Raw genomic sequence first — 121,896 nt, 5'->3', positions numbered from 1 at the left:
CCATTTCTTCCATTTTAAGATATTTATGCTATAGCTCACTGTCTGAAATAACTTTTTCCAGCAAATGGTCTGAAGCTAAGTTTAAGTTTCTAAAATCAAATTTAAAAAAAATGTGTCCATTTTGCAAATAACTGAGCAAAAAGTCATGTTTCCTTAGTTAACTAGGCATTACTTTGCTAGGCTAAAGTCAGCATCTGAAGTCTATGCTTTCACTAATATATGGTAGTGATATGATCCAAAAACAGTCAAAATCTTAAATGATTAACTTGTGTTTTTTTATTCTACTAAGCCATCAGAGCTACCAAGATGATAATGTTAAAATTACTTGTTCTTATAATATGAACCTCATCGTAGTTACCCTGGTATAAAATTATAAATTACATAAATAACCAAAATTTTTTCAGTTAATGTTTTCAAAAGTTTTATATATATATATATATATATATATATATATATATATATATATATATTACATATTAATAATTGATATATGTATTGCATGAAAATCTTATGAACTGCTTAATACATTTCTACATATCAATTTTTAAAAAATATATTTTATTAATTTCAGGGAGGGAGAGAGCTAGAAATATCAATTATGGGAGAGAATCATTGAATGACTGCTTCCTGCCTGAATCCTCCTGGGAATTGAACCGTGACCTCCTGGTTCATAGGTCGATGCTCAACCACTGAGGCATGCAGGCCAGGCAAATGTATCTATTTTTTAACAAGAACTGAACTCCTCATGTTTACAAGGCTGTCTGGAATAACAAGCAAAATAAACAAGAGCCTTTCTGGATAAATGTGTCCATATGCCAAAGTGATTTCTGTCTGATTCAAGACACAAAACTCATTACCTCTAAAAAAAATAAAATAAAACAATGAAGGCGCATTAAATGAACAGGAGAAATTCTACAGTATGTAGAACAGGGATAATAATACATCATTTATAGTTTATTTTTTAAAAACAAGTCCAAGGAAGTAAAAATATTCTTTTAATTAAGATGCTCAAAGAAATAAGAGAAATTGGTGCGAGGACTCCTTCAAGTTAGGATTTATGATACAAATATTTTCATCTTTTAATAGGGCAAGCTGGTGTTCACATCTCAGTTCCAAGCTGCCTCTTTCAGGAGGAAGTATCAATGTTTTTCAAAGCACATTTACAATGCGATGCCATCCCCCCTGCTGTGTTTCTGTAGCACCTATAGCCACAGCTGGCTCCTGGGGGCCTTGCCTCGTTGGCAGTTCCCCTCTCACTTCTTTGGAGTCTGTTCACCTGCTGTGGTTTTACTCAGAAGTGCGGGCTTAGCATAGATGGTTTCCTGAGGCAGTTTCCACAGTCTTTCTCAGAAAACGGTGCCACTCTGCCTGAGAAAGCTCTTCTCTGAGAGGGGCCGACAGCAGCCTGGTCGGGTCAGCGTGCTGGGACTTGGGTTCCTGGCTACGCTGGGCTAGCCTCTCTCCCTGTTCCCCTCTTCCCCCGTTTCTGTGACATCACTGCCCACATCTTGCCGTCCCTTTAAAGAAGAGCACAAGGTTTGGACTAGTCCCGTTGGAGAAAAATAAAATGCTTCCCAGGAAACCTATGCAAAGCTCCCACAAAAACAGGTCGTAGTTGTTTCAGCAACGGATGTGAAAACGATTTTAAATCATAAACAAAACCAGACTGAATATTTCAAATTTCTGTAAGGTAATAATCTGCTGCATAAGTTTCCACTTGGGGTTCTATATCAGAAATTTGGGGACAAAATTAACCTTATATTTTCTTGATTTGAGAATCTTTTTTTTTTTTTTTTAAGATCATCTTGATAGTGCAGTTTGAACATAATACAAACAAAATGGCTTTAATAAGCTTTACATGGCATGCTGCTTTGAGGTGCTACGGTAAAGAGAAGCATTGCTTTAGGAAGTGAGTCATGTGGGTATATATATGTTGGTGTGCTGTGTTGGAAGCGATTCCATGGTCTTCGTCAGTATACCACTAGAGAGACAAAAGAAAAAGGTCAGAATTAGACAGTCGGTTGTCTTTTCTCCCGCAATCAATTCAAATGATCTGTCATGAGCATACGCAGAACAAAACAGGATGTTTTAATTCCCAAATGAGCGTGTGAACTGAAACGGCACCAGTGAGGTGTCTAATCCACTTCCCCCTTCCCCAGGCTTTCCCAGGCCATATTGTTCTGTCCTACAGAAGGTGCTGAGAGAACTCACTGTGAATGTGGCTTTACTGCAGAGTGCTTTAAGGATGTGTATATTCTAATAAAAATATTCAAATCCATTTTCTAATTTGAGTCAAAGGACACTTAGAACCATATCAAGCACAGGATGAAATGTTTATCCCATTATGCTCACTAGTTTTAATTAAGTGTTAGCAAGTGTCAAATTTCTCCTACACTGTAGTAAGATAAACTGTATTAAAATAAATGAGTTTTTTTTTAAAGGTAATTTTCCCTAATATGTGTCAGTAAGGAACTAGAAATATCTACTTAAGTATGCCATAAGTGAAGTCAAGAGTCAAATGTGTTATTTGGAAACACTTCGATTTTGCACTAGAGTTTTTATCTATATGTCTGACATTTATCTAGAAAGAGTTGACCTGAAGCAAAAATTTATCAACTCATGCTGCATTAAGCAACTGAGACATCATTGCCAGGCAAACGTATCTCATGGAGACATAAATTAACTTCTAAAAGTTGCTTAATTAAAGTATGTCTTTTCTTTGAATATGAAAAAATAAACCTCAACCTCTTATAAGAATTTGTCCCAAAGGATATTTACCACGTGTTTTGAGTATAAATGACTATCTCACTCCTATACAATGGGCACCATTTGAACTGAGCATACAGCAAAGTGTGTGTGTGTTACAAGAGAGTGAGCAAAAGCAGGCTTTTCCAGCTAATACAGACAATAAAGCATTTTACATGTAAGAATAGTTAGTGCAACATACATACATACACACATATGTATGTGTATTTATATACATATCTTTTCTTAATCAGAAAAGGTCAGGTGCAGAAAATGAATTTCACTTAATACCCAGAAACCTCCTACTATACAGTATAGGCGACAACTGCTCTAGCCATTTCTGACTTTATAAAAACAATCCTAATTGTTTATTGCCTGTGGTTGTTCAACAAAAGACAACATGCCAATTGCAAAACCTGAAGAGTGCTGATGATTAATACTCCGCTGTTAGAGAAGCTAGTAATACACCGGACAGAGATGGAGTTTCATATTTGAATTGAGCTATTATCATGCTGGTTTTACGTCAGAATTACCCTGCCTCACATTTACTGAGCAAGTGATTACTTCTGAATCAAAATAGGAGGAGACTGAACAATCACGCCAACAGGAGAGCAGTGTTGGACAAGCACAGGGGATGTTGTGCTTCTCAACTCCCAACTCCCCAATATCATTGGCCATGACTCTGTCTATGGTTCAAGGGCATCCCTTCTCCCACTTCCTATGGGAACCACAACCCTTCTAATCCCGTTCCTGTCTCCCGAGACCTCTGTGAGGCACAGAACCCCAAAGTGGTGAAACCAGACCCCATCAGCAAGTCCCCTCCCCTTGCACCAGGTGTTGCTATACCATCGCCTGGAAATCCACGCCGGCATCCACCAGGGCTTTGGTGATCTGAGCTGATTGCTGAAAATGAACGTTATCTGCGGGCAGAGAAAGGAGACACAGTCACTAACAGCAGCTCCAGTGTTCTGACCCGGAAAGGGTAGGAAAGGCACAAAAAGAAAGGGACCGTTGGAAGTTCCAGGACTCAGCGTCCCATTTAGCCCAAGACAAGTGAGTTGTGGAAAGCAACACTGTTTTATTGAAGTAGATGTAACAGTCTTGCCCCTCATGCTTTTGTTTTGTCAGTAGTGAAATTGCAAACCTGTCTGTGATACTAAAAAGTCTAATTAACTGAAACTCACCATCTGCTGTTCCATGAATAAGGAGGTACTCGACTTGTTTAAAATTTTCAGCTCTGCTCATGACTGTTGAATTCTGGAATTGGGGGGGAGGGGGAAAGAGTGTCATTATTCAAAAAGAGATCTGCCATCAACTGATTTTTCAGTTCAGTTTACAAAATAAAATGTTTTCAGCTGGGGCCCTCTTTGATACAAAATATAGCAAACCGATATTCAAGCAAATGCTGTCTCCATGCATGGCAGGATGCATAGCATGCCCTGAGCCTGGGAGACAGCACTGGAGAGGCAGGATGCCCCATCTTCCTTGCTCGTGTAGGAGGAGGGTACCTGCCACTCCGGCTGCATGCAAAACCCCTGGAGCTCCAGACCCCATATTGGTTGTGTCCTATGCATTAGCACAGGGCAGAGTCTCATATTAGCAATGTATGTTCCATGGGCTTATGCTGTAGTTCAGCCAAAAAGTGTATTGCTATGGCAACCATGTGTCACATGGTGCCATACATGCTACGTTTCAAAGAGCCTGTACATAGCATTTGCAACTAAACATACTCTGCAATATGTCACATGAACTTTGGTCCACATTGCTAGGCTCTGAAGGAGAAGCAAGCATATACCTCTTTTGGAGCAGATGTTTAAAACCTAGGCAAACGCGACATATGGGAGGGAAAGCGGGTGAAAAAGATCAAGAACGGCCCGAGGGAATCAGTAGGTTGGTGTCTGCTTCATTCTGTTTTGGGGAAAATGCTGCTATTGGATCAAGTTGTTCCCAAATCAGCCAGGGAAGTAGGACCCAAAATCGGGAGGTCAGGCTTTTGAAGGCTGCTTTGTGGCCTCAAGTAGGACTTTCAGAAGGAGGGTGACGTCTTGGACGAAAAAGCCTTTGAAAGCACGGAACTGGTGGTCTGATCTTAATTCCTGGAAGTGTACAAAGTTGGGTTGAAGGTAAAGATGGCACACCGACATTCTAGTGCCTTCGGGAGGGGGTGCGCTGGAGGAGTCTGCTTCTGTTGTCGTTGGGAGGGTTTAAACCAGCAGCTAGTCCTACAGCATCCTGGTGAACCAAACTCAACTTTGCAAGAGCCAAGGTTTGTATTTTACAGATATCTTTGTAGCTACCACCAGCAGCAGCCTCACTCTTTTTTTTTTTTTTTTTTTTTTTTTTTTTTTTTATGGGGACCCCAATTGTCTGGCAGGAAGCTGGATGGGACCAAGGTCAGAGGGCTTGTGTCCAGTCTGGGTTCAACGTCAGTGAGCTGTGCACTGGAGACAGGCTGGGCTCTGAGCCTGGCTTTCCACAAAGTGGGAATGAGAACAGCTCCTCTTCCTCCCTTACCGAAATAGGAACCTAGAGACGTGGCTTTCTCCACCCCACACCCCTGTTTTTAGATTACATTGCTGATGCGGATGTGAGCATGCTGTAACACAGGGAAGACATTCCATCTGCAGCTTTCAGGACAGAGCTAACCAACATGCTTCAGTGGACTGAGGCTCCCAAGGGCACACTGCCCCAAAAAGCTGAGAGCAGATGCCCGCCCACTCCTGTGCAGGCTGGTTCCCACGTGTCCTGACCGTATTACACTTCAGACCCAAGTTGAGAGGTTTGCCATGAGCTTTAGGAATCAACACCTAGGACTCATTAAACATCACACTTTTATTTTACTTCACTTTTAAAGAAGTGTTTTATCTGGTGAGATGTTCCAGATATATTTATCCATGATTATGAATCCATTGATCCCAACATTATCCCATTTACTCTTCCATCTATTCATTCATTTTTTTTTCATCCAGTCAATCAATACTTATTTGTGATATATCCCACAGGGGTCCTCAAACTTTTTAAAGTGGGGGCCAGATCACGGTCCCTCAGAGAGCTGGAGGGCCGGACTATATGAACTACTAATTCCTACTGTAACACCTCGGCTGCGCTCACTGCCCAAAAAACCTGGCGGGCCGGATCAGACTCCTCTGCGGGCCGCATGTGGCCCGCGGGCCGTAGTTTGAAGACGCCTTACTGTTTCGGAAACAGTAAGACTCAGGAGAAAAAGGATCTGTCTATATTGTGCATCACCATAGAATTAGCATCTAGGACAGTGCTAAGTGGTAATCAAATGAATAGCTGAGGGACACTGAAGCATCGACATTGTACTATTCGCTATAAGTTGTCCTAGTTTTGCAGAGGCAAGTAGAAATAGCTGGGGTGGTGGAATCCTGCCCACTTTTAACCCATACCCCGTGCCATGAATAATAGTAGCGAGCATTTATTGAGTGTTCACTCTGTCAGTCGCTGTGCCACGAATAATAGTAGCGAGCATTTATTGAGTGTTCACTCTGTCAGTCGCTGTGCTAAGCACCCTAACAGATTTCTAAGAGCAGTGCTCTCATTCCCATGAGATCCTGCTTCCCACGTGGAGACAGAAGTGAGTAATTTCCACCTGGTTCCATCTGTGGGAAGTGACAGAGCTGGACACGAAGTCTGGCGGCAAAACCCTTTCCACCTCCTATGTTCGTGATCTGGTCTGCCGGCAATGGAGCAGCGGGAATAAGCTGTTAATGAGCCGTCTCGGAACTTAGCACACAGATACAACGGGACCCTTTGGCTCCTGGGTCCCCAGGCTTCCCGAGACTGAGTTAATTGGGAGAGATCTTGGTCCACACAGCCCTGCGAGATTTGTGAGGCATGTTTTCTGACGGTGCCAGTGAGACAGAGGATAAGGGTCAAATTCAGTCTCCCTACAGGACAGTGGGGGAGTCTAAGCTGGAGACAGAGAGGCTGGGGCTTGAACCCTGACAGTGAGCATTAATAACCCCAGGCCCTTTCGAGTCCTTCTGGGTGACCCTTTCTGCTGGCTCTCCTCTCAGCCTTCGCAGACTGCACTGCTGTGTCCTCCCCTTGCTCCTGCCCACGTGAAATCTAGCTCTCTGCTCACAGAAGACGTCAACATTCACCCCTAGACCTGACCCAAACAGACATCTGCGTCAGCTCACCTCACCTCCCCGTCCTTTCCTGCTTGGCAGCCTGAACAGCAAAAGCTGCTCCCACAGCCTCCCTGCCATAAAACCGAGAAATGCCACCGAAACATAGAGTCATGCTTAAGAGACATATAAATACGCAGGACAGTTAGCAAGGCATGTGATAACTACTGGAGTTTGGACCAAAACAGTTTCTGGCTTGCCTTTTTTTTTTTTTTTTTTTTTTTTTTTTCTTAAAGGGAGTGAATACAGGCTGAAAGAAGACAATTTTTATAAACAAGTGAAACCCCGAGCCTAAGATAAATGTTGTGATGTACACACTGTAGCTGTGATGAACTAGACATGGTGAGAAATGCAACATACTGAGGAAAAGACGAAAACTGTGATAAAAGTGTCATGATGCAAATTGTTTTACATTAACAATATTACACTACAAAGAGAGAAAGACAAATACTTTAATGCAGCGAGAGGGAAAAAAAATCCAACAAAAGCCGCCCCTGCAACTGCAGGATGAGCGTGCGGCTGCCAAAGCACGCTTCCCCTCCTCTCGGGGCGGGGAATCCGGCCGCCAGAGGCACACTCCCCCTCAGGCTCTGGGGCTGCCGAGAACATCCTTTCTCCCCTAAAACATGTCGCAGGGTCACCTGGCCTCACTCCCCACCAGACAGCGCATCCTGGTTTCCCCATCGAGAAAGACACAGGACAGTGCCCTTTGCCTGTGAACGTCAACACCCAAAGCCAAGGAGAGAAAGCATCCATTTCCGGTCTGATTAGCAATTAGAGACAACTTTAATGGTGCTATTTTCATCCATCCCGTTTGGATAATCCCCATTTGCCTGTTGATGGAAACTGAAATTGAAAAAAAAAAAATTAAAAAAAGGAAATGGATGACTAAGTTAGAAGCCGAACAGTCTATCACCAACTACTAAAAAGGAAGCTAGGAGTGATAAATGGGCAAGGATGCAATGGTGGTGCAGTTGGCACCCTCCTGAGGCTAGAAACTTCCGGAAAGCCCCGCTGCCAGCGACAGTCTGGCGAGGCAAAGTGGGAAGGATTGGTCCAGTGGCAGTGCCGCCGCCACAGCATCTCTGCAGGGAGCTTTTCCTTCAAGCCCCAAGGAGAACCATCTGTAGCTGCTAGTTGGATCATGCTGGTTCCTCAGTTACCTTCCAACAAATAAATCTTTGTATTTTTGAAATAAAAGAGAGAGCTGATGAGAGCGGGGAAGCACTGTGAGAAACAGAAGGTCTAACAAGTTTTAAGCTACCCCCTGTGCCATCCAGGAGCCAGAAGGACTATCGGCTTCCTGAGGACAATGGTGGCAGCTGCCCGGTTTTCAAAGCTCACTCCGTGGCACGGGCACAGGGATCTCAGTGAATCCCTGCGATAGCCCTGTGGGTAGGTCTGATTATCCCCATTGTCCAGATGAGGAAACTGAGGTTCAGAGAGCTGATGTGGCCTCCCAACGCGCATACTGCCAGTAAGAACTGGACTTGGAGTACAGGGCTAATTCCAAAGCCCCTTCCCTTTAGCATCACAGTCTCGCGTCCCTTCTCATCATAGCCAGACAACTTGTCCCGTTTCCAGAACCTTCCACAGACACTGGTCTCAAGGACAGCCCAGTACACCAGTGACACGCTAAGCGTGAGTGTACCGACTTCTTTATGCTTTCTCCCCCCCTTGAAACAAAGCCTTATAAATAATATCAAAGGATGCTATTTGGGGAAGCACCATCAATGCCACAGAGAACAGAGGCTACTGAAAATATTTAAGAAAAAAAAAATCAATTCAACCCACGATATCAGATGTTTTACTTGTTTACATCTCTCCAACAACTGTCCCCATGAGATGCCAAGGAAAGAGCTCCCGTCAGCCCGACAGGAGGCTCTACCTCAGGCCTCAGCAAGCAACACTGGCTCCTTTAAAGATCACACAGCAGTCAACATTTTATCAGCACTCAACAAACAAGTTAAGGTTTGGCTTAAATCTGAAGGTCTCTCTCCCTTTGGCATATTCTGGGATAATAGAACAAATGTCAAATCAGTACAAGATGGCATATTTACAAAATTGCACCCTGTTTTGCATAACCTAACGATGCAGCAGTTCTTAAGGATTGAACATTTCAAATCTGCTAGCAGAAGACTGCCAAATCTATGACTGTTTCATGCACTTGCCAAAAGCCTATCAAATTTTGAGCAAAATGCAAAATAAATCTCCTCTACAAGTTAAATCAGTCCCTTCTGTGTGTTCCAGGCTGCCCTCTCTCCTGGCAACCAGTCTCAGGACTTGGGTCTCATTTCCCTTGCCCTTGAACTTATACTCTTCTCTTATGTATTCATAAATCCATTCCCTCCCCAGTTTTATGTTCTGCCTGCTTTGTCCCCAGGTGGCCTGCTCCTCCCTCGGTCCTCCTTTGGTGTTATTCCTCAGTTCATGGGACCTGCCTCCAAACCCCAACACCAGCTCCATCTGCTATTCCTGTGTCTACCATGCCTCCCTGCCCCATCCCTGTATGCGGCCCAGGGAGAACACCCATGCTCCTCCTCTCTATCCTCCTCAGCCTTCCTAGATTGGCCTCAGATAACTGCCCTCTCCCTTCCCGACACGCTCACTATCTGTATGTTATATAACATTTTGTGTCTCAGTTTCTGTGTCCGTAAAATCAAGACAAATTTGGAGCACTTATCTTAGAGAATTTGAAGGAAAATTAAGCCTAACAGTTCATGTAAAGAGCTTAGAATAATGTTTGGTCATAAAAGCAAGCACTTAATAAATGAAAGAAATAAATGAAAATGGATCCCGCTGGTTGAGAAGAGTGGTAGGAAGGTGAAACCCTAACTTCTTGGCCCCTTCCCTTCACCTCCCTTCCCTTCCCTTTCTTGGCTACTTCCCTTCCCCTCCCTACATCTTTGGAAGGTACAGGATGCTTGGGACTCCACAGTCACAATTTGGAAACCACTAGTCTTTTTCATACATATTATGCACTTCATGCTTTACTACCTACTCTCTTTTATTTATCTCCCAAAATTTTGTGGGCATGTTTTGTTTCACCAGGACACCTGAACAGTTAAAACACCAGCCACCTTAAATAGGTGAGCGAAAGTCTACCGCAAGTTAACATTTTTATAGATTTAACTAAAATACCTATAATACCCATAAAAGAGACTATTTGGCAAGGTGAGTCAGAAACCCATTCCTCAAAGTGTGGCCACAGTTGTCCATTATTATTGCTACTGGGAGTGAGGGTTGTCCCATTGGCTATCTGATTCCTGTGCTCAAGTCTGTTTGAGGACTGAAACTCAGTGCAGAAAAAAATGTGTACAGGTCAACACTTTAGCTGTGTGTGTCACCCCTACATTTTGGCTGCTGACTTAGAGCTTCTGGGACCATCTCATTGGGGTTTTCAGATAAACATTTTCCTTCTTCTTTGAGTTCCAGGTATCCTTTAAAAGTGCTTATGTATACCAAAGGAGTCTGACGGTGTCCCTGCCTTTGTCACTGCACTAGGTTCAAGCCTTACTTCCAGGGTCCCCTCCTTGCAACACAGTTTTGTGAGACTAGGAAAGGTACTCTCTCAGGATGCAGCCTCAGAGGCACACGCCTTAGTGGATGCATCATAGACCAGCTTTCACCAATGCGCAAGCTAAATAATTGCTCCGGGCATCCCTGGCTGTGCCACTGGCATTTGTACATGGTTCCCCCAAGTGTCTTCCCCAAATGCTAAATATCGATAGAACCTTCATTTCACAAAGGTGCCTCTCTTGGTGATCTGGGTTTCTCTAAATTCTTCCAAATATGGGTCACCAATGACCTAATAATGAATCCCTTTTTCTCATTTGAGTTTTATTAAAATCTGTATTCTCTTCCAGAGGCTATAGTGCTGGCCACTGCCCTGATGATTTATGAGCTGAAGACACGGACAAAGATCAGGGTCTTGCTTTTACAGACACTCTGGGCGCTTCTATCCTGGATAGAAGGATGGGGATAACTTCTTGGCCACCTCCCTTCCCCTCCCTTCCTCAAGGGAGTCATTGGCCAGAGTTAATGGGAATCACTTTCAAAATCTGTCCTTCTGACCCAGGAAGTGAACAGGGCAGTGAAGGCTTCTAAGAAATTACCTTCTTTGTCTTTTTAAAGAGAGTGGGAGGATAAATGGGGGGGGGGGGGGGGGGGGAGAGTAAATATAAACCACCTGGGAAAGAAAAGTAAAAGAAGATGGGGTCCAGAGGGGCAGCTGGGGCCTTGGAGGAAAATAGAATCTTTGAATATATTCTTGCCAGAGACAAAAGCACAGGCTCATTTAAAAAACAAAGGAGGGCAGCTTTATTCTAAAGCCTGCTGTGCACCAAAAATAGGCCCTTTGGATTCAGTTCTCCACACGCAGAGGAAGCAATAAGCCAGGGTGGAAAGAATTCTGTGAATACATTCACCTCACTTTCTCCAGCCCACCTTAACGATCGCCGCCCAAATAATTCCTCCGAGTAACACATTGGGAACCTTTAGCTCCCTGGTACTGGCAGTTTTAATGTGTCCATTGCCAGCAGTGAATTCTGTGCCAAGAAAACCCGACTCCTGGCGGTGGAAAGATTAAACAGTCCTCGGGTGCCATCTGTGCAGTGAATCGAAGGAGTGACTCTGTGCACCCAGTGTGCGTGCGTTGCTATTGGCAGTGGGAAGTGACTTCTGTTTACATGACTACCTCATGCAGCCGAGCACCTAAGGGGAGAGATGAAAGTGGCCATGGCAGTGAGGGGTGGGCTGAGAAAGAGGGGGACCACTGTGAGAACGAGGAGCCCCTGGGAAGGTCTAAAAAAAGATAAAATGGCAGATTAAACCTAATTATCCAATAAGGGGAGGACTGGTTAAAGAGGAAACACCCTGTTGGCAGATGATCACCTGGGGAAGTAGGCCAGGTGCCATGAACTTGCTTAGATTCAGGATTTGGACTTGACTATGTACTTGCTTCTAGGTTCAAAGACTTTTTTTCAATATGTAATTTTAAAAGGAATGTTTGATTCATCACCCACCAGCTTCTAGAATCAGAGTTAGGATCCTGGGCAGTACACCTTCAACGTTTCAGGAATTTTTTAGTACATTGGGCAATCTGAGAAAGGCCTTGGGCTACCCAGCAAATATGGTGTACTACAAGAGGGGTGCTTTTCAAATGCAAGCATCCTGGTCAGGTCACTGACAAGAAAATTCCAGCTGTAAAATGAGAGAAGTGGTGGAGACAGATTTTTATAACAGTGATTCCCTTTGAAGAGTTTTAATATTAAATAGGGAAAAGTTTCAAGGTTTATACTTCATACTGGGTGACCCAACAAATACTACAAGGTTGAGTAAAGACTTAAATAGCTAAGAATACTGCAGAGGGGAAATGGGAGTGCAATCCAATCTTGAGTCCAAGACAGTGAAGTTGGGTCTGAAAGAGATCTGAGGAAGACGCCATGGCATTCCAAAGAGGATGCTACTCCTACAGGAGAGCAGCACAAGTCTCCCAATAGATGGAGATGAAAAGGAGATGACATTACACACAGAGGGAAAAGAGGACAAAGGCCCCCAAATATTCTGAGAACAGTGGACAGTCCAGGTAAAATGGGTCATTGAAGTGTTGTGGGTAGGGGTTAATCTCAAAGCTTTGTGGGGTATAAGGTAGAAGACAGCTAAGGAGAGATCAATTGGCCTGTTGTTTTACAAGGGAAGATAGTCATGTGACAGCAACGATCCTATATAATAAAAGTGTGATATGCTAATTAGACCAGACGTCCTTCTGGATGACCTTCCAGACAAAGCTGGGGCTTTGAGGGCCAAGGCACAGGCAGCTGCCATGATGATGGGGGCCAAGCCCCTTGCACGAATTTCATGCATTGGGCCTCTAGTATGGTTATAAAGAAGGTAACGAGTGTCTGAAGAAGCTTACTGGATGTGGAGGAGAAAGAGTCCAAAGCATCATGTGGGACAATTAGCAGAAATGAGGCTGGCCTGATTTGTGCATCTCACTTTATAGGTTGAAAAACACATTGAAGCACAAACACACACACACACACACACACACACACACACACACACACACCCCTCCCTACCTCTCTTCCACCAGCCTTGTTAAATAATGCTGACAATAAGAGTTAGGACTACACTGTCTATGCTTGTGTTGCAAAACTAGAAATTTTGAGTTTTATTGTGTTTTGATCAAATGGCATTGAATCCGTAGTAAAAACATTTTATTAAAATGTACAAATAATGCTCAGAGAAATGTATCAATATGAAACTCATAAACTCATATCTTGAGAGTTGTAGCACAAATCGTTCTCTTAAATTATTATTATTTTCCCCCTTTCTTTCTTTTTAATTAACTGTCCTAGGAAGAGTTTTGAATTTCCTTTGGAGAATGTAAACATCAGATGATTTGCCTTGTCATCTGGAGTTTCAGGGTTTTTGACCAGCGTGACAGAATCAGGAACATTTTGGATGAGCCATAGCTAGAAGGGTCCCTAGTTCTTAGGCTAACACTTCCATCTACCTCAGTGTGGCTCTGGTTTTCTGGCAACATCCACACTAGCACATGGGGCTGCCACGATCACTGACAGCCCCATATTTCAAGTGCTGTAGCCCATCAGGCAACCAGCCTGTTGGGTGTTATTGAGCAATTAGGGTTCAAGGGCTTTTCAGGGTATCGCCCAACTGTACTACTTACTCCTCATCTACTTTAGTCAAATCTTGTGAGAAAAAAAACAAACTACATATTTAATTATGAATAAGAAAATTATGGCTTGTTCATACATCTTAATTATGATAATACCATAAAAATTTAATATATAGCTAAAGGTTTAGAGTCTTCTGGCTGTAAAAATATATGCTGAATTTGACATGTTTTCTAAACTGAAATTTTTGTAATTAAAGTAATTATCTGGTGTTGCTTTGTATTTCCAAATGAATGCATATTGTGACCTATATAGCATACGATAAAGATTGTAATTATGCAGAATATAGTAGGGGAAGCTACTGGAGTATCTTTAAACCACCTGTGTTATTTCTTTAAACAAGAATTTTGTTGGAAATAAAAATATATATTTTATAAAAATAGATACAATTTAACATGTTCTCAAACCACTTCCAAATAGGTTATGAAATGGACCTGGTTCCTCCATCTCTTACCTTGTAACGGTCAAGGTTGTCTTCTGGAGTTGGGAGACCCATGTAGCGTTCTGTGTACACTGAGTCTACGGTGGAGAAAAGAAAAGAAAGTTAATTCATACAACAAAAACTTTTCTTTCTTTTATTTGATTCCTTTATGTGCTTTGGTATGTCTTAACTTTGCATAGGTCTATAGTGTTATCCTCAGAAATAACTCCTCCAGATCATTTTTATTTGGCTTGCTAATTCAGCCAGACACCTGCTTAGACTTCTGCTTTCCACACTCTGCCCTAGCCTATCCCCAATTAGTCCTCATGGTGAGAGAAAAACTTCATAATTCATTTTCAGGAAAAGCAAAGGTGAAAGTGCTAAGAGGTTAGGAATCTGTACATTAACATCTGATCTTCTCAAATAATCTTAATTAGGACGTCACTTAACGGCTCACTTGTCTTAAATGTCTTGGTCCTGACACAGTGTATGCCCTAATGTATAATATGCTATTATTACCTTTTGGAAATCTCTAATAGTGTCCAATTACTGGTTGCTTAGTTAAATCATAATTTTGGCAGGTTGAAATTCACTATAATAACATAATTCAGTTATCATTTATTTGCTGCATTACCCCATATTGGCTCAGCTACTCCATCATAATGCAAGTTAAACATTTGTTTCCTTTCCTTTTGTGCAGAGGCCTCAATTTTGATGTGGGGGTTGGGTATTGTGAAACCGATTACATTCATATCTGTTTGCTGAAATGACATAAGCTTTTTCATTTACCAATATATGGCAATAAATATATGTATTATTGGCTGGTTATTTTGACTTATTGAACATATTTTTGCTCTATTTAAAAAAATAATCATATATAATATCTACCATATTTAATATATGTATCATAACTGATATGATATAAAAATATATTATTTTTATATCATATCAGTTATGTTATATACATTATATGCATTATTATATATGTATATGTCCTAAAAAATCAGTGATATATTTCCAATATAACTTTAAAAGTCTGAAATAATTGTTTTGAAAGATGCTCCCTTAATTGACCAGATTACAGTGAATAAAAGTATAAGAATAATGCATTGCCATTATGCTGTATAGGTATGGCTTGAATTTCATGTAATTGAACAGGTATTTTAATACTAATCTCATTAATTCTTTAAATTAATATATCACCTGAACAACAAGCTCAAGCAACATTCTTACCCTTTTTTTGACTGGCATTGTAGATTAAAAACGACATTGATAATGAAGGCTAATTGTTCTGCATGTCTTCTTTTGACATGCCATTTCTATGGAAGTCTTAAATATTTTCCGCCAAACATGTTAAGAGCAATATTTTGTCATTTTGGTTACAGTGAGTACAGACTATGTGTATTTTTACATGCCCAGAGAACACTAAAATAGAAAATATAATATTTTAGAGGATACTTTATGAGATTTTCTAAAATGCTCATATCCTTTTAAAAATCTTTAAACATGAATAACAGTAATTTGATAGGGGAAAGATGTCCCTTTTAGGGCAAAATAAATTTTTCCTCAAACAGCCACAGTCTTCCATTCTTCTTGTCCTAGAACATAATAACCCCTTTCTTATCAAACTTGCAAGTGAAGAAGATGTGACATTTTGACAATAAAATTTAAAGTGCATAATGAATCCTGGCTGGAGTTGCTTGGTGATTAGAGCATGGGCTCCTGGGCACGGAAAGGTAGTGGGTTCCATTCTGAGTCAAGCGCACTGCCTGGGTTTGATCCTTGCTCCCTCTCCTCGCCCTCCCCCCCCCCCCCCTCAAAGAGGGGTGTACATGTGGGAAGCAACCAATCAATGTATCTCTCTCACATCAATGTCTCTCTTCTTCTCTCCCTCTCTCCCACTGTCTCTAAAAATCAATGGAAAAAATATCCTCCTCAGGTGAGGATTAACAACAAAATAGATAATGCAGTTGTAAACTTTTAGAAATATGCCTTGAAATACCATTTATGTGTTCCTTTTATCTGATCTGTTATGTAAAATTTTTCAAATTTACATATGTAGAAGAATTTTTGAAAGTTCCTATGTGTTAGGTTGGTCCATAGACATTTATGGAAGATCTCTTCTTATCATGACATGTCTATAAATTCTCCAAGTTTGTTTCTATTATTTTATTGACCAGCAGAGGTCTCCAAAAACAAGTTACCCAATAGAATGATTATTAATATCAAGCAGAAAAGTGTTATATGGAAACAAATCCATGGTGTGAGGATCAAATCCTAACTATGTTCTTCAATTTTTTAAAAAACAGAAAGATAGCAATATATTTTCTTACATTGGCTTCTCTTGATTTGGAGAGAGTTTAAAAAAAGCATTTTCACAAGATTGGTACTACCATATGTTAGGACATAAAATATTTAATGAGCATATTCATTATCAATGATTCTGTACTTACACTGCAGAAAGGACTTGAGATGGGGTCAGAAGAGACACAGCAAAAAATTCATTTCCTCACTTTTCTCCCCTACCTACTGTTGCTCTGCTCACTCCTTCCCCCTTGGGAATCATAGTTTTACATGTGTATGATGCCTGATAGAATAATATTTTCTCAGTGATGAAGATTACTTAGAGATAATGGAAAAAACAAACCTCCTGGGAATTCTCTTGTCTCTACTCTCCTCTTTTCATCCAAAGCTCTACTTATATTTGATATTTACCAGAAGAGAAAGAGACATACGTTTCTTTTATTCTGCTAATATGTGAAGCTCAACCTTCAAGTTAGAATAAAGACGAGGAAGGGTTTATTTATCTGCAGAAATGTAGCATTGAGGATGTCTGGGAATTTGGAAAACAGAACTTATTGCTAAGTAAATGTGTAGATAACGTATATACCATCCAGCCTTTCACAATAGCAGAATAAGGGAGATTGTTTTATAAGTCTCCATAAAGTACGTGTAAGATAAGTCAGTTTATTCACTGTAGAAACACTGCAACCCAAAAAGGAATGGTTTTGTCATTGGGATTTCAAGGTCAACACGCAGTATCTCTTTGTATTTAATAGCAATTACATACCATAGAACTCCCATGCTGACACAGGTGCCACGGCTATCCCACACTTGAACACGCCACTTCCTGCTCCCAGGACCATTGAGGTTACGTACCCTCCATATGACTAAGGAATGGAAACAGTTATTTTTATGGAGGTAAAGGGATTAAGAACATATGGTAAGCGAGTTGCAGTTTCCACATTTCTCACATCTTTATATATTGTGCCTCTTTAGAGATAGAAAGCATGGTAGAGGAGGCTTAAATTGGCCTTAATTGGACAATATCTAAAGACACGTTTTCAGAGCCCTGTCCCTTTTCTTAGTAGGTGTGAGGGGGGAAACACTGAAAAGTTGCTGTGTAGTACCATTAAAAAAATAAAAATAAAAAACAATAAACACTGAATTTTTACTGACTTTGACCCATGAGAAAAATCTTCCTCCCTCTCTCGTCCCCCTTTCCTTCTTTCCCTCTCTCCCTCTTTCTTTCTTTCCTCACTTCCCTCCCTCATCATAATAAACAAAGGTGTAAGCTTGGCTAGTAGGAACTCATTGCTTAGAGGTCTAAGATATTTTACTCAGACCTTTTAGATTCAAATGATAGGATTTCATCTCCAAATATTTACATACAAAGATATATTCTCCTGCTCTGGGTTGTATTCACTAAGAAATGTATATAGAATCATCGGCCAAACAACTACTCACCCAGCCCCAAATTGCAATTCGTTTGTCGTCCACAAATCCCATTTTTGAAAATTGTCTAAAATACATGGGAGAAGTCCACAAATTAGTATTACATTGTATATAGAAAACTAAGATAAATGCACAAATGAAACCCTGACATTTGTTCTCTATCTCATTCTATGAGAAACTAAGATATATTACTGCCAGCAGTCAAATATTAATAAACACCTGAGACCAATGTCTATCATTTTTACCTTAAGAGCCAGATGAACAAGGTTCACTTTTGTTGGAGTCCATAATAAATCGTGTGTGTGTGTGTGTGTGTGTGCGTGCGTGTGTGTGTTGGAGGAGGGGGGCTATGATTCACTGAAAACAAATCCTGGCAGTTTTTTTCACAGTTTTATATAAAAATTTGCAGCCCAGATGCACTTTTCTTTACATAATTGAATTTAAATCTATCCAGATGTTTTTCAGTTTGAGAGAGGCTGGCCCTGCTGTGGAGAAAGATAGGGGCTTGGAGAACAGCTGGGTAGAGCTTAGGAAAGTATTTGAGCTCCCTACCTGAGAACTTAAAAACCATTCTTCAAATAAATCCCTTTTAATGATGGGTGTTGATTAGTTAGCTCAGCACTGTTAAATCAGAAAGACTTTTTCCTTGATGAATTAGGAAGTCTTTTTGCCACAGAATTGCATTCAGGATAGGAACACAGGTAAAGAAAGAGGAAAAATGTTTTATGCTAAAAATACTCATCTTGGAATTACATAAAAAATAATTTTTACTTTTTAAAAATCTAGCCTTTGGGACACAATTTTGTAGTATTGAGGGGTGTGGGAAACCCTTGCTTTGACCTATATGTGACTTTGAGAATCTGTATTTTCAATTGATAATGTATGTCTTAGGCTACCCCGAGTTAAGCAATATTCCTTAAGCAATGCTAATAAAAAATCTAATGTAGTTTGCAACTCATCATCGTCTTTTTCAGTAAACCTTTAAAACTTAGAATGCATATGTAGAAAAATGTGCACCAAGTCATGAGTGTAAACCTTGATGGGTCTTTACAAAGTGAGCATACCCTTGAATAAGATAGAGTACTTATTATCACCCAGAAGTCGCTGGGTCATTTGGGTTCTGTAAAAATTTCACCTAAATTTGTGCCATGGTTTTGACTTTATGGAAATTGGGTCGTGCAGAATGTACTCTTTCATGCCTGGCTTCTTCCATTCAACAGTTTGTTTGTGAGATGCATTTATGTGATGGTGTATAGTTCTTTTTAGTTGCTGAAAAAAAATTACTCCATTGTATAAACACTCTACATCTCATTACTCTTAAAAACTGCAGTTGTATATTGTGGATATTCAATATACAATTATAATTTTAGGGCTTGTGTTGGTCAGACTTGAGAGGCCCTGAAAACTATACTTTCTCCCAGAGGACCAATGTGAATACATACAAATTCATTTAAAAATATTACAGTTTCACTCTTGAAAAAACTTGTCCTCTCTCTAATCTAAACTTCTCTTTTCTCGGTTTTAAGGAAATAGTTAATCATTAGTGTTGGTATAAGAGACTCAGAGATACTCAATAAATTGACATCTCTTCAGTTGTTCCTGTTCTTAAAGGAATGATCCTCCACCCATTTAATCAGTCACAATTTTTCTATACTTCCTGGTTTATGGCTTCACAATATTATTTTAAATTACCTACTTATTATGTTTCTATTGACATTCAAGCACTTGGTTATAGAAAGTCAAATATTACATTTCTCATTTGCCAGTTGAATGCAACTGAATGTAAGAACTGGATTCAAACCCTGACCGACCTAATTTAGAACCCTCCATTCATTCACCCAAAACATGGAATACCAACACCCACCTCCCATGTTTGCTGTGGAGCTTCAATGACAATGCAGGTGAAACATTTCCCATGTTGCATGCACATTAAGGAGTAACCAACATTTACAATTAAGATCTCTGTTAACTCAGATCAAGTCTATCTATACAGTCCCCAAACTGGAGAGCACGGGAATGAAATCGGTCGGATGCATACTTCACAAAGCCCTTATAATTGGGAATAATGAGGGTTGTGCTCCACCATTTCCCCCAAATTAGATGAGAAGTAATCCTTATCCGGCTGGCTGTAAGAGCCACTCCTAGGACTCCATAGCCATCACCCTATTCTGGTTTAAATGAACCCGGAATTCCTCTACGTATCCTGCCTGAAGGGATAGTCTGCTGGCTTCCCTAGATGTTTACCCAAGTGCACATTTATCCTTCAATTGGCCCACGTGGTTGATGCATTTTGAGTTTCTGTTCCTCAAAGGAGGTAGCACACATGTCGGTTTCCTTTTTAAGAGTCACAGCCAGGGATTCAAGAAATATCTTTTTTAAACTTTATATAAATCTATAATTGTTATAGGCAGTTAGACAGACATGAGCAGAGCAACAGCGATGGGCAGAAAGCCTTGGATGCCTAGCAAGGGGCGAAAATTGGGAAAAGAACCTCACTCCCAGGTAACTTTTCCTCCCCTACCATATCGCTGGTCATGTGGTTTGGACCCCCTGATTTTTCATATCACTAGACAAGGGGCTTTCCTCCTTAAAGATAACATCAAAGCCTCAGCTGTATTTCAATTCCAGACCCAGAAAGGCAGCAAAATCAGACAATGACCCTATGGCTGCTTCAGGGCCAGCTGCATTGAGTAATGACTCCCTGCCCTAGCACCTACCAAGCAGTAGAGACCATGACACTTGAAAGAACACACCTGGAAAGCTGGTGATTATTCTATTGAGCCCTCCCCTGATACCCTCCCTAAGATTTCCACCTGCAAGAGAGAGATAAATATGCTCAGGCTGAATGAACTGGCCCCTGTTCTCCCCAGGGAGCAGGCCCACACCATTCCCAACCCCCTTCTTCCCTCTAAGCAACCCCAGGAGACTTGTAACCAGAGGAGCAGAGGGCAGTGGCAGCTCTCCCTGGGCTAACCCCCTGAACCTGTTTCTAAGGCCCCTTTTCTCTGACTTCTCAATGAACCAAAGCAGCCCAGCCTATGCTCTCCTGTTACTTCTCCTACTCCCTTCCTTGTTTCACTGTCCTAAGTATATTTTTGCTGATGCCAATCAATTCTTGCTTGCTTTGCTGCACTTTATCTCTTGATTGAAATCTTTCCTTTAAGAAGACAAGATCCTGGGGGAGATAATAGATCAACCGAAGGACTTGTATACATGCATATAAGTACAACCAATGGACATAAAACTATGGGGAGGGAGGGGATATGGGGGAGGGAGGGAGGGGGGCAAAAAAATCATTAAAATATGTAAAAAAAATAAATAAATAAATTAAAAAAAAAAAAAAAAAAGAAGACAAGATCCTACATCTTATTGCCTCATTGGTAGCATATTAGCATACATTTTTTTTTTTGGTCTAAATATGATTTTCTTCATAAAAAATCCACCCCAAGGATGAAAGACTACAAGTTCATGCCGGTACACTTTAAATTCTTTACACTTTAGGGATTTAAAATATAAATTGGATGAGTCACTAGTCACTCACCTGGCTGCTTCAATTTGATCTTCAACTTCAAATGTTCCGAGTCTTCTGTTGATTGCATGCATGATCTTATCTCCTTGGTAACCACTTCCTCTGCCATCAAAGCTAGCTACTATAATATTTTCTGTGCTTGCAAGGTAAGTAGCCCAATTGAGTGTGAAGGTGGCATCTGCTTTTTGACTACAGGGGCCTGCATACCTGTGGGGAGGAAAATAAATTTTTAGCCTGTGTGGTTTTCCTGAACCGATGGAGGAGTGCTTGCATTTCTATTCCTCATGGACAAGAAGTGTGCCCCTTTCCTGATCATGAGTCTGAAATCGTGCCAGCCACCAAGATGTTCACAATAGGTCTTCTAATACTTGGCAACATGACTATAATGGCTGTGTGTTCCCTTCAAAGATGTCTCCGTTAATCTCGTCTGAAGATTGTTATCAAACAGACTTCATTGGCCAACATTTTCTGAGTCATATATAACTTGGAAATCAAAGAAATAAATTTCTCTGGGGAATTATATTATGAAAAAAATAACAAGGATGACAATAAATGCAGCTTTGAAAATACCTTTCCATCTCAGCTTACAAAGATTTCTTTCCTAGACTCCAAGTGTCTTTCCCAGGTTGGAACTCCCTTAGGCACTTTGACTTCTACATGTTACGCATTGCATTTCCTCCACTACTCAGCACCAGGTTGCACACTAAAGATCCCAAAATCATGTGTGATGGACCAAATTATGAATGAGCATGATTCTTTAAAACTTCAAAGGATAAGCAGACTATCTGAAATTGGGCAGGTTGTTTGGTGTTCTATTTATTAACAAGTTTAATTCCCTGGAATCTGCGATCTTTATAAGCCACATCTTACCCAACACACAGCTATATGCGAAAAATCTCCCTAAGCCTTTTTATTTCCTCCTTGTTCACCAAAAGAGGCTCCCCATCACTTCCTCATTGCTCTTAATTTAAACATCTGGAAATTTAGAATACCTTTTTCCTTCAGCTTATATGTTTTGTTTACACAGAGCTGTAAATACAATGGAACAGGGCTGTAGCTAATGCTAAGATGTGTACCCTTCTTTCTTTTGCTGGTAACAACAGAAATGTGGTGTTCCTGAGCTTGAGCTTCAGTTTTCTCTTCTGCATAATGGGCCCAACAGAACTCACCACATGGTTTTGCTGTGTGAACAAAATAAGGCAAGTCACCTGGCACACTTGAGGCACCCAACCCATTTATTGTTTTGTTTTGTTTTGAATAAAGGAAACGAGTCAAGCTAGAACAGGAAGACTGGCATTGTGGTGGCATTACAGGCAAAGTCAGAGCAATTTTAGAAGGATTAAAGCTAAATGTATTTCTAATAATTATCAAAGGTATTTGACAAAGCTGCCATATTTAAAATTCACATGAATTCACAGCTACTGCTCAAAGACTTGTGATTTCGGAACTTTCTTTAAGATTTGAAGAAGTTTGGATTATAATGACTACTTTCTTATATCACATATGTTCTCTTCACCAAAGAGAGGAATGGAAAATACCAGGCAGTGATATTTCAGGAACTAAAGAAAAACCTGATGTCCTATTAAAACAAAGACAATCATGGGAAATGTTGTGGCCAAGTTTTCGGGTAAGAAAACTGTAAAAGTTGTTAATACCATCTTTCTCATTAAAATGTCCACAATGAGGATAAAAATGGGGATTTGAGAATTCCTTTGGAATTCTCTTGGAGTTCAGGGAAACAAATAAAAACAAACTTCATATGCTATTATGATGAAAAAAGAGTGTCTCCCTTCTCCGTTAGAAAGAAGGTAGAAAGTACATGCTTGGGTTTATGATTGCAAAATAGGAGGAAATAATAAAATTGCTGCACAATGATCCAGGAAGAGAGAAAGGATGTGTTTTTTTCAGTAAGCTACACTGAGCAAAATAGAAAGTACAATAGTTAACTTCTGAATTTTTAGTTCCCTTTCCTTGAATACATACTTACACGTCTATTAGTAGAGGATATTTCTTGGATTTATCAAAATGAGGAGGCAAGATCATTTGATACCAAAATTCTAAACAAACAGAAAGATTAATTAGTGAATTAAGAACAATGATTAGCACATGATTTTGGTTCCTTATCTGTTAGTAATAAGTCATATCTAGAGTTTAACAATGTGTTTAGTTAAAATAGAAAAAAGAAGTGAACTACTTGTATTCAGCATGTTTTTAAGAAATAAAATCATCCTCTTTCAGGTTAAAATACTAGTTTGGATTAAAACAATAAAATTTTTTTCTAATGTATCTATTAAATACATAAGCACCTTGAAGATAAAAGTGCATTTTAGAATTGCCAATGCTTTGTTTTTATGATTCTGTTCTTTGGTATTTGATCTACTTATCTAGTTTGTTTATGGCTTATGTTCTAAGTTTGCCTGCAAAATGTTTTCCTCTTCTTGAATTTCCTTGAAGATGTTTAGGATTTTTAGTTGGCCCCAATTCTATTTTAAAGTTCTGATTTAATAACATTTGTGTAATTCTTATTGCCATCCCAGGCCTCGAAGCCAGTTCCCTTTTCAGCTGTATGCTTCACAACATGAAATCAGGTTTACATAGAGCAGACGGTTATGTACTTTTTATATGATCTTTCCCAGATCTGTTTAATTCTCTGTGCTTGATTTAACATCAGTTCAATAAAATTTGTCTCTAAATAATAAATCGGTTTCCTTTGCTCCCAAATTCAGGTTGATGAGCTAGACTAATAAATCAAAAAGGGAATAAAATGAGTTGTTCCATATTTTAGTAAGATTGCCTCCAGCTTCAGTAGATTGGACTAACCTGTAGGGAAAATTTCCCTGTCTGGAGCTGCTTCTTCCTTAGGTTTATCTTTTTGGTTTTTTGTGACAATTATTTTAATTGATGAAAAAAGAAAGCTTTAGGAGTCAACCCTTTATATAGACTTCTCTCCCATTTGTATTTTGCTGATTATTTTATGCCTTTTGATTAAATGTGCTTATAAGATCGAAAATTTCAGTGTTTATTACATTTTGACCTATGAGTTTGTTGTTTTATAATTCAATAGTCTCCTTTTATTTTTTTTTAATTTATTGTTTGAGGTATTACAAATAGTACATAAATTTCTCCCCCCCCCCATTGTCCTCCACTCCCCCCTCCCTTACTCATCCCCCTGCGCCTCCCCTACTCCTTCCACCAGCACTTGCCCTAGTCCACCCTGCCCCCAGTATCTTGTGTCTGTTGGTAGTGCTTATATGCTTGCATACAAGTCCTTTGGTTGATCTCTTGATCATAATTGTTTTTAATAAATGTGTCAAACCCACCATTGGACCTCTGTTTGTTTGAATTAGCACTAGTTGATAGGAAGTGTTTTAGTTCCACCTTTTGAAGATGCTCAGTCTATTCTTTGGGGAGTGGGGGTTCCTTCTAATCCCTAGTCCTACCTCCCTTTGCTCCCTCCTCCCAGACTCTCCCTAGGCCTTTCTTTCCTGGAGTTTGAATGGTCTAATCACATCCCACTTGGAGCCCCTGCCTCTGGCAACACCATCCTTCACTCTCTGTCAGGTTACCCATCCAGTCCCGTGGTTTCCCTGACCCAAAAACCTTCTGGAGCTCCCCACCATTTACCAATTGAAATAGAACTTCACATTTTGGTATTCAGTGCCTTCTGCACCTGGAAGTCCAGCTAGTTCTCCCAAACACTAAGCCCTTGCCAGATAAGCCTGGCACAGGGGGAGTAGCTCTGGCAATGCTTGGAAACTTATTATCAACTCCGAATCCTGGGCCCACCCTAACGGGAATGTGCATATTATCAAGGTCCAAGGTGACTCATTTGCACATTCAGTCTGAATAGCACTGCTCTAGGCTGTTGTTCAGAGGTGCCCTACACTTCCCAGGGCCCTTCCTGCCATTTAAAATTAGATGAGGTGAGTCTTTTCTATTACTGTCCTATATTTAAAAAAATAAATCGAATATTGTCAACAATAATAAAATAAAATTTAAAAAATCTAAAATCCTGATGGATTTCTCCCTTCCTTATGAATCGTCAGCCCCTTGAAAAAACAAGCAAGCAAATGAAAATAAACAAATTACAAGATTTCCTACTTGTTGTTCTTAGTGGTCCCTGAATATAATCCATGATCAAGTAACCAGGCCCAGGACTAGGCTAACACTTTCTTGAGGCTAGAGGGTTAGGAAAAATTCAGAATTTCTCCCCTGAGTCAGAAGTTTCAACATTTTATAGCCAACCTTAATTTTTTTTATACAACCAGCTTAGGTATTTTTTGTCTCTTTGGGTTAAGGGAGAGTACATTAGGGTATCATTAAGTTAAACACACAAGACTTAGGAGAAAAGAGTTACTATTGAGATGAATGAAGCTGTATTTTAAGACAAAAGAATGTAAAACTAGTAGTTCTTGTGACATTTCATGGGGAGATAACCTTCAATTCCTTTTATATACACTCTTAAATGCATACTTTCAGATCAAGGTATTGTGTTTATTTGTATTTTTATTTAACTTACTCATCCCATGCAAATGAATGACGTCCAGTGTTTTTCTTGGCATCTTGATGTTCCTCAGTGTTTCATACAAAGCTGTATTGTTTTCCAGGAGTCTCAGTTCTAAACAGATAGATATTGTAAACTCATTACAATGCGAAACATTTGCATCGTGCAAATCAATAAAGCACAAGTGGACAATTCACTAATGGGCATTGCATCAGGTTATAAACCTTGTGTTCAGTGGAACTGTTAAGACACTCTAAAGCCAAAGAAAATCCCACTACACTAAGTACCCCGGTACTCTTTACATACACTTTTCTAAAAAGCACAAGAATGATGAAATAAAAGAGAATACCTTTATCATTGCTGCTGCTATGCAGAGAATAGCGAGGGAGTTGAGGGCCTGTTAACATAATCAGGGGAAAATATATCTTAATACATTTTAGCATAATATCTTTTTTTTTTTTCTAAATACATCACATTTTTCAAAAATGGCATTTATTACCATTTAACTTTGATAAAATTTTGATACCACTTAACTTTGATGGAATAAATATCACAGTGGATAAGGGGCTTAATAAATATTAGCTGTTTACCCTCCCTTAAAATAAATGCAACTTGGGTGTGAGCGTGAGAAATAGTACCAGAAAGGCACAGGGCTCAGAGGGAAGAAGCAGGAAATGAACCTCTGGCCCTGTTGGTGCCTTGGGCACGTAATCATTTATGTGCCCAATTCCCTCATTTGTGTACTAAGCCATTGGCCCCCAAGGAGAGCTGCTAGGATTCCCTGCTCTAAATCCACAATCCTGGAGGACCACACAAGCAAGCCTCAGGCCCTCTGCCCCTCGAGGCGGAGCTCCGGAGCCAGCCTCCCCTAGGAGAGGGCGGATTTCCCTCCTGCTACCCCCCGGGAGCAGTCCTGAGCCTCGCAGCACATCTGCACAGTGCCTGACTTGGATAAGCAGTTCCTTCCTGGCAAGCAAAAGTGTTTTTCTCACCCTCCAGTATCTTCACTATTTGTCCCAACTGTGGGAGTTGCAGAGTGGAAGGTAATGTATAGAAAAGCTATTTTGTGAGCTATTTAATTTTCTGCATTTGGGTAATATTCATTTTTACCTTGATCAGGACCCCAGCGAAGGCATTATATATTAGACCTGGGTTTGAATCCTGGCTTACTTGCGGTGTGACTTAGGACAACATATCGATGCTTCAGTTTCCTCATATAAAATGAAGATGATATTATCTACATTATAGAGTTTTCTTAAGGATTAAACTTGATCACGAACCCAAAACTTCCAGCACAGTGCGTAATATAAAGCACACGCCCAAAAAATGGTAACTGAAAACAGCCATAGTAAAGAGCCATAAAGAAATCTATGATAATAGAGAACCTAAGCTAGTAAAGAAAAATTTGGAGAACTGGTTTAAGACCTATTTTAGTTGGGAACAGTTTTCAGAATATCCACATTCTGTCATTTTGAGATGTAATTTAGCACAGTGTTAAAAAGAGGACTCAGGAGGCAGGGGCCTGTGTTTGAATCCTTTGTGTCTTTATGAGCTGCGTGATCTGTGGAAGTCACATTGCCTCTCCTTGTCTGGATTTCTTCATTTATAATAAAGAAAACATCGATAACAATAGCAACAGAGGATAGAGCAGCGAGCAAGTGGGGTAATGGGCACCATCCACATAATGTTCTCACTTAAAAGGGCAAGTGCAAAAAATAATAAACCATTCCCAGTATCCTATATAATAAAACCTTAACATGCAAATAGACCAAACTGTGAAATGACCAGTTGCTATGACCCCCACTGACCAACAGGGGGCAGGTGCTCAACACAAGAGCTGTCCCCTGGTGGTCAGTGTGTTCCCACAGGGGGAGCACTGCTCAGCCAGGAGCTGGGCTCATGCAGCCTCAGTGGTGGGAGACTCTCACACCCTCGCTGCAGGCGGGTGGTAAGGAGCGAGGGGTCCTGGACTGAAAGAGCCCCTGACTCCGAGAGGGCTTAGATGATTTCAAGAACTCCTCAGACTCAAAAAGAGAGAACTGAGCAGGGCAGACAGAATGTTTCATAAACTGGACACAGAAAGAGAGACTTCAGGGATGGAGATGCTGAGCCAGGAGGTAGTAAGAAGGTTGTCCAGAGAGGAGGGGCCGTCAGCTGGGGAGCGGTGAGTGGGAGTGCAGCTCACAAGTGGAGGAATGGAGCTACTTCAGATGGACATTGCGGGTACCCACTGTTGCTAATCTCCCTCCCAGCGGTCAGGTCACACTTACCTGAACATCTCAGCTGATAGTACTTCGCCCCTTTACTAAATGATGCCGAATAGTACTGACACCTCTCTGGATCCAGCTCACAACTCAGACATGCCACGTTCGTGATGTTATTAAGTTGGATTCTGTAAAACCAATGGCGGAAGTTAAGTGTTTGATTAAAGGATAAATGAAAGGAAAGAACTGAATAATGCCCTAGTCCAGGAAATCAGAATGCCAAGGCAATCCTCGGAAACGTTTAAAAACCAAATCGATGCCTTGATTCCTAATAACCTCAAACCTCCCAGTGTTTGGAAATATTGCAAGACACCTAATAAAGTCGTTCTCTTTTGTTGGCATGCAGATTGATTTATAAAGAAATAAAAGCATATGAGAATGACTTCAGTTTAGTATATTAATTAGGATAAGCCTCTCCCCCTCCCCTCTTCCCCCCTCCCCCCCAAAAAAAGAATCAAGAAAGTGTTCACCAGCTTAAAAGACTCAGATCAACTTGATAGAATTCTTACTTATAAAGATTTCTTCCTCCTGGCATTCCTTTATATTCATTACTGATGTAGTATCTGGGAAGGAAGTAAATGAAGTGTTTATTAATTATGTTTTGAAGAAAAGTCAAGTACAGTGCATTTAACTCAACACCAAGCACTAGTGCTCAGACATTAGTACTTGCCCTTCTTTTATAATTTTTTCCCTGCCCCTGGCACTCCCAGCAGCCATTTTTTCCACCATCAACTCTAAACTGGAGATTCTTTTTACTTAACGGACTAACATTATCTGAATGCAAGGTTTGCTCCCCCAACTAAAGTGGCAAGAAAAATCTCAAAGGAAGTATTTTGTTAAGAAAAATGTAGCTGGGCAATGAACCTGAGGTTGAGACCCCATTTATCCCCGGTGTTTCCCATGTTTTCAGATTTATAACCCACTCCGAGAGGGCCGCAGCCCCATCCTCCTGAGGGGCAGAGCCACTCCTGAAGAGAACCTTCGAAAACGGCGTTGGGCCGTGGCCACCTTCTTCTGTGGGGAGGCCGAAAAAGAATTACAAATGTGCCCGCGATTCTAAGGAAAATGAACACCCCCTTCCCCGCCAATGCGTGGTAGCTGACAACCTCTGCGAAGCTTTCCATTTTCTAGAGTAAGGCCGGGACACGGGCAGATAAAATAGCCGCTCCAAGCCTACCAACAAATCCCTGCCAGCTGAACTGTAATGAAACGCCCCTGAGTACTAGTTCCGTGTTCCAAGATGGTTAAGAAAAAGAGGCTTCAGCTCTTCTCATGTAAAGCAGGTAAGAGCAAGAGGTAGAGCTGCTTGGTGGCAGAGCATCAAATCTGCTAAGCATATGTGAAAATCATTAAGGCTTCCGTATGTTGAAAAGAAAAAAGAAAAAAAAAATCTGAACTCATTCCAAACAGACTACACTATTTGTATGAGATTCTTTCCCCTATTTCTGGGCAAAGAGGGTGTGATTACGACGAGCATGTTTACCTCCTAGAATACTCACAGGTAATTGTTGGTGAGGGCTTCTATCTTGATGACTTCCCAGGTTCCATTTGTAATAAATGTGCAATTCTGATGGGAATTAAAAAAAAAAAAAGAGAGGTTGATTAGACTCTTTCTAATCAAGGTTAAGGGGAGAAATAAATCTTTCTACCAGGAATTCAGATAATCTCAGGTCTTTTTCTTGGGTCTCCCATCCCATCCACCTTACTTCAGATGCCACCAAGAAATGGGGTTAGTCAGATTATTTGTACACATGCATTGTTTTTTACAAAATGCCTTCCACTGCAAGTCGATTTCAAAAAAATAAATAAATAAAGATCAACCTGATATGAATTGTGTAAGAATACTTACTTCGTTATCTACTTGGAAATAACAAATGTGTTTGTAGCCCTCACTATTGCTCATGATCTTGTAGAAGCTATTCCCATCAGCGGTAAAATGAGGCTCTGCAGGCTTAAACTAGAAAAGAACAGAAAACAAACAAACATGTTAAAGCACATTCCTCTTATCTCAGTCCCATTTTTAGTTTTAGAAATGACAACACCTATGCTTGAAACCTAGGCTTCATTTACTTGCCAAATGAAACCAATTTTGTCTTGAAGGGAAATTCTCCTTCTAGAAAATGCAGACAAAAAGATCTAAGTCCTAGAGAATTCTTTTGTGAGGAGTAAACAAGTGAATGCTCTTAAGGAAGCTTACATAGGATGCTCAATGCATAGCAAGTGGTTACTGTTCTTGGACATCTCTCTTTGGAGCATAACGCTGACTTCTGGCTATAGGTGTGCAAAACGTAGCATTAGCCTTCCGGTTTTAAGAAGTAAACTTCCTCCGTGTCTCAAATGTGTTTTCTTGAAACGGACTACTATCATTTTTGACTGTCTTTTACACAGATTTCCTCTTGAAAGCCAGATTTAGGAAGTCTTTAACTATTTCTGGACTAGATACCATAAGAAATGTGCCATGTATTTCAGTACAGAAACATTCATGAAATTATTTTATTATAAAGCGTCTTCATTTTGCTGAATAAAATCAACAGTTTACAAAAAAATAGTTGTATGGAAATATAGAACAAAATTTCCATTTTTTTTTTTTTTTACAGTTCAATAAAGATAGTTCTTCGAACATAATGTTGTTTTAAGCCCAGCCTGAAAGGAGTATGTGGCTTCACAACCTCAATTTCCTTCCTATGTTTGAGAGCAGGTAGGAGATGGCCTTTTAAAATTGTTGGTTCACTGCACCCTGGATGCTTCCTTTCTCATCAGCTCCCATTTGGGGAAGGAAGAAAAATGCTCCCAGGTTCTCTTTAGTGATTCCAAGCGAATTCATTTAGGGAGCAAGCTGAGGCGTGCAGTACACCGTTCTCATTACAGAGCTCTGAAACACATTCCCCTCTCCAGACCTGTGTTCACAGCCTTATCTTTTTAATACATCTCCCTGTTTCCCCTGGATGGAGTTGTGCCTAGAAGAAATGTGTGAAAAGTGGCATCTGTCTGGTTAAATACAGAGAGGAAAAAACATATTTTTTTCCAGAGAGTCGTGAGAAAGTGTAGCATGTCTCTTGCCATGGAGGAAACCACTTTTCATGTTGGCAAACCTCTCTCCTCTGCCCAATCAATGCCTGAAGAGAAAGGACGCGTGAATGCTATCGGAGCTCCCAGCCCAGCTGGAAGGGGCCGTGCTCCTGAACCAGGGGGCCTCACATCCAAACCTGGCGAGATGTGAAGGCTTGGCATGTTTTGCGTCACTTGGTTTTCTCTCTTAAAGAGCGCTTAACAGAAATGGCCATAAAAACTAGGTGACATTCAGTCTCATCTTTCACATGAGGTGCCACGATGGCTGAAGTTCCTTCATCCACTTGCTTCATTCCATGGCTTACAGCAGCGAGGTTGGTGATTCTGCCCAAGGCCTACGAATTGCGATGGGAGTTAGAAGCCTGAGAAGTCTCTGAGGGTCACTGTGCTTTCTTGGGTAAAGCTCAGCATCTGGGGCTTATCCAAAAGTCATCCACATGAGTGTGATGTGCTCCAGAGAGAGCTGCATGGGGGTGTGACGTGCGTGCCACTGAATTTCTGCCGGATGTACAATGGTCACGTCTCCTTCCACACTCGTGCAGGCCATGGATGCAAACCATGTTTTCTGCCTCTGAAACATGAGGTCAATGAGCACATTCAGCATCTTAGCTGCCTTTCAGCAGTGATTGCTTTTAACACACAGGAAGCTACCAATGGTCAGCAAACTCATCAGTCAACAGAGCCAAATATCAACAGTACGACGATTGAAATTTCTTTTGAGAGCCAAATTTTTTAAACTTAAACTTCTTCTAATGCCACATCTTCAAAACAGATTTCGCCCAGGCCGTGGTATTTTGTGGAAGAGCCACATTCAAGGGGCCAAAGAGCCGAATGTGATCTGAGAGCCGCAGTTTGCCGACCATGACCACGGGCCTAGAGTATGTGTCTTGTTTTGTCTGCTCATCATTACTGCTTCTCTGCCTTTTGGCTAAGATCAAGTGTATGCTCTTCATTGATTTTCCATTTGTCCCCTTACTTTTTTCAACTGAGTATAGTATGTTATCCTTGTCTATAAAAAGATGTCTCTGCAGGGAGCATGTAAATATTTTGAGACATGTAGACACATATCTTTATTATTAGCAAGTAACCTAAGGCCTTTGTTTGATATATCTGCATATGAAATAGCTCTGAATATCTGAGCCATACAAGAGAAAAACTCATAACTCTTAAATACTTACTCTTCCAACCCAGCCAGTAGTACTCGTTTCAATATGTTGCCGTGGCTAGGAAGGAAAAAGACAAAGTCAGTGTTTTAAAAATAAGTGAAATAGGAATTCAATTCTTTAGTCCTAATTTGTGGTAATAGAAATAAAATTGCATTTATAATAAAGTAATTAAAACATGCTCCATTCATATATTTGTATCTGGGTTAGTATTTTTTATATATTATATAATTATATAACTTACCTCTCTTACCTAGAGCTCTGTCCTGGGTCCATACCCACCTGCTGTCCTGAAGCTCTACCTGCATTTCAATTCAACATGCACAGAACTGGGGAAATCCTCATTATCTTTCCTCCATCCCAACCAGCTTGTTCTTACTCCTTCATTCTTCTCCGAGTTCAAGCATGTCAAACTCAAAGGCTAACACCAGCCAAATAAAAGAGGCATGTGGCCCTCAAGATGCGAGATTGACATGCTTGTCCTAGTAGCTGATTCACACAAGCCATAGATGTGGGAATCACTCTAGACTCCTACTCTTCTGAGGTGACAGTCACTCCCTCAGCCCCTACCATCTAGTTCTTTGACTTCACTTGTCCTTGTCCATCGCCACTGCTCTAGTTTATGGCCTCAGGCTTTCCTGGGTACATTGCCCTGATCTCTTGGTTGGAGACCCTGCTATTCTTCTCTCCACCTCTTCAACCCCCAGCCTACCTCATTTGGCAACAGATAGTTCTATCTCACCATCATCCTTTCCTATTTAAAATAGCTCTCATGTCTTTAAGATATGTCCAAAGTCCCCAGAATGGCACCTGAGTCTTATTCTGGATCTCTAACTTCAGTGCTCTACATTGCCCTTCTCTCCCAACCTTAGGCCTATGTACCCCCCAACCTTGCATACTCCAACCTATTCACACTGCACAGCCTCTGCTCTTAGGGCCTTTATATCTTTATCCCTCTGTGTCTGCTCTCAGTTAGGTTGATCATATTCCTTTGCTCTACATTCCTTGAGCCTTGCTTATGCCCTTCTAGGGTATAATACTCTGATATTGTATGGCTTAATTGGCAGGAAACAAAAAATGTAGGCTTTTCACTTTACATTCAGGTTGTTGCGTGACCTTAACCAGCTCCCTAACCTTACTGAGCCTCAATCTCCACAGTAGGTAGCTACTGTGAGTGTTCAAAAAATGCTAACGATTACTATTGATTTTTCTAATAGTAATGGTGTCCCTTACTAGAACATAAACATTTGGGGGGGGGGGGGAAGCATACTGTCCAATTATTTTTTTCCCTTTAAAAAAAAATCCAGTGCTTAGCACAGAGCTTCGAAAATAATAGACATTGTGTGTTTGTTGCATTAAGAAATGAATGAATGAATCAATATACTGAGTGCCCAAACTTTCTGAGGTGAGACTGTCCTTCACTCAATCAGGATGGGAACAGCAAGGGATGGTGTGTGTAGGGCCCATTACCAGAAAAGCAGTTTGTAGAGGTGTCCCTGACTTATACAAGCAATCCTCTACCAGGCTTTACTCTCCCTAGGGAACTGGCTTCCAAAGGGGCTTTAGTACTGATCCACCAGCCTGGCTGTATCTGTGGCCTCCTGGCTAAACAACTCCAGCCCTCCCATCCCCTGTCTCCCCTACCCGGCACCTCACAGTTGGGTCAACACTTTCATTTGCTTCAATGTTGCCACTCTCAGACTGATAGTTATCTATTTAAATTATAAAACTGTTTACTGCTTAAAGAAAGTCATGGTATGGTATAGATGTGTAGCCTTTTGATATTTGTTTTATTTCATATTTAACACTCAGCCCATCATTCCCCATTCCATGTATTTTCTCATTTGAAACACACTTTATTGACCGCGTAGAACCTGGCCCTCTGGTACTTTTCAATTTTGACATCAAATTCTATCTTCTGGGTTTCCAATCACCACCCTTCCCAAGTGACAATATCCATCACTAAAACAGCATGACTCGTGAGTGAAGATGAAATAGAAGCACCACCAGATATCACATTAGAGTATCTAAAAGTTGGTCAATACTTACTACCTCAGGGTCAGTCAAAGAGTTGGAAAGAACAGAAACTCAAACTTTACTTCCTGATGCCCAAACATTCCCTCTCTCCCGGTTTTCACACAGCCCTTTGCGGATGACATGTAGCTTTAGAAGTGGAACATTCCATCAGTCTTACCACTGGGCAATTCCATTTGTTTGTGGGCGCATCATAGTCACAAATATCTATTATTGAATAGTTCTGAATCCTCCGGAGCCACTGCAAAGAAATCCTTTCTTTGGTTGCCCAGGTCACGTCACATAAGTAGTGATCCCTGGAAGAAAGGAAGGAAAAAGGGGAGTGTACTCATTTCCAGATCTTGGTACATTTAGACATTCTACTCAATGCAATGAATCTTAATGGGAATGCAATTTTAAATGGCTGTTGAAAGCATTTAATACCATTGGGAATGAAAAAGAGGGCCTATGGAAAGAAACCCCACAGGATGATCTGATCATAAATTCCTAACTGGTTATGGTGGATAGTTACACTTGAAGCCTATAATGTCTTTAGTAAAAGGTCTATTTTTTTTTTTTTTTTTGCCTTAAGCTCTGTACATTATTTTAGTGCATGTAGGTAACACAGCTTTGAAATGTCTCCTTTTAGATCCCTCAGGAGCAAAACCACCCTCAAGAGAGCACATAGTCTTGTTAACTATCCTGTAATCCAGTGTTTCCCAAACTTTTGAAATATGTGTACCCCTTCTATAATTTTCATAACGCTGAGTACCCCTCGTACTCATGAGAACGTAGAATTAGGCGCAGCTAAGCACGGTCCAGTGCATACCCCCACCAAACTCTTCCCGTACCCTTGGGGGTACGTGTACCACACTTTGGGAAACACTGCATCCTTGGTTGCTCCCCCCAACCCCCACTTCACATAGTCCTCCCCACTTAATTCAAATGCATAAAAGAAGCTGCAAACTGCCAAACTCCAAAGCATTTCTTTCAGTCTGGTGAGATCTTCCAAGTGTAGCCTCTGTTTGACTCAAATTATTTTTCCTAAAAAATTTCTACAGGTTATATCAATACCATAATATTATACCTTTGTTAAAGCTCAAAGTGTAATTAAAAAAAAATGTTCTTATTGATTTTTTTCCTTTTTTTAGAGGGAGAGGCAGGGAGAGGAAGAAAGAAACATCAAATGAAACATAAATTAATTGCCTCCCATACATACCCTGGCTGTGATAAAACCCCAAACCTGGCATTCCTGTGCATAGGACTATGCTCAGCCAGCTGAGCCACACTGGCCAGGGCAAGTGTAATTTAATTTTAAATAGAAATTAAAATAAATCTGACAAAAGAAAAGCAGCTAACATTAGATGGCAGTTAGCATATGTGACCCACACCATGGCAGGATATTTCAAGTCTCAGGTTGGCCTTTGGTGGCTCCAGGGAGTCAAGAGTGACATTTTCTCATCACCTGTCTCTCTTGTGGGAACGTTACCATGAGGCCAGTGACACTGACTGAGTTTGGAGTATTTCCTGGTAATTTGATGTGCTTTCCTAGAAAATTTTTATTTGGTTGAAACCACAGCTGATCTTTTTCTCAATGTCGTTTTTAAAGGGGGAAAAGACTGACTCATATCTCTACAAACTTTGAAAATAAAATATATTAAAAAACAAACTCAGGAGTCAAAACACGAACGATGTAAAGAAATTAAAAAATTCTTTGGCATTTTAAGGTAAATTTTTACAAATCGAGATATTTCCAGCAGTGCTTACAGATACCTTTAAAAGGTTTTGGAACTATATTTTGATTTGTAGTGTCATGCATAGAATTCATAATTTACTTTTCTGCTAGCCTCCCTAACACTATTTGCTCTGGATATTTTATTTTATTTGCTCTCCCCACCTCCCATTGTGATTTTGCATAACCATTCTTAAGTTGCTTTATTCCACCGACAGAGGCCTGCTTCCAGCCTGTCCCTGTGGCTGTATTCTCTCCTCCATAAAAGTTCTGAAACCCTCTCTTGCTCTTTCCTTCACAGGCTCTGCCCATCCCTCCTCTGACATTTAGTGGACTGGAAGCACTCTGAGGCAGGGCACAGCTGTCTTGTTTGCAAGATATATCCCCAAGGCCTGGCAGGATACCTGCATGAACCAAGCACTCACTGAAATTCTGAGGAATGCAGCACTGAACAAAGGAGAAAAAATGCTATGTTGACCTTTGTGGCCTAAACAGCTTTCCTTCCGCAGAATTCACAGGTCACTTCCCTGTGCCATTCCCTTTATAGATACTAAATCAAATAACAAACATTTATTGAGCACTTAGGTTGGATCAGGTGCTAGATTAATCACTTTAAATCACTCACCACTTCACTAACCCCTTTTTACAGCTGGGGACACAATGTGTTCATGCAGCTAGGATAGCAGGGCCTCTAGGTGGCAGACACTGAAGGAAGACCAACCCCCTTCACCCTGCAGCAAAGCACTACATTCCCGCAAGCAGGGACTCCCCTACACTTCAAACTTTTCTCTTATTAAGAATATATATTCAGCCCAGTTGGCATGGTTTAGTGGTTGGGTGTCCACCTATGGACCAGGAGGTCAAGGTTCCTGTTCAGGGCCTATGCCTGGTGGCCAGGTCAGTCTCCAGTAGGAAGCATGCAGGAGACGGCCGATCAATGATTCTCTCACCATGGATGTTTATCCCTCTCTCACTCTCCCTTCCTCTTTGAAATCTATTTTTAAAAAATCTTTAAAAAAATAAAAAATAAAAATGTATAGTCAGACCTAGCTAGTTTGGCAGTTAGAGCATCGCCCCTCAGATGGAAGAGTCTTGGGTTCCATACCAGGCCAAGAGCAGGTACCTTGTTTGCAGATTTGTCCCTGGCCCCTGTCAGATTATGTGCAGGAGGCAACCCATCAATGTGTCTCTTTTACGTCAATGTTTCTCTCCCCCCAACCCCCTCATCTCCCTTCTCTGTAAAAAGTCAATGGAAAAAATATCTTCAGGTAAGGATTAAAAAAAAAAAAAAAAGTACATTCATTATCTCATCTGCATGGCTGGTATTCCTAGCTGCCCGGCTTTGTTCAGCCTGTCCTTCAGTTTGAAACACCTGCCATGCTCTAACTCCTTTATTTACTTAAACATCCCCTGTCCATGATGGTTTCTAAGGAGACTCCTCCTACACCACTCAGTCGCCAGGCTGCAGAGTCTGAACGTGCAGATGTTTCTTTAAATACCCAGGAGCAACGGTGTCCCATCTAGTCTGATTCTTCATTGTGCCCAATGCAGAGGTGCTACATGAGGAAAAGGAAATGCAAATAAACCTGACGGGGAATAAAAACACTTGGAAAGGGAATGGAAGAGTGCGACACAAAATAGAAAAAATGGAACTTTTTGAAATTAACTTTTTAGGCTAGGGATCAGAAAACTTTCAGGAAAGGACCAGATAATAAAAATTTAAGCTGCCCGAGCAATATTACCTCTGTCACAACTCCTCAACTCTGCCTTTCAGAGACAGAAGGTAAACAAATGAGTGTGGCTGGGTTTTGTGGTAGGCAGAAGACAGGCATGGGCAGAGCAAAGACGATGGGCCAGGTACAGAAGGTCACCAGGAAGGAAAGCCCTGAGTGCCTAGCAAAGGGCAACTGTAGGGTAGGACCTCACCCCCAGGGTGACCTTTCCTCCCCTCTCATATCACTGGTCATGCAGTTTAGACTCCCTGACCTTTCCTCCCTAGAGATAACATCTAGGCCTGTGTGTTTCAGTTCCAGGCTCAGAAAGCAGCAAAACCAGACAATGATCCCACAGCTGACTTCAGGTCCAGCTGCTTTGGATAATGACCCCCTGCCCTGGCTCTGACGCTGAAAGGACAGCTAGACCCGGAAAGCTGCTGAATATTCTACTGAGATCTTACCCTGGGACCTCTCCTAAAATTTCTACCCTTAAACCCCTTTTGGATGGAGGACCCAGTGTGCACTCCCTCCCCAGAGCACGCCTTCTCCTTTTTCTCTCCTCCCTGCCTTCCCCAACCCCAAAACGTGTCACCGTACCTTCCTCACCTCTAAGTTCTAAGGGCCCTTCCTTTGCCTCTAAAACTTGTTTCCTCAGCTCATTTCTTCTATGAATTACTTCTTCTACCTTTGTGGTTTTCTAAATAAATGTTCTCTTATAGTTGGAGTCTAGGCTCTGAATTCTTTCTTAGCCAGAAAACAGGTACCAAGGTTGCTGAACCTAGGTCTGGCCTGAACCCACCGGTCTAGCACCTAATGCCATTCTTGCCACCCCCAACAGTCCCAAAGAAATTCTGACATTTGAAGTTCATACAATTTTTACATATAATGAAGTATGCTGCTTCATTTGGTCCCCCCCACCCCAACTATTCAAAAATGTAGTTATTCAAACTTGCAGATCACACAAAATGGTCAGGGAGGTAGGACTTGCCCAGCTGTATGCTCTATACAACTAGTTCTCACTGTTCTAGGTAAAACATTCTATGTACATGTGATTAAAATTATATACCTTTCTCTAGGGGAGAAAAACATTTCCACACCCATGTATGCATGCAATTTCCAAGGATTCCATGGGACATCCGTTAGGAACATGGGCTCCAAGAAGAGCCTTCCTTTTTCTACATTGGCCTGGTCGGGGGAGGGACAGATAACGGGGAAAGAAGCTCTTACATGATTAGTGAGTCACCTGGTACTGAATGCTTTATCTACTAACAGCTGTAAATTATGCTTTCGTGTTCAAAAATCAGCCATAGAAACTTTTCCCCATTTGAAAACACTGAGCAATGGAATTTGGGAATTCTGCCAGGAAACTCACATGCATTTGGCATCTTCCCTGCCCGTTTCTAGATCAAAGGTTCATGAGCCTGTATCCTCCATTACCTTTGTCACCCTCCATAGCCCACGGTGTACTCTGCACCCTGGGAGTGCCTGGTGAGACAGTTCACCAGCAGAGCAAGCAGTAATATTTGAATTACTTAAGGTATACACATTTCGCTTCAATCATAGTTCCTATTTAGGATTTGGAATTAGCAGGAGACAGAATAAGAGTGCATATCCCAGCCCAGAACATGACAGGACCAGATGTCAGTGAGTCATGAAAAAGATATAAAGGAACCCATGGTTCAATTGTATTTTTTACCGAAAGGTTGACATTTCCTTTTAAATCTAAAAAAAAAAAAAAAAAAAAACCAACAAGCAGGATCATCAGCTATACTTTCCACTCCATGCTGATTTTATTCTGCAAAAATCAGAGAGGCAACTGTGGAGTAGACTAGTTAGGTTGGGGGAGGGGTAGAAGAGGGACTGTGCAGGCAGCCTGACTTCCCCTTGAGACAGTGACTGCCTACCCCAGATTTGACCTAGTGATTCAACCAGCTCTTCTCACTTCTGGAATGGGGTTAGTACAATGGGGAATAGGGAGCAATGGAGTAATTTCTGGACATAATAATAGGTTACACCCATGTGGAATCTCCTATGTGCCAGGAACTGTTTAAGTGCTCTCTTGACACCACTCACTGTACATGGCAGGAATATTAGAGTTCATGTTTCACAGACATGGAAATGGCAGGGCAGAAAGACTAAGTAACTTGCCCAAGGTCCCGCTCTGGAAAATGTTGGAGCCAGAATTCAAACTGAGCAGTTGGCTCAGGTTTTCTGCATCCAGTCGCTCCCTCTGTAGAACCTCTACCCATCCCTCTGGTAAACACTGCTAGCTTCACCTTCTTCCTTCTTTTCAGGATAAAATTCCTCACTCTAGGAAATCTATCTATTCCTAGAGAGTGTGTGCAAACTGAACAACTGAATTTGACAAAGCAAATCATATTTGAATGCACTGGGAGAGACTTGCTTTTGAAAGTCACACTACAGGGAATCCCTTGGTAAAGTGACTGCTGCCTTGCAAACAGTAGGCATTTAGTAAATGTCTGTTGAGTGACATTAATACCCCTAACTTGTATAAATGTTTCTTTTGGTATATTAAAGATGCTTAAAATAAGGTACACATTACTAACTGGGAAGAATATTGGAAAGAAAACTGCTACTAAGAGCAAGTACAGACGGTGCCATGATTAATTCAGCGAATCACCCAAGGAAGCGGGTGTCCTGCCAGTGCTGGCCGTGGGCTCCATGCCACCCTCTGCTCTGACAGAGATGCCAACCCTCCCCGGGGCCGCTGACAGATCGCTGAGGAGAGGAATGGGTGGGGTGAGATGGAGCAGATCTGAGCTCCTTAATCTGCCTCCTTTCTTGGAGGTATCACCAGCTTCCAGGGCGCTTCAATCCAGTTCATTCATCTCCTGCATGACAATCCCAGATCATCTTGTTCCTGCTTTACAGACCAAGGGTCATCAACTGTTCAGAGGAGACATAGCAAGTCTATCTATGGTGTCCCTCAGGAGCAGAGAACTGGGTGGGGGTAGGTCATGAACTGGGTGTGATAGGTCCCCTGAGCCATTGGACAGATGTTGGGTTGGGTCACCTCAATAGAACTCTCCCTGATCCTCCAGCTTCAGGCCGCAGCATTTTCAAATGACTGGGAGGAGACAGAACACTGGAAATGCTGTGCCAGGTCATTTTGAAGGTCACCTTTGATGCCGGCTGTTCAAACTATTTTGCACTCACAAAGTCACGTGTAAACTATACCTTCTATTCACCCATCCATGCATTAACTCTACTCATTTATTCTATAAATATCAACGGGGTATTTGCTATGTCTGAGGCAGCCTGCTAGGCACTGTTATATTAAAGATTGGTCCCTACCTATAGAACTCATCTTGCTTCAATTCAGCAATGTGAAGCATTGCTCTAAGTAAAGCAGTAAGGAAGGAGATGGATGATTTTACATTATATGTTGTTTTCTCCCAAATAGTCTGAGCTTTCAAATTCCCAGCATGAGTAGTCAATACAAAAGCGCAGTTTAACAAATCCAATTAACTTGCATTCTAAATCAGGGAAGGTGGGAGGGAGGCTCCCCCTGATTCCGATTCAGGGTTGGGCCGCTGGCAGAGTGCTCTAGATGCCCTTCTCGCTTGCTATCAGAGCAGCCCATTCCTGAAGAGCTGCAAACCAGCCTTATCTCCTGTAGGACTGCACCTGCCGGAAGCTCAGTGGTGAAAGGTCGTGGCCTAACCGGAAAATTAGTGATGGGCGCATGGGCGGAGGAGGAAACAATCATGCTGCTCCTGGCAGGATGTCCCACTCTGGGACCTGGGACTTATCGGGCAATGCAGCGCAGGGTGCTAGGCAATTTGCTGAGAGGCATACCTTGCCTGGGTTTACTTGGCTTTGCCGGATCTCTTGTGTGAGGCCAGAAAACGGAGCATGCCAGTGTGTGAGAATGTTTTCCATAGACTTGATCTCAAGCTTAGCTTTAGTAAAGCTGTGTCCTTACTGGTATTAACAGAGACCAGAGCTAGATTTTCATTTTCCTATCTTATATATCCTGTGGAAGATACAATTCTTTGGTAAAATATGTTCCACACAAATATCTGCATGGAGTGAGGCAGCCCTCACTAGCAGCGTGCTGTAAAGAACTATAAAGAACAACTACAAAGAACTACAAGGGGTGAAAAATAAATCCTTAGAACTACTGAAGTTTCCTGAGCTTAGAAATTCACTCCAGTGATTTCCAAGTGGGGAGGACTCCATCTCTTCGTCTGTGAAAGGCCCATGAAAATTACACCATAGGGAGTATGTGGAAAGTAAGTGACCAGACACCCAGCACAATCCCAGCCCATAGGAAACACTCAATATATTTTAACTCAATTATTCTGGCCTGGCAAGTGCTGGCCTCTGTCTCATTACCAGTTCCCACACTAACTTGCTGTGTGACCTTGGCCAAATGAGTCTACCTCTCTGGACTTCAGTTCTTTCACCTGTGTCTCACAGTGGTGTTCTGGAGCCCCAGCAGGTTCTGTCCAATTGCCTGAGACTCGGGGGGGCTAGGAAAGGGGATGAGGACCAGGCCTGCAACCTGTGCAGCTTCCATTTTCTGACTCTGTACTACTATCTCACTTGAACAGTTTTCTGGGTCTTCAAAAAAAAAAAAAAAGTTTTCCAACCACTGGTGAGGTCTAAAGCTCCTTCTATATCTAATACATATAGTTTTATTATTATTATTATTATTGTTATTATTATTGATTTCAGAAAGGAAGGGAGAGGGAAAGAGAGATAGAAACATCAATGATGAGAGAGAATCATTAATCAGCTGCCTCCTACTGGGGATTGAGCGTGCAACCAAGGGAATCAAACTGTTGACCTCCTGGTTCGTAGTTTGATGCTCAACCACTGAGTCACACACCAGCCGGGCTAGATGTAATATTTTTTCAGAGCAGACGCTCATGGTTCATCCTCCCCTCAGACAGTTACTGGCTGTCCACCAGGCGATCACACCAGGCCCTGCTGCTCTTGGACAGCCCCACATTTTCCAGTGCAGTTCCTCCCGCTTCAGTGCTCTTCCTCCCCACTGTGCCCCACGATAACCCTACCTGTTCAATCTGCACAGTCTTTGATTGCTGGGGTCAGGAAAAACCCAGCTCTCCCCCACTCCCTCCAGAACGCCTCCAGCCTTTTGTTTATGCCTCTGTCACATTTGCTCTTGGCGTCATTTATGGGAATGTTTTACATCCTCTACCTGATCGTAAGTCTTAGAAGAGCAGAAACTCACGCTGAGGACCTTTGTGTGTGTAGATAGTGGGTGCTCAATCAATGCTGATGGAAGAAATGGCCAGATGGGACCAAATCCCAGGTTTTAGAACCACTAGGCAACATTTTTATACCCTTGGACAAACTCAGAAAAAAAATTATTTTTAAATTTACCTTCCAAATAGGTTAATATAAGTATGTCTAAACAAGTTCATAAATTAGGAATTGCAGAGCAAAGCCGACAGCATGCCTGATTTGGTAAATGCAACCCTGAGAAAGCAGATACTACATCTTACTCTGATGACGACGTCAGGAACCTGAGGGCGCCACTCGAATTCACACAGAAGAAAGAAGGCACCTAGCAGAATGCTTACAAACACTGTTCTCTAAGTCAGGAAGACACTTTTGAATACAAAATCCTACCTGGTCATTTTCTTAATCTCTATGACTCATTTTTCTTATCTGTACCACAGGCTTGTGATAACAGTTGCTGGAAAGAGAGCTACTTTTTTTTTTTTTTTTATTGTTTTTTCACAGAGAGGAAGAGAGAGAATCGATGAGAGAGAATCATCGATCAGCTGCCTCTTGCACACTCCCTACTGGGGATGTGCCCACAACCAAGGTACATGCCCTTGACCGGAATCGAACCCGGGACCTTTCAGTCCGCAGGCCGACGAAGAGAGCTACTTTTGACAGTACCCTGCATTTGGCACATAGTGAGTGCTCAAAATATGTGTTATTATTTAAAAGCAACAACCAAACCAATATAGATAAGAGAAATGAAAAAGGAGAAACTTGATAGCCCTAAATTGCATGCAATACGGTGGCTATCTTTACAAGAAAATAATAAGGGGTAGAGGGTGCTCAATAGAATTTCAAACCACCAAGGATTATTTAAGCAACCGACATCCTCAGGCACATCAGCATCATGAGGCTCCTTAGATTGAACCCATAGTTGCCCTGCATTTTGCTAGTTTTTAAGAGGACTTAGAAAGCCTCTGTGACCTGGCCGTACTCCCAGCCACTCTCCTTCTCACTCAGGATGCTCCGGGCAGGTCCTTTAGTGCACCAGGCATGTTCTCTCCGCAGGGGCCTTCCGCTTACTCTTCCTCTGCCTGGATTCGGTACCTTTAGCTATCCACGTGGCAAGACCCACCCTACCCCTTTCTTCACATCAGTGCTCACAGGCCATCTTCAGCGAGGCCTTCCCCAACACGCCTCTCCCCGCCCCCACCATTAGCATCACCCTCTCTTTGCCCTGCTTTGTTTGTCTTCATAACATTTGTCACCACCTGACATTTTATATAATTTGTTTCCCAGGTCCTTGTCCGCCTCTCCCACATTGAGTATAGGTTCCATGACCCTAGGGACTCCGTGTGCTCTATTCATTGTGCAACAATGTCTCTGCCCAACACAGAGACATCAAGTGTGGTCAACAAAGAGTAGCTAAGTGAAAGAATGAATGACTGCCAGCCCGGGTGATACCATGGGAGGATACCATGGAGTCTGATATTCATTTTTTAAATTTTCTCCTTGGGAGCTATGCCACTACCTACTCATTTGGGTTGAGTCTTACCCTCTTAACATAGAAGCAGGAGCAGTGATTTGCACAGGAACGAGATTGGTGAGGTTGTCAGTATTAACAACGTAGAGCTTTACAGTTGGATTCTCAGCTCCTGCCTAGGAAAAAACAATCACAGGATTGGTATGGACAAAAAAATACATCACTGCACAAGTTTAAAACTGTACAAAAATATCTGCATTACAGCCGTACAATTATAACAATCAGACATAGTCAAACAATTTAATGTAGATAAAATGAACATAAGGGAGGGTCATGAAATGCAACCTTTTCATGTTCAGTGAGAAATATATATAGACCCCAAACACTCCTGTTTAATTAATAAACATTCATAATTTATGCATACTTTATGCAAATGAGGACATATTTCTTAAAATCGTTTCTGATATTTTGCAAATATATCCTGACTTCAGAAGACAAGAAGTCAACTGGCTGACCACTAGGAAAAATTCCTTGGGTTCAGCCAAAGACACAATCCACCAGGAAACTTAGTTTCCCTGAGCCAACAGCCAATAATGCTAATTAGGAAGCTGTCATTTTCACTCCAAATTCAGGTTCACCACGTTGGAGTTTTACAATAAATAGATGACAGAAATCTATAAAGCCTTCTTATATATACACATAGATCCTCAACTGACAAATTAGCTAGAAATAATGTATTTTTAGTAAGAACATTTTATGGTTTGTTTGTTTTTTTTGCCAGTTTCACTCATCAAAAAATTACATTTCACTGAAAATACATCTCCATATTTAAACTCTGATCTTTTTTTTCTCTGTCTTCCTAAAATGGCAGCTCTTCATAAAACAAATTGAGAGTGTTGGTAAAAATAAAAATCCCTTTTTCCAAATTGCTTACAGCCAAACAACACTTTACTATTAGATTTCCTATGGACAATACGGCGGTCATTATTATTATGATGCTAGTGAAGAATTGTGGTTCCCATCTAAATTCCCCTCTTCCTTAGCTTTCACTCCTAAAGAAAGCTTTTCAATTTTCATAAACATGCATCCGGAGTGGGGGGAAGAACAGCCTTGAAAACCAAGACATGACACTATTATTCCAAATGTAGGATGTGTGAAATTAACACTAGTGCCAAATCTATAATAGAACCACTAAAACTAGTCATGTATCTGTTAATTAGTAATACAACCTGATATATAATCAAGCTTTTCAACTTCATCTAGGGCACATTCCAACTTCCACAAATGAGATGAGCTTGTGATTCAATTATAGCCTCTCTTTTCCTCCATTCAAACATTTTCAGTCCCCCTACCTCTTTCAAAAGCATTTCCCCCATCTTTTTCGGCTTGTCATTCCTCAAAGTTTTTGGAGAAATTACAAAACCTTAAATCACACTCTTTCCTGGGATAATAAAAATACTTTAAAATTGCCAGATGCTGTTGACTTCAGCAAGAGTAATCACAGCAAGCTGTTGAAGAGAGACTGACAATATTTTCATTAGCAGGAAAGGATTAAATGAAACCATTCTCTTTTCATCAAATCGCAGAACTGTTATATGAACAGGAGCACAGACCTTTGGGTATGGAAGGTGTACCGTCTTTGGGTACTGCAGTGACTCGTCAAGGTAGACAGAGTATTCAATACGTGGGACTTCGGTGTCATTAAACCGGGCATATGCTAAAAATGTGCCGTTGGGAGACCACCACAGAGCCGAGTGGGTATTGAAGATTTCCTCTGAAAAGAGACATAAATTGTTCTGTTACAAGAAGTAGACGATAAATTGGCGTTGGCATTCAAAATATTGTGCTCATTAGCTTTAGTAATTACAGTAGAGTTCAACTAATGAACCACGTTGCATGTGCTGGGCTTCCAAAACCAGAGTAATACAAATGAATAAAAATAAAATCTTCAAGGATAGATCTGTGCTATAAAAATAAGTAACCCGTTGGACTGTTTTTAGAATATTTTAGCACATAATATTTAATATAAGCGCTACATGTTTTTCTTTATCTTATAATCCTCTAAATGTATGCTGCAAAACATACTCAAAGTACATTTCACACAAGGGGCTGATTCTCCTTTCTCGTTTTCAAACTGTCAACATGCCAGCGTACTCTCCCCAACTGGGTGGGTGGTGTGTGGCTCCATGCTATTAAACCAATATGGTGCCCAGAGTTTACTGCTCTTGGCACAAACAAGGTGTGGGAAGGATCGACTTAGAGTGGCGAGGAGCTCCATGAGACCCCCTACTCAGAAACATCTCCTAACCTGAAGAAACTGAAGACTCCCTTTGGATTAATGCCCTCCTCTAATGTATGAAATGATGGGTGAGGAAAGAGGGTAAAAGAGGAAGGCAAAGGAAAGTCCTGACTCCCAGAACACTATTGGCCTCACTCTCAATCTCTGGCAAAGGTAGCGCCTTCCTGTGTTCATTATCAAGTCCGCTCATGGGACTTTCAACCACTAGCTGTTAGAATGCCAGAACCTTTTTTATCAACGGGGGATGGAGGATTCAAGTAGACTAGACAGAGACTCCTAGTTCTTCACGCAGATTTAATCCACAAATCTTATGTTCTGAAGTGAATATAAAGGTAAAAACAAAGGCATAGAAACTTGAATCTTAGAATTAGGAAACTATTTATCCCAATCACTTTTCTGACTCCTGGAGCTTCCTTACAAGTTTCTTCCAAAGGCTTGTTTTCAATAATAGCAATAATAATAGTACTAGTTACAGTATTAAGAATAACAATAATAAAATACAATAATAATTAAGATGAGCAGCAGCATATAATGAATGCACTAGGAATTGATAAGCAACTGACATCTATTATTTCATTTAATCCTCATGATAACTCATTGTGCAGATGGGCAAAGGGAGGCAGTTAGGCTTGAAGAAAATAAGTAATTTGTCGAGGATCACGCAGGCAACAATTGATAGAATCAAGAATAAATCCAGGCTTATTTGATATGAGTCCATGCTTTTCATTTCCATGCTCTGCTGTTTCTTCCTACCTATTTCAGCATCTCAAGTAACAGAAAACCTTCTTCTTGATAAGGAAGCCTGCTCCCCCTTTGATTGCTTTATACCTTTATTGTTTTATACCTAACACCTAATTTAGTCTTCACAAAGATCCTTGGGTGAGTCTATTCATAGCCCATTTTATAGAGAAGGCAACTAAGGCAGAGAAGGACTTAGGATGTAGGCCTTGTGATTCTTACTGAGACTTACTCAGACTCACTTGCTCTGAGCTCCAGCACTGGGGCAGCAGCTCAAAAGGCACCACTTATATACAAGGATGGACTGAATTGTCTGGCATCGGGGCAAGAGCTGGAAGGGCAGCTTTGTCAGAAATATTGTATTAACAGAGGCCACTGTTTCTTTGATGAGCCCTGCTCCCACAGAGCTGGCAGGTGAGCACCATATCCGAGTCTCTATCAACCTGGCTCACACTGTTTGCCTCACCCTGGTGACTCCCTGAGACCTGTCCCACCCAACTTGCAGGTCAGCTTTTCCATACGAATGGCCTGATTTGCCTCATGCTTCAGACTTTCCTAAAACTCTAAAACCAGCAGCATCTGGCCTTGGCATGCCCTGTACCTCTTGCTACATGGCCTCAGGCCTGGCACTAGTGATAGCCAGCCTTGGTTGGCAGCTTGGTCTCTTCTGGGCACCTTCAAATCCAATACAAGTAGCAGACATCTGCAAATTGCTTTGTAGCACATAACTGGTGGTGCCAAGCTTGGTGGCTGACCTTGGCCAGCACCTGTCAGGAGGCTCCAGAGGCAGCACACCAGAACCCCTCAGGGGATATTGGAGAGCTGGTTTCAGCCTGATCCAGCAGGCCATTAGCCTCAGGATGGCAGCAGATGCAGGGCTTATGGCTGGTGAGCGCTGCTGTGGACTGATTGGGCAGGAGCTCGAGGCAGGCACAGTGGGGCTCCGATGAGTGAGAGTGGCAGGTTGGAGCTGCAGGTGGTATTGGACTGTGGGTTTTGGCCCCATCCCCGCAGGCCACCCCGAGGGACCCCACCCCTGCACAAATCCGTGCACCAGGCCTCTAGTAAAAATAATAAAATACTGTACAATAATAATTAAGATGAGTAGCCGCATATAATGAAAGCATCAGAAACTGATAAGCAACTGACACCTATTATTTAGTGCAGGGGTGTCCTTATTTTACGCGCAACCATTCCTGAGGAAGGGTGGGGACAAGCTTTGGGAAAGGGCTTTACGCTGTTGACACTGGGGATCCTAGAAGCTGTGCTGTGCTGTCCACCAAGAGTTGAAGATGTTTCCAATTTCCTACTAAATTTCACTCTAAGTTTTAATCAAACACTTATTTCTGAACCATGAGAATTCATCTTTCTTTTAAAGTAATGTTTTTGTAAATAATGTTATTCATTTAATTGAACTCGACTTGAACTGGGAGACAACCAAAATTAGGCTATGAGGGAAACTACTTTTTTTTTTAAACTATAAAGAAAAACTAATTGGATGAAATAAGGAGGAGTCTTTAATAAGCATGAAGCAACTTTGTGAACTGTTCGGAGCATCTCAACATGCCCTTTTACCTTGGCAACTACAGACATGAAAAATGTTTTTCTAATATTTTCTAAGTCTCTGGACTGTTTTTTATATTTCCTAAAACTTTGTGTCTTCAAAGAAAATAAATCCTTTTTATCGCCTTTAGTTCTGTTTTTTGACCAATTTTATCTTAAGCTTTTCTAATTATTTCTTACATCATTAACACCAGGAAATTATAATTTGCCCAAGAAAATAAACACAAATCTCTTATAAAACAGGTGTTGTCTTCCCCGCTACTCCCCAGCCTCCAAACAATATTTTGTCATCTTTCGGAATGTTGTGAGAGTATTTAGCTTACTTCTGGGGTAGGTAGGCCTGATGTTAATCTGCAGGCTTTTATGCACCTGTAAAGCAGAAAAGCTACCTACACAGAGAGGCTCTTTGTAGTGGTAGACTGAAGACAATAGGAGCATTGAGAGACAATGAGGACATAAGCAGCACTAGCTACTGCTAAGAAATTCTTCTGTGATATACCTGGTGTTATGCTAAAAAACAAAAAAACAAAAAAGGTAACATTATAAAAAATGCACCGTTTTTGAAGGCCACTGAAGTTCTTCCCTTTTGAAGAAATATTTGACCATTTTTTAAAACTTACAGATTTTCTGATTTTAAAATACTTCAATGTCTCTACCTTCATAAACCCAGTCAGTTATTCCATTACTGATTGCATCTTCTCTTCCATCATCTGTGATCCTCTGAGGTGGCGAATTTGGATCATTTTTAATATAAATATCATTGTTCCAAACATATGCCTAGAAAGATTAAAAATAATATTGACATATAATAACATGATATATTTTATCCTGGAGATCAAGAAAACATTTATCGATTCTTTTACTTAAAACAGTGTGCAAGTGTAATGGTTACTTTAGGTTATTCAATTTGGGCACAATGAAGAGTCATTTACTCCCTCCCACTCATATTCTTAAATTATCAGCATACAAGCTACAATCCCAATTAATTTTAAGAACACTCCTAATATATTAAAAAGAAGAAGCTCACAAGCACCACTATTTGGAGCTAAAGTATATAAGAACACCTAGAAGACTGACCAGTTCTATAGAATGATGTGTGCTTTGCATTTCTTTTTGGGGGAGGTGACTAAGGGAGTGCAGTACAGGTAAACATTCCATTTTCCTGTTTAGATTCTTTGGGAATTTAACATCCTCTTAGCTCTATAGAACATGTAGATATATCTATAGTGATAAACACCCACCCACAAACTATAACAACAGAAAAAAAAAACAACACAAACACATAAAAACTTGTGCCGAAAACCCACAAACAACCCAAAAGCACAATAGATATTAGAATTTATAAACTTACTGAACATTTTCCCATTAAATAAACAATTTCCTAAGAGTAGTTTAGAGACTTTCAGGAATTGTGTTTACTATGAAAGACTAGTAAAATATCATTTTAGGCAATAATACTATATTTGATATTAAAGTTTTGGCTTCCTAAGTGTCTACTCTGCATCAAGATTAGCAGCTTCTGCATATGAGAGACTTGAGCCATTATTTTTAGATAGAAAAAAAAAAGACTCACTAACCAATTTATGACCCTCTGGTGACCAACTGATCAGTTGTGTGTCATTTGGAATTCTTTCTTCTGTTATCAGCTGCCTGGAAAAAAGGTAAAAGGAAATAACTACCAAACGAATAAATCACAGTCCTTTTTTAAAAAAAATTATTACCCTAAAAAAGCATAATATATTTTCTGAGGAAGTCACTGACCTTTTATTTAAGTCATAAATGTCATATGAAGCTGTGTAGGAATGCCTCCATTTCTATGAAAGAAAATAGACATCTCAGGCTTCTGTGATTCTGGACAGTTTTTCCACTTGCTATAGGAACTCAAGCTGACAAAGTAATAAAACGTATAATTCTCAAATTTTATCTCTTTATATTCTTAGAATTTTGGAATCTTAGAGACTATCTAGTCCAAACTCCTCTGGATTTCACCTATAACCTAATTTTAACACCACCTCGGCCAAGCGGCCTTCCCAGGACCTCAAGGGGCTGAAGTGCCACTTCCTGTGCAAACATTTTTCCTAGCACTAATCACAGTATGTTAAGTTCACCTGTTTAAGAAGAATGCAAATTTTCACTTTTCAACCATTTTACTAGCAAAATATTTAAAATATCTATACGTCTAGCCTGGCCAGCATGGCTCAGTGGCTGAGCGTCGACCTATGAATCAGGAGGTCATGGTTTGATTTCGGTCAGGGCTTATGACTAGGTTGTGGGCTCAATCCCCAGTGTGAGCTGTGCAGGAGGCAGCCAATCAATCATTCTCACTCATCACTGATGTTTCTATCTCTCTCTCCCTCTCCTTTCCTCTCTGAAATCAATAAATTTATTTTTAAATAATTTATACTTCTATTGTTGGAGGTGATGTGGAAGAAATGTTTATGTTCCTACACTGACCATAAAAATATAAAGTATTATAGATATTTTGAAAGCCACTTACCAATATATATTAAAATTGAAATGCACATACTATTCATATTTTAAACAACCCTCTCAAGAAGCTCAAAAATTAAAAACAAACCAAATCTAAAGAAATCAGAAGAAAAGTAATAATAAAGGTAAAAGCAGTAATCAAATAAAAAACAATCAAAGTCAAAAATTGGTTCTTTAAAAGATTTTTTAAAATGCTAACATAGTAAGTATGAGAGAAAAAAGGTATGAATGACCAATATCAAAATGGAAAATGATATACTGCAACAGTCTACAGACATTACAAGATTATAAGACCTTACTACAAACATTTTTTGCTAATAAATTTTAAGTTAGAAAAAGGGAAAATTCCTCAGAAAACAAGTTATCAAAAATAAGACAAGAAAAAAATGAAAAAATCTGAAGTAAAAACGGAAAAAGACAAGATAAATATATATATGATTACAGATTCATATTTATGAAAAAAATGTTTATATGTGGATGAAAATGTAAAATTAAATAAGTATTTATCTGAATGTCCATCTTCCTTACCATTTTCCTAGAGGGGAAAAAAAAATGTGTTCTATTCACCTTTAAAATACTAGAGCTTGGTCTAGTCACAGGTTGAAAATCGCTAGCAGGGTCGCCTAAGACTATCGGAAAACACAGATATTTACATTACAATTCATAACAGTAGCAAAATTACAGTGATGAAGTAGCAACAAAAATAATCTGTGCTTGGGGGTCACCACAACATGAGGAACTGTATTAAAGGGTCACGGCATTAGAAAGGTTGAGAAGCCACCGGTCTAGTGGAACCACATAGTATGTATTCAAGAAAGAAACACAACTAAAAGAAAGTCAGATTTTATCTATAAGGATGAAATAAGTTACCCAAGAACCCAGCTGTATATGGCAGAGCTGAGACTCAAGCCAGAGTTCCTAACCTTGAATATTATTTCCCTCTTATCATTTATCACCCCTTAGGCTCTTATGTCAACAAATATTTATTAAGTCTCTACTTTTTGCAAGTTCTACATTCCTTTTTGAATCCTGGATTAATTTGACACACCCCAGGCTTCTTTCTGGGAAACCTCTGAGTACAATACTTGTTAGAGCCAAAGGTATGATGCAGGCTAACAACACAGAGATTTAAGAAGGTTTGAGATCATTTCAGATGACAGATCCATCCCAGATTTTGAAAGGACACCCAACATATTTGGAATGTTCACTTCATCTATTGGAACAGACTCATCTATTTATGATATAAACATTGGCAACCATCCCCCGTGAAGCATTATTAGATAAAACAGGCTCCCTCTCTCTGAAGAGTTCATAATCTAATGGGGGACATGAACAAGTGAATACAAGAAAAGAATCACAAGAGCTTCCATGGAGATGGGTGGGGAGAGGCAGAAATCATAAGTTGGGCCTTGGGGAGAGAAAAAGCACTACGGAAAGGTGATTCTTGGACCGAGTTTCAGTGGCAGGGGACATTCACACAGAGACGAGGTAAATAAAAGCATTGTAGCAGAGAAAAATTGAAGAACAGAGATAGGAAAGATCATGGAGTCTTCTAATCTGGACTCAAGTCTTGCTATAGACTGAATATTTATACCTCCTATCCCTAAAACATATGTTGAAGTCCCCAATGTGATGATATTTGGAGGTGGGGCCTTTGAATGGTGATTAAAATTAGCTCAAGAGAACTACATTAGTTCTCTTATAACAGACTCCAGAGAGATTATTTGCCCTGACTACCATGTGAGGATACCCAGAGAAGATGGCCAGTTATGATCAAGAAAGCAGCACTTCACCAGACACTGAATCTGCCAGCATCTTTTTTTTTTATTTTTTTTATTTTTTTTATTTATTTATTTTTTTTTTTTACAGAGAGGAAGGGAGAGAGATAGAGAGCTAGAAACGTCGATGAGAGAGAAACATCGACCAGCTGCCTCTTGCACACCCCCTACCGGGGATGTGCCCGCAACCAATGTACATGCCCTTGACCGGAATCGAACCTGGGACCTTTCAGTCCGCAGACCAACGCTCTACCACTGAGCCAAACTGGCTTCAGCTGAATCTGCCAGCATCTTGATTTTGACTTCTCAGAGAGAAATAAATTTCTGTGATTAAGCCATCCAGTCTGTGGTATTCTGTTACAGCCACTTGAATGGACTAAAAGAAATCTCTAAGGTTTAAGAGCAGGCAAGTTTCTCCCTAAGCTTCAATTTTCTCTTTATGAAAATGTCCATAATTACAACAATAATTTCATGTGTATGAGAATGCATGTGACATGCAGGGCTCCTGGAATTGTCAATGTGTGTTAGATGAGGCTGCTATTTCTAGCACATTGGGCAATGGGTAAAGATGGTAGGAGAACATCCATACCAGGTATTTATTTATGTATTCGCTTAATGTTTATTGCTACGTAGGAGTGATCATTACTTTTAAAAAATATCTTAGAACTAATAACTGATCTTTCTAGAAGCACTAATTCAGTCATTGAGAAGCCATGGAGTAGGATATAAAGAACACTTCATAGCAGACCTTTCAAGGAAATGGAATAACATTAGACTAATTTTTGTTGTTGTTCTGGATAGATTCCTTGAGCATTGATTAGTCACAAAATTTATGCTGCACAGAAAATTCTTTTGCATACTCTGGGAAGTAAAATAGAAGATATCGTTCTCTACTTTTAATAATCTTATACTTTAGTATTTTGCAATAAATTTATGAAGGAAGTAAAATAAATTAAGATGTTAGAGAGTAAATGGTGCACCGTGGGGAAACAGAGTGACAGAGGGCAATGTTAGACAGAATGATCCAAACCAGCCTACACCCGAATTAGTAAAAAGGGAGAGCCAGTTGATGATTGGGGAAAGAAAGTTCCAGAAGAAAGCAATTGCAAGTGCATTGGCCCATAGGTAGAAATGAAAGTAAAGTTTTATTTAAGTAAAAAGTTGTGTATTTAAAGGTTCTTAACTTTGGATCATTGGGTCACCTGGGAGTCCTTAAATCTATCCATGCCTGGGCCCACCCTTGGGTATGTGGGGGTCATTGGTGAGGGGTAGGTTGCATGCATCTGTATTTTTAAAAACCTCCCAGGTCATTCTAAGGAGTACACAGGAGGAGAAGCACTGGCCAACCATGCTCAATGCAGAAAGAGTGGTAGGAGATGGGTTCTGACAGACAGAATGGAGTCCAATCGCACAGGCTTCTGAGGATGCTGTGTTAGCGTTTGAGCTACACTGAATGTGATTGGCAACTAAAATGAGGATTTAAGCATAAGCATGCCATATTCTGACTTAAAGGGAACTCTTTGGATACTGCCTGAAAAGCATGGATGGCAGGAGGAAGGAACAGAGTGAAAATAGCAAAAGCAGTTTAATATACATATATATTCCAGTAACATGACAAATACAAATTACCAAAGAGGGTTGTCCAGCTAAGGTTCACCAGGGAATACATCCATGAGTGCACTCCAAATTGCACCTGCTCAACTTGGCTACATAGTAAACTGAGTTGGTAGTTACTATTCCATTTCTATCTTAACCTTACAGTCTTTATATGTTAAGTCTTTAACATGGACCAATGTTATTCAATGGTTCTCAGCCTTGGTTGCCGATAAGGATTATCTACAGATTGCAAAAAATAATAGTGATGCTGGCTTTACTCTAGAGTAGGGGTGTCGAACTCAATCAGAGAAGGGGCCAAAATCTAAAATCCAGCCTAAATCGCGGGCCGAATGGTTTACTGAACAGTCAGTCATAAACTGTCATTGTGATGGAAACGCAGTGGAGTGCAGTGATGACAGCATGGTGCGGGCCACATTGCAAGGCCTGGCTGGACGGATTTGGCCCGCGGGCCTTGTGTTTGACACATGTGCTCTAGAGACTTCAATTCATTGATCTGAGGATTTAACTTGGACACTGAGAATTTTGTAAAACTCAAGTGATTTAATACGTAGACAGCAGTACAAACCACTGAATTAAACAAACAATAATCCATTAATAGGGAACAGATGTGCTAAAGTTGGCATAGGATTCTGATTTGCTCATAGTTGATAAGTTTACAAAACACAGTCATCTAGTCTTCATGTCCAGGAAATGTAGCCCAGCACAGTGAATCCAGGGTAAATATTATGATTGGGAGTCACTGTCCCAAAATAAGAAATGGAATATGGGATGGTTTGCTTGGCCCTAGTACAGCAGCATTGGTGTTTGAGATAAGGTACTTATATTAATATTTATCATTTATTCTAGAAAACAAGCAGAGGTAGGGATCCCCAGCTGGGTATTTCTTTTCAATGCAGGATATCTCTACAGGTTTTAGTTTTTCTTATGTCTCACAACTTCCTATATTTCCTATATTGTAGTTAAATCCACAAATAACCAAAAAACTGCAGTTAAAGTTACTGGTGTTTTGCAGCCATACCAAAGATGAAGAGGATGTGTGATCAAACTGTAACCTTTCCATGATTGTGGGAGAATTTGACATGGAACTGGATGACTGGGAGAAGCTGAGTGTTCTTACAGGGATGGGGCTCCCCTTTAGAATGGGGTATATATGGTGGGACAGGCAGGCTGGGAGTGGTCTGGGTCACCTTACAGAGTCCCTTCTGAGGAAAGAGAAATTTAATTTTTAAAATATATTTTATTGATTTTTTTACACAGAGGAAAGGAGAGGGATAGAGAAACATTGATCAGTTGCTTCCTCTACACTCCCTACCAGGGACATGCCCTCAACCAAGGTACTTGCCCTTGGCCGGAATTGAATCTGGGATCCTTCAGTCCATAGGCCGACACTCTATCTACTGAGTAAAACCAGTTAGGACAAGTTTAATTTTTTTCAAAGCAAATACTTACATGTAAAGCTGAGATAAAGAAAATAAGGGGTTATATTACTGGATGTTCAAGTCAGACTTGCAAACTTGCTTTTCAATTATAAGTTCTATTTTGTTATATTTTTAGTATCTATACTTTTTAGTATTTGAAAGCACTCAAATAAATGTCTTTTAAAACATGTTTTGCACTTATGAACGAGAAGCATCTCTCCTCTTCATGCTAAATTAATGTGCCTGCTATATTACTAGGTATCAATTTTAAATGTACATATCCTGGAAATCAGTTATAACATACTCTTAGGATTCTTTAAATGTCACAATAAGAAAACATTTTTTACCTTCATGTAGTTGTACTCTAAGAGAACAAACCGTCTATCAGGAGACACTGAATAATCATTTATAGAATATCCAAATTGATCCTGTCAATCAAGTAGAAAAAAAGAACAATTAAACAATCTTATTTAACTGCCATTTATCGAGCACTTACTATGTAGAGGGTATCACTCTAGATATGTGGCTTGTGCCTTGGGAGCTTCCAATCTGGGAAAGATGGCACATTCCCCCACACCAATGACCATAATGAAAGGTGGATGGTGATCAGGGTTAGAGAACCAGGGAGGGAAGGATTAATTTTAACCACGAAAAGGCAGCTGTGAGGGTGAGGGTCAGAGACAGAGAACTTTCTTGGTAGGGGGGGAACAGCATTAGCAAAAAGGGTATGCATATTTAAAGACTGTCTAAAGGGTAGGTGTAACCTGAATACAGTATATGGTATATCAGACGAAGATATAAGCTAAGAGGACATAAAATTCTAAAAATGGGACTTAAATATAAGTAGCAGAAATATGACTATTTTTGCATATGGATTTGCTAGAATCTTATCTGTTTTTTACAAAGGTGCTCTGGTGACACAGTAACTGAGATGAGATGAGAGGGATTGCCTCAGCTCTGGATGCGGGCAATGCAGTGATCTGGTCTACGGTATGGAGATAGAGACACAAATTAGAATACTCACTATTACAAGGTGAAACAAGCCTTGAACCTGGACTCTACAGTGAAAATGAAGTCTGAGAGACACTTGAGAGGTTTTGTTGATTAGCTAAATATGGGGAGGAGTCAAGAATGATTGGCTTGTAGGAGAGCACTATTTACCAAGATAGGGAACCCAGGAAGAGGAACAGGATGCTTTCAGTTTGCTAGGAGAGTGAAGGGGAAATAACTAGCTTAGATTGGGATACTGAGTTTAAAATGCCTGCAGACCATTCATATGCAGAAGCAAGCAAGCAATTAGAAATAGAGGTTTAGATCATGAGAGGGGGTTAGTGTTAAAAGTGTATACTGGAGACTCGAGGCCAGAAAGAGAATGCTGAGGTTGTGGAAGGGCATGAAATTTACTGAAGAAGAGCATGCAAAGTGAGGAGAGGGGCCAGCAATTGAAGACAGAGCCCTGAGGACACTTACATTTAGGAGTATGGGCAGAGGAGGAGGAATCGTCAAAGGAGACTAAAAAGTAGCCAAGGCAGGGAACATTCCAAGAAGGAGAGAAAGATCCACTGTGCCATATGCTGCAGAGAGAGTCCAACAGCATGAAAAGATAGTACTTAGAATTTAAAAGGTTATGAAAAAAAAAAATCCCCAGAATCTCCTTAAAGTCTGAATTAATTATGTGATTAAACATACAAATGTACTGTTCTCCAAGAAAGTAGAGCTGTTTCCATGGTCAGCATTGAATAGCAAGATATTGTTTTCTTGTCTGTAGAGATATTCGTGGTCTAAAGAGAGAAAATGACCAGATCAACATTTCAAGTTGCTATTAGACATCTTCGTAAGCTAAAAATTATGCAATAAAAATTTAAGGTTCAAGTTTGTACAAATTAGTCAATAAGCATTTCTAAGTTTAAAAAAAAACAAACATTAAGCGATGACCATTATACAGGTATGCATTCCCTTGTCCATCATTTCTGTGAAGGTTGCAATTCACATTTAACTTTTATAGTACATACCAAAGAAATAAGCTTTCTAGCTGAACTCAATCTGCACCCTTAAGTAGAAAAAGATTTTCTCCTATATGGTTTTTTAAAAAAGCAAGAATATCGTCTTAGTGCCAGAAAAGTGCTCCACAACCTAATTAGTATGAACATAAGCATAAAAATCTGCCTCCTCCCCCCAAAAAAATCCTTACCTGAAATCCACCGCAAGTTGTAGTTCCTCGTTCTAATAGTACTTTTTAAATAATCACTTAGAGTGTAAGTCCTGCGAGTATCAGCATCATCTGTTGGTTGAAAAAGGAGCCAAATGTTTAGTAAAATGGAATAATCTAAGTTTTGCATAAAATAAACAAATGGATCTCTACAATATACTGGTTACAATATACAAAAATACACTCACAAAATGCAAAGCACTTCTAATTGGTTGGACGGAGTAAAAAATGCATTTAACCATTAAAATGTAAGTAAGTGTGTGTTTCACTATATATTAGTGACCTTCATTATGAAGGTCTAGATCAGTGATGTTCAATGAAAATATAATGTAAGTACACTTTCTAGTGAGCCTTATTAAAAAATTTTAACATGGCCAAAACCGGTTTGGCTCAGTGGATAGAGCATCGGTCTGCGAACTGAAAGGTCCCAGGTTCAATTCCAGTCAAGAGCATGTACCTTGGTTGCAGGCACATCCCCAGTAGGGGGTGTGCAGGAGGCAGCTGATCGATGTTTCTCTCCCATCTATGTTTCTAGCTCTCTATCACTCTCCTTTCTTCTCTGTAAAAAAATCAATAAAATATATATTTTTAAAAATAAAATAAAAAAATTTTAACATGAAATTAATTTTAATAGCATCTTTTATTTAACCCAATATATCCAAAATATCACCATTTCAATGTGTAACCAATATTTAAAATTCTTTAAAAAAAATTTTTAATGCTACATCTTTGAAATCCAGTATATATTTTTACGATTATAGCATATACTAGTTTGACTAGGCCAATTCCCACTCAATAGCTGCCTGTGGCCATGGAGTAGACAACAGAAGTCTAGATCATCCTTTCTTAAGGCCCCAAGGCTCTCTCTCAAGCCCTCTCCCAATGCACAGACCTCTAAGACGTGCTCATTACCCGATTCAGGGATCTTTGTTTGCGTGGTCACTTTTCCTTAACTTGGTGGAAGTTTTCATGAAACCTTGCCCTTGATTCTGTAACTCTTCAGCTGTCCTAACTCACTGACCATTACTTTTTCTATCTCCTTTTTTTTTTTCTCCATTGACCTCTAAGACAGAAATGCTTTGATATTCAGCCTTCAGCTTTCTGTGCTTCTCTCTATATATTATTCCTTCCTTCCAGAGAATAATATATAGACTTCCTGAACTTTAGGCATATTTTCCATTTAAATAAATGACAAAATCTGTAGTCATTACCACACTCCAAATATGTTTCCCATGATGTGTTGCAGTTTCTTAGTTGACTTGTCCCCTGCTTAATCCAATATATACCTTATGTAAAAGTATTGTCTTCCTTCCAAAACTAGTTTTCTCTTTAGAATTTGTGTGGTTTTAAGTTTTTTACTGGTGACCCAAATTCAAAATATGAACATCATTTTTGATGTCTCCCTCTCTTTTACCATTATCCCCATCCAAACAAGCCTCTAGAGTCTTCCTGCGAAATCTTTTTTTCTCAGGTATCCTTGGCATACATAGTTTCTCTCTAATCCAATCCCTTCATTGCACAGCCACTACAATGGTTTTTCTAAAATATGACTTTTCTCCTGGTCATCTCTTCCTCAAAATCTTTCAATGATTGGCCACTGCCTGCAGGAAGATTCAGACTCCTCAGCCTGGTATTTGTGGCCTCCACAATCTAACATGAGACTCCCTTTCCAACCTCATCTCCACTTTGTCCTGTATGTACCTTAGCCACACTGATCTGCCTACTGAACCCAACAGATCTTCGGAGGCTTTTCTGCCTCTGTTTCTTGTCCAGAGCCACTTCCCTGCAATGTCTTCAACTGCTTCCCTGGCTGTCACAAGGCTCCACCCTCCAATCCCCACCTCTTCTCGGAAACTTCAATTCTAACTTCTGACTTTTGCCCCACCCTGCTCATTTGGCTCTTGTAACAATAACCTGTGCTGATAACTGCTTTTTTTCCAGGCCTTCCAGCCTACCTGTGTGGTCTACACAGATAGGCCATGTAGGGCCTTATTTATTTATTTATTTATTTATTTATTTATTTATTGCATCAATCTTAGCTCCACACTGCTCATTTGGCTCTTGTAACAATAACCTGTGCTGATAACTGCTTTTTTTCCAGGCCTACTAGCCTACCTGTGTGGTCTACACAGATAGGCCATGTAGGGCCTTATTTATTTATTTATTTATTTATTTATTTATTGCATCAATCTTAGCTCCTAGCATAGTTCTATGCCATAGTAAGTAGGCACACACAAAAAGTTTTTGTTTTTTGAGTGACATAGGATATCTTCCAACAAGCATAGTCAAGACAATGTGATTCTTCTTTCTCAATCCCAGATCTTCCACTGATGACAAACAGCCTAAAGTCTTTTCTCCTAAATTCTCTACTGCTTCCACAAGCAAGCAAACATATACTTACAAAATCAGCCACCATCATAATATTCCTACAGTGGCAATTCTTATTCTTTGGGGATTGTAAAGCTAGCAATAACTTCTCTAGTTAATTTTTTACAGCCTGTGGAAATGTTATTCTCTTATAGGAAATCCTCTTTCAAAATATATTCTTAAGACTTTATTTCTTTTTATCTTATCACACAGTCTTGATTCTGCCTATAAAAGTTTTAGTTTTAAGTAGAAAGAGCTGCCACACTTCTGCTTTATTATTTCATGGATTTAAACCCAGTTTATTAATTAAGTAAACGAGGTTTATTTTTTTAGAAACCACCCCCCACCACCTCTTTTTTTTTCAAAATCAGGATTGTATTTCACCTCTGAAAGTTAGTAAGATATTTCTGTTTATAAGCAGAAATAAAGCAAATGAATAAAACCAGCCTTTGGATTTGTTAACATTCAAACAAGAATAAAGCTTCTGGCCACAGAAAATATTATGTGAAACTTATATTGGACTATAAAATACAAGTCTATATTTGTCCACTAAATGCCCTCAGTTGTTTTTACTCATTCACTCAATCTTTCATACATCAAATAGCTAGGAAGTGAGAATTAAAAATACCATTGAGAATATATAACCTGCTACCAAGAGATATTAGTTTAAAATATACATAAGGCACAACCCTAAATTAGTATAAACCAAGATATATGATTATAGACATTCGCGGTCCTAATATTATCTGCCAATGCTTATATCTAGATATACCTATACATAGAGCCTACCTCACTTTTTTACATATATAGCAATGGACTGAATGTGTCCCACAAAAATTCATATGTTGAAATCTAAACCCCAATGTGATGGTGTCAGGAGATGGGGCCTTTGGAGGTGACTAGGTCATGAGGGTGGAATCCTCATGAATGGAATTAGTGTCCTTAGAAAAGTGACTCCACCATGTGATGACACAGGAAACGGGCCCTCACTAGACACCAGACACTGAATCTGCCAGTGCCTTAGACTTTCCCATCTCTATAACTATGAGAAATAAATGTTTGTTGTTTAAGTCACCTAGACTATGTAAAGCTGATACAACAGCCCAAATAGACTAAGCTGTATCCTATATAATACAGTAAAAGGCTAATATGCAAATCCACTGAATGGCAGAACAACCTACTGCCATGATGTGCACTGACCAACAGGGGGCAGACATTCAATGCAGGAACTCCTCTCAGGGGAGCTCTGCTCAGCCAGAAGCCCTGAGCAAGGCGCATAGCTGGCTAGCACAGTGGTGGCGGCCTCTCCACCTCCACAGCAGTTGAACATCCCCCGAGGGCTCCTGGACTGCCAGAGGGCACAGGCCAGGCTGAGGGACACCACCCCCCGCAGCCCCTACCCCCGCCCCTGAGTACACAAATTTCATGCACTGGGCCTCTAGTATATAAAAAGCAGACATATCCCCACAGAACATCTATCACAGATTCTTGGTTTTGTAAGAAGAGAATGAACTGAGTATCTCTAATTAGATTACACACTGTATTTACCCAGGCTTCCCAGAATAATACAATTACATCTGAAATACTGTTAAATGAGGTAAAATTCCCTGTGCTGTCACCTGCTGCCCAGAGTGCTGCTCTTCACATTCACTGAGCACTTACTTGCCCTCCTTAGACACTGCTGGGCTCATTTCCTTTGGGCTATAGCTTTTCTAAAGCCATCCTCTCCACCAAGCTCAGCCTCCTTTCTGCTCATAATGGGCCCAGCGTGATTTTGACCCATCTGCTCATGTTCCAGATATCAACATTGATGCCACACTCTTGCTATGGCCCTTGACACTCATACCAGGCTCAGGGCCCCCTTGTTCTGTGTTGGTTCACTCAGCTCCTTTACAATGACCCTGCGAGTCAGTTTCCATATCCTGGCTACCCAGCCCAGAACAGCGCTGCTAAATTGGAGCAAATAGAGCGACAAATGTTCCTTGTTTTTTGCCTTGCCATTTGATAAGCAGTGTGCATTGGAAGACACGTTTGAAACATCTAGCTAAGCGAGTTCTGTGAGACGTGAGTGCCAAGTCCAGGTTTTGACCTTTAGCAAGTTCACAGCTTGTTGCCAAGTTACAACCTATTCTGTCAAAGAGAGGACATGCCCACGTCTCTCCTTCCTGTCTACTTGCTCACTGACAGGGTGCTGCTGTGGCGACAGATGAAGGGCTTTGGCTGCTTGTGTGGTTTTCCTGGTGGGCCTGGGACATGTCGTTCATTTGACTTATCAGTTCAAAGCACTGTGCTAGCCAAGTAGAGCAGTTAATCATATGTTATCCGTCAGCATATATAGAAACTCTCAGATTCACATTAAAAATAATTTAAATTTTCTTCAATTTAAATATTAAAAAAAGGGTTAACAACTTTCTAGTCTACTTTGATGAGAGCAATCATTAGGTTGAACCATATGAAAATGCCATTTTTATCAGTCAAAATTGGTAGAGTAGAAGCTTCTAAAATGGTTCAGCCTGCCCTGGATGGTTTGGCTCAGTGGATAGAATGTCAGCCTGCAGACTGAAAGGTTCCAGACTTGATTTCAAAGTCAAGGGAGAGGGACAGAGAGCTAGAAACATCGATGAGAGAGAAACATCAATCAGCTGCCTCCCCACACTGGGGATGTTCCCGAAACCAAGGTCGAGGGCACAGAGCTGGTTTCGGGAACATCCCCAGTGTGGGGAAGCAGCTGATTGATGTTTCTCTCTCATCGAAGTTTCTAGCTCTCTCTCACTCTTCCTTCTTCTCTGTGGAAAATCAATAAAATGTAAATAAAATAAAATAAAATAAAATAAAATGGCTCAACATGAGGATGAATTCTCATCAAAGTATGTGGTCACCTAATGAATCCTTGCTGTGGAATCAAAACCAAAAGTTATTCCAGAATGGCAAGATCCAAGTAAGAGAGTAATGCAGTCCCGCGGAATATCCTTGCTTTGATCAGTTGTTCCTTTATAGTTACAGGATATTTTGAGTACTTTTATACTCATTATTAATACACTTTTTTATCAATATTGATATAATATTTCTACTTCACAAAGTTAAACCGTTTTTGTAAACAAGTGGCTAGTGAAATATGCTCTTTACACCTCATAAACTCATAAAGTTATTAAACATGGGGAAAAGATATCTGGTTATAAAGTACTTGTGTTCCATAGGGTAATCAGTCATCATTTTATATTGATGCTAGGGAAATAAAATGAGTGTCACTTTAGAATTTGACCTAGCGAAATAGCAGCTTTGACGTAGGGACAGAGGAAGAAACATCAAGAAGGCAGAAGGAGAAACTGACTAGAAGGTTCCTCATTTCTGTGTGTCCAGCAGGACATGAAGGCTACCACCCATCTAGAGTGATTCAACAATTTTCAGCAAGGGATTGGGTCCCTAGTGGCTTTGAAATTAGAAACCCTGGATTTGAGCCCAGGTTTAATTCTCTCTCTGAAGCCTTGGGAGCATTATCAAGTCTTTCAAAACCTCACTTTTTAAAACCTATAAAATGAGAATAACAACATTATCTAGGCCAGTGTTTCCCAAACTTTTGAGATATGTGTACCCTTCTATAATTTCCGTAATGCTGAGTACTCCTTGTACTCATGAGATTGTAGAATTAGGAGCAGCTAAGCACGGCGCAGTGCATACCCCCACCAAACTCTTCCCGTACCCCTGGGGGTATGCATACCACACTTTGGGAAACACTCAATTCTAGCCCATAGGGATTTGCTATCATTACATGAGATAACATATGTAAAGTGCTTAGCTCAGGACTTAAAATTCAGGAAGCCCTATGTGCTGGGCATTCAGGACACAAAAATGAATGGAAGAGTCTCTCCTCTGGAATACCTAGCAGTGGTGCTGAAATTAAATGATAGCCATTTAGTTTCACCATGTTCATATCCCAAATGATGCAAAGAGCATTACATTGAAAAAATATCTAGGACAAGTACAATCTGGTCATTTCCTAAGTGCTATTGAACATTACTTTCTCTCATCGACATGTCTAATACCATCCATAGCATCCATAGTGGCAGTCAGCTGTACAGACGGAAAGTGTTGAAGTTAGGGGACTTAGAGGATTTGTGAAAGAGGGTGTTTTTCTGATTACCATGTATAAGATGCATTACAGCATACTAGTGGTACAGTGCACAAAATTCTGTGCTCAGAAGGCAGGTTCCCTCAGCCCAGCCTGCACCCTCTCCAATCAGGGACCCTTTGGGGGATGTTAATGGCCAGTTTAGGCCCGAATGTGGGAACGAGCCTAAACTGGCATTCGACATCCCTCTCACAATCTGGGACCACTGTCTCCTAACCACTCATCTGTCTGCCTGCCTGATCGCTCCTAACTGCCTCTGCTTGCCTGCCTGACTGATTGCCCCTAAACCCTCTGCATGCCTGCCTGATTGCCCCTATCTGCCCTCCCTTGCTGGCCTGATCTCACCCCCAACTGTAGGCTAGGTTGCTCCCAACTTCCCTCCCCTGCCAGCCTGATATTGCCCCCAACTGCCCTCCCCTGCTGGCCTGATATCACCCCATCTGCCCTTCCCTGCCTGCCTGATTACCTCTAACTGCCTCTGCCTGCATGATAACCCCTAACTGCCCTCCCCTGCAGGCCTGATCTCGCCATGAACTTCCCTCCTCTACCGGCCAATTTGGTTCTGATTGGTTGGTTTCTATGCCAGTCAGTATCTCTGGGTTTATCAATGGGGCCTGGTCAGAAAGGTGGGGCTGATCAGCAGCCCTGGTGGAGGCCTGGAGAAAAATGTAGGCACGGATGCTGGCCAGGCACAGAGAGAAAGAGAGAGGCAAATGTTGTTCAACAGCTGCCACACAGGCTACAGATCAAACCCTGCTTCGCTCTTCAGGCCTCTCTCTGGGCCTGATTCATAGCCCCCTCAGCAGTCATTGCTGGGTCGCCATAACCCAGAGCTGACTGTAGACTGACTTCTGGTGGTTGAGCCTCCAGTTGTTGTGGACTCAGGGTTTTAATATATTAGGATAATCACAACAGTCAGATTTACCTTCTCAGTAGAAGAAACATAAAGGTACCTCCAGTGGCCTCTGAAAAATGTATTGCCATCACTTTTTTTCTGTGGCTGGAGCTTGTAGAATTTAAAATCAGAGTGTCAGATGACCAAAATTTTCTTAAGGAAGTTACTAATGTATTTTCAAAGGTCTACTCTGAAAGGCCAACCAAATGACACAATGCACACTTCTCAGAATAGTAACAATTTGGAAAAAAGGAAACAATTTATGGGGCGGGTGTTGTCTGTTGTGAGTCCCAACTCCTTGCTCCCATCCCCTTTTTACTCCACTCCATCCACAGTGGTTTCCTGCTGTTCCACAGACATAGGGGCCCGTTCCTGCCTTAGAGACTTTGAACTTGGTGTACTCTCGGACTATAATGCTCTCCTCAGATATGCCCAAGGCTTGCTACTCCCTTCCCATCTTCAGGCATTTGTTTAAATTAGTCTTTCTTCCTCAGACCCAATACTTGCAACCCCTCTCCCAAACACGCACACACACCACCACCACCACCACCACCACTAGTTTACACTGCCAAATTCACTCTGCCTTTACCTTGTAAGAGAGAGCGGATTCAGCACACACAGGAAGCCAGCACCAAACAGGATGTCAAAGCTGTTGTATTCTTTCATGAGATGGAAAATGCTTTATCATTATCTTTTCTGACTATAGTCACGCCCTCTTCCCCTGTTAGGACTGTTCAGGGAATAAACAAGACTAATACAATAACGGTCAAACAAGCATTTCAAGGCTTTTTATGTCTTACTGTGTTGACTGACATTAAGCCAGTGTAATCCAAGGTGATGAGAAAGAGTAGAAAGGTGGAAACTTCTGAACTGTATAGATAAATGACCCACAGGACCGCAAAACATGCAAAAATTTGAGCAAAGTTCTGGTTTCTCCTCAACACTACTCAAAATAGTTGTAGTAAGACTTCAATGGAAGGTGTTAGAGTGCAAGCTTAGAGTGATTGGTTTGAGTTAGAAAGAAAACTGATTTGCGAACATCAGCATTTGAGGAAGTTGGAAGCTCTAATAATGAATCATTCAAGAACTTTCCAGAAAGATTTATATGCAATGCTACTCTTGTGCCAAGTATTTGTCTTCATTTAAGAAAAAAAAAAAAAGATCATTGGGAAACAAAACTATGACAGAAATTGCCCTTTCCAGCACTCACCAGGCATAACTTTCAAGAGTGTGAGACAAGTATTATTACAGTACCCGCCTCTGAGACTGTTAAAATAAGCTTAAAAAGTTAAAAATACATAAAGAATAATAATTACAAATACAACAGAGTTCTTACAGTGTTCTGTGTTGTTCTAGGAACTATATACAACTTATTCTCATCCCCGTTTTACAGGTAAGGAAACTGAGGTACACATACACGTGGACAATAACTGGGTTCAAGACCATGACTAGTGAGCACTAAGGCACATCTGAACTAGGCAATATGGCTGCAAAGCTTGTGATTCTAACCAATCTTCTAAACAGTTCAAGTATCTGGGAAAATGACTACACATAGTAAATGCTATGTTGGCAGTTTTTGTGAATTAGTGTAGATAAATTAGACTTTATGGAAGTGTTTGTATTCAAAATTTAAAACTAATACCAATAGGCAGGTTGGTAATAACATCTGGACGTGAGTCCCTTAGTAGGTTACCTTAGAACATAATTTGTTCAAATGCTACTTAGTCAAAGGGATATCAATTCTTCCTAAAAACCCTAGTGTTCTCTCTGTACTCTTATTAGGGATGGCAACTCTGTGACTTCCTGGAAAGGAACTTCTACCACCCTCATTCTCTCTTCCCTCCTATATCCAGTAACTCTCATTATCTTTTTCTTTTTAAACTCATAAATAGTTCTCATGAGAGCTTTATAACAGGCTTCTTTTCTTTCTTTCTTTTTCATGTTTCCAAAATGTAAAACAGAACACAATTCTGAACAACTCAGCGCCTGCAGTACACATTATTAAGAGTATGAAGTTGTCCAATGAGAAGATTCAATGATTCCTCCTTTGCAGCAAAAGCCACCATAGAGCTCATTTTCCCCTTCTATCTGTCCCATGAGCCACTCTTCAATCCTTTCTCTTGCTCTCAGAATGACCAGTGGGCCTGACATGTGCCTCAGATCCTTGTCTTCTTGCTCCTTTGGGACTTAGTTTTTATCTCTTCTCCCTCAGCACATCTTCAATTTCTATTCACTGCTTACTCCCGCCTTGTTCTTAAGCTTGCACAGGGTGTGCCGATCCCAAAAACTATTCACCTGACCCTGCTGCTTCCTCAAGCCATCTCTTCTCAAGTAAACAGTTCACACCTGTGGCCTTCATTTTCTCATGGTCCCTCCTTGTACCTCTTGATCAGTCCCTTACTATACCATTTCTCTCTCCTTATCATCTTTAGTACTTATTTGCTATATAAAAGATTTTACCAATTAATCAAATAATTTTATATCATTATTTAAATATTTACCCTGAACAACCTTATCTTAAATAAACTATAAGTAAGCTGGAAGAATGAGTTTATTTTGTCTTAATCAACAGCAGCTAGCACTGGGCTCTGGAGATAGGAGGTACACATGATCTAGCACTGGATGACTCAACTTTATATTTATGAATGTATTTTTATTAGAATAAAGCAATGTTAAAAATCTTTAATCAACAAATATATTTTTTTTCACATGAGCTCTAAGATAGTCTCTTTAATCCACCAAATACTTATCTGGTTATATTGAGTTGAAGAGTATAACCTCTTCCCTCAAAGCATGTCCAGTTGGTATCTTAGAACACGACCTTATTTGGAAAGAGGGATTTGCATATTGCAAGATGTGGTCAGACTGAATTAGGGTGGGCCCTAAATGCAATGACTCATGTCCTTACAAGAAAGCACGTGAAGACATACTTTTACTGACTTGGAGATAAATAAGACCATGGGGAGACACAGAAGGAAGAAGACCATGTGAAGATGGAAGCAGAATTTGGAGCCATACAGCCACAAGCCAAGAAACACCACTGATTGCCAGGCAAAATATGAGACAACTTTATTACAGTACCTGTCTCTGGAACTGTAAAATAATTTAAAAAGTTAAAAATACATAAAGAATAATAATTACAAATGCTTACAGAATTCTTCCAGGGTGCTGGGGCTGTTCTAGGGACTGTACTAGCATACAACTTATTCTCATCCCAATTTTACAGGTAAGGAAATTGAGGTACACATAGGCATGACAATAACTGACACAAGTCCATGACTAGTGAGCACCAAGCTACATTGCCTAGTTCAGTTGTGGCTTGGTGTGAATGAAAGAGAGAAAGGTTAAGGAATGTGAATGAAAGAGGAGTGAGGGAGTGTGAATGAAAGAGGAGTGAAGGAGTGTGAATGAAAGAGGAGTGAAGGAGTGTGAATGAAAGAGGAGTGAAGGAGTGTGAATGAAAGAGGAGTGAAGGAGTGTGAATGAAAGAGAGGAGTTAAGGAGAACTGCATGGACTGGTGCTTTAGCAACTGGACAAAAGGGATTGTTATTTGCTAAGAGACAAGCTGTGCTAAGGGAGGAATAGGTTTGCGGGATAAAAACTTTTGAGAGATGCTACTTGATATGCCCAAAACACTCAAATGGAGTTGTCCACATCGTAGTTGCATATGTGTACATAGAGTTCAGGAAAGGGGTCTGGCCTGGAGATATAAATTTTGGCATTATCAGGTTGTAGATGGGGTTTAAGGCCATGGTACTGAATGAGATCACCTAGTGGAAAGAGAGACATAGTTCCAGGATGGAGCCCTGGAGAGTGGTTCAAGGTTAGAAGTCAGACACAAAGAAGAACTCCCAAGGAGAATGAAAGGGAGCATGTAGAGAGGTGGACGGTACTAGTAGAGAGGGGAACCCCAGAGCGTGCTGAGAAGGGGGATGATCAACTGACAGGGCATGAGACTCAGGGAAAGCTGAGCTTTGGATTTAGTAACATAGATGTTAGGGACCTTGATGAGAACAGAGCTATTTTACTGACTGGATGACCATTCCAGCAAGTTTTGGAGGGAGCCAAGAGAGAAACTGCAGTGATAATAGAAAACTCTTTGAGGAGCTTGTGGTAAGGAAAGCAGGGAAAGGAACTGGAAGATTGGTAGGGATGTGGGGACCAAAAAGGACCTACTTTCCACCCTCCCTCCTTTCCTCCCTCCATCCCCCCCTTCCCTCCCCTCCCCTCCCATTCCCTCCACTCCACTCTCCTCCCCTCCCCTTCCCTCCTTTCCCTTTCAGGATATGAGAGATTACAGCATGTCTATATATAGAGAGGGGAAATAGCTGGAGCCATGCCTTTGAGTAGGCAAAGGGGGATTGGGTCTGTGCACAAAGGAGGACCGGCCTTGGACAGGTGCTGGGAGAGGCAGTGCAGGTGACACACAGGTACATACAGGCTGGAGGGAACTGAAAAAGCTCTCTCTGGTAGCTTAGAAAGCAAGGTCATCCATCAGCTGAGAAAGAGCATGGGAGGGTGGGAGGGCTGGAGGCTTAGGAAGAGGAGACACAGGAGAGAGTCCATTAGGAGAAAGGGCTAGTGAGCAAGTAGGGAATATGGGACATTGCCAGACAGTACCAAGGGGCCACTAGATGGTGGGTTACGGATTTTATTTTCAATGCAATCAAGCCATTTTCTTGCAGATTAATATCTCCCTTCTTGGAAATTTTACAATAAAGATTTGTCATCAATTAGGGTCTTTTTCTCCATGTCACATTAAACAGGAGGTAGCTTCTAGACATTGTGATGTTATTTTGTTTGCTTTTATTTATTTACTTATTTTATTTTGAATTATTTTAAGTCCTACTTTCCTGGGCGGACTTTTGGAGATCTAGTTTTTGCCATATATTTTTAAACTTTGTCCATTTTATTTTATGTTGACTGTGCCACATTTTCCATTATGAATTGACATGATAAAATATGACATAATAATCACATAATGATAAAATATTACCATTTATATGTGCTTTTTATGAGAAGTTTGAGGGTAATTTCCCTCAGATGTTTCTGACCCATTCTATTGTCTCCGATTTATATCTTAAATGATGTAAAATCAGATTTTCCCTGTTCTTTATCACTCTGAATGCCAAGAGAAAGCAAATGTTGGCCTCCAAATACCCTCAAGATAAAAAAAAAAGGCAGTATCAAAACTCTCTGTTTTGCAATAAACTCATGTGGTTAAGAAAGAACATGAGAAGAGGGGAAGGAGAGAGTTATATGCTCAGATTCTTTGGAGATAGAAACTGCCTTGACATCTATTTACTTTTTTAAAATTTTTATTTATTTATTTATTTTATAGAGATTTGTTGTTCCACTGGCTTATTCTTGCATGTTCCTGGACCAGGGATCAAACCTGCAACCTTGATGTATCTGGATGGTGCTCTAACCAACTGAGCTACCATTTCCAGTTTGTTAGCAATCTAAAATTTTTAATTTGTATTAATAAAAAGGTAATATGCTAATTAGACCAGATAGACCAGATGTCTTCCAGATGTCCTTCGGGACAAAGCTGCAGTAGCTGTGAGGGCTGAGGAGGGCTGCAGCCATGGCGGTCAGCAGTGGCAGCAGGAGAGGGGTCATGGGGGAGGCATCTTCCCCCGATGGGCCTGGTCATCTCCTTCAGAAGGAGGCCAGACTGCATCTTAAGCCCACTATCTGCGGTCAGGTCAGTAGAATATTCCCTGAGGGATCCCAGACTGAGAGGGGGGGCAAGCCCGGCTGAGGGAACTCCACCCCACCCCCAGTGCATGAATTTTCATGCACTGGGCCTCTAGTGTAATAATAAAAGGGCGGTGATAAAGCATATCATATGCCTTTATAGATCACACCCAATCTTTTAGAATTCCTAATGCAACTTAGGTAATTAACTTTCCTCTTCCACCTTCCTTTTCCAAGTGCTAAGGAAGGAGTTTCCTCCTTGTCCCAGAAAGATGAGTCTTGTTTGATCTAAACCAAGCTTGGTAATCCATTCCCTTGCCAATGATCAGTTTTGAAGTGGACAAGGGACACAAATCTGGCCAATAAGACATGAAGGGAAGTTGCCTTGGGCTGAAGGTCTTCTGGAAATATCTTTTCTCCCTGATAAAACAGATTGTGAGTGAGGAATGGCATCCCCTTCTGTCTCATGAAGCAGCTGTTTGAGCTAATGATGTGTTGTTGCAGCAGTCACAACTTGACCCTGAGAAGACAAGCTTGAGAACAAAAGCTGACAACAGTTTGAGAATGGCAGAACTGAAAGATAGAATGAACTTGGGTCCTTGAGGATGTTGTTGGATATCTGTGTTAACTGTCTTCTGCACTTCCAATTATATAGCATGTTAATAACACAATAAGAAAAATGAACATTTAATACATGTTGAGGAGTTAATAAATATGGCATCTGGCCACTATTGGCCAAGTACAAACAACCTTTGGTCAGGTTTTCTGTTACTTGTAACCAAACACATTCCTACACACTCCTCACACAGAACCAGGGGGCTGTGAATTGCTGGTGAACGGCATGCCTGGAGGCCAGTCTAATGGCCTATAAATTATTAACTCTTTAAGTTTAGTTGTTTTCTGTGCAGACTTGCCTGGACAGCATTTATCATTTGCTTTTTCATGTTTTGATCATTTACTGGAGAGACATGTAGTACTTTTTACCACAGTCGATGTTTATATTTCCTTTAAAATTGTGAATTATTTGAGGACAAGGGTCCTACCTATCCTTGTTATATCTTTGGTGACCACCAAAGTGCCTGGCATATAGAAAACTCTCAATACATATGTGCTGACTTGGAGAATTACTTTCTACTGACAGTGTGTGCTGGGTGCATGATGCAGAAGGCTTTCCTGAACTTGGAGGTAGGAAATGGAAGCAGATTCTGTAGGAAGAGGGAGTTAGGTCAGAGAAACCTAGTAGATTAGCTCTTGCCAAAAGGATAGTCATGTGAACATGAGAAAATTCTGCACTTTGATAATCCAGCAAGCATTCAAGGAGTCATCCCTGTTTCTACTCTTCCTCACTTTTTTTTTTTTAAGGGTAGTAAGAATTGACTTATTTGTTTATTTACTTATTTTTAATCCTCACCTGAGTATATTTTTCCATTGATTTTTAGAGAGAGTAGAGAGGGAAAGACAGAGAGAAATATCGATGTGAGAGAAACACACATTGATTGGTTGCCTCCTGCACTTGTTTGGGACCAGGGCCCAGGCCAGCGAGGACCTGCAACCAAGGTACATTCCTTGACCATGTCCTTGACCAGAACTGAACCTGGGACACTTTGGTCTGCAAACCATCATTTTATCCACTGAGACAAACCAGCTAGGATTTCCTCACTCTTCATGTTCCCATACATTATGAATTACCTCCAAAATACATCTTGCTCTTTTTTTAAACATCTCCAATGCTATCACCTCCTCCAATCTTCCATCTCTCACCTGAACAAACTACACTTCACCCCCCCTCCCCCATTATTTACACAGGGTCAGAGACATATTATAGAAATGGAAATAAAATCCTGCCACACTCATGCTTAGAGTCAAGAGAAATGCCTCTCTGTGTCCCTCTGTCCTATCACACTATTTTTGTCTCAGCAGATATTACTGTCTGATATTACTCATGTGCTTGCCTACTACCCATGTGCCCCATATATTATAAAGATCCATGGTAGCAGGCTCTTCATCTCTACTACTCATCACTGCACCTTCAGTAACACCTGCCATGCAGGGAACATTTAATACATGTTGAGGAATTAACAAATATGGCATTTGGCCACTCTAGGCCTTAGCCTTGAAGAGGTTTTAAATGGAAACTATCCTATCTAATAAAAGAGAAACATGCAAATTGACCATACCTTTGCTATGCCCACAAGCCATGCCCACCAGCCAATCAGGGTGAGTATTCAAATTAACCCAACCAAGATGGAGGTTAATTTGCATATCCACGCAAGAGCAAAGACTGAAGACAGTGTAGAAAGAAGCCAAGTGCTGCAGAAGGGAGTGAAGCTGCCAAGAAGCAAGCAAGCAGGGCATGGGAGAAGGGAAGAAAGCAGGAAGCCCTATTGTAGGAATCTTCCTGCAATGGGCCTATAGAATATATATATATAAAAGCCTAAGCAACCTTTATGGCCAGTTGCCATGATGTGCATTGACCACCAGGGGACAGACACTCAATGCAGGAGCTTCCAGCTGGTGGTCAATGCGCTCCCACAGCCAACCTCCCCAGGCCCAAATCACCCTGATCAGCCCTGAATAGCCCGATTGTGGGCCAGGCCAAGGAACCCCACCTGTGCATGAATTCGTGTACTGGGCCTCTAGTTAAATAATAAAGAAAAACCACAGGGAAATGAAGTTGTCTGTTAAACTCATGGATCTGAGCTTGAGCAGGTGGGGCTTTAAAACAACTGGGAAAATAAGAAGAGGATATTTCAGCTTTATTAAGATGGTATTAAGGTGACAGGAGCCACCCGGCCAGTTTTGGAGACCCAGTGTGAAGCCAGAGATGGAATAGTCTTTACCTGATACTCACCCCATAGATCTCCTTTTTCTCCATCGTACGTCCTGCTTCAGCGTGGCCCCCAGGTGTCATTATTAAAGCCCCTGCTGGCTTTGGCTCTGCTTTAAATGACCTCTGCTTTTTGGGCCTTAGATGCTGAATTATGTGACTTAAGCTCATGGGTCTTCTTAATTCCCCAGTGAACCAAATAATGAAAAGATGTGCACATTAATGTGTACTCTTAACTAAAGCAAATGGTTTATCATTAAATTAAAAAAAAAACATCCTAGGAAGTTATAATTTTGAAGTACAATATAAAACTTCAAATACAGTACTTGGCAAAAACAAAACAGCTAACTCAGAAGTTCCAATTTTGTGGTTCAGTTTACTCCAAGGTTAAGAGACACACCTCTACTGGAAGTCACATTGGAGCTATGAAGACTAAAGGTAAAAATATTTACAAGCTACTGATTTACAACAAGGAAAGTATAAGCATCAAGCCATAAAGCAATGATTTATCATTAACTTAAAAAACTCTCATCAAAGCATTTTCTTACATAGTTATTTATGGGAACCAGCAGGCTGAGGGAAGACTAGAAGTCAAAAGACTTGGATTCCCAAGTTCTAATAATTACAAAGCCCTAAACTTCTATGCTTCAGTTTCTTCAGTGTATAAAGTCAGGCTATTAATACTTCTTTCTGTTGTGGTTATTTCATAAAGATCAAATGAAATAATACAACATCCACTGGAAACAAAGCAAGTGTAATTCAGAGCTAGTAGTATATCTGGATCTACTACTACTACTACTAAAACATGAAATAAGACCAATCAAAAGTGTGGGGTATCAGTCCTGGGATGGAAGGTGTTGCCTAGCTACAGCTCATATAGGAAAGGAGGCAGTAACAGCAGGTGCTTTTCCTCAGAACACTTAGCATCCAAGGATTAGCCATCATGAAATTATAATATAGGTATTTGAGTGGGAATTTGTAACATTTATGCAAATATGGCCTCATTAATTTTATACTTGATCGCTAACAGAACGATTTGGGTTCAAGAGCACCAGCTCTGGAGTCACATTGCCTAAGTCTAACTCTGTGCAACTTAGAGCAGTTCCTTAACTTTTCTGTAGCCAGCTTTTAAGATGGATCCAGTAATCTCCACCACTAGTATCCATGCCCTGGTGTAATGCCCTTTCTCACTACAGCAGCGTTGCTCTGTGTGACCAACAGAATACAACAGACAATGTGCTTGTATAGCATTGGTCACACTTCTGAGGTGAAGTCATAAAAGGCACTGCAGCCTCCTACATGGATCCGTCATTCTAAGGAAAGCCTGGTACCCTATGGAGAGGCCCACTTGCTGGGGAACTGAGGCTGTAGCAATTTACAGCAATGTAAGAGAGCTTGCAAGTGCATCCTATGGCCCCAGTCAAGCTTTCAGATAATACCTTGACTACAACCTCATGAGAGATCTTGTCCAGAGCCACCCAGCTAAGCTGCTGCCAAATTCCTGACACAACTATGACATAACAAATGTTTGTTGTTTTAAGTTTCGGGGTAATTCATTGTGCAGTAATCAATCATTAAAGCAACTTCTCAGTTTCCGAAAATCATCTGTAAAAATGGAGATGATAATAGTATCCTTTTCAAAGGGTTGTTGTAAGGATTAAAGGACAAGTATATTAAAAGCCCTCAGCCCCATACCTGGCACACAATGTTGGCTGTTATTACATCTTTGCAGACCTTCTTTTCCACAAGCAAGGTGATCCTACACGCATTTACAGTCACATTCCCTGAAGGCCTTAGTACTTTGTTAAGCCATAAAATTTCAAGTGTAGAGATCCAGCTCTAGTCAGTCCCTTTATATGGCTTTCTCTAACCATCAGTTGGGCAAAGATTCTTCCCTTTTTCTCTCTAATCCCTTTTGTGATGAGCAGCAAGATGTCTAAGAGAGAAAAATCAAAGGCACATGCTATGTATGGCTAGGGAACCAAATGCCAAATGAGCTGGCCTGAAAAAGACCAACCCATTGACCTTATGAACACTCAACAATGGTTGACAATAGTGAACTGAGCTAGCTGGAGTCAATGCGAGCTTTCACAGAGCTCACTGTTTAGAAATTGTCCCTGAAATGTACAAAGCTTTCATTCAGGCGTTAATTCTGTGCTGGTCAGCCTGGAATAGATCCTGAACTTCCTCAGGCAAACTTCGTAGATGTTATCTTTCTTTCTTTGATTATTCCTGTCTCCTTCGCATTTGTGTTTTCTTTTATTACTGATGGATGGGTGAGCAGTCAAATTTCCTATGCACTGCAGAAACGTATTCGAATTGAGGAAATGTACTGCTAAAGCAGGGCAAAGGGAAAAAGAACAGCTACATTTCCATTCCATAATAAAACTCAATAATAAAATCATTTGATAAATAATAAAATGAAGTAATAAATCCATGTGACAAACATTTTAAGAACTCGGCCTAGCATATAATTTAAAGGGGGAAATAAAAAGATCACAGTACTGAAATGAGAAGGTTCTATTGCTACTAAGCCATATTATTATTATTCAAATTATTCCATTATGAATACATATATGTTTTACTGATGGTTCTTTGGGGAAAAGAATGTATAAATATGTAATATGCCTTTTAGTAGGACATTTTGAAATTTAAAACAAAATACAATTCTTTATTATACATAAAGGAGGTGAACTTTTAATTTTGCTTAGTGAATGCATAATTTCTGACATCAAGGAGTTTTTATTCTAAAATACAGATGACACTAGTATTAAGTAGGCTTCCCTCCCTCCACCCCCCACTTCATTTCCCTCACCCCTTCTGGGTGTGTCTAGTTCTGCTGAAGTCATCCTTCCATATGGAAACACTTAACCTTCTCTTAAACCAACCTCTCAGGGAAGGAAATTGTGTTTGCTAATTTCTTCCTCCTTACTTTTGGCTGTTTATTTCTTTACTTTCCACATAATCTAGCACTTTGCTTTGTTTTTCTATCAAGTGTTTCCTTCATTCTTTCCTTTTCTCTCTTTTTTCCTTTCCTTCCCATTTATATTTCCACTCTCCTGCCTCACCTCCTCTCTTCCTTCCAGGTATGTATTTGATTTTAAACCTAGATTGACGACTTGCAAGACTTTTCTTGGGCTCTGGATTCTTTAGAATAATGTGATCCCTTCCAGTAGCAGAGCCGGAGGAAAGGTATGGCTGATTTAGTGAAAATTCTGTGGCAAGGCAGGCATTGGAACAAGGTGAGCTCCATTTTCTCCTCAAATATGTAAAGTGTAAATGCCATGTAAGAAATATGAGGAACCCTGGCCAGTGTGGCTCACTTGGTTGAGTATCATCCCATACACCAAGAGTTCAGTGGCTAAATTCCCAGTCAGAGCACCTGCCTAGGTTGCAGGCTCAATCTCCAGGAGGGGACATGCACGAGGCAGCTGATCGATGTTTCTCTCTCATTAATATTTCCCTCTCTACCTTCATCTCTCTCTAAAATCAATGGAAAAACATATTCTTAAAAATATATAGAAGGAGACAAGTTCAGTGGTGGTATAAATAAAGCACAAAATGAAACCACATCTCCTCCTAGTTTCCCAAGAGTTGTCCTTAGCCACGCTCCCCTTACTCCTTGTGTTCCCTGAAATATAGTGGCAACCATACTTTGGTAAAAACTGCTGTTTGAATTTTAACCCTGCTAAGTATGGCTGTTGCATCTGATTAAAACACTGGGTACATACGTCAGCTTCCAGGTGAAGACCTGGAGGCTAAGGCAGAGGAGATTAATTCCCACTGACTCAGTAGCTTCAGGGATAGAAAACACTGGGCTCTGCTTCTGTGTTATTGCTATTGCAAGACAGGGCCACATTCCAATATCCAGCACGATGTGAGTGGGAACCAACCCTGCGGGCTGTCCCCAGTCTTTAGAATTTAGTCTTTAGGATTTAGAATTTAGAACAAAGGAAAATTCCTATGGTTTAAACCTTTAAAAGGAATTGCCTACCCCTGAAACCTTGGGAGTCCACCTGCGTGTGGTGCTCTTGTGGCTGTCCTGGCCAGTCAATAAATCCTTGCCTGCTTTTTTTCATTAATTAATCAGCCTCCGGTGGTCTTATTTTGAACCCAGGGTTCGACCCCACAACATTCCCAGAGATCAAAGTCTAATCGTCGCTCTATATAGCCTCCCCATTCTGGTCTGTACCACCAGTCTCTTGGGACACTTTCCCTAATTTCCCTCCAGCCTCGCTCCACTAAAACCTACCTTCCCACAGTCATGCCCAATAGTTCAGGCATGCCCAGAATTCTCCAGCAGTTCTTCCCCTACAGGTTACAATCATATCCTTTTCCTGCTGCCCACCTTCCTCTCCGGCTAAGAGTCCTTTTACAATCCCAGATTAGAGCATGTGACCTTGTATCTCCGTGTAGACACAAAAGACATTCACTTTCTTTCCAGAAAACCTTACCTCCAGAACCTGAAGTTAACCACTAAGCCTCCCTGCAGAGGAAGCTCCTGGTAAGAGTTTTCCTCATACTTTTGCAGAAGCATCCTTCTAACCCCCGGGCAGTGTGCTCAAGCCTCACGGACCTGTCCCATTGAGTCACAGCCAGAGGTGAAGATGTGACTCTCTGGGGAAGCTCCTATCAGAGAGGACGTTCTTGAGATATTTGTTCAAATTTCATTTGCATAAAAAAGGTAAGTACTCCTTAAGGGAAACGATAAGGTAGCCCCTCCCGGGGCTTCAGGAGTGACTCAACAAAACAAAACACCAATAGTTTACTCCAGTGTTTTTCAACCTTTTTTGGGCAAAGGCACACTTGTTTCATGAAAAAAATCACGAGGCACACCACCATTAGAAAATGTTAAAAAATTTAACTCTGTGCCTATATTGACTATATATAAAGTAATTCTCTTGAATAGGAATCAAATAAACACAAAGAAAGTATTTTATATTACTTTATTATGAAATATTAAGTAAACAAAATAGTGAAAAATTATAAAATTCTTGTCTTGTCTGCACCTACGGCACACCAGGCAACATGTGCCGCGGAACAGCGGTTGAAAAACGCTGGTTTACTCTCACCAAATCCCAGAAGTCAGTTTCAGGACCTAAGCCCCCAGGGCATTCACTGCCTATCTCAAGTGGCTTATCAAAGTCATGTCCTAGGGCAAGTTTTGATAATTACAGTTTTACCCATCCTTCCTGCACAACAGTGGTGCCTCAGGGACTTTTAAAAAATATTTATTTTATTGATTATTCACAGAGAGAAAGATAGAGGGATAGAGAGTTAGAAACATCGATGAGAGAGAATCATCAATCAGCTGCCTCTTGTACACCCCCTACTGGGGATGTGCCCGCAACCAAGGTACATGCCCTTGACCGGAATCGAACCCGGGACCTCTCAGTCCGCAGGCTGATGCTCTATCCACTGAGCCAAATGGGTTTCGGCCTCAGTGACGTTTTGGTTACTTTGATTTGTTTGCATGTCTGTTTCCCACTAAATTACTATGAACTTATTGAGGTCAGAGATCTTTATATTTATAAAATTTAATCATTGTCTTTGCAGCAATTAGTACGGTGCCTGAAACATAATGTAAGATGTGAATATTTGCTCGTATGGATGACCTCATCCTTTGGCTTTGTGTGTGTGGTTGTTTAAATGTACAAAGTATCATTTTATAAAGAGAGTTAGAGTTCAACAGTTCACAACAGAGTCCAAAGTGAGTGGACCGATGCTTGACATTTAACAGTCTAAAATGGTAGCACCCATTGCTTTAAGTTAGTGAAATCATTATCAATAGGTCAACACATTCAGTTATTTAACCTTGGGCACCTTTGCCCTGGCACTGAAGTTGCTGGGCAAACATGGTTTTTGATAGCATATCTATAAACTAATTCTGCACAGAAACCTGGATAACACATCCTCCGTATATAAGCACTATGTACACACACCCTGGCTGACTACACCACCCAGAGTAGATGCTTCAGCTAGCTGCCCAGCATGTGTTAATACTGAAATGAAAATAAATATTTAAAAGGAAAGTTGGGCCGAGGAGACCCAACCTGGTTATTCTCGTGTGCTCACATCAATAGAGTGTATTCCATTATACGAATGTTTTATATTAAGAGCTAGGACTGGACTGGAGCAGTTGGCCACGCTGAAGGAAATGGAGGTGGCTTTAAATGAAAGAATGCACCAAATCTACCCCTCTCTGTATATCATGTAGTATATATAGCAGCTTCATGACTTCACTCTGAAATACTTCCTTCTATAATGTCTGTAAGTGGTCAGTCATGTTCCCGCATCCCAACTTTGAGGGATGCCCACCATTCCTGGAGGGAAACCACCTGGGGCCCTGGGCTCTGTCTTCTCCAAACTGCATGTTGGGGCTTGTTTTCTCGTTCCCCGACACCCATGTGACGTTTGAGATCTTTAAACACTACCTCCTTTCCTTGGAGGACCACAACAACTTAAAAGTTTAATTTAATAATAATAATAATAATAATAATAATAATAATAATAATAAATCCCAGCCCACCCAGCTCCCCTAATTTCAGGAAGTACTCAGAAGTTATAGATGAAACGACTGCAAGGCTCCTGCATCATCAACAGCGGAAGTCCATCTAACTGCCACCCTGGAAACAGCAGCAACACAACATCTGGGGCCCTCAGCTACCACCTGTCTGTCCCAAGGGTCCCAGCTCCCCGACCAAAATCCTCGTCCCCCTTCCGGTGGTTAAACAGAAGCAGATCCCGGTTTCCAACTGTCCTATCTCTCCCCAAAGTGACACACTTACTGCCTTGGCTCAGCAGGACGGCGGGCACGGTGATGATGGTGACGAGCGCCGCAGTCCCCAGCAGTCCCAGCAGCACCTTCCACTGTGTCTGCAAGCGGTCAGATCAGCCGGGTTAGCTCAAGCCCTTTGCCCCGGCTGGGGAGGGGGCCAGGAGGACCTGGGCTTGCACCCCGCTGGCATCGGGGTTTCCAGGTGGGCGCGCATTGGCTGGGATGGGGTGGGGGTGGGGGTGTTACGGTGATCTGGGAGGGTTTGGAGCGAGCCAGTGGGAGGTAGGAAGAGCGGTCGCCCTTGAACTTGTGGCCTCCGAGCACATTACCCTTTGCTTCTACTCCGCCCGCACGTCAGAAGCCTAGGGAGAGCCTGGCGCGCGTATTTGGGTGGCTCTCTGAGCGCCCCGGGTCCAGCCCGGAACCCCGCCGGAACCCCGCCGCCACCCCGCCGCCCCAGAGCGAGAGCGGAGACCCAGAAAGTCCCTCCACCTGTCGGAGGGCGGCCCCGCGCTGCCGCCTAACAGGAGCCCCGGGTCCGCTCCGAGGGATGAGGGGAGCCTTTGGGAGAGAGTCTGGTGGACAGGCACCTACAGCTCCGACCCCGGGGCCGGGGGAGCGGGAGGCGCGCTACTCACTCACCTTCATGGTCGGCGGCGGCGGCTCCCGGGAGCGGAGGTCCGGCCGGAGCGGGGAGGCGGCAGGAGTCAGACTCGCCGCCCGGACGCGCGTGCAGCTCCGCCGCGCCCCGCCAGCCGCGCAGTCACTAGGCGCTCCCGGGGTTCGGCCCCGAGTTAAACATTAGCGAAGTAGAAAGTAGAAAGGCTGCGGGACAGGCTGCGGGGGAAGGCGCCTGCGGACACTGCCATCCCGGCCGGGGGCGCCAGAGAGGCACCTCCCCCGGGCTGTGCGGGGCGCGGGGCGGCGGCCAGGGTGACTCCCGGGGGGCGGGTGTGAGACCCCTATGGGGGGTTATGCAGGCGCCCGGCATCCGACGGGGCGTTCCAAGCCGCCGACTCCCTGGGCCAGGGTCTGTTTTATGAGAAGAGCGTTGGAGCTGGGCTCCTGCAATCTCGCGTGGATGTGCGGAGCCCAGAGAGGGCATGGGGCTCTGCAAATTCACCCACTAACTTACTGCCTTGGCTCAGCAGAACAGCAGGCACAGTGATGCCACTGAAACCCAGGACGCTCTCCCTCTAGCCAGTGAAAGGTGTGTTGGGGAGGTGTGGGATGTTTAAGGTTCTGGGTGGCACAGTGAGGGAGAGGGTGATTGTTCACCTATGAATGAAACTTGGAGGCTGAGGATTTGGAGTCTCCCTCAACACGGAATTTCTGGCTTGTGTTGCAGGCTTACCTTTTCATTAAGATGCCAAAAATAATACTACTCCCCACCCCACCCCCACCACACCCCCGGGGCGTTGCTCTAAGCATTTGCTGTGTTTGTTTTACAGGAAGGAAGTCTAAGCTCAGAGAGGGTGAGCCACTTGGCCCCTTCTCGCAGCTGGGAAGTCGTGGAGTCTGAATGAAGAGCCATGTTCTTAACCACTGGCCGGAGGGCCGCTTAGCTTTCAGTCTTGCAAAGAAGATTTGAAGAAGAGAAAACCGTCAGGCGTGGCTCTGCCTTTTCCCAGATCCCCATTATGCCCTGTAGGTTCATGTGTTGGTTTGTTCATCCATCCATCCGTCCATCCATCCATCCGTCCATCCGTCCATCCATTCATCTCCACATCCTCCCATTTATTCCATCCATTTCACTAACATGTGCATGACTGCGATGCAGCAGACTCTTTTAGAAGCCAAAGTGGAAAAGTGGAACAAGACAGAAGAGGTCTGTGCACTTGGCACTTTCAGTATAAAACACACAGGTACATATTTGTGTGTGGGCCCCCTCTTTGCTCATTCTCTTGAGGATGCGCTACTCTTTACCTTCTAAAAAGCCTCTTCAGTTTGCTCACTGCTGTGGAAAAACAAAGCCTCTCTGTCCGTAGTTAAAAATGCCAAATCCTATGGAGCATGAAAACACACAGACACCAGAGGGGAGAGGGCATGAATGGGGGGTGAGGGTGGGGGGCGGCAATGGGGATATAAGGACACATATGTAATACCTTAATCAATAAAAAGTTAATAAAAACAAAAAATGATTATGAATAAATTCAAATTTACAATAGTTATCTCCATTCCAGACTTAGCTTCTGCAATCACGGATCATTTCCCCTCTTGACCACTATGCCTGTGATACATACGTATGTACACTCATCCACACCCACCTCCTGAGGCTCACACTGAACTCTGTCTTCTCCAATACCCTCGGCCCACCCTTCCCTGATCACCTCCACCTTCATTAAAAGTGTCTCCCGTCACAGAAACTGAAAACGTTAGTCATCTCAGGTTTTCTCATCTCAGGTTTCCTCTTCTTACTTACTTCCTCACCAGTTCCTCACCAGTTCTGCGTTTACCAGAATCTCTCAAATCCATCCCCGCCTCCCTCTTCCAACTGCCCGTAAAAGTGTGTCAATAGCCATATTGTTACTGGAGCCTGTGGGCCGGAGCGGTGGAAACACAACGTCTAACAAAGACGAGAGGGAAGAGTGCCATATTGGGAGCTCAGTGTCACCAATGTGTACACTCAGCAATGGAGGAAGGAAGCTACAGCTTTGGGGTGGGACATGCATGCACTGAGCCTGTGCGTAACCTCCAGGCCCACACCAGGGAGCCATCCGAGGAACTTATCATCTAGTTCTGTGGAGGCCACGGCAAAAGACACATGTCTTAACATTTGATGCCCACTTCAAAAAAATTCTTTCACGTATCTCCCTCACTCAGACCGCTGTCACCAGTCTTTCAATCTTGTTTCTTAAAAGTCTCTAGGAAACAGCTGGCCAACACATTAGCCACCACTTATGAGTCAGTGAAATCTTATATTAGGCCATCTCTCTTTCCATACAAAAATGGGAAAAACAGATGTACTACTCAAAGTTCTGTCTATTAGGAAAATTTCTCTTTCTATTTCAGGGTATCCGTGAGAAGGGGTTGTGATGACTTAATGGCTGGTACCAACTTACTTTGCAATAAGGCCCACTGTTTTCTCTACTCTGTTGCTTGGTTATATGGTACTCCCCATGAGAGCACAGGGATATGTGGAGGGAGAGACACTGAAACAGTGGAAGTGGGTATCATGGATTCCTAATTCTCTGCTCCATGTGAACTTCTTGTGTCCTTGGGACACTTGGGTTTATCTCCCATAGCTTATAGATGCCATTTCCACTTAATAATGGGTTGCTGCTGAACCGGCCCAGCTATCATTTGGTGGATCAGGTAACGATCAGATTATTATGGGTAGTTCAGATGGTACAGTTACGTGTTATCATGGGTTGAATTGTGTCTCCTCCAAAAAGATATGTTGGACTCCTAATCCCCAGTATTTTAGAACACATGTGTCAAACACAAGGCCCGCGGGCCAAATCCGTCCTGCCAGGCCTTGCAATGTGGCCCGCACCGCACTGTCATCACTGCACTCCGCTGCGTTTCCATCACAATGACAGTTTATGACTGTTCAGTAAACCATTCGGCCCGCGATTTAGGCTGGATTTTAGATTTTGGCCCCTTCTCTGATTGAGTTCGATACCCCTATTTTAGAAAGTGACCTTCTTTGGAGATTGGATCTTCACAGAGGTAATCAGGCTAAAAGGAAGTCATTAGGGTGGTCTCTAATCCAGTATGACCAGTGTCCTTACTAAAAGGGGAAATTTGCACACATAGACACACATAGAGAGGAGATGATGAGAGTAACACAGGGAGAAGGCAGTCTTCAACAAACGAAGGAGAGAAGCGTGGAACACATCCTTCCCTCATAGGCTTCAGAAGGAACGTTGCAACCTTACCAATCTCTCGATGCTGGACTTCCAGCCTCCAGAACAGTGAGACAATACTTTTCTGTTGTTTTAGCCACCCACTTGGCAATACTTTGTTATGATAGCCCTAACAATATGCTTGGTGTTCCATGATCATGCTTTCAGTCTCTACCAAAACCTTGTAGCTGAGGGGGTGGGGGTGGTTGAGAAAGGTGAAGGTGAATAAAAGGTACAAACTTCCAGTTATTAAAAAAAAAAAAAAAAGCCATGGAGATGCAATGTACAGCTCAGGGAATATTGTCAATACTATTGTAATAACTTTCCATGGAGACAGATGGTTACTAAACTTAATGTGTTGATCACACCGTCAGGTATGTAAATGTCGAATCATTATGTTGTACACCTGAAACTAATATAATATTGTGTAACTATGCTTTAATTAAAACATTTTAAAATAAAACACAATTCTGAGGAAGCAGCTCTGGGGGTGTGGGCTAGGCAGAGGGAAAAGAAGGACACAAAAATAAAAAGGAAGAAGTTCATTTTCATACAGTGAAACAGTCATTGATGGTTGTAGCCATCATCCAAGAAGAGCCCCCAAAGATTGGGGTATTTTATTATATATCAATAGATAATGAATACAGTTTTAAAAAATGGCCTGGGGCCCTAACTGGTTTGGATCAGTGGATAGAGCGTCGGCCTTTGGACTCAAGGGTCCCAAGTTCCATTCCGGTCAAGGGCATGCACCTTGGTTGTAGGCACATCCCTAATGCGAGATATGCAGGAGGCAGCTGATTAATGTTTCTCTCTCATCGATGTTTCTAACTCTCTCTCCCTCTCCCTTCCTCTCTGTAAAAATCAATAAAATATATATTTTTTAAATGGCCTGACTTTATTCTAAAAACATTAAGCATATCCTCTCTGATTCTTTCATTGGGGTTTACTTGAGGCTCTATAACATTTCTCTGGTTGCCACAGACAAGTCTGGCAACTATTGTGTCTGCTAGGTGATTAGAATCCCAGTATCAGGGCAGCTTGCACTATAGCCTGGACCTAGGGAGCCCTCTCTTGCTCCAGGCTCCATTCAAAGCAGACAGCCTTATAATTACTGACCAAATGGGTTGGAGAGGCACATCCATTTGTGGTATATGGTGTCTCCAAAATCCAGAGTTCTGGCAAACATTGTTCATCTTGTGGTAGGCATACAGGTGTAGTGAATTGACTTTCATTTAGCAGGAGTATGCTGACATATTCTAAACCACTGGGTGCCTCTTCATGGGATTTATCCTCTACCACGTGTCCACATTTATCTTACTAAAGCATTTAAGGAACTTGCTACGTAAGTACGCCAGGGCAAATTAGCATAATGGCACCAATGTAATGGACCAATGTGATGTTCTATGGCAGTGGTCGACAAACTGCGGCTCACAAGCCACATGCGGCTCTTTGGACCCTTGAATTTTTAGCAAAGGCCAGCTTAGGAGTACCCTAATTAAGTTAATAACAATGTACCTACCTATACAGTTTAGGTTTAAAAAATGTGGCTCTCAAAAAAAATTTCAATCACTGTACTGTTGATATTTGGCTCTGTTGACTAATGAGTTTGCCGACCACTGTTATGGTATATCAAGATGATCAAGTTTTCAATAGACTATGAAAGAGAGTTGGCTTAGCCCTGAAGTAAGATGGTAAAAATAAACTGATGCCTCTTCCAGGTAAAGGCACACTTTTTATGTTGTTCTTTATTAATTAAACTCAAGGGGGAAAAAAGTGCTCATCAGTTTAGTAGCCTCAGATATCAGGACTGTATTGCTTGACCTCGTAAAGTTACCATACCTGAGATGACAGCTGAGATTGATTCATAATAGTTTCCCACAATCCATTTTACTTTGTACAGGCTGAACAGGAAAGTTCATTGAGTGTGAGATAGGAAACCAACACCCCTGCATATTTCAGAGTTTTAGATTAGTGACACTAACCTCTGTATTTGCCCAGAAATGCAGTATTTTTTTGGTTCACCATATAGTTGTAGTGGGACAGTGCCAGGGGTTTCTATGTGGTCTGTCCTGACACAAGCTCTCTCCATGTGTCAGGAGAATAGATGAGCCAAGGAATGCAGGCCAACCCTAGAAGCTGGATAATTCAAGCAAATAATTTTTCTCCCGGTGCCTCTAGAACAGTGGTTACTAACCTTTTTTCGGCCATGCCCCACCTAAGTATCTCTAAAATCCTGATACACCCCCCCTCCCCCATGACATATAATTCTTATTCAGAAGTGAACTCCCATTCACATGGAGGAAGCCTAAAAGGCCATTAACTTGGCCTAAACAAGCTTCCAAAGAACATGACATCCATGAAAGAGAAAAATAAGAGAATGAAAGGACAGTTGAAGTACTGAGGAAGAAATCACTAAGAAATTGTTTAAAATAATAATAATAATATGAAGTGATATAAAAAATAGCAAATAAAGTTTCAAACCATATAATAGAGAATTGAAATGCATCAATATGTCACAATATATATTTAGATGCTGTACATGAGGCCCCTAGAACCATAAGAAATGCAAAAAAAATTCACTGTTAATAACTCATTTTTGGATTGTCCCCCTTAAAAATCAACTTGTGCCGCTCCCCCTCCCCCTTGTGGCACAGGCCCCACATTGGGAACCAGGGCTCTAGAAGGAAGTGCAGTTGGACCCATTTCAGATTTCTGACCGCCAGGACTATAAGATAAGAAATCTGTGTTGTTTTAAGCCACTGGGTTTGTGGTAATTCACTGCTGAGCCATGGTGGTGTTTTAGCTCCACAAGAATTAGTATAAACCAAAGGCCGGTATGTAAGAACTCCTGGGAGGTCTCAGCTTGTCCCATTTCACAGGACGTTTTCAAACTTAGTTTTAAGTTATCTGTGGTTCTGAGGAGTCTTGGAAGAGGACAGAAGGTATGTCCTGTGGCAGCACTGCAGGCTCCTTCCTCAAAAAGATCTGGTTTCCATTTCAAATAAGGCATTCTGGGCCTATGAAGTTATTCGAGTTTGAGACTTGATGAGAGACCATAATTTATATTGTAACAATGTAAGAGAGATTTCTGCACCATACGTTATTTTTATGAGTGCTTAAATCAAGCCATAGTTTAGAATGCTGCCCATCTATTTTCTTCCTAAGTACACCAGGATAAATGAACCACCACTACTGCAGGTCACTCTTAATGTAAGAGTTACCCCTGCAACCCTCTCTGGTAATAGCCCCTATAAAGTATCTGTGACTTGGAGGTGGGGGTCACCTAGAATGAACTATTGACCTGGAGGGATAATACCAAAAGCACAAAGCAAACATAAAGCAGAAGGAATAAATACTTTGGTCTCTTTTTTTCCCTTGTCTTCAATACCTTGCTAGTATCTTTTCTTGACTGAACCCAATTAAAGGTGGAGGGTAAAAGACTATTATTGCCCAGTTGGCATGGTTCAGTGTTTGAACATCAACCTATGAATAAGGAAGTCATGATTCAATTCCCGGTCAGGGCACATACCCTGGTTGTGGGCTCAATGCCCAGTGTGGGGTGTGTAGGAGGTAGCTGAGTAATGATTCTCTTTCAAATTGATGTTTCTCTTTCTCTCTCTCTTTCCCTTCCTTTCTGAAATCAATAAAATGTATCTACACTAGTAAAAGAGAAACATACAAATTGACCATCACTCTGCTATGCCCATCAGCCAATCAGGAGAGAGTATGCCAATTAACCCAACAAGATGGTGACAACCACGGAGCTGAAGTAAGCAATTGCCTTCAGTGATGGAGGAAGCCAAGCTTCCCGTACTGCCTGGCCAGCCCTGGCCTCCACTCAAGAAGGAGCTGAAAAAAAAAAAAAAAGAAAACAAAAGGAGGGGCTGGGAGCTTGGGTCACCAGGGGGTGTGGCCAGCCTGAAAACAGTCATCAGCCCCTCACCCAGGCTGGCCAGGCACCCCAGTGAGGACCCCCACCTAGGCTGGCCACATCCCCCTGACACAACCCTGTAAACTGGCAATCAAACATTTCTCAAGGGGTCCCAGACTGGAGAGGGTACATGCTGGACTGAGGGACACGCCCCTCCTGTGCACAAATTTTGTGCACTGGGCCTTTTGTATATATATATATATATATATTTTTTTTTTAAGAGCCTTGTTAATCTTAGTCTCAAACTTATTTTAATAGAGGATGCTATTTACAGCCTCCTAAGGCACTAGACAGGGAACATAAAGGCGAAGAATGTATGAGAGGCCAAATAAAAATAACTTCATAAGTAGCCCAACACCATTATAGCAGATAAGATCTGCTAAACTATCTCTTCATGAAGATTGGAAATGTTCCAGTTATTTTACCTTTCTTCCCATCTTTCTCTCTGTATTGCTTAATAATTTGCCTAAAACACATCAGTAGTCAATAAGAGTATGTTGAATAAATTAAAAAAGTGAAATGATAAATTAAGAAAAAATAACATCAGATCTTTTTCTGTGTTCTTGGGGACTGTAATTAGAGGCCTCTAAGAAATGAGATCTTACACTGGAAAGAAGGAAAGAGGGAGGATGGTATGGGAGTGGGCAAGGCAGTGATGAGAAAGCTGAACAGATCTCACTCCTTGTCCTCCACTCTGGAAAATAAGAAAAGTGTGTTTTTTTGAATTTTTTATTTTTTCTCCTTGGACACTTGCCCTTCAATCAGGGTACTCTGTCCTTGTTATATTAGGCCCTGGAAAAATCAGACTTTGCTTTTGTTCTCAGTTAGATGGTCTTTGTTCATTTTCATATAAGAAGTGAGGATGCAACCATGAAAACTTACATGACTAAAAAGCCACCCCAGATAATCCTCTCATTTATTCCTTCCCATGTTTCAGGAGCAAGCACGATTCATTCATTGATTTCTGTTTTATTTTCCAACCCCACCAAAGGCTGTTTTAACATTATTTATCTTGTCCTTTATCAACCATACTATCTTAATAAATTTAATGATGTGTCCACATTCATCAGCAATTTGACTACAACAGTTATAATATCCAACATATGATATATATTTTAGAAAACAAAAAAATATTTTGAGTATAACTAGCTGTTTATTTATATTTAGCTTTGATTCAATAAAGGTTAACATTTATTGAGATGCTACTTTGCAGACAGTGCACCGAGACTATCTTGGTGAACAATCAGGCCCATCACTGGGATAATAATGCTTACAAACAAGTTAACAATTGTTAATCCATCTACTAGTATGCTTGCTAGGAAACCCCAGGTCAAACCGTTACTAGTCCCCAAAAAGCATTTTTTACAGGAGGCTGAGGGAGGAGAGTGGAATTCCCAGAGGCTACCTGAATGCACTAGGCTGTGGATCTGATGTTTTTAGTGAGAAAGTCCTCTTGGATCCTTCCTGGAAATGTCCTCCTTCTTTCGGTCTCTTTCATTGTCTCTTCTAAGCCCAAAATCCCCTTCAAACCAGTCCCCTCAGACAGAGGCTCCACCTCTCCACCCACCTCCACTCTCAAACTCCACCCAGTCTGAGGAACAGACTTGATGGGAGGTTACATGATTGGCATAGGCATTCTATCTGTACTTTGGGGGCCTTTTCCTTGTACTTTAATCTTTGCCTTTTTCTCTTCTCCATGCTGTTTTCCAGGGGGTATTTTGAGTGCTTGGAAGAAGTTCTTCCTGATTCTTACAAGTTGTGCCAAATACACCCTGCACGCACCTCCATCACTGCCCTTACCATGTTATGTCAAAATGACTGTTGACTTCCTAACTCTCTTACCCTGAAGCAGACATGCTTTATTAATATTTGTGTTTCCAGAACCTACAGCAGGGTTGGGCTGGAGTGAACTCACCGAAGCCATGAACACAGAAACAAACGCTTCTTCCAAGCACTCAATGTACCCCCTGGAAAGCAGCAAGAAGAGAAAAAGACAAAGATTAAAGTCAGACAAGCCTGGGTCTGCCATCCAATTATTATACGCCTGTGGGTCTTTTCTTATAACCCATTTCACAGAGTTAAAAGGATTTAATGAGACAATAATCTCAGCTACTCCTTGCAGCTTCAAAGGTATCTATCTACTGATGATTTCTCCACTTATCTCTTTAGTAGAGATTTCTCTACTGGATTCTGATCCACCTGGAAGTCCTGGCCTGGATGATTCAGAGGCCTATCAAAAACAATTTAACCAAGAATCAATTAATCATTAATTATTGCTGGCACTAGCCCCACTCATAACCCCCCCCCCCCCCACACACACACACACATCAAGAATGATCCTTGTTTCTCATGTCCACCTCAGTGAGAGGAATCGCCTGCCAGGTTGTCCAAGCCAGAAACCCAGGAGCTCTCCCTGGTCTACTTGCCCCACATATCAACCTCTTCAATAGCTCTCTTATTTCTCCACATCCCTGTAAGCTCCACCTTTGTTCAGGCCTTCCTCTCTTTCCGTTCAGATCTCTGCACCAGCCTCCTCTGACTGCCCCCTTGTCTTGTAGTTTCACTTCAGGGCAGCCTCTATTATCTTCCTACTTAAACTATGGCTTCCTGCGACAGAATAAAGTCCATTCCTGGTCTGGTCTCTCAACTTTCCTTTTCACTGCTCCTCCCCAACTTTCCACATCCCCCACTAAGCTACTTGCATTTCTAAGAATTGCTGTTTTTCTCCTTCGCTTCCAAAATTACAAACACAATGTTCCTTCTACCTGGTAGTCCATTCCCCTTGTTTTTCTTCTGGCTAAATCCTAGTCAACCTTCTGGATGCCGGGCCATCTCCTCCAAGAAGCCTTGCCCACCTCCTGTCCCACGGAAGCGCGTTGCCTCTGTGCTCTCTCAGAGCATGAACAAATGCTAATTCACTTGTGTCTCTTTCTTCTGCAGGCCAGGGACCGGGTTTTCCCCACCGTTATTCCCAGCAACTAGCCTGGCATTTGGCGTATAATAAAATTGTTGATCTTGTCTCTCTAGATGTTCACAGCCACCTGGAATTCTTTTCTTTCAGACCTTGCTTCCAGCCTACTATGCATGGACACACTTTGCTGCGTGTGGATTCCCAGTGTGTAGAAAAAAATCTGGTCAGCTGCTGCTTGACAGCTGGAAAAACAGAGCTGCGCCGGAGCCAAACAATCCGGTACCTCGCAGAAGTAGGGAGGAGAGCCTGTGGCCTCAGGAGGCGGGGTGGGCGGAGGGCTGAATCATCGAGTTCTTGGAGTTCCTTGGGAAAAAGTTAATCAAAGGAATATTACACAACAGGGAGAAGAAGTAGGAGAGCAAGCAGACACGAAAAATGACTACGACGTTGAAAACGAAAACCAATCAGGCTAAAAATAGTTGCGATCAAGCTGGGACAAGAAAAAAACAAAAAACTGTGGGTCAATGTTCCAGTGCCCTCGAGAGCCAGGCGCGCTTGAGCAGGCTCCAGTTTGAAAGATGCTGAACAGATGTTCGCAGTCCTCTTGGAGGAGAGGAATGCGCGGGAGGCGTAGCCAGCGCCTGGAGGAGCAGAGGAGGGAAAAGACGGCCTGGGCTTCGGCAGAACACTGTGAAAGGACGTCCTCACGTTCCACCTATCCCAGGCCGAGGGCGAGGGGGTGCCTAGGTGAAGGGTGGTACTGTATTTCCTAGGTAGTTGGTATATTTTGAATTTTTCTTTTTCAATTGGAAAAGTGCATTACAAAATTTTTCTAGAAATTTTGAAAACTTAGGGTGAAACAGGGTGTGTATGTGTGTGCCGGGGGAGGGAGGGCAGGTCAGACTTGGCTAGTCACCTAAATAAATAAAACATTCTCAGCTCCGATCTCCGGCTTGTTTGGTAGCTCACACGCGAGAGATAAATTGACACAGGAGAGGGAGTGTGGACGAGCTGCCTGCACAGGCTATATGCCTCATCGTCTTTTTTGAGCAGCACGTTGCCAGCAGCACGTTGCAAGGATTGCAGAGGTACACACAATAACTAAACACTTACTGAAGGGCACGCGGTAGGCTCCACGACTGGGCGTGGGGCTGCCATTAGTATTATTTGTCACAAGCATTATTTTCTTAATTTCCCGGCTAGGATTTCTTTCTTTTCTTTTCTTTTTTTTTTTTAATGTATTTTATTGATTTTTCATAGAGAGGAAGAGAGAGGGATAGAGAGTTAGAAACATCGATGAGAGAGAATCATCGATCAGCTGCCTCCTGCACACCCCCTACTGGGGATGCGCCCACAACCAAGGTACATGCCCCTGACCGGAATCGAACCCGGGACCCTTCAGTCCCCAGGCCGACGCTCTATCCACTGAGCCAAACCGGTCCCGGCCTGGCTAGGATTTCTGAAGTTATTACCCCACCATGAGAAAAAACTCCGATTTAGGTAGATCTCAAAGTCAGAAGAGCTTATGATTAGAATGAAGGGACTGAATTTTAGCCAGTCCCCGGCTAAAAGGGGATTGTGGGAGTAGTTTATTTAACAGTTTGTCCCATAGCCCCTATCTGGGCTGTGAAGGGAGGTGCCGTATAAGTGTATGGTAATGATTAGTGCCTTGAGGGAGGAGGGGAACTGTGTTATAGGATGTTTTCTAATTCTTTCATATACATTCATCTTTTCTGCCCAAGAAGAACGTGCACATTTTATGAGAAGGGACCATGTCTTTTAATCTGCATTTAGAACCTTTCTTTTCTTTTCTCAAAGTTTTCAGGAACTAAAAATGCACATATGGATCAAACAAATCCAGAAATTTAAGCTACTTGTATTGCCAATCACATGTAGAATTTCATAAATATAATTCCTAAAGTATAAATGGCAAGTTTTCTTTCTACCCTATGATTCTGTGTAACACTAGGTCTGCTACACAGAGCAGCAAACTATGGCAATCCTGGTTCCTGTGGCGATAGATATCCACCAGGCAGGTCTGACCTCCTTCCTGGATCTCAGGGATCCAGGGTGCAATGTGCCTGCAACCTGCGCTCCCTCCCCCTCCCCCCACAGCCAGGTCCTGCTGACCTTAGGGTGGCTTTGAAGTAGAGGTGACTAAGGCATTCTCATTTTCATTTTGAGGGGGAGTGAAACAAAGCTGTCTGGACAAACCAGTTTCTCCGAGTCAAGTCCACAATCTTCCTGTTCTCCCAGGAGGAGCCTCTGCTTTCCTTACACCCTGTTAAAGGCAGAGCTGGTGGACAGTGTTTAGCAGCTTTCTCCTCTCTATTGTTTTGAAAGTCACTGATTAATAAGTAGGCCATTTATGCTTAACAATTATTCTTTGGCATTTTATTCAAGCACATAATTTACTGTCAAACAATTCAGTCTTTATTATTCTAGTGAAAATCATAAATTTAACTCAAATTTACATAGAAGTAGGTCTCCAGACCTCTTATCTACCCAGTCATTCCTGTTAGAAGTTAATTTTGATGGATGGGTGAACTACTTTTACAAGTGGTGAATGGAGTGTATGTTATAAAGATGTTACTTACTTTAGACATACACTTTTGATTTGGTGAACATTTGATAATTTCTCCTGATAATGGAAAGGGGTAAAACACACACACACACACACACACACACACAATGTATACAAAGATTAGCTTTGAACCATGTGAAATTGCTGATCCCTGAGCATTTTGACCTATGGTATGACAATTTAATATAGTTCAGCCTAATAGGTCTGTGGTTTATTCATAAAACAACACATTCTATACTATTTCAACATAAAATTGATATTGGAACAGTAACATAGAACATAAATTCAAAAGAAGATAAGATTAAAAAAAATAAGTTCAAAAATTGATTTAAATACAGCTGCAAAATAGGAATACGATAGCAATTTCCTTAATATAATAGACCAGTAATTGATGAGAGAAGATGCAATTATGTTTTGTACCCAGTAGTTAAATATTAGTTGTATAATGATAAAAATACAATATATTAGTTTACCAAAAATATGAAGTCAACAATGTTTTATGAGTTAACAATTGTGTTGTCAAAGGGGAATTGTATTGAGGAGGTTTAGGAAATCTTCCTTAACTGGAGATTACATATTTTAATAAGTAATGCTTAAATTTTAACTACCGTACATGTGACTAAACAATGTGAATGCATAAAATATATAAAAATTAATTAGTAAAAAGTCAATAATAATCTTAATTAAATGTTATAATGAGAATCCAAGAAAGGTGCACAATGGTTCTTTGGGAAGAGCTCCTATCTTTGAAAAGTTTATAGTCATTTTACTTTCTGTGCATTGGAAAACTATATAGAATAATAAAAAGAAAATACTTTTTAATTAGACATAACTTTATATTCCAGCTTCACAATTTTCCAGCCTTGTGAATTTGAGTAATTTATCCAACTTTCCTCAGACTTAACATATGAGTCAGTATAGGGATGAAAGATGGCTATCTTATGGAGTTCTTCTAAGTGCTGAAATAAGACTCATCAAACATCCTATCTAATAAAGAAGGAATATGCTAATTAATTATCACACCCTCACAAAGATGGTGGCACCTACAGCCAATAAGGAGGGAATATACTAATTGACTGCCACACCCTCAAAGATGGCAGCACCCACAGTCACAAGATGGTGGTGCCCAGTCCCTCAGCACCATGTGCCTGCCTCTGGAGTCCCCTAGTCCTCCAGTTCCCTCAGTCTCTTAGCTGCCCAAGGCTGGCCCAAGGCAGGAGCGCCTTGGATGTTGCCTGTCCAGCCACCCAGGGCCACCCAAGGCTCAAGTAACTAGGGCCGGCTGAGGCTTGCCCTGCTGTCAGAGGCAGCAACATAGGTATGATGGGGGTATTACCTTCTCCTGATCATCAGGTCACCTCCAGTCCCTGAGAGGGGATAGGCTGGACTGAGGGACTCCCTCCAGTGAATGAATTTTCATGCACCGGCTCTCTAGTGTACTATTGATACAATAAGCTCTTGAAAATGTTGGCTTCTGTTCCCAACATGCAGCTTAACTTCCACTAAATAGGAATCTCTGCTCACCTTTCCAGTGGTTTTGAAATGCTCCTCCCTCATGTATATGATCACAAGCTCACACAATTATAAAAACATACTGAGAAGAGGATAAGAGTATTTATATTTATTAAAAATAATATTTACAAATAGTATAAATAAATGTGTATTTGATAAGAATTTATAAATGTTTAAAGCATTATATGTCAAATATCCTATCTTACTATATAAAGTAAGTAAATTTAAAATTAGATTTCAATGGACAGCACTCAATTTTATGGCTTGGGGTTCAAATTAAATTGTATAGGGCATTAATTTAAATATTAATTGTGTGCAACTAAATAAACTCAAAATTTTAAATTTTGAATGTATATTTTAAAATGTAATTGTGTTTTATACTTAGTAATAGCATAACTTTTAAAACAAATTTTTCTCTAAATAGTTACAGTAATTATTCATTTTATTTGCTTGTGTAATGAGTTAGGAGATATGCAGAAAAAAGATCTAAGAACTACTTAATTGCTCTTCTTCTCTTCCTCCTCCTCCTCCCATTCCTCTTTCTTGTTATTTGGTGAAAGTCCATAATCTAAACTAGGACGCGACAGAGTATGTTGAGATAGCCTTATCTTCACAAAATTTATATAGCTCACGGCTAGTTTTACATGTTTTCTTTGCCTGCTGGATTGTGGTTGATCATGGCCAAGTGTTTTGATGCTGTTGGTTTGGCTCTCAAATGAAATTGGATTCTGACAGCAAAGTTCAAGAAGTATTGTCGGCTTTTCTGCATAATTTAGAAGCATCTCCAAAGGCATATGTACTATTGCCCTGGCAGACATATACACGAGTACAGTATAACACCTCTATCCTCCATGCTTGGCAAGTTAATGTGGATGTTCATTTTTATAGCCGCTAACTTATTAGCTGTGGATTAGGTTGTCACTTTGTGTGTTATATTTCCAAGCATAAGAAGTGTGAGTGAGTTCTAAGACATGTGAAATGAAGGATCAGCTTGCAAAAGCTGGTCTTGAAGGCATCAGAGAGTAGAGATAAAACTTCATCATGTGGTTCATAGAGCCTGCCAATTCTTTGATTGACAGCTCTCTGTATTGCAAATCTTGAGGGATTGGGTATTTAAATCTAATTACAAAAAAAGTGTGATAGAATACGAAAAACCATTCAAGGAAACTGGAAATTTTGTCAGTAATATTTCTCTATTAATTTCATATACAGAATAAAATATGATTGACAAGATGCATGCAAATAGTGTAAAGGAATTTAGGAAATCAGCACAAACCTGAAAGGAAAATTTTAAACCATGTGCCATAAATATGCCCTACTTTATAAATTAAATAGTCTATAATCATATATATACAAAATGATTAAAATTAGCTTTATAATAAGATTTAATCTAACTGGTCTAAGCATCTGAAATCTCAGTAACAAGATCTAAACAAACAAAATGTAATATAAATAGCTGCTTTCCTTAGGAAAGAAAAATCACAAGAACTTATTACAGAAAAAAAAGGGTCAGATTTTTCAAAAGATATAAATAAAACAAGTGTAGAGATAAAATTTAAAAAGTAAACATTGAGAGGCATTCAAGAATGCCAGTTATGCTCTTGTGTATTTGTATCTTTGTAATTCCTTATTTAAAAAAATATTTTTATTGATTTCAGAAAGGAAGGGAGAGGGAGAGAGAGAGATAGAAACATCAGTGATGAGAGGGAATCACTGATCAGGTGCTTGCTGCATGCCCCCACTAGGGATTGAACCTGAAACCCCTGCATGTGGTCTGACCAGGAATTGAGCCATGACCTCCTGATTCAAAGGTCGACACTCAACCACTGAGTCACACTGGCTGGGCTGTCATTTCTTATAATTTATTAATTCAATAAACAGATTAAGGAACTACCATGATTCAAAATCTTTGCCAAGTGCAGAGTTTGAAGATGATGATGGCAAGCTCAGATCAGAGTCCAATGGGAAAGCACTCATGAAACCAGTCATAGCAATAGAATGTAGTTCAAGTAAAATAAAAAACCTGTATATCTTCTGTTCCTCCAGCCCCCATTGTCATTCTCTACTTTTCTCTAGCTTGCTCTTTTCCCTGGAGCAGCTGATTTGTATGAACTGTATGAATGGATTCCTTTGCCCTTTGGCTCTGGTTGGGATCTGTTAATGGGGACAGAGGAAGGAAAAAGTGTGGGTAAAGTGTCAAATCTCCTGGTTCCTTTCACAGTGGGCTGCCTGCATCTGTTGACCAGTCACAGTTCATTTCAGGAAATGTCTACAAATTACCCCTGTGGATATGCCATCTATTTCCAAGCAGGTCCTGACTGATACACTGTGGGAACACATAGAAAGGAATCCTATGAGGAAATCTAGAAAGACTCTATAGAGCTGGGTTTTTAAAGATGAGTAGGAGTTCCTGAGGAGATGGGGGAGAAGTTCAGCCTGCCTGGAACACAGGGCAAATGAATGAAAGACGGGAAGGAATTGAGACAAATATTGGGGTGGATTGTGAAGAGCCTTGTGTTTTCTATAGAGATGTTTGAACTTAATCCACAGACAATAGGCAATAGCTTATTTTGGTGGGTTTTAAAGGAGAAGGTAGCTGATAACAGTATAAAGCAGTGTTTCTCAAATCTAATTATTACATGCATTCTTTAAATGGAAGTATTTTTTAAGAACTATTTTAGCTACTTTAATTAATTTTTATTTGTATTCAGTAAAAGATACATATCCAGAGTTCAGTTGTATTTTTATACACCAGTAATGAACTATCAGAAAAGGAAACTACTAAGAAAACAATCCCATTTATAATTGCATAAAAAATATCTAGGCATAATTTAACCAAGGATGTGAAATACCTATACTTTGAAAATTGTAAGACATTGAAGAAAGAAACCAAAGAAAATACCAATAAGTGGAAGCATATACTGTGTTCATGGATAGGAAGAATTAACATTGTTAAAATGTCAATACCATCCAAAGCAGTCTGTACATTTAATACAGTTCCATCAAGGTACCAATGGCATATTTCACATAACTAGAAAAATATTCTAAATATTTATATGTAATAACAAGAGACCCAGGAAATTCACAGAAATCTTAAGAAAAAAGAACAAAGTTTGAGGAATCATGCTACCAATCATGCTGATATCAAACCATTACCAGGTGATAGTAATCAAAACAGCATGGCACTGGCATTAAAATAGACATATAGACCAATGGAACAGAATAGAGAACTCAGAAATCAACCCACAACTTTATGATCAACTAAAATTTGACAAAGGAGGAAAGAATTTAATATGGGATAAAGATAATCTATTATAAATCTAAAATAATCCATAATCTATAATAAATGGCATTGGGGAAATTGGACAGGTATGTGCAAAAAAAATTAAACTAGGATATCTTCTTATATCATACACAAAAATAAACTCAGAATTTATTAAAGATTTAAATATTAGAGTCAAAAACATAAAAATCCTAGAAGAAAATCTTGGCAATAAAATCTTAGTCACTTCTCATAGTAATGTTTTCTGTTGTTGTCGTTTGTTTGTTTGTTTGTTTTTCTGATATATCTCCTTGGACAAGGGAAACAATAGAAAAAATAAACAAAGGGGTCTACATAAAACTGAAAATATTTTTCACAGTAAAAGAAACCATTAATAAAATGAAAAGACAGCTCACTGAATCGTAGAACATATTCACTGAAGATACATCTGATAAGGGGTTAATACTCAAAATTTATAAAGAACTCAAGCAACTGAACACAAAAACAAACAATCTAATTAAAAAATGGGCAAATAAACACCTCTCCAATGAGGACAAACAGATGACCAATAAAAAAAAGTCTAAGCAACTGAACAACCGAACAACTGAAGAACCAGTTGACCGGTCACTATGATGCTCATTGACCACCAGAGGACTGACACTCAATGCAGGAGTTGCCCTCTGGTGGTCAGTATGCTCCCACAGTGGGAGTGCCTCTCAGCTGACCAACCCATCCCAGCGACCCACCAGCCCAGTGGCAGCCACTCAATTCCTCAGTAGTCCTATAGGTTTAATATCCAGAGAATGGTCCAAGCATTGACCAACCAGTGTCACTGGCGTGATCCTGACATTGTTGCCAACCTCCTGGAAGTCAGCCCCAGGCACCGCTGCCACTTCCCCTCCCTTGATACTCCACAAGGAAGAAAAGATATAAAAGTGGTGGTCAGGTGGCTTCTGACAACTGGTGTGAACATCAGTGGGATAGATCCTGATCCAGGCCAGCAAGATTTGTCCACCCAGAGGGCCAATTGTGTCCTGCCCTCCCCACCCCCACTCAGGATGGGGGCCAGATACAGGGCTCACGGCTGATGAGTGGTGCTGTGGTGGTACCAGCCTCTCCTAATCAGGACTGACTAGACATGAGCCAGAGGCAGGTGCAGTGAGGTCAGATGAGTGGGAGTGGCAGGTGGCATTGGACTACCAGTTTTGGCCCAATTTCTGCAGGCCACCCATGAATGAATTCATGTACCCAGCCTCTACTAGATATAATGTTTTCTAATGAACTTTTGCCCCAGAGACAGATGTATCTATTTTATTTGACACTAAACAAGCCTACTCTTTTCTCTGGAAGGAGACTCTCTGTTTTTCCAAGGTTGTTCTCAATACAAACATTCTTGAAATGGTAGTGATGCAAGGTGGTTGGTGCCTGTGCTGTGAGATATGTAGAGATACAAGAGCCTCCTGCAGAATTGTCTTCCAACAGTTGATGGGAACTCTAAAGTTCCCTGAGTCCTTACATGGGGGCATCAATGGCACAAAGACTTTATTTTATATTTATTTATTTATTTATTTATTTATTTATTTATTTAAATTATTATCTGTGTACATATTTTAACATTGCCCCCCCACTTCCCATACATACCCTCTCTCCCCAGAGTTTTGTGTCCATTGGTTGTACTTATATGCATGCATACAAGTCCTTCGGTTGATCTCTTATCTCCCCCAGATATCCCTACCCTCCCCGCTGTAATTTGACAGTCTGCTTGTTGCTTTACTATCTTTATATCTGTCTTTTGGTTCATCAGTTTATAATGTTCTTTAATATCCATAAATGAGTGAGTCATGTGGTATTTCTCTTTCATTGACTGGCTTATTTCACTCAGCATGATGTTCTCTAATTCTATCCAGGTTGCTGCAAATGATGAAAATTCCTTCTTTTTTATGGCAGCATAGTATTCCATTGTGTAGATGTACCATAGTTTTTGGATCCAATCATCTGCTGATGGGCACCTAGGCTGTTTCCAAATTCTGGCTATTGTAGATTGTGCTGCTATGAACATAGGGGTGCATATATCCTTTCTGATTGGTGTTTCTAGTTTCTTGGGATATATTCCTAGGAGTGGGATTACTGGGCCAAATGGGAGTTCCATTTTCAGTTTTTTGAGGAAACTCCACAATGTTCTCCACAGTGGTTGCACCAGTCTGCATTCCCACCAGCAGTGCACAAGGGTTCCTTTTTCTCCACAACCTTGCCAACACTTGTCATTTGTTGATTTGTTGATGTTGGCCATTCTGACAGGTGTGAGGTGGTACAGCATTGTTGTTTTGATTTGCATCTCTCAGATAATTAGTGACTTTGAGCATGTTTTCATGTACCTCTTGGCCTTCTTTCTGTCTTCTTTTGAAAATATTCTATTTAGGTCCATTGCCCATTTTTTAATTAGATCGTTCATTTTCCTTTTATTTACTTGTATAAACTGTCTATAGATGTTGGAGATTAAACCTTTATCAGTGATAACATTTGCAAATATATTCTCCCATACAGTGGGCTTTCTTGTTGTTTTGTTGATGGGCAAAAACTTAAAACCATTCCCTCTAAGAACAGGAATAAGACAGGGATGCCCACTATCGCCACTCCTCTTTGACATAGTACTGGAAGTACTAGCCATTGCAATTAGACAAGAAGAGGAAATAAAAGGCATCCAAATTGGAAAAGAAGAAGTAAAGTTATCCTTTGCAGGTGTCATGATATTGTACATAAAAAACCCAAAAGACTCCATTAAAAAACTAAGTGACTTAATAAATGAATTTGGCAATGTAGCAGGATACAAAATTAACTCCAAGAAATCTATGGCATTTCTATACACCAACCGTGAACTTAAAGAAACAGAAACTCAAAAAGCAATACCATTTACTATCGCACCAAAAAAATTAAGATACCTAGGAATAAACTTAACTAAGGAAGTAAAGGACCTATCGATATATGCGGAAAACTACATGACACTGAAAAAAGAGATAGAGGAAGATGTAAACAGATAGAAGAACATACTATGTTCATGGATTGGTAGAATCAACATCATCAAAATGTCCATACTTCCTAAAGCAATCTATAGGTTCAATGCACTCCCCATTAAAATACCTACAGCATATTTCACCGACCTAGAAAGAACTCTGCAAAGGTTCATTTGGAACAATAAAAGACCCCGAATAGCCACAGCAATCCTGAGGAAGAAGAGTAAAGTAGGAGGGATCTCAATACCAGACTTCGAGCTGTATTACAAAGCCACTGTTCTCAAAACAGCCTGGTACTGGCACAAGAACAGACATATAGATCAATGGAATAGAATCGAGAACCCAGATATCAACCCAAATCACTATGCTCAATTAATATTTGACAAAGGGGGCACAAATATACCATGGAGTCAAGACAGTCTCTTCAATAAATGGTGTTGGGAAAATTGGACAGATACATGCAAAAGAATGAAACTAGATCACCAACTTACACCATACACAAAAATAAATTCAAAATGGATACAGGACTTAAACATAAGACTGGAAACCATAAAAATACTAGAGGCATCCACAGGCAGCAAAATCTCAGACATATGCCAAAAGAACTTCTTCACTGATACTGCCCCTAGGGCAATGGAAGCTAAAGAGAAAATAAACAAATGGGACTACATCAAAATAAAAAGCTTTTTTACGGCACCAAGACTTTAAATAAGACATTATTTGCCTTTTTCATTATTTTTGTTGTTATTATTAATCCTCACCTGAGGATATTTTTCCATTGCTTTTCAGAGAGAGTGGAAGGGAGCAAGGTAAGAGAGAGAAAGAAAAACACATTGAATGGTTGCTTCCTGAATGAACCCTGAGATCCTGCAACCAAGTATGTGCCCTTGACCAGGAATAAAAACTATGACCCTTCTGTGTGCAGGCTGACACTCTAACCACTGAGAAATACCAGCCAGGGCACCCTATTCATTCTTATTCCCTCATGAGTATACAGTGGAGATTCCTAGAGGCGAATGAGATGACACGATGCCATCACTCTGATGGCTAATAAAAGGTGTGCACCTATATTTATGTTTTAAAGACTTCTCTATTTCTATTTCAATTGACATAACCACATAATCAAAAGCTTTTTGGGGTAATATATATATATATTTATGAGGGAAGGAATTCTGAGATCAAAATGTTTGAGAATTACTGCCCCAGGAAACTGGTCAGGAAAACAAGACCTTGGGAGTGATGTTTGTATATGTTAATCCTCTCCCTGACTCCAGGAAAATTGCTTCCAGACAATGAGGATGCCCTAAGAGGGAAGATCAGTCTTTTCTGAGCTTGAGCTGTATGCCAGTTCAGGCAGTTGATTGCTAAGCTGCTATGAACTTACTTTGAGCAAAAGCATCAGAGATTTGGATGGAGATGACAGGGTAGAGTGAAGAGCCAACAGTGCAGTTGTTGGCATTCACACCCTTTGGTGTGGCAAGGGCGCATGATTTTCCTCTGAGTCACTCGAACACTTTGTAGTCAGTTTCAACCATCTTGTCAGTACCCCACCCAAAAGGACTGGGGGGAAGGAGTTTCAGCCTCAAGAAGCTCTGGGGTAGATCACTGAAAATAGGAGATGGAAGCCATGGACATTCTAAATGTTTGACAACTGGCTTGCCAAAAATTAAATTGAACTGATTTGTGATTTTTTTCAATTTGTGTAGTGTGAATTCTCCTACTAGAGCTGATTTCAAGCTATCAATGGATTAACAACCAGCTCAAATAATTTCTGAAAATTTAACAGTTGGCCAGTGTGTGCTGGCTCCATAGGAACTGGAATAAGTTAAGCTGGATCAGATCTCTTATACCCAGAACTAAGCAAGAACACACCATGCCCCAAAGTATTCAATAAATTTATACTGTATTTCAAAAGGGGCCAGATCCAAGGATTGGATCAATAACCAGTGTAGACAAGAAAGAACCAGTACAGAGCCATGAAGTAGGACCAGATTGTCTCTTTCCATAACTCCTATACCCCTGGCCGCTCACATTCTCACCTGAGAAGTGAAAATACTAAAGAAAGATGAGGACCACATTTTCTGTTCTCTAAAGTTTCAGGCCATTGGTTATGCAGCAGGAATTGGAGGAAGGGGAAAAGAAACCTATGAGAGTGAAGTTTTAACTGGTTTAAAATGGATTGGACTGGAAGTAATCTGAAAGTGACTGGAAAAAACAAATGAATGTGGGAATTAGAAAACACACACACACCTGTTTTAGGTTTAGACTCCCACCAAGGTCAGACTTTTAGTAAAACATATTAAATTGATTTGAAGTTTATAAAAATAAAAATTTAAAAATGATATTCTAGATAACTTACAGAAAGATATTTTTAGACTGAAACTGGGTGGTGAATTAGAAAACTAGTAATTATCCAGAATTCAAGGTCAAAGATCTTATCTAAGGAAATGGTAGATAAGAATTTGGATGGAGATTGGGGACAGATACAAGAGGCAGTTACCTGACTGGGTGACCAGTGTTATATGATGGGCAAGAAACAAAGTGTTAAGATTGACTTTTATTTTCTAACTTGGAAGGCTAAATACAGTTTTGTGTTTTTGGAACTAACAGTTTTTTAAATTGGCATGAATTTAGAAGACATTATTTTACATGTATGTTGAAGTTGGAAGAGTCCTATCTGAATCATAAACTATAATAAGATAAAGATGATGAATGTATCTCACAGTGTAACATTTACTAAGATTCATGTTATTAACATTGTTTTGCTTGTTTTAGAGCTTTATATTAATGGCATCATATTCTGTTTGGTCTTCTGGGACTTAATTATTCCACTCATTATGTTTCTAAGATTTATTCATGCTCTGTTGTGTGTGGCTATAGTGCATTCATTTGCACTGATGAGCATTCTATCGATATGTTGTGAATATAACATAATTTATTTATCTGTTCTTTGTCTGAGGGATATTTGTGCTGTTTTTAGCTATGTGTTATAATTATCTGTACTGCTATGCATGTTCTCCTGGTGCCCATATGAGGGATAATATGGAGAAGAGGACAGGGTGTTTAAAATGTTTTAATTCTTAATTTGTGGAGAACTTCCTAGGTGTTTGTTTTATTAGTATGCTTCTAATTTACATAGACAGTATCTTTTCTGTAGGTTATTTTGTGTGCATCAAAGACTACATTTCAAACGAATGAAATAGTATCGTGGAGAGAATAAGTGGAGAGTGTCCATTTGGAGAGGGAAGGGTGGCAGTTTTAAGTGGGTGGGCAGAAAAGACTCACTGAAAAGGGGGCATTGAGCAAGGCCCCAGGGAGCAGAGGGTGTGGCCATGAGGAGATCTGTGGAAACAGAAAGAAATAGAGATGTCATGTAAAAAAGTGAAGAAGAAGACACTAACAGCTATCAAAAGGGATCTGTGGGGAGAAAAGGGGTACAGAATCTGTTATAACAGCTGTTCTCATTCTTCCTCTTGAGTTTATCCCCGGGCTCTATAGTTGGAACAGCTGCTGTGAGGGGATTTATGGCTTCTAGAAACAGAGCTCTGCAGCTAACTTCACCAAAGTGGGGGAAATCCCCTTTGCTTTTAGCTTTTGAGACACATACAGGCACACACATAAGACTTGACCAGAATACACGGACATAGAAATCGATCCAGTTACAAGATACAATTTGTCCTAAAGAAAGTAAAATATAGCCCTAACTGACCTCAGTATCACTTCCGTTCTGAAAGTTAAACCTGTCTGGCAAGCTGTACCCAAAAGTTCCTCCTTTGAATCTTGGAGTGATACCCGGTTCTAATTCTATTCCTCTTCTCATTTCTCCTCAGGCCTCATCCTCTTCAGAAGCAGGTCTGGGGCAAAGAGTTGAATTGTGGGTGAACAAACGCTAAATTAGGTGAACAAACGCTAGCGAGTTTGCAGATACTTTTCTGGAGAAGGTAACCTTGCCCTCAAAATACATCAGAAATATGTCCTGGCTTCCTTACATCTCTTCACATCACCTACTCTGTGGTAAATTCATTTCTTCCTGAAAAGTTTGGTAATAAATCTTGCAATATGACAATGAGATTTTTATTATTTATTTATTTTTAATCCTCACCCAAGGACATGTTTTTTGAAATTCATTTTAGAGAGGAAGGAAGAGAAGAAGAGAGAGAGGGAGAGAGAGATGAAGAGAAACATTGATTGACTGCTTTCTGCATGCATCCTGACTGGGGATTGAACCATCAACCTAGGTATGTGCCTGACCAGGAATCAGATGTGAAACCTTTTTGGTGTATGGGACAATGCTCTAAACTATTGCTCCACCAGGCCAGGATGTCAATGAGATTTTTAAATAAACTTTAAAAGGAATTACCAAAATTATCATGGATCCCAAAACAAGCCAAAATAAGCACTGTAATTGGTACAGTTTTGCTTCCTTGTAGAGGTTAAAATTTTCCCCTGTATTCTCTTATATCAACTAACAATGCTGCTATTAATAATAAAATATGGGAAATTCATACAGGAAAACTCAAAGTCATCTTAAGGAGCCCAAGCATTTGTTGATGGTACAAAGATACTTTTGGCAAGTAAGTACCTGCTAAGACAAATATGATTATTCAGTGTATTATGTAAATGAAATGTAAACTGTGCTTTCTCAGGCCACCCCAGCCTGGGGAGGATGACTAAGTGGTTCCAATGGGATTTTTGGGATTCCCCAAGCTCCTGAGCCTCAAATCCCAAGCTGATTCCTTTTTAAATATGTTTTTATTGATTTTAAAGAAAGGAAAAGAGAGAAAGAAAGAGAGGAACACTGATGCAAGAGAGAAACATTGATTGGTTGCCTCTCAAATGCACCTTAACTAGGGATCAAACTCACAACCTGAGTATGTGCCCTGATCAAGAATGGAACTGGTAACTTTTTGGTTCATGGGACAACTGAGCCACACCCACGAGGGCCTAAGCTGATTCTTTTGTGTGTGTGTGTGTGTGTGTGTGTGTGTGTGTGTGTGTTTGTGTGTGTGTGTGTGTGTGTTTGTGTGTGTGTGTGTGTTTGTGTGTGTGTGTGTTTTTAATTCTTTATTGTTTGAAGTATTAAACCAGTCTCCTTTTTCCCTGCATTCACCTCTCCCCCGCCACCCCCTCCCCCAAGCACAATCTCTTACCTCCTCACCCCCCACCTTCCCTCATAGGTTGGGCAGTCTGTTTGATGTTTCTATGTCTCTGGGTCTATTTTTGTTCATCAGTTTATGTTCATTATATTCCACAAGTGAATGAGATTATGTGATATTTATCTCAAGTCCTTGATGGGAATCGAACCTGGGACCTTTCAGTCTGCAGGCCAACGCTCTATCCACTGAGCCAAACCGGTTTTGGCCAAGCTGATTCTTGATCTTCTTGTGAAATATAGGGATCTCAATTTTACCTTGGAAGCCATGGCAGCTACTATTGATGTCCTGATACAGCTCTGGCCTAGATATTGGCTTTTTTTTGTGATCCTGCTGTCTTGTCTTGGTTGGATCTTGACAAGACATCTCTTGATCTCTCTTTTAATTCAGCTGAGCTCTGAGTAGCCTGTTCCTTGAGGACTACTGAGAGCCTTTTGTCTTAGAACTAGAGCAACATACCTAATTTCAAAAAATTGTCTACCCTTTTCTACATTGAGTGATTGGAACAGGGAAGAGCAGAAGGAGAAAAGGCTCCAGGGAAACTCCCCTAGTCCTCTGGGTCATCTGAGGAGTCAGAAGCTGGGGTTTGGTGACAGCAAAAGAGTTCCTCTGGGGGCCAGAGCAACCACTGTCCAGCAAAGGCTTGCAGCAGGCCGGGCCCTTAGGAGTTTTGGGCACCAGTTGGGGAACTGCTGTGTGTTGAGTTCTAGCTGGAATGGTCTAATGACAGGCTGCCTGGGAAAATGTCAATGCTGGCCTGGGATAAGAGCTTGCCAGGTCCAAGTAGATTGGAGAACTTCCCATCATGGGAAGGGAGTAATAATTGGGAATGGACAGTTGCCTGTAACTCCTTCAGCTCTTTGGGTCCTGCTGGAATGTGGGGGCTATTAAGCAAATGCTGCATTGGATGCATGATCTTTTAGCCCCAAGCTTTCCACTCACTGACTCTGTACATCAGCCACCTTAGCCTAAATTATATGACAGGAATAAATGACCCTCAAATAAACAGGATTATTTCTTGCTCAGCTTACATGTCCACTGTGGTTTGGCTGAGGCTCAACTCTACATATTTTATCACTGGCCCAGCTTATTCCAAGGGCATGCAGGTCTATGGCAAGGAGAAGGGGTAGAGTAATCCCTCTTAAAGCTTGCGTTTAAAATTGGCACCAAGCCCTTTATTCACATTTCATTAGCTGAGGCAAGTCACATTGCCAAGCATGACATCAAATATGTGACAGGGCTTAATCCTACCATGGTGTGGGACAGCCAATATTTGGGTACAACAACATAGCTTGTTATACTGTGTCAACGCGAGCAAGACACTTTACCTCTCTGAGCCTCAGCTTTCTCCTATGCACAGAAGATAAGCATAGCCTTTGACCCCTCAGGGTTGCTTAAAAACTAAAAGGAAGTAATGCATTTAAATGCCATGTAAGTGCGAGTCAGAGAATTAAAATGCTTCCCCAAGATGATGGCTCTTGATCAAATATTATTATCTCAAAAGCTGTGAAAATTTTCCCTGTTTAATTTTTTATTCAACACAGGAAGTAATCATAAGAAAAATATACATTTTTAATAAGGCTATTTGCACATGTGAAAATGTATCTTGTCAACATTAAAAAATTTACCTTAATTATCTTACTTCCAAAAAAGTTATTAACGAAGTTGTTAATGAAGGAGTCTTCCTACAGCTTTTGGCCACTGTGCCCGTCCTCCTAAAGATAGGTGTGGCTATGAATGCCTGCTTTCTTCCCCTGGGCCCTTCCAAAGAGGCTCTGCTACTGCCCACCAGTCCGTGGAATGTGTGTTGTAAAATTTTGACACCAAGGACGGGCACCTGTCCCTCAGGGTCAGAAGGAAAGGAGAGGGTGGAATGATAAAAGCCCTGTCATGGAGAGGTGAGATGTTTTTCTCTTGGGGATTGACATAAAAGCCTCTTGGTGCTGGGGTCCTAGAGACTTGCAGGTGGAGAGGAGTTTTTCTAGGGGATTTTTAGTAAAGGAGGATATAGAAATGCAGAATGTAAGGGATTCAACTACGAATTAGTCAAGATTACATTTGCCTGCAAGCAAAGAAAAATCTCTGATTTATAGTAGCTTGCGTAAAGCACAGGCTTGTTCCTTTATCAAAAGTCATAGGTAGTTCATCACCAATATGGAAGTGCCGTGACCATCAAGTCCCTTTTCTCTTTTTGTTCCACCATCTTTAGCATGTTCTTTCATGGTTCAAAAAGTAGGTGTTACAGTTCTAGCCAAAGCATTTGTATTTTTTCCAGCATGAAGGAGGAAGGAACAAAGAAAGCCTGCAAATTACCCTTTAAGGAAATTTTCCATGCATTGCACCCAATACGTCTACTTAAACTATTGCCCAGAACTTAATCACATGGCCAACTTGGGAAATGTTTCATTGTATTCTAGACATCCAGCAAAATCAAGAGTTCCATTAAGGAAGGAAAGGAAAATGGATATTGGGATGAATCACTAGCAGGAGTCCCATTACAGAAGGGAAAGAGATTTTTAAGGTAGTCTTGTAAACTGTGTACTTCAATATTTTTTCACAATATTTTTTCCTTAAGAAAGGAAGAACGAGTTATTTTGAAAGGAAAGCTTGGTTTCTATACTATATTTCATTGCCTGTGACATAGGTATTTTTTAAAAATTCTTTATTGTTTAATGTATTAGATATCTCTCAGCTGAGCCACATTAGCCATAGCTTGGTGCTTATCTGGCTGGCAACTAAGTTCTTTTTTCTGGGTACCACCCACAGGCTCCTCCCACGGAAATGCCTTTCTGCTTCCGTCTATATACCATCTGTGGGACAGGAAAGGACTTTGCCCCCCATCATCATTCTCATTTATTGGATTCCCAATGGATGGCCCTATCTCTTGTTCTCAGATACAGTGAAGACATATGTCTTATATAATATTTAATTATATAATACTCCTTTTTGAAAACTTAAGACAGTGTTGTGGACAAGAGCATTTCTCTATTAAGAACCTTAGTGTTCTAGAGCAAAGCCCAGGGACCTTTCCTGTGTAAGATGTGGTTTCTGCTCAGAGGAGAATTTAGGAAAGGTCCTGTCGTCTCGCTCCCCTTATATGAGTGTTAATGTTGAAGTCCTCTGAGCCTCACCTGTAGGAGTCAATGCTAATCGCCATTCTCTTATGGGAGTCTTCAGAAGCCCAAGTTTCACCAATAAGTATACAGATTAACTGTTTTCGTTTCTTTTCTCTCAGGATGCTGGTTATAAATACAATACAATTTTATTATAAAAATGCATCTTCATTGTAGGAAATTTGGAAAAGTATAAAAAAGGAGAAAAACACACTCATTCTAACCATCTTAACCATTGGATTCTTTCTAGTCTTGTATTCTTTCATTGGATTTTTTTCTAGTCTTGTTTCTATTGGCTTAAACATGTATACAAGTCTATATGTGTATATATATGTGTGTGTTTTAAGCAAAATTGGTAATATTTTACAAACACATTGTTTGTGTTTTGCTTTACACTTAACGTGAGCACTTTATTTATTTAAAAATATTTATAAAAATATTTTTTGCAAGCATAATTGTAATTGCTGCATAATACTTATTTGTATATACCACTAAAGTGCACTTCAGTAAGGATTGCCATTTTGTTGTTTGGTTTTAAAAGTGAAATGACTTTAACAACCACATGGCAAAGCCCAAATGAGTAAGGACTGACTTGGTATTTGAAAACAGAATAAAGGCAAATGTCATAAATTGTTGATTGGAAAATTTCCACTCAAAATCATTTTTTCTATTCATTTGGGAAGGTTGTTTTTTAGTAAGCACAACTCGGTTTTGCTTTGAAACTCCAAACTTAAAAAAACAAGAATCAGGTGTACACAAGGCATGGAAATGGTGTTGTGTCCTTGTTTATGTTTCCACCACTGAACAGGGAGGGTAGATGAGGTACCACCGAGCCAGGTATGCAGGTAAGTGTGTTAAATGTGGGGAAAATTATGGTTTTACATGGTTTCTGGGACTTGAAATAAGAAGGGAACTAGGATTATTTTCAAGCTTTCTTTGCTTAACCCTATTCTTTACCCTCTTGTGATAAAAGGTGGATTTTAGGGGGGAGGGGGGAAAGCCAGAAAAAGGGTGGTGGGAGATAGATGTAGAAGAGAAGGAACCGGACAGTCATGTAACTTGCACCTTCTCCAGGGAAGAAACAGCCACAGCCCTCACATGAGAAGCAGAGTGCTTTCCCTAGTTCTCCTTTCTCTCACTCTTCCTCTTCCGCTGAAACCAAAGCACAGGCTGAGCTCCACGGGAAGTCCTGCAGACTAAGAGAACCTTCCCTGGAGCCCTAGAAAAGAGGCCTCGGCTGAGGACAGCGTGTGTTTCTCAGGTGTGTCCTGAGCCAGGTGCTGTGGGAACAAATTTGTAGGCGTGGCAATCAGAGCTTTTGGACTTCAGAATCAGAAAGTCCGCTTCTCTGCCATAATAGGAAATAATTAATGGGAAGAGGTCAGCACAGAGCAAAGGCTCAACACATCTCGTTACCCCTTGTTCAGACTGCAGCACGGAGGAATCTCAGTGCTAACACAATCAAGTTGCACAGTGCCCATGAAGGCAGAAAATAAGGAGCCACCTTAGTCAATGATACTGTAGTGACTATGTATGCTGCCAGGTGGGTACTGGAAATATCAGTGGGAACACTTTGTAAAGTATAGGGTTGTCTAATCAGTATGTTATACACCTGAAACTAATAATAACATAATACTGAATCTAAACTGTAATTTAAAAAGTTTAAAAAAATTTTTTGAATAAAGTTCAATAAAAGAGGGAACACTCAGGCTATTAAATATCAAAGCCCCTTTAGCTGTTAGAAGGGTGGGTGTTGAGGTGGGCCCTGTCATGTGGCAGAGGGCATCCCTGCCACCCTGAACTTGTGCTCTCTGGCTCTAAACATTTAAAGACATGACGAGCACAAACAAACCTTATAAAACCTACAGAGTATTCTTGTGACTGCAAATTTTATGCTGAGGGAAAGTTTTAGTAGAAATAACCAGCACCCATTTGAGACTCCTACAAAAACAACACGAAACGCCCTGAAAAAGGTGGGCCTACTTAGGTTGCTGCCAGATTTCCAATTCACAAAGGCGTGTGTGTGCTCCTCTCAAGGTTGTTATTGAAGCCTGGCGACTTGCTGTGTACAATTGGAGCTACCCGGAGAGGCTCCCTCTCGCTGTGAAATTTCCTAACTAACCCAATTCTGACTTCAGCTTTCAACATGACTCTGCTCAGATTACCCCTTTCAACAAACAACCCGCTGGTTCTCTTCTCTGTTCTCCCAGGAAACATGGGCGCTGAGTGGTTTTCCGAGGTATGTGTTACTTGGTCTCACCCCGGAACAGAGGCGATTTTGCCTCATTCAACTTCAAAAGGCTCCTTTGATAAATTGATTTGGGGTTCTTACTTAAATATCGAACAATCCAGCTTATTAGCACTTCTACTTTGTCTTTAAAAAAAATGATTTTTTTTTTTATTACACCCAGTAAAGTCATACAAAGAATGTCCAGTTTCTCCTTAAGCAATTAAGAAAAGCCACCTGGATGTAATGTACAGTGTAAGGAAGGCGGTCAATTATATCGTAATAACTACGCATGGTGACAGATGGCTGCAAGACTTATTGTGGTGATCACTTTGCAAGGTACATAAATGTTGAATCACTATGTTGTATACCTGAAATTAATATTGTATGTCAAGCATAATTAAGAAGATATTTTTTAAAAAGGATATATGTTTGAGAAAAAAATTAAAAACCACCCCAGGTATCAGCCACAGGGAGGCTGAGTATTGGGTGACACAATGTTTAACAGTTGTCCCCACTGTCTGGGGCCTTATGCTTTAGTCCTACCAGGTCACAGTATTCAGCTGTCAGGCCACCTGTGGGGTCTTATTGCATAAACGAACCAGATTATGTCAGACTAATTCTGAGTGATCAAACTCAGCAGACTCACTGGTGAAACAGTGGGCCAACTTAAATAATTTACAATGAATCAAATGCCAGTTCAAACCACAGAACAACTGCTGCTAATTGGAATATTCCCTCATCCACAGAATATTTATTGATATTAAGCCAAACATTAGTGTTCCTTCAAGCATAGTTTGAGAAGTGATGATTTAGACAACATGTATTGAAACAATTTCATTACATTATCTCTACTCTAGGATGCAGCTAAAAAACACCCTCTCCAGGGACCTTGCCTGACTTTACCTCTATTGTACTACTTACTCTGGAACACAGTGTGAATTACCTCTCTCTGTTTCCCCTTGGATTGTGTGCTTTTCAAATGTATTAGCCACAAGTTTGGCTTTGTAGATTAATCGAATGAACAAATGGGTAAATCAATGAATGACTGAGTGCTGCATCAGATGTGTGTAATGTTGGAAGAATTGCAAATGTTGAGTAGCTGTATAACCCAGGACTTTCCATGTATTATGGTGATGTTATTACCCACCTTGCGAGGTTGCTGAGGAGAAAAAAATGAGATAAGCCCTATTATTTTATTCAACGACTTTATAATCGAGTGTTTACTCTAAGCCAAATACTGTGAGAACATTCCAAAATGCTTAAAAGTGATATTTTTATTTATTTCATAATAGAATTTGGTTGGGAATGCCTTTAAATGTAAATACACCTCTAGGGAGGGCAACTTTCCATTGCTCTCTAACATCCTGTTTTGGGATTTTCCAGCTAGGAATTAACATTTCCTCAGAGCTTACTGGTATTACTACTTTGTAGTACTGTAACAATATGAATGGTCCCATAGGGATCCTGTTCTAGGAGCATTTTGATATTCTTACTTGGTTTAATTTGGACATGGTTGCAGAAAAAGAAAAGAGGGGGGGAAAAAACTTAACACATTTGTGTTTTAATAATTAAACATAATCCTTTAAAGATATCATGCCGGGTTTTTTTTGTTGTTTTTTTTTGTTTTTTTTTACTTTAATTTCTATTGCCCTTGGTGTGTTCCAAATAATCAGAGCACCGTTTGAGTATGGAAAACAAGTTTGGTAGAACTTGTATTTATATTTGAATTTATATTTGTTTGGCAGTTGCATACTAGAGCAATGCAAGAAACATTTTTAAAATTTGAAACTATTTGGGTTTTTTAAAAGCATATATTATGTAAGTTAATGAGCACATGGCTTTAAAATGGTGTACACACTAATATGTGACTGACAAGAAAAGTCAGGAACAAAAGGGCATTTTCACTAAGAACAGTTAGGTTTTGGAACTAACAAGCATAGAGCACATAGATAATTTGGTAATTGTTGCATGGAATAAACATATATGGTAAAAAGCCCATTACTTTGAGAACTTGCTTATGTTTTCCAAAATAACTTATAACGTCATTGTGGATAATGGGTGGATTTCTTTCAGTGGTCATGGTTTCATAATTGGTAAGACCTAAAAAATGTCTGAGCTTCCAGTGAGAAGTTTTGCTATCATAGCCCTTTTCTAAAGTGCTACGGTGTATTAAATTGCTCTGGGTTGAGTGTTTTAAATTCTGATAGATATGGGTCCCAAAGGCACTCAGATAAAGCGGCAGAAAGACAGAGTCATTGACCTCAATAGCCACTTACGTCAAATATACGTTGACTACAGATTGTGTTGTGCTTCTTCACTAATGAAAAACTTGGGTTTCAAACACTTTGAGGTTTGGGTCTCAGACCCTCATTTCCATAGAAAACCTGATAAATTTAAACCACTCAGAATAACTTAATATACATAGCTGACGAAGGTTGACTTCAAATGTAAAATCAAGAGTTTGACTCATGGCTAAGTATTCCTACAGGGGTGTTCATTGCATCGGGGCCAGGGAATCTCCGGGGTCCTCCTGGCGGGAAGCTGAAGTCCTATGCCAGGAGCTGGAGGAAGGTTTGATGCTGGCAGAGGTGCCACCAAAGGCAGGGCAGCCTCAGGCACAGGGGGAGGTTTCGGGCTCTGTCTCTAGGGGGTTGTGGTGGTTGCAGTGCCGAAAGTTGGTGTTTTCTCAGCAACGTTGGGGAGGACTGGTGTTTGCGGGCCCAGATGGTGGGCAGATGCTCATGTATTCCAGGGAGGGGAGGTGTGGCTGGGCGGTGTGCCTTTCATAAGCCGTGTCTGTAAATGACGCTCTTGTAGTCACCACGTGTAACAACCACAAGACTTAGTGGTGTGAAAAAACAACAACAACCCGACTTTTATTCTGTTCACGAATTCTTTGGACAGGGCACAGTGAGGACAGCTTGTTTCAATGAGATCTGAGGCCTCCTACAGAAGACGGAAAGTCTGGGGCTGACATTATCTGGAAACTGGCTCCCTGTGTCTGGTGGATGACCTGGCTGTCAGCCGAGGGACTTTTCTGGGGGTGTTAAGGGGAAGAGCCACACGTGGCTTCTCCATGTGGCCCAGGCTTTCCCTCAGCGTGGCGGCGGGCTGTCTGGGTGAGCATCTTAAGCAGGGCTGGCTTTCTGGGCCTGTGGCCACTGCAGTCACACAGGGCCCCACACTCAAACGGAGCCTGTGCTTGGTTTGTGTTTTGTTGTCATTGTCATGAGATGTTTAATCTTGGAATAAGGGGCTAGTTTTCATTTTACACTGGTTCTCACAAATTAAGTAGCTGGTCCTGATTGTGTGTGTGTGTGTGTGTGTGTGTGTGTGTGTGTGTGTGGGAGAGAGAGAGAGAGAGAGAGAGAGAGAGAGAGAGAGAGAGAGAGAGAGGGAGAGAGAAAAATAATATAAATAATATTGCCGTTTTTAGCCTAGTCTAGGAAGTCAGGCTTCCACCACACTTTTTCTGATAGAAGTGAGTCGCTGAGATGTCCCCTATTTGAAGAGAGAAGAATGTACTTCCCTGCTTGAAGGATGTCAAGATTCTGGGAGAGTTTGTGGCACACGAATATTGCTGTGCTTAGTTTTCACCAATACAATCTGTCATAGGTGCAACCTACTGGGTAGAGTTTTTATGTTGGATAATCTTGTGTAACAGAGCATTAAAATTAAAGTTGGAGACTGTGACCCCAGATGGATTTGATGTGCTATTCTATAATAGGATCACAATATGCAACATTTACATCCCATGACTTCAAGCCACTCGACCCCTTTCAGATGGAAAGGGTTCATCTGGAGGAGAATTTAAATGATTTCTCTGAAAACAACAGTTGCTCCATCCCAGGGAATGGTGGTACTCCCACTTTACTAAGAGAAGACCTCAAAGGTTTTGAACCATGTTCCTTGCAGTTGGGATTCTGAGAGGACTAGTGCCCAACTTATACCTGGGAAAACCAAAGAGGGCAATGACAATGGGATAGACTGCTGTCTTTAAAAAAAAATATATATATATATCTTATTCATTTTTTACAGAGAGGAAGGGAGAGGGATAGAGAGCCAGAAACATCGATGAAAGAGAAACATCGATCAGCTGCCTCCTGCACACTCTCCACTGGGGATGTGTCTGCAACCAAGGTACATGCCTTTGACCGGAATCGAACCTGGGACCCTTGAGTCTGCAGGCTGACACTCTATCTACTGAGCCAAACCAGTCAGGCTGCTATCCTTGTTTTTTAATTAAAATCTTATATTATGAAATATGTTATTTATTACTATTACTTTGTTTAAAATAAGTTTTGTTTTAAAATTATATTATTAAAATTATTTTAGCTTCTTAAGATAAACTTAGTAATGTCTTTATGATCACACTGTAGAGTGTAAACAAAGTAGGCCCCAGGTTAGGGTTATTTATGAACTCACCACATACTCACAAGGGCTACGTGAGGATTTGACCGCATCCGTGATGAGCGGGAATCTTCCTGAGGATCGCTTGGCTGTCATCAGACCCTCTCAGAGGTGATGGAAGGAAGATGTCCGATGGGCCCAGGGTACACGATTCCCTCCAGGAAAGGGGAAGGGAGGTATGGGGACCTGCTTTCTCTGTGCTTTTGGAGATGATAACTGCAAATACTTGGATTCAGGCAGGATGAAGGGTTCATACTTTCAGATTTCAAAGGAGCAAAGTAATATTTCCTGTGGACCAGATATGTGAGTAACTTGGGTCAGTGAATCCATATGGGCTTATCATAGGTTTTGTCTCTTAAAGCCCTAAAGGGGTGAAGGACCAGAAGCCAGAAATTAGAAATAATATCAGATTAAGGGCTGTAGAAGTACCCACCACTAAGGTGACCCAGCATTCTGGTTTGCCTGGGCCTGGTTCCCAGGACACATCTTTCAGTAGTAAAATAGGAACATTCTTTGACAATGTAAGCAAAACAGCATGCATCTGCCTATCTGCCTGCCCCCACACCCCTAACCCCTTCCAAGATGCAGGGATTGCAGGGGAGGGATCCAGGAGAGACCCCACAGACACCTATGAAAGTGTTCATGAAAGAAAGACCCTTTAGTAAACATTTTAAACAAAGCCGGCGTCAGGACAGACATTTCTTATCCCCATGTCCTTTTTTTTCTCTTCTCTTGGCTCTGGCTCCAGGGACACTGGCTACCAAGCTGTGGGAGGCACTGGGAGGGAGGAGAGAAAGTACAAGGTGGATAATAAGCCACAGAGAAGCAACCCCAGCAAGGGGCCAGGAGAAGGTCTCATACTAAATCAATTTCAGTTTCTGATTAAATAAGAGATTTTAATTATTAAATTTAAAAACTATTTGCTACTTTAGCTACTTTTGTCACCACATAGATACCTAACAGTACCTAGAAAAGTCCTAGATGTGTCTGAGTGCTCATGTAGGGGCAAGGGAAGGACAACTTTACTGAACTACTGTGCAGGCAGAATGCATCACAAGAACAGAAGTGCTGTGATCTTGTTATGGTCATGCTAGCTCAATATCTATGACCTGTAAAATTAAACAAACAAACAAAAAAAACCCTTCTTGGCTTGGGGAAGGGTGGAGATGGGCTGGAGAGGGTCAGTGGGGGGAGAAGGGGCACATATTAATACTTCTAGCAATAAAGAATTATTTAAAAACAACAAGAACAACAACAACAAAACCTTCCTGAATGAGAAGCAACAAATTGCATGTCAAAGAAATAATTTGTCATTTCTTTTAATTTTTTAAAATTTTCACTTGAGGATATTTTTCCATTGATATTAGGAAGAATGTAAGAGAGAGGGGAAGATAGAGAGAAACATCAACGTGAAAGAATTACATTATTACCACCCTGAACGCGCCCGATCTCGTCTGATCTCAGAAGCTAAGCAGGATCGGGCCTGGTTAGTACGTGGATGGGAGACATTATTGATTGCAGGAGCCTGACTAGGCCCAGGCCAGGGAGGAGCCTGCAACGTTCCCTTGACCAGAATCAAACCTGGGACCTTTTGGTCCACAGGTCGATGCTCTACTCACTGAGCCAAACCAGTTACTCCACTTTTTAAAAATTATGCAATTTCCATGAATTGCTTAAAATCCTTAGGATGATCTAGTTAGACGCAGAAATAAACCCACCCACCCCACCCTTAGGTTAGCCCCCAGTTATATCAAATGGCCATTCCACTAAGATATATAAAAATATTTGCTTCTTCCTCAGTCCAGAGGTTCAAGAACTCAAGGAGATAAGCACCAGATCTTTCACATGAACTTTGGGTTCATTTATTCTCTGGGATGATTGCCAGAAATGATTCAGCCTCCTCCGGATCCACCCCACCCTCTCAGTCAGGTGACCCCACCCACCTGCTCCTTCCACCTGTGCTCAGCTCGGTTCATCTACTTCTGAGTTCTGGCACCAAGGAAATGCCCCTTCCAGCTGATTGTCAGTATCGCTCTTCCCATCCAATCCCTGCACCCATCCATACCTGGCAGCTAGTCTCAAAAAGTGATATCCTGGTCTTTCTGGAATAAGCCATCTGTAGCTTCTGACTCTGCTGCCTGGGATTTCTGTTAGGGTCCAGGCACTGTTTCTTGGTTATTTTGGATCTGGATTCTAGTCTCAATTCTGTTAATATGCTCAGTATAATTTCAGACAATTGTTTTAGTCTCTGCAAGCCTTAGTTTCTTCATCCATGCACTTGGTATAAAAATAGCTGTTTTTCTTGGAGATATGGTGAAGAAACAATAAACTTAAAAGCAATTCAGACAAGTTAGGTAATAAATATATGAATGATGTTATTATTAGTACAATCTGGTTACCAAGATCGAGTTGGGGATTCTATATACTATTGAAAACTTATCTTTACCCTTTTCTATCATTACTGCATCTCTTGGCCCTTTACCTGAATCCCTGATTCTCAAGACCTGGTGTTCTAAATGCTAATATCTACACATGGACCATCTCCCTAGGGTCAATGTCCTCCTACTGATTCATGCAAATGCCAACTTCTCTCCTTCAATCTTAGATGTGCCTCTCAAGTCATCTCTGACTATTATCTCTATTCCAATCTAAATGACTATAGATATTTGTATAATTCCAGGTTAACCACCACTCTTCTGCCTTCTGCCCTCATAGCAGTTCTACACAAAAAACAAAAAACAAAAAACAAAACAAAACAAAAAAAAACAAAAAAACACACACACACAAAAAAACCACACAGGAGAGTAAAGTGTTCTGGACACCAGGTAAAAAGTTTTGGAAGAAGTAAAGAGTGAACAATCATATCACATATTAACAATAAAGGAAGATGAGGACTGAGAATGAATTATTTGATTTGTCATCATGGAAGTTAGTGGTGAGCTTGAAAGAAACAAATTTGGGGAACAAATAATGGTAACAAAACTTTGATTAGAATAGGTTCAACAGGGAGCAGAAGGAGCTAAATTAGAGACAAGTATAGACAGACCTTTCAAGGAGTGTTGTTTTTAAGGGAATGAGAAGAATGGGTAAGAGCTGGAGAGAGAAATGGGATGAGGAGAGTTTTTAATCAGTGAAAATTGACATAAAGGCATATGTGTAGGCTGATAGGAAAGACCCAGTAGAGAGGAATACATTAATGGGGCAGGAGAAACAGAGGAAATTGCTGGAGCAATGGCTTGAATAAGTTAGAGGGGATATGATCTAGTGCACCATTGGAGGGATTGGCCTTTTGGAACATGAATGGATCAACCATGATGCAAGAAGGGAAGTGGTGCATGTGCACACATGCAGGTGGGAGAATAGATGTGAAGGGACCCCTCTAATTGATTTAATTTTCTTAGTTACAGAGGAAGCAAAGTCATCCCCTGAGAATGAGGATGAAGGAGGTGTTGGAATTTGAGAAGAAGGTAGGAGAATAGTCACTTTGGAGAATAAAGGTGTAAATGATCTAAGAAAAATACAGTATAATTGCTGGACAATGTAAATCACCCCATAATGTAAGTGACAGGCATCTAGATTGATGGCATCAGTGGATTTTTCTCTATCTATGTCTATCTGGGTCTCTAATATGTCTCTGAACATAGGCAAAGAGTATGAATAATGTTCAATTTAGCCAGGATTGGGCTTCAGCCGAGAGAGTTTGATGAAGCAAGAGCAGAACAAATGTAAGGAAGTGATAAGTGACCATGGAATTTAAACTGGATAATGGGAGAAATGAGTGAGGATCCAAGGAGAACCAGTGAAAATGTTGTAGAATCAGTGAATGGAGGTATTTGTGAAGTTGAGGAGTGGGTTACAGGAAGTGAGCCGGGGAATTAAAAGGTAGTTATTGGTCAGAATGTAGACTGTTTAAGATTGATAGAATCAAGGATTTGCAGTTATTATGTCCAAGGTTATTTCCATAGAAATGAGAGGCCAAGGTCTCGGGTAGGACAAGATCATTGGAAGAGGAGAGAGCAAGAAACTGAGAGGACAGACAGAAGCATCATCTACATACATAGTGAACTCACCAAGAAATATGAGAGGAGTAGATTAGAAAGAGTGGATCTTATACTAGCTTCCAAGAATAATAAGAAATAACCAAGCAGTACCGAGTGGGAGTGTAGATGATTTCAACCAATTCAGTCACCTCCAGAATGACATCCAGATCTGGCTTAAAATATTCTCCTAGCTGTTCCATATAAGCAAGTGGACAATGAGGATCCGTTGTTCAATGCTAAAGTTGTTATGCTCCTAATCATTATCTTTCAGTTTGTTGAATCATAGGTATTAGAAAACAAAGAGAGAGGAAAGAATTTGGAGTAATAACAGTCCAGTCAAGTAATTAATTTCAAAGTGTGGTCTGGCATCCCCTGGAGTTCTCCAGGCCTTTTCTCAGCTCGTAACTATTTTCATAATAATATTAAAATGTCATTTGCAGTTTTTACTTCTTGTCTTATGCACGCACAGAGTTTTTTCCAGAGGCCCCATGATGTATGATGGCACAACAGATGAAGTGTAGAAGTAGACTTGAGAATTCATCTATCTTCTATTAAACTAGAAACTAAAGAGATTTCAAATGATGTGAAGCTGCCATTTGAATTTTTTTTTTTCTGTTTTGGAAAATACTGTTATTCT

The 121,896-nt window shown here is 40.9% G+C and overlaps 1 protein-coding gene and 1 long non-coding RNA gene across 2 annotated transcripts; one reads left to right on the top strand and one right to left on the bottom strand.

Moving 5' to 3' along the window:
* Positions 1-978: 978 nt before the first annotated feature.
* DPP4 (dipeptidyl peptidase 4) lies at positions 979-82,036 on the bottom strand. The gene is made up of 26 exons (XM_045575326.1): positions 81,897-82,036; positions 81,264-81,352; positions 58,540-58,631; positions 58,038-58,129; positions 56,696-56,776; positions 50,807-50,859; positions 50,623-50,695; positions 49,702-49,822; positions 46,059-46,219; positions 44,518-44,621; positions 34,477-34,612; positions 32,298-32,342; positions 29,900-30,007; positions 29,550-29,617; positions 28,560-28,613; positions 28,057-28,178; positions 26,136-26,183; positions 25,802-25,900; positions 23,270-23,339; positions 21,295-21,489; positions 17,766-17,820; positions 17,089-17,188; positions 14,052-14,116; positions 3,930-4,002; positions 3,592-3,665; positions 979-1,981 (listed from the first exon to the last, which is right to left on the bottom strand). The coding sequence occupies exons 1-26, from the start codon at positions 81,900-81,902 to the stop codon at positions 1,880-1,882; spliced, it is 2,286 nt and encodes a 761-aa protein (XP_045431282.1). The 5' UTR covers positions 81,903-82,036; the 3' UTR covers positions 979-1,879.
* LOC118709200 lies at positions 58,538-62,185 on the top strand. The gene is made up of 3 exons (XR_004984869.1): positions 58,538-58,631; positions 61,419-61,428; positions 62,169-62,185. It is a non-coding gene; the product is annotated as an uncharacterized LOC118709200 (long non-coding RNA).
* Positions 82,037-121,896: the final 39,860 nt, after the last annotated feature.

The sequence above is a fragment of the Pipistrellus kuhlii genome, unplaced genomic scaffold (genome assembly GCF_014108245.1).
Source record: "Pipistrellus kuhlii isolate mPipKuh1 unplaced genomic scaffold, mPipKuh1.p scaffold_m20_p_7, whole genome shotgun sequence".
Classification (NCBI taxonomy): Eukaryota; Metazoa; Chordata; class Mammalia; order Chiroptera; family Vespertilionidae; genus Pipistrellus; species Pipistrellus kuhlii.
The sequence above is the reverse complement of the archived record's forward strand: the minus strand, read 5'-3'. Positions and strand labels throughout refer to the sequence as shown.

What these genes read in the sequence shown, in the direction of transcription:
- DPP4 (XM_045575326.1), bottom strand. An exon ending in GGAGGAAGAAATCTTTATAA is followed by an intron (nt 28,179 to 28,559) that starts GTAAGAATTCTA and finishes TTGGTTTTACAG; the next exon opens with AATCCAACTTAATAACATCA. An exon ending in GCGTGGATTTCCAGGCGATG is followed by an intron (nt 1,982 to 3,591) that starts GTATAGCAACAC and finishes TTGTCTCTCTAG; the next exon opens with TGGTATACTGACGAAGACCA.